We start from the raw sequence: 140,141 nt of genomic DNA on the forward strand, positions 1-140,141 counted from the left end.
AGACTCCCAGTCCTGCTAACACCTCCTGTGCGGGGTGAATCCAGCCTCGGCCATCCTCACCCAGCAATAAGAGGGAACATTGAGTAGCAGCAGGGAGGAGATGTCAGCTGTCCCTGGGGATGAGATGAGACCTGCTCCCGGGGAAAGAGGAAAGGCCAGGCTGGGTCAGCATTGGACAGCACTGGCTATTTGCTGAGGGCTTTTATTTACATTTGGGGTGGAGTGGAGCTGGATTGCAGGGAAAATCCTTGTTACCCTGAACAGGAAGCTCCCCTGTTTGTTTGCCATTTCTGAGTAAATGTATAAAGTGCCTTCAACGCAGGGTTGCATTACTGCTTCCAATGCACCTGGCACCAGATTTTCTGGTGCACAGCCAAAACTGGAATGGTGGGTGTATCATGAATCCCAGTGTCCCATCCCCTACCACACCCCACTCTGTGCCCCGATCTAGGGATAGAACCCAGGCGTCCTGGCTCCCCACTCTAACCCATGAGACCCCACTCCCTCCTCTCCTCTCCTCTCCTCTCCCCTCCCCTCCCAGGGCTGGGGATGGAACTCAGGAGTCCTGGCTCCCCGCTCTAACCCCTGAGACCCCACTCCCCTCCCCTCTCAGAGTTGGGGATGGAACCCAGGAATCCTGGCTCCCAGACCTGCCTCCTGCTCTAACCCACCCCCTGAAATGGGGCTAGAACCCAGGACTGTAAAGTGCCTTGATCCAGACTCCCAGTCCTGCTAACACCTCCTGTGCGGGGTGAATCCAGCCTCGGCCATCCTGACCCAGCAATAAGAGGGAACATTGAGTAGCAGCAGGGAGGAGATGTCAGCTGTCCCTGGGGATGAGGTGAGACCTGCTCCTGGGGGAAAGAGGAAAGGCCAGGCTGGGTCAGCATTGGACAGCACTGGCTATTTGCTGAGGGCTTTTATTTACATTTGGGGTGGAGCGGAGCTGGATTGCAGGGAAAATCCTTGTTACCCTGAACAGGAAGCTCCCCTGTTTGTTTGCCATTTCTGAGTAAATGTATAAAGTGCCTTCAATGCAGGGTTGCATTACTGCTTCCAATGCACCTGGCACCAGATTTCCTGGTGCACAGCCAAAACTGGAATGGTGGGTGTATCATGAATCCCAGTGTCCCATCCCCTACCACACCCCACTCTGTGCTCCCTGATCTAGGGATAGAACCCAGTAGTCCTGGCTCCCAGCCCCCCTGCTCTAACCTATTAGACCCCACTCTCCTCCCTGAGCTGGGGACAGAACCCAGGAGCCCTGGCTCCCTGCTCTAATCCATGAGACTCCCCCCCCTTCTCTCCCAGGGCTGGGGATGGAACCCAGGAGTCCTGGCTCCCCATTCTAACCCATGAGACCCTGCTCCCCTCCTCTCAGGGTTGGGGATGGAACCCAGGAGTCCTGGCTCCCAGACCTGCCTCCTGCTCTAACCCACCCCCTGAAATGGGGCTAGAACCCAGGAGCGTAAAGTGCTTTGATCCAGACTCCCAGTCCTGCTAACACCTCCTGTGCGGGGTGAATCCAGCCTTGGCTATCCTCACCCAGCAATAAGAGGGAACATTGAGTAGCAGCAGGGAGGAGATATCAGCTGTCCCTGGGGATGAGGTGAGACCCGCTCCCGGGGAAAGAGGAAAGGCCAGGCTGGGTCAGCATTGGACAGCACTGGCTATTTGCTGAGGGCTTTTATTTACATTTGGGGTGGAGCGGAGCTGGATTGCAGGGAAAATCCTTGTTACCCTGAATAGGAAGCTCCCCTGATTGTTTGCCATTTCTGAGTAAATGTATAAAGTGCCCTCAACGCAGGGTTGCAATACTGCTTCCAATGCACCTGGCACCAGATTCCCTGGTTCATGGCCAAAACTGGAATGGTGGGTGTATTGTGACTCCCAGTGTCCTGCCCCCTATCACACCCCACTCTGCTCCCAGAACTGGGGAGAGAACCCAACAGTTCTGGCTCCCAGACCTCCTGCTCTAACACACCTGACCCCACTACCCTCCCAGAGCCAGGTACAGAACCCAGGAGTCCTGGCTCCTAGCCCCCCCGGTCTAACTCCTAGACCCCACTGCCCTCCCAGAACCAGGGATAGACTCCAGGAGACCTAGCTCCCAAATCACAGCCAGCTCCCACTGTAATTCTGGGGTACTCCACTCTCAAATCCACATCAAACAGTGCTCCATATTCCAGCCTTGTCTGCCCCTCTTCCCAGGAGTTCCTCAGGCCCTAGGCTCTTCAACATAGATCACTTCAAGAAATCCCAGTGCCTTTACTCCGGCTCCCACTCGGCTCCTGGTCCATCTCCAAGCCCTGCCAGGGGTTTACCACATCTCCCGCTGTCTCAGGGCCCCCTCAGTCTCAGTTCGGCCCTAAGCCCACTTTCAGGCCTGACCCATCTCCTGGAGTCTTTGCCTTCTAACTGTCCCATCCCGGGTTTCCCAGGCTGCCTTCCCACCCCGCCCTCCTTCCTTGGGGCTCCTTGCTGGGACTCAGCCTCGTGCCTCCACAGGTCTTCTTGGCTTTTATCGCACAGCACAGCCTCTCTGCCAGCTTCCCTCCACAGGGGCTGTGGCAGGAGCCTTCCCCTGCCTGCAGATCCTCTCCACAGCCCCTGCAAATCTCCCTCCTGTTCCCCTCCCCCCACTGCCCCATTAGCCCCCTCCTGGGTCTGGTTCTGGTTCTGGCTCCAGGCTTCCAACTCCCAGCTGCCTCTCTCGTGATCTCCTCCCTCGTCCCTTTTCCCAAGGCCCTGATCTCCCTCCGTTATGAAAACCAAGCCCTCCCCAACCCCAGTTCTAGCACCCTCGCCAGTGACCTAATGTGACTGTGGCTCCTGTGAATGGCGGATGGATTCCCTGATTCCCAAACCATTGTGATCATCTAGTCTGACCTCCCTGGAGAACACAGGCCAAAGACCTGCCCCCAAATAATTGCTGGAGCAGATCTCTTGGAGAAAGTCAATCTTGGTTCAAAAAAATGCAGCAATGGAGAATCCACCACGACCTTGGGCAAATTGTTCAGATGCTTAATTACTCACCCCGTTAAAAATGTACACCTTATTTCCAGTCTGAATTTACCTAGCTTCAGCTTCCAGCCGGTGGATCGTGTTAGACTTTTCTCTGCTAGACTGAAGAGCCCATTATCAAATAGTTGTTGCCCGTGTAGGTACATGGTATAAAGTCACTCCTGAAACCTTCTATTTGTTAAGCTTGTGGACTGAGCTCTTTTACAGTTCTTGCAACTTTTTCAGCCGCAACCGGGGCTTAAACAATGGCTCTGATCCACCTCCAAACTGACCTCTTCTGCTCAGCATCGATCTCAGCTGGTGCCCAGCACCGACAAGGCTAATCAGGGTAAAGGTTGGATCTCCAAGCCCTGGTCTACACTATGAGTTTAGGTCAAATTTAGCAGTGTTAGATCGATTTAACCCTGCATCCATCCAAACGACGAAGCCATTTTTGTCGACTTAAAGGGTTCATAAACTCGATTTCTGTACTCCTCCCTGACACGGGGATTAGCACTGAAATCGACCCTGCTGGGTTGAATTTGGGGTTGCGTGGAGGCAATTGAACGGTATTGGCCACTGGGAGCTATCCCAGAGTGCTCCATTGTGACTGCTCTGGACAGCACTCTCAATTCAGATGCACTGGCCAGGTAGACAGGAAAAGCCCAAGAACTTCTGATGAGCCAGAGAAAGTTGTTTGTAGTGCAGCCACATTGGGGCTTTGCTGGCCACCAGAATGCACACAGCCAAGTGGCTGGAGACGACGTGCTGCGGCTAGTGTATCTGAGTATCGCTCATGTGCTAAGAGTTTCAGTCCTGCCCTCGGAAGCTTTCTGAGAACATGTGTTACGCACATCAGTGGTTCTCAACCCTTATTCATTTGCAGACCCCTAAAAAGTATCTAATGGAGCTGCAGTCCCCTTGGGAAATCTATTTTCTGTGTACATAGGGTTGAATTCTGTTCAGTCAGTTTAAGCCTTTGTGGACCCCTTAGACATAATCCGCCGGCCCCTCGGTGATCTGCGGACTACAGCTTGAGAACCAGTGGTGCATATTACTTGCATTCATAGATTCCAACCTGCCAGAACGTAGAGTCTGATGTCTACACTACCACGGTAAGTCGACCTACAGTACACAACTCCAGCTACGTTAATAACATAGTTGGAGTCGACGTACCTTAGGTTTAGTTACTGCGGGGTCTACACCGCTGGGGGTCAATGGGAGAAACTCCTCCATCAACTTACCTTACTTTTCTCATTGAGGGTGAAGTACAGGGGTCGACTGCAGAGCAATCTGCTGTCGATTTGGTGGGTTTTCACTAGACCCGCTAAATCGACCGCCGGTGGATCAATCTCAGAGTGTCGATCCTGACTGTAGTGTAGATGTATCCTGATGGTGGGATTTCTGTGCCTGAACTACAGTAGATCTCTCAGGAAAACATCCCATCTGGATTTACAAATATCCAGGGATGGAGAATCTGCCCTTGGTAAATTGTTCTAATGATTAAATTCCCCTCGCTGTTAAAAATTTGCACCTTATTTCCAATCTGAATTTGTCTGGCTTCAATTTCCAGCCATTGGATCCTGTTAAATCTTTCTCTGATTGATTGAAGGGCCCATTACCAAATATTCGCTCCCCATGTAGGTCATTATAGACACTGACCAAGTCAGCTCTTAACTGTCTCTTTGTTAAACTAACTAGATTGAGCTCCTCGGGCATCTCACTATGAGGCAGATTTTCCCATCTGTTAATCATTCTCACGGGTCTTCTCTGCACCCTTCCCAAAGTTATCAGCATCCTTATCTAACATCATTCTGCAGAGACTTGTTTGGGGGAGTTTTGCCAAAGTTTCTGCTTTGACAGCTGCTCTTTCGAGGTGTTCTCACATCCACGTGCTGGCCCAGAGTCTCTATGTCGCAAGCATTTGGCTGGAAAGGCATATTAATTAAATCGAGGAGAGAGGCAAGGTTCTGAGAAGCATGATTCAGGCGCCGTGCCCTTGGACTAAGATGGATCCAAAAAGAGCATGTGCAATTCTCTGCAATGACAGCATGAGCAAGGGGGCCAACCCTTTGGAACACCGTTTTCCAAGGAACTACAGCCTGAGGAGGGGTGAAATCGATCAGGATGGTCCTTGGGTTCGTGCAGATTGGATGAGTTCTTGCAGACAGCTGGAATCTGCTTTTGGGGTTTACTTTTCCACGATCAGCTGAAGTTGCTGCTTTGATTGAGGACAGGATCCTGGTCAATAGCAACTGTAGGCCAGTCGTTAGACTAGGACTGTCTATTAGGAGTATCAGTCCTGGCGTTAAGCAACCTTCTTCCTCATGCTTGCCATTTCTCAGAATTTTGAAATATCAACTCCGAAACCAGGAACTCTGGTCTCCAAGCAACATTACCAAAAATAGCCTCTGCAGAAGGCAGGACTCAGGCTCCAAGCATGTGGGTGCTGATGAGGTTTACCATCACAACTAGTCACCAAATCCTGCTGCGCACACTCCAAAGAGTTTTTCTCCCCCGTTTCCTCACTTGGCCTCCAGACACGCTGGAAAGCTAACATTTAGCCAGGATAACTTTTGTCTCTCGCTTCCCCAAATGGGGCAGGAGCTGAGATCCACCCTTAGCGGGAGGAGATCAGTTCTGAGGCCGATGAGAGTCACTGTGTCATCGATAGGCATGCACAAACAAAGCGGTAACAGTTAGAAGTTCTCACTGTCATGTGATTGTAGGGGGCGATATTTCAGGATGACCTCAAATACCCCACCATGCAGCCTCATGAGTTGCAGATGTTTTCAAGACAGTCGGAGTCTGTTTGTGGATCCTGGAGCACTTGGAATAATTGGCCTCAGTCTTCATGATAGCGCCCTGTTATAATTGCTTTGCTGATGCATCAGAGGATTGCACTGGAGTGAGACTCAAGCTGACAGCCAACTGGGTGTGCAGGCCGGGCTGTGGGGGAGCACAAATTAGGGGGATAGGGGGTGTGCATGACAGTCCGTCACCCCTGTGCAGTTCATAGCCCAAGGGAATCCGTCAGGCTGAGGGGAAGCTGCTGCCTGTAGGGGATTTGCTGGTGTAGTAGTCCCACTCCCATGCTCCAGGGCAGAAAGGAATTGCCTGTGAGCGGGAACAGGAAGGAAGAGCTTCCTCTCCGTCAAACACTATGGCACAAGAGACATTGGGCAACAGAGTGGGGAGCTGGCAACTTCCTCTGATACATCGCTGCTCACTGCTGGAGCGGGCAGGCTACAGAGCTACACGGGCCCATGGAAATCCCAGCACTGGCAGAGGAGCACCGTGCCCCCTGAACTGCACCCACCTGAGGCAGCCAGACCCAACTGGTCACATGGCTCAGGCACCTCCCCCCAGGAGATGAGAGCTTCCTAGCGGAGAGTCCAGAGGGGACTGATCAAGGCAAAGTGCAGTCACTGGTCACATTAACACCCCAAGACCGCTATTGAACCCCCTTCCCTGCAGCACAGCACCCCCTACTGCCACACTGGGAGGCAGCAGTGAGGAGAGAGCTCCCCCTACTGAGCATACAGGACAGTGTCCCCTAGTGCCACACAGGCACTGGGGCCAGCCCTGGCTGCCAGGGGAGAGTGCCCCCTACTGAGCCCTGCCCTGCTCCCTGCAGCACAGCGCCCCTTAGTGCTGCACTGGGACATTGGTGCCAGCACTGACTACCAGGGGAGAGCGCCCCCTACTGAGCCCTGCCCTGCTCCCTGCAGCACAGCGCCCCCTAATGCTGCACTGGGATATTGGTGCCAGCACTGACTACCAGGGGAGAGCGCCCCCTACTGAGCCCTGCCCTGCTCCCTGCAGCACAGCACCCCCTAGTGCTGCACTGGGATATTGGTGCCAGCACTGACTACCAGGGGAGAGCGCCCCCTACTGAGCCCTGCCCTGCTCCCTGCAGCACAGCGCCCCCTAGTGCTGCACTGGGACATAGGTGCCAGCACTAACTGCCTGGTGAGAGCGTCCCCTAGCTCACAGCCCTATGTGTTTGTAAGCACAAAACCGATACTTGCTTGTTACTTTTTAAAAACAATTTCCTTCTCTTTCACCCAGGTGATTTTATTGGGTTTTAAACCATTTTATATCCCCCCCCCCATCCCCTTACGTGTCCTTGGGCTTTAGACTCTTTTATTTTTTAGTTTATTGCCTTTTTATCCTCTGAGAACTGCAAATAGAACCCAGGTGTCCTGCTGACTCCCTTCCCCTGCTCTAACCACCAGACCCACTCCCTCTCCAGAGCCAGCAATAGAACCCAGGAGTCCTGACTCCCAACCCCTCATGCTCTAACCCACTTGCCCCCATGGTCCTCCTAGAGCCAGGGATGGAACCCAGGAGTCCTGGCTCCCAACCCCTCATGTTCTAACCCACTAGCTCCCATGGTCCTCCCAGAGCCAGGGATGGAACCCAGGAGTTCTGGCTCCCAACCCCTCATGTTCTAACCCACTAGCCCCCATGGTCCTCCTAGAGCCAGGGATGGAACCCAGGAGTCCTGACTCCCAACCCCTCATGCTCTAACCCACTTGCCCCCATGGTCCTCCTAGAGCCAGCAATAGAACCCAGGAGTCCTGGCTCCCAACCCCTCATGCTCTAACCCACTAGCCCCCATGGTCCTCCCAGAGCCAGGGATGGAACCCAGGAGTCCTGACTCCCAACCCCTCATGCTCTAACCCACTAGCCCCCATGGTCCTCCTAGAGCCAGGGATGGAACCCAGGAGTCCTGGCTCCCAGCCCCTCATATTCCAACCTGTGAACTCTAGTCCACAGAAGATATGCCTCAGAAATGTAAGTTCTCCCTTCTAAGTCCACTGCACATATTGGGCATGGGTTGTCCTGGAGTCAGATACTGGGGCCTGCTGAGCCAGCACCTCCCTCCAGATGAAATCATCCCCCAGAGGCTACCGACACAGGCTCCTCACCCTTGTTTTCTCTACCTTACAGGCCTCCAGCAAGGAGCAGCGGCAGCAGGTAGGAAGCCCAACATCCCTCTGATCTGAACTTGTGGGGCAGGAGGCGCCTGATTTTGGCTGCCCTCCTCCAGGCTCCTGAGTGGCTGGTTCCATCTGCCCCAGAGCTGTGGTGGGTGGGGAGTAGGAACGGCGGCTCTGGAAAGGAGGTTTTCTGCATTTCACAATAGGCTTCTGCAAATGAGCCAATGCCCAGAGCACCGGTCTGACATCCACAAGAGGAAAGTCAATAAGGACAAGGGCAAAGTGCAGCACGGAGGAAGGAAAAGTCAAACGCACAGCTACAAAATTGGGAATAACTGGCGAAGAGTAACGCTGCTGGGAAGGCTCCGGGGCTTAGAGCAGATCCCAGAGAGAATACGAGTCGACAATGTAATGCAGTGGCAAGAAAGGCTAATATCACTCTGGGGTGTATGAGTAGGAGTGTCGTATGGAAGACCCGGGAGGTCAGTGTCCCCCCTTTACTCAGCACTGGTGAGGCCTCAGCTGGAGGCCTATGCCCAGTTCTGAGTACCACATGTTAGGAAAGACGTGGACTCACTGGAGAGAGTCCAGAGGAGAGTAAAAAACCTGGAAAAAGTTTAGACCACCTGAGCTATGAGGAAAGATTCAAAAAACAAGGAGTGTTTAGCCTTGAAAAAAAAGACTGAGAGGAGACCTGACAGTCTTCAAATATGTTAAGGATTCTTGTACAGAGGCTGGTGGTCGATTGTTTCCCACATCCATTGATGGTAGGACAAGAAGCGATGGGCTTAATCTGCAGCAAGGAAGATTTAGGTTAGAAATTAGAAGAAAACTTTCTAACTCTCAGGGGCGTTAAGCTCTGGAATGGGCTTCCGAGAGAGGTTGTGGAGTTCCCATCGCTGGAGGGTTCTTAGAACAGGCCAGACAAACATCTATCAGGGCTCATCTAGGTTTACTTGGTCCTGCCTCAGTGCAGGGGACTGGACTTGATGCCCTCTCATGGTCCCTTCCAGCCCCACATTTCCGTGAGTCTATAGTAATAAGACACACAAGTAAAACCATTGCAGCACTTGCATGAAGGCTCCAGAGTCCCAGGCTGATGGGCAAGGAAGGTTTTGTAAATCATGCAACAGATGCTGCAGAGACTTTGTCAGTCCAGTGCAATCCAGCTGCATGCCATCAGGGGTGTAATGACAATGAGACACACACAAGAGTCTGCAGAATGAGGCTGACAAAATCACCCACATCCACAACAGCAGTGACACACAATCGCACGCACACAGCCTTCCCATGCTTTAATTCACTAGACCCCACTCCCCTCCCAGAGCCAGGGATAGAACCCAGAAGTCCATGCCTCCTGCCTTCCCTGCTCTAACCCACTAGATCCCACTCACTTCCCACAACCAGGGATAGATCCCAGGAGGCCTGGCTCCCAGCCCCCTCCGCTTTAACCCCCTAAACCCCACTCCCCTCCTGGAATAACCAGCTCCCTCTCTGTTTTTTCCATAGATGGGGTAGGATTATTATGTGAGAACTAATTTCCCCACTCTCTACAGGACCAGTCTGTGGCCAGCAGAGAGTCTATAGCCGGATTGTGGGTGGGGTCAATGCCCTGAGAGGGGAGTGGCCCTGGCAGGCCAGCCTGCAGCTCCGTGGGGAGCACATGTGTGGAGGGACCCTGATCGGTGACAAATGGATTCTGTCAGCTGCTCACTGCTTCATTGGGTAAGTCTAGAACCTCCGATCTAGAACTTTGGAGATAGAAGTCTGCATGACCTCTAGAATGGGGCAGCTAGAACTATGTGTGTTATCTAGTGCTGAGAGTAACAGGGCTGCTCATCTAAAGCCGTGGACACCAGATGTCTCAGTCTAGAACAGTGCACACATCATCCAGAGGCAGAGAGCTGTTCTAGAACCCAGCATGGTCTCCAGAATGGTGTCAAGAGCTGTGCATCTAGAACTGTATTTTACACCTAGATTAGAGAAATTGGCACTGTACATCTAGGACTATTCGATAGCCTAGGGAAAGAAAACTAGAACCATGTGCACCACCCAGAATAGATAGCCTACAACTATGATTCTAGACGTGATCTTTTCTCAAACCACATACACCGGAGACTCCAGAATTTAGTCTACAAGTACAGCATCCTGAGGTGAAATCTAGAGCATCTGCAACATCTAGAATGGTGTTCAGGATTTCGAGTACAGAGCAATTAGCCTAGAACCATGCATGTCATCTAGAATGAGCCTAGAGTTGGGCATGACTGTGTGCACTAACTACAGTTGTGGATCTAGATATGTGTGCACAATTTGTAAAGAATGGAGAGATAAATCTAGAAAGGTGTGTACCATCAAAAGCAGTGAATCTAGAGCTGCATGCAGCATCTAGAAAAAACATAAAGGCAGGAAACTAAAACAATATGTACAAACCAGAGCAAAGAACCTCATGCTGTATACAACATCTAGAATGAGTCTAAACCCACAATTACATAGTTTTATGTACTGTCTAGAACTGGTCTAGAACCATGAAGGTAGAACAGTGAGCACCAGCAAGAGTCATGAATTTAGGTCTGCAGGCATCATCTAGAATGAACCTAGAGCCATGAATCTACAACTGCAATCCAGAGCGAGTCTACAGCCATGCATTTAAAAAGATAAACACCACCAAGAGTCACAAATCTGGAGCAGAGTGCATCATACTCAATAACCCCAGAACAGGGAATCTAGAGCCAAGTGCATCACCAAGAGTCAGGAAGCAATCTAGATATATGTGTATAATCTGGGACAGGCCAAGAACTCAGTACCCCCAACAGAGAAATAAGCCTATAAAAGCAGAGTCTAGAACCCAGCATTTCCCATCCCGGTAATGACACCCTGTCCCTTATCTCCCTGCAGGAAAGACACGACCAAGGACCCATCCCCCTGGAAGGTGGTGCTGGGGCGTCTGCAGCTGATTGGTGGCCCGTTACAGGGCGTAGTGCGGAACGTGTCCCACATCATCACCCATGAGCAGTACAAAGACTACACCAAGGGCTTGGACATCGCTCTGCTGCAGCTGGCTGAGCCTGTCTCCTTCAGCCGTGACGTAGGCCCCATCTGCCTGCCCTACCCCAACCACCGATTCGCCTTCGGGTCCCAGTGCTGGGCCACCGGCTGGGGCAGGGTGAAGGAGGACAGTGAGTGAGAGGGGAGAGCTCCCGGCAAAGATGGAGACATCTAGCCCCCTGCCCACCCGGGGTACGCTATTCCCCAACAGGGCACTGACCCTTCTTCTTTCCCTCCCCACAGTGACCCTCCCACCTCCCAAGCCTCTAAAGAAGGTGGATCTGGACCTGCTCAGTGCAGAGACCTGCAACTGCATCCACAATAACCTGCGCCAGAAGGAGCTCTCCAGCCCTGCCGGGCCAGGGCTGATCTGTGCCGGGTATCAGAGTGGGGGCCAGGGGCCCTGCCAGGTGAGAGTGAAAGGGGGTGCCAGGTTGGGGGGGGCTGGGCTAGGCGATTGGAGAGAAGGAAGGGGAAGGAGATGGGTTGTGGGAGGGGAACAGAGGGGCTGTACCTGGTTTGGAGGAGGGTAGAGGGGGCAAAGGGATCACACCTTGCTCCTCAGCCCTGAATCTCGCTGCCCATCCCTTGCCAGGGTGATTCCGGGGGGCCGGTGGTCTGCTCCGAGAATGGGACGTGGTTCCAGGCTGGGATCATGAGCTTCTCAGTGGGCTGTGCCCAGCTCCACAGCCCCATCCTGCTGACCGAGGTCACAGCCTACACTGACTGGATCCAGAACCACACGAGGGGAGCCTCCTTCGCTGTCCAAACTGTGCCGCCCCCCTTCAGCAGCGACCATGGAAAATGCAGAGGTACGGCCAGTGGGGATTGGGACATGAGGCTTTCCCCTCTAGGGGGCGCTGGCTCTGATCTGGCCACAGGGTGGGGACTGGCTGGCTCACGGGGTGGGGAATGGACATGGGGTCTTTCCCCTCTAGGGGGCGCTGGTTCCGATCCAGCCCCAGGGTGGGGGACTGATAATAGGCTACTGATTCCTAATCTCTCCAGGCTGCGGGAAGCTGAAGGGACATGAGCTGAGTGTCACTGCCAAGGGACCATGGCCCTGGTACGTGAGCCTACAATCTGGGGGGCAGCACGTCTGTGGGGGAGCACTGATCTCCGAGAGCTGGGTGCTGGCAGCTGCTCACTGCTTCATCGGGTGAGTGAGGGGCATGAGGCAGGGGTGACCCAGCAGGGATTGGGGAGGGAGGGAGAGGTGTCACACATCCCAGGGTATCCATGTCTCTATCAGAGATGAATGACTGTCTGTAATGTGTGCCCTACTCAGCTCCTCTCTGGACCCCACTCCCCTCCCAGAGATAGATCCCAGGAGTCCTGATCTTCCATCCCCCTCTGCTCTAAGCACTAGACCTGACTCCCCTAGCAGAGCTGTGGATCAAACTCTGAAGTCCTGATTCCCTGCCCCCTGCCCTGACAGATTAGTAACCCGTTGTGGGGACTGTGTTGCAGGCGGCAGGACCCCACAGAATGGACGGTGCTCCTGGGTGAGTGGCGGGATGGGGCAGAGCCACGCTGGCAAGAAGAAAGGGGCCTCCAGAAGCTCATCCTCCATGCAGCCTACGTGAACGTGATCGAGGGCTCTGACATTGCGCTACTGATGCTCGCCAAGCCAGTGGTGTTTGGGGAGAACATCTGGGCTGTCTGCCTCCCCTATGACACACACCGATTCCAGCTTGGTAGCACCTGCTGGGTCAGGGGACGAGAGAATGGTATGTGGGACATGGGGGCTTTTCCCATCTTGGGGGCACCGACTCCGATCTGGCCCGCAGGTGGTAATTGGATAGCTCAAGGGACAGAGGGTGGGATAAGCAGTAGGGCTTGATAACTTCCAACCCAACGTCTCTGTGTTTCCACAGCTCGGGCACCCGCACCGCAGTCGCTACAGGGCATGGAGGTGGAACTCATGGGACCTGTTGCCTGTAACTGCACCTACAACCAGACCAGTTCAGCTGGTGAGGTGGCATCCATCCTCCCAGACATGCTTTGTGCTGCTCAACAGGAGGAGAACACCAGCTGTGAGGTGAGTGAGCCATCCAATGCACAGCATGGCCCCAGGGTCTGCAGAACATCTGGGCAGCCACAACAGCTGGCTCTGAAGGACTGATATCCATGGCTCCATCAGTGGAGACATTCCCCCCATTTTCCACACAAAGGCCTGGCTCTGGCAGGCCTTCTGTCCCCACATCTCACTCCTACCCCGTTTGCTTATCAAATGCTCTGGACATTCAGGGTGCTGATCACTTGAATCTAGATCAGGGGTCGGCAACCTTTCAGAAGTGCTGTGCCGAGTCTCCATTTAGTCACTCTAATTTAAAGTTTCACGTGCCAGCAATACATTTTAATGTTTTTTTAGAAGATCTCTTTCTACAAGTCTATAATATTTAACTAAATTATTGTTGTGTGTAAAGTAAATAAGGTTTTTAAAATGTTGAAGAAACTTTATTTAAAATTAAATTAAAATGCAAAGCCTCCCGGACCGGTGGCCAGGACCCAGGCAGTGTGGGTGCCACTGAAAATCAGCTCGCGTGCCACCTTCGGCATGTGTGCCATAGGTTGCCTACCCCTGGTCTAGATGCTGTCGCCTCTGGAGCTGTCCACGGTGCTGAAGTGTCCTATCCTCAAACTGGGGCATTCGGGGGGGCATATGCCCGGCAGTCTATGGGGTTTATGGCACTGTCCATGGTACAGAAATTTTCTATTGGCCATTGCTGAGCTCCATGCTTTTGGGTCAGGGAGATTTTCTGCACAGCCTCGTTCCTCTGGAGCTGTCCGTAGTACTGATGTGTCCTATTTTGCCCAGTGTTGAGCCATCCAGTGTTGGGTAGGGGATGGATCCAGCATGTCCTGGTTCTCCAGCATGAATGGTCCTATTGTCCGTGGCTAATCCATCCTGCCACCATGGCTCTCCATGGTGCAGAGATGGTCTGTGCAACCTCTGACCCACTGTGCACTAGGGTAGCTCATGGTCATTCATGGAGGAGGACTGTTCCACTGAATTTCTGGGATGTCTCCTCATGCAGCCACTCCCTGGGGAAAACCCAGAATATCCGCTGTCCAACAGGCCCAGAGAACCCACCCCCACTGGAGTTCATGCAGTTGTCCCTTTGTTCTTGACTCTTCAGGGAGATGATGGGGGGCCTCTGATTTGCAATGAGAAGGGCACCTGGTTCCTGACTGGCCTCTCCAGCTTTGGCAATGGCTGCGGGAGGAAGAGCCAGCCTGGGGTGTACACAGAAGTTAGAGCATACGAGAAATGGATCATGGACCTCACACGGGATGGTTACTTTGCCAAGCAGCCCATGCCAGTTCCAGCGGTCATAGAAGAGGACAGATGCCCAATGAAGCCTACTCCAAGTAAGAGGCAATCCAGACAGCAACCGCAATTTCTTTGGGTGCGCATGCTAAGCAGGGTGGGGCTAGGTCAATGGTTGGATGGGAGACCAGACAGGAAAAACAGGGTGCTGCACAGGGGGTACCTGCTCACTCATGGCCATCAAGTCTGGTCCCAATGCCCCATAGTCTGCTTAGAAGGCACTGTGCTGTAGGGGTTGGGGTAGGAACTCAATAGTGGGTCATCTCCCCTAGCAGTCAGTGCTGACCCCAATGTCTCACTGCGACACTAGGGGGTGCTGTGCTGCAGGAAACAATGTGGGTGACTCAGAGACACACCCTGATTATATCTCTCTCTCCTGCAGCTTCTGGTGGAGACGGGGAAAAGCCAGTGCCAACTAGCGGTACCACAAGAAGGGAAGGTGAGTCCCTAAGCTTTCCACTTTTCCACTGCCCAGGCAGTCTGAGGGGTGTTCAGAAGTGTAGTCTCACTGCACAGCGATCTGCCCCTCCTGCAATCTGCCTCCCCAACCAGAACTACCTCTCAGCACCTGGGACAAGCCTTCCACTCTGCCTGCCAACTACCGAGCCAGCTAGAGCCCAGCTCTGCCACCACCAGCCACTCTAGTGTGGCACTGGGGGATGCCGAGCTGCAGGTAGTGTGGCAGGGATCAGTAGCGGGTGCTCTCCCCTGGCAGCCAGTGTTGACCCCAATACCCCACTGCAACACAAGGGGGCGCTATGCTGCAGGAAAAAATGTGGGTGACTCAGAGAGAGGCCCTGACTATGTCTCTCTCTCCTGCAGGTTCTGGTGGAGAGGAGGAAAAGCCAGTGCCAACTAATGGTGGTACCACAAGCGGGGAAGGTGAGTCCCTAAGCACCTGAGGACACTTATTTCACTGCCCAGGCAGCATAACTGGTGTTCAGACGTGTGGTCTCACTGCGAAGCGACCTGCCCCTCCTGCAGCCTGCCTCCCCAACACGAACTACCTCCCAGTACCTAGGACATACCTTCAACCCTGCCTGACTACCGCCAGGCCATCCAAAGCCCAGCTCTGCCTCCACCACCCGTTCTACTGTGGTACTGGGGGGCATTGAGCTGCAGGCGGTGGGGCAGGGGAGAGCAGGGGTTGCTCTTCCCTCGCTGGCCATGCTGGCCCTGATACCCCAGTTTGGCGGTAGAGGGCGCTGTGCTGCGGGAAGCAGAGTCAAGGCTCAGTATTGGGCGCTTTCCCCTGCCAGTCAGTGCTGACCCCAATGCCCCACTGCGACACTAGGGGGCGCTGTGCTGCAGGAAACAATGGGGTGGCTCAGAGACACACCCTGACTATGCCTCTCTCTCCTGCAGGTTCCGGTGGAGATGGAGAAAAGCCAGTGCCAACTAGTGGTACCACAAGAGGGGAAGGTGAGTCCCTCAGCTTTTCACTTTTCCACTACCCAGGCAGTCTGAGGGGTCTTCAGAAGTGTGGTCTCACTGCACAGCGATCTGCCCCTCCTGCAATCTGCCTCCCCAACCAAAGCTACCTACCAGCTCCCGGGACAAACCCTCCACCCTGCCTGCCAATCGCCAAACCATCCAGAGCCCAGTGCTACCACTATCAGCTACGCCAGCGTGGCACTAGGGGGCACTGCACTGTGGGAAGCAGAGCAAGAGCTCAGTAGGGGGCGCTGTGTTCTGGCAGTCAGGCCTGACCCCAGAGCCCCAGTGCAGTGCTGATCTGCTGCAGGGAACAATGGTGGTGATGCACAGCACTGACTAACCCTCTCTCTCCTATAGGTTCCAGTGAAGAGTGGGAAAAGCCAGTGCCACCTGGTGGTGTGACAGAAGAGGAAGGTGAGTCGCTAAGCACCCGAGGCCTCTTTTTCGCTTTCCAGGCAGTCTAAGAGGTCTTCAGAAGTGTGGTCTCAGTACGGAGCGACCTGCCCCTCCTGCAATCTGCCTCCCCAATCAGAGCTACCTCCCAGTACCTGGGGCAAAGCTTCCACCCTGCCTGCCAACCACCGAGCCAACCAGAGCCCAGCTCTGCCACCTCCAGCCACTCTAGTGTGGCACTAGGGGGCGCTGTGCTGCAGGTGGTGGGGGGCTCATTAAGGGGCACTCTCCCCTGACAGTCAGTGCTGGCCCTGATGTCCCAGTGTGGTGGTAGGAGGCGCTGTGCTGCATGGAGCAGAGTATGTCAGTAGGGGACGCTCCCCTCTCTGCCAGTGCTGAGCCCAGTGCCCCCTTGCAGTGAAAGGGGGCACTGTGCTGCAGGGAACAAGGTGGGTAACTCAGAGACACTCCCTGACTATACCCCTTACTGCTGCAGGTTCCGATGGAGAGTGGGAAAAGCCAGTGCCACCCGGTTGTGCCAAACGAGGAGAAGGTGAGTCCCTCAGTGCCTGAGCCCTGTTTGTCACTGCCCGGGCAGTCCAAGGGGTGTTCAGAAGTGTGGTCTCACTGCAGAGCGACCTGACTCTCCTGCAATCTGCCTCCCCAACCAGAGCTACCTCCCAGCTCCTAGGACCAACCTTCCACCCTGCCTGCCAACCGCCAAGCCATCCAGAGCCCAGCTCTGCCACCTCCAGCCACTCTAGTGTGGCACTACGGGGCACCGAGCTGCAGGTGGTGGGGCAGGGCTCAGTAGGGGGCGCTCTCCCCTGGGAGTCAGTGCTGGCCCCAATGTCCCAGTGCAGCACTAGGGGGCGCTGTGCTGCAGGGAGCAGGGCAGGGCTCAGTAGCGGGCGCTCTCCCCTGGCAGTCAGTGCTGGCCCCAAAGTCCCAGTGCAGCACTAGGGGGCGCTGTGCTGCAGGGAGCAGGCCAGGGCTCAGTAGGGGGCGCTCTCCCCTGGCAGTCAGTGCTGGCCCCAGTGTCCCAGTGCAGCACTAGGGGGCGCTATGCTGCAGGGATCAGGGTGAAGGCTCAGTAGGGGGCGCTCTCCTCTGGCCCCAATGCCCCAGTGCAGCGCTAGGGATGGCCACCACTGCAGGGAGCGGGGCAGGGGCTCTGTGGGGGGCGCTCTCCCCTGGCAGTCAGTGCTGGCCCCCATGCCCCAATGCAGCACTAGGGATGGCCGCCGCTGCAGGGAGCAAGGCAGGAGCTCAGTACGGGGTGCTCTCCCCTCACCACCAATGCTGACCCCCAATGCCACACTGCACTATGAGGGGCCATTGTGCTGTGGGGAATAGTTTGGGTGACTTAGTAGAGACACTCACTGACTATACCTCTCTTCCCTACAGTTTCCAGCAGCAAGGGGCAGAAGTCAGTCCCACCTGGTTGTGCCAAACGGGGGGAAGGTGAGTCCCCAAGTACCCAAGGACACTTTTTCACTCCCCAGCCAGTGCAATTGGTGTTCAGAAGTGTGGTCTCACCGCAGAGCGACCTGCCCCTCCTGCAGTCTGCCTCCCCAACCAGAGCCACCTCCCAGCACCTGGGACAAAACTTCCTCCCTGCCTGCCAACTGCCAAGCCAGCCAGAGCCCAGCTCTGCCACCATCAGCCACTCTAGTGCGGCACTGGGGGGTGCTGAGCTGCAGGGAGATGTGCATGCAACTCAGCAGGGGACGCTCTCCCCTGGCAGTCAGAGCTGATGCCAATGCACCAGTGCAATGTTAGGGGGCGCTGTGCTGCAGGGAGCAAAGCAGGGGCTCAGTAGGGGGCGCTCTCTCCTGACAGTCAGTGCTGGCCCCTGTGCCCCAGTGATGCACTAGGGGGTGCTGTGCTGCAGGGAACCGTGTGGGTGATGCAGAGACACTGACTAACCCTCTCTCTCCTGCAGGTTCCAGTGGCAAGGGGCAGAAGCCAGTGCCACCCGGTGGTGCCAAACGAGGGAAAGGTGAGTCCCTTCGCACCTGAGGCCCCCTTTTCAGTCCCCTTAAAGTCTGGGGGTGTATGGATGTCTGGTCTCACCGCAGAGCAACCTGACCCTCCTGCAATCTGCCGCCCCGACCAGAGCTACCTCCCAGCTCCTGGGACCAACCTTCCACCCTGCCTGCCAACCACCAAGCGAGCCAGAGCCCAGCTCTGCCACCACCAGGCACTCTAGTGCAGCACTAGGGGGCGCTGTGCTGCGGGGAGCAGGCAGGGACCCTCTCCCCCGGCAGTCAGTACTGGCCCCAGTGCCTCAGTGTGGCACTAGGGGGCGCTGTGCTGCAGGGAGCCAGGTAGGGGCTCAAAAGAGGCGCTGGCCCCTGGCAGTCAGGGATGGCCGCGATGCAGCACTAGGGGGCGCTGTGCTGACAATGTTCATTGCAGTGTCTCTGACACTTTCATCTTTAATCCAAGTGTTCATTCTGGTGTCTTAGCCGAATCCCTCGCTCTGCCTCCCTCGCACCCCCCTGCACTTTCAGCTGGATACCAGGGTTGCCTCCTCTTCCTGTATTAAACTGTGTGCTAGTAGCTCAGTACCCAGCCACCCACCCCAGAGGCGACTGCATCTTAGGGCTGGGTGTGCTATCACTGTGCTGTGTTGTGTGCAGCTGTTCCCCAGATGCCCAGCCCCAGAGCTGGATGCATCTCAGGGCCAGGCGAGCCGTCCCCATGCCACTTCACTGCACAGTTGCTCCCCTGCAACTCCACCCCAGAGGTGGCTGCATCTCAGTGTCAAGCCAGTGATCCCTGTGTGTGCAGCTTCCAAAGTGCTTTGGGATCCGCCAAAGCATCATAACCATGAGTAAAGATACCCCATGTACCTGTTGTCTTTCTGGTGACTTTCGCAGGGAAAAAAGTGAAGGGACACAAAGGAAAGAACCATATCTCTTAGCCATCGACCCACATAAGAGAATTCTGCTCCCCCCACGCTCCGTCTGTTTGCTTCACCCAGTGGAAGATTGTCACATGCTAATCGGCAGCTTTCTCTATTTCCTGTGCGGTCCCAGTTGCTGAGATGTCGAATCAGGCACGAGAGAAGCCACTCACCTTCATTTGTGTTCTGATCCCTTCCCAGTGGGATCTCCTACCCAGCAGAACCCAGCATCCTATGGATTTAGAAATGACATTGCCTGATGCCACAATGCAACTGGCTCTGGGGAGGAACGTTTTTGTTTAACTGCCTATTAATTATTTATTATTATTATTATTATTATTATTTATGCTACAATAGTATCCAGAGACTCTAACTGAGATCGGGGACTCCATTGTGCTGAACACGGCGCAGATCCCAACCGAGACTGGGGGTCCCCAGTCAAGTTCTACACAGACCCTGACCAAGATGGGGGGGCCTCCCGTCACATCGGGCGCCTGACAGCTCAGGGACTCTGTTGTGCTGGGTGCTGCACAGACCCCAACCAAGATCAGGGTCCTAGCTTTGTTCACAGCACACCAGAGGTGACGTTTGCACCCAAAGTCTGATTGTCAACACAGTGGTGACCTTGGGTTTTCCCCGCTACCACCCCAATTTGGGTTTCATTTGCCTCGTCTGTGTATATTGCCTGGAGGAAATTGTTATGATATTGGGTTAAAATGAATGGAATAGTGTGAATCACAGCACAGTCAGGTTATTGCAATAGTGCTCAAACAATAATAATAAACAGATTCACTAACCGCAGGAAAGGGCTTCGAGCTTCAATCTAGAGTTTAAGTTTGAAGTATTTCATATACTACGTTGCCCCCATATCAAGCCTCCAGCCCCGCTCCTTGCAATACAAGGCCTCGTGCTGAGCCCCCTCAACCCGTTCCCTGCAGCACAGCGCCCCCTACCCAGCCCACCACCTGCTCCCTGCAGCACAGGGCCCCCTACTGAGCCCCCGCCCCACTCCTTGCAGCACAGCATCCCCTGCTGAGCCCCTCCCCGCTCCCCACAGCACAGCGCCCCCTACCCAGCCCACCACCTGCTCCTAGCAGCACAGCGCCCCCTACCAAGCCCCTCCCCGCTCCCCACAGCACAGCTCCCCCTACCCAGCCCACCACCTGCTCCCAGCAGCACAGCGCCCCCTACTGAGCCTCTGTCCCACTCCCTGCAGCTCAGTACCCCCTGCTGAGCCCACACCTCCCCGCAGCACAGCACCCCCTACTGAGCCCCTTCCTGCTCCCCACAGCACAGCGCCCCCTACCCAGCCCACCACCTGCTCCCCGCAGCACAGCGCCCCCTACCAAACCCCTCCCCGCTGCCCACAGCACAGCGCCCCCTACCCAGCCCACCACCTGCTCCCCGGAGCACAGCGCCCCCTACTGAGCCCCTCCCCGCTCCCCACAGCACAGCGCCCCCTAGCCAGCCCACCACCTGCTCCCTGCAGCACAGCGCCCCCTACTGAGCCCCTCCCCGCTCCCCACAGCACAGCGCCCCCTACCCAGCCCACCACCTGCTCCCTGTAGCACAGGGCCCCCTACTGAGCCCCCGCCCCACTCCCTGCAGCTCAGCACCCCCTGCTGAGCCCACACCTCCCCGCAGCACAGCAGCCCCTACTGAGCCCCTCCCCGCTCCCCACAGCACAGCGCCCCCTACCCAGCCCACCACCTGCTCCCAGCAGCACAGCGCCCCCTGCTGTCCCCCGCCCTGCTCCCTGCAGCACAGCACCCCCTACTGAGCCCCCGCCCTGCTCCCTGCAGCACAGCACCCCCTACTGAGCCCCTGCCCCACTCCCTGCAGCACAATCCTCACTTCCTTGTGTCAGCTCCCAGTTCCCCTTGTCGCACATGGGCTCCACTCCCACTCCTTCCCCCACCCATCTGCTGAGACCATCAGCAAAGACAGAGTGAAAACTGACATTTAAAGGTTTTCATTAGGCTCCAGAATCAACAGGAGTTAAACTATAGACACGAATCCTTGTTCAGTCTCCCCACTGCAACTCCCAACTACCCCTCCCTGCATTGGTGTCACCCCCCTGCCTTTCTCCTGCCTCATCCACCCAAACAATCAGCACGTCAATGTGCGCTGATGTGCCAGCAAGTGACATCGTTAGTTTCAAGTGTGAACGAGCCCATGGAGACAAATGTGGCCAGTTCACTCTGCTCAGAGTTGTTGTCTCAGGCTCTCTGCAGACTCTGGCAACTGTCACACCGGTTGGATGGCTTTCTCTGCAGCCACGAGGACTAGAGAATTAATTGGAAATGAAGGCTGAGGTGCTGCAGAATCTACTTATTTCACACCACCCTCAGAGACACGTCAGCCAGGCTGGGTGTTGGAGAGCAGCAGAGTGTTGTTGTCCTTACGGCCCAGGGAGGATTCCAGGCCTCCTGGGTTCACCTCCCAACACCCTATGTGACCATGGGCAAGTCACTGCATTGTGCTGTACCTCAGTTTCCCCTCCTTGCCCTGGGTCTGTCTTGTCCATTTAGAGTGTGAGTTATGAGGGTGAGAGACTGGCTCCTACAGAGCTCAGCACCCCCATTGTGTGTGTGCTGATCTCAGTGACCCTGGAGAAAATCTGCAGTGACCCCCCTGACGCCAGTGCACTCAGGACTGGGTTCTGATCTCAGCGACCCCAACGAACGGTGTCTTTCTTGCCAGTAGCACTCCACGAGCAATCACCAAGCTGTGAATCAGAAATCCTGCACTGGCCCTTCTGCCTGCTTCTATGCTGCCCGGCATCGTGCTGCCCTGACCCCTCCCTCCATCAGGGCTGGGAGCACTTGGTAGGGAAAGGGAGGTGTATATTGGAAATACCTCATTCTCCTCTCACCCACTGGCCCTCCCTCATGCTGAGCTGGCTCATTACAGCATCTCAGCTGGCAAATGATTGGCTGGTTTGGCAACTTTCCACGGCCCCAGCTGTACACACACTCATGCACGCACACACTCTGCCAATTTGTATGACTCATTTAGGAAGTATGATGAAAGCCTGAATAGATCCCTGTGCATTCAAATCTGCTCTAACCCTCGACCTCACTCCCCTCCCAGAGCTGGGGAGAGAACCCAGGAGTCCTGGCTCCCAGCTCCCCTGTTCTAACCCACTAACCTTAAATACTCAAAGGAAATACTATCCCTAAATACCCAAATAGCCTGTGGAGGTCATTGGCACAGAATGTAAGTCAGGATTCGGAACAGGATCTTCACATGGAGGATAAAAGAGCCAGCATTATACTCCTAAGGGTTTAAAACAAATATGTTTGCAAGGGGTGTAAACGTCATGCTCCAGGGCTTAAACTGCCCTATGATTAATGATGGTCAGGAGGAAAGCGCCCCCAGGAGGACAGAATTGACCACTATGTAAGACTGGATACCAGGCTAGATGGGCCCACTAGTCTGACCTCATTTGGCAGGGAGATGGCAGGATACCAGGCTAGATGGGCATGATTCAGGATGGCAGGGATGGGGCAGGATTCCAGGATAGATGGACCTATGGGTCTGACTCTGATCTGGCAGGGGTGGGGTAGGAAATCAGGTTAGATGGGCCCATTCCCATTGTTCTGATCTGGGAAGGGGAGCAGGGTTCGGGTTAGCGTAGGGGTTACATTAGGGTTAGGGGAGGGGAGCTGGGATAACGTTGGAGCAGGGTTTAGGGGTTAGAGGAATGGAGTTAGGTTCGGGTTAGAATAGGGAGCAGGGCCGGGGAGCCGGTTGGACAGTCAGACCTGCTCTGGGGAAACACTTTACACAGCTAGCAGAGAACTCAGCTTTAACCAGCGTCCGGGCTCACCTCACCAGCACGACACATTGTGTTAAACTCAGAGAGTTCCCTCTAAAAACCAAGGCCATTCTCAGACAGAAAACTTCATCGTGTTCCAGCTAAGGCTGCTAAATGCCCTTTAAGACACAACAATCCATGACAAATACCCAGACATTAAAATCAGGGGGAAATAGTTGGTTTCTTTAGTTGGTTTTGGTCCTGCAATTTACCAAGAGGCAAGGTGGATTCTCCATCATGGACAATTTGTAAGTCCGGAGTGGTTTTTATTTTCTTCCTTAGAAGACCTGCTCTGGTTCGAACAGGAATTAATTCAGGGCAGTTCTCTGGCCTGTGTTATCCAGGAGGTCAGACTAGATGACCAGAACAGTCCCTTCTGGACTTAGAGTCTGTGGATCTATAACACTGAGCTATACCCCCACAAGACACCAATGTCCAATGGTACGTCACATAGTGGCCATTTCTCTCTCCCAGATTCCGTGTTACCCACAAACCTCCGCTCATCGGTCATTTCACCCAGGCCCTGAGGGACCTCCCGCAGCTCACGCCTCGAGTATCATCAGCTGATCAACACTTACGGCACCCACTACGTGTCCCAGCTGCAGCTGGGGGGCCGGGTGCGGGACGTGACGGCTGTGAGGGTCTGCGAGGCGGCGCTGGATGGGGTGACGGCTGACGAGGTCAAAGACTGTCTGAGCCTGGAGGCCTCCATCAGCATCGGGGCAGGGAAGGGCAAGGCTGAGGTGGCCTTCAGCCAGTGTGAGGAGCAGAAGAAGAAGCAGAACTTCAAGCGGAGCTTCCATGAGACCTACAGCGAGCGTCACACTGAGGTGACGGGCGGCAACAGCCACGCCGACTTGCTGTTCTCTGAGGGGCAAGACACCGAGGTTTTCTCAGCCTGGATGGAGAGCCTCAAAGCCAGCCCCGGCCTGGTGTCCTACTCGCTGCGCCCCATCCACACCTTGGTGAGGCAGGACAACCCCAAGCGGGAGGCGCTGAGGCAGGCGATGAGCGAGTATGTCACCGAGAGGGCCCTGTGGAGGAATTGCACCCACAGCTGCCCCCCGGGGACCCAGCGCAGCGCCCATGACTCCTGCTCCTGCGTCTGTCCCGGGGACGGCTCCACCGACACCATGTGCTGCTCACGGGAGCGGGGCCAGGGGAAGCTGACCGTGACAGTGGAGCAGCTAGCAGCCTGTGGGGCGACCACACCAAGGTCTACATCCAGGTATCCTTCCAGGGCCAGGAGGTGCAGACGGAAACCATGTGGAACACTGACAACCCGGTCTGGGGTCCCTACGGCTGGGGAAGACCAGCCAGCTCCACCTCCAGGTCTCGGACGTACAACGAGCCGCTGCACTCCAGGGAGGGTCAGTGCCAGGTCTGGCACCACCCTCCCTCACAGCACCCCATTACCCCAGCACCTCACGCCCCCCTCCCTCGTCAAACCAACCCCTCCCCCGGCAGCCCCAGTGTTCCTCGAGGGCCCATTGTCTCGATCAGGAAGTGGCAGGTGAAAATGCCTCACCAGCTTCCCAGGTAGCTGCCAGATGCTGGGTCTAGCAGGGCGGCAGCTGGCAGATGAGTGGGGACAAAGGCAGCTCTGGGCTTCTGCACTGGGTCTTGCACTCTTGGTGGACCACTGGATACCGTAATCTAGGGGCAGGAGAACTCTGGGAGCAGGTGGGCTGGAAGTCCCTACAGGGAGTTGCAGACCCAGGCTGGGGTGTGGGGTAGGGAGTACGGTCTGGGGTGCCAGGGAATGTACCCCACTGCTAAGGACCTTGCTACCTAGGGCTCTTTGGTTAACTCTCCCCAAAGATCACATCCCACTGCCCGCCTCTACACCCCACAACAGTGCTGTGTGGCTGTTCCCAGCTGCCCCACCCCAGAGGTGGCTGCACCTCAGCACCAGGCGAGCCATCCCTGGGCAGCATCTTGGTCCAACTGTTCCCCATCCCAGAAGTGGCTGCATCTCAGCGCCAAGTGAGCCATTCCCATGCAGCATCACTGAGCAGCTACTTCACAGCTGTCGCACCCCACGGGTGGCTGCATCTCAGTGCCAGATGAGCCATCACGACATTATAAGCAGACCTGGTTGCACGGCCTGTTATTAAGGTTGCTCAAAGCTTCATGTTACAAGATCCCGTTTCCAGTTTGCCTGGAACTTTGGAAAACTTTACCCAAAACACTGGAGTAAATGGGGACAAGGAGGCTGGAGAGATTGGGGCAGGAGAGAAACTGTGAATGGTGATTGGAGAGGGAAGGCTGGGGCTTGATGGGCAGCGAGACTGGGACTGGGAGCTGGGGAGGAGACTAGGACTGGCTGGTTGATGCTCCTCTGCATTGCTACCTGCTCATAACACAGCTCTGCACTAAGACAATGACCATAATCCAGTCTCATGCTTCAGGGCTTCAGCTGGTCACATGCAGGGGTCAGGAAGGAATGTCTTCCCCCCACATGCACAATTGACCAGTATCTGGGATTCCCCATCCCAGCCCCGATTCCTCTGAAGCATCAGAGATCAGCCACAGCTGGAGAATAGACACTGACTTGTTCAGTGCTCTGAGCTGTTCCAGAAAACCCTCATTCTGGCTGCCTGGCCGGTGGGGCAGGGTTGCTGGATATGGGGCTGCGAAGGAATTTCCCCTCCCACCCCGGTCGGTCAGACTGACAGGGACCATGGGAGCTTTTTGCCTCCCTCTGTAGCTGACAGCGGCTGGGATCTTCGGAGCATATCTCACCTAATTCCCTGCCACGGCAAGGGTCCTGGGCATGGATGGGGCCTGGGTCCTGTTCCCTGTCCCTGGCACAGCCTGGCCTGCTGAGGGCTGAATGTTTTGGTCTAACCCAAGGGGTGGGCTGGATACAAAGGTAGCTGGTGAAATTCTCTCGCCTGGGCTCACAGGGCATCAGACTAGCTCTTCTGGCCTCCACTCTGTGAAAGTGCAAAGGATGCTGGGAGTGTGGCTGGGGGGGGCAGGCTGGGACTGTGGGGAAGGGGTCAGGTGACCCCATAGAGTCAATGGAGGAGGGAGAGAGGCAGGGGCACCCCCTCTTCCAGTGCTCCCCCTGGCACTTTGTAACCCCCAACCGCTTCACACATCTACAGCCCATCATGACACCCACCCCCTAAACCTCTCACAGCACCCATAGCCCTCACCCCACCCGGCCCAGCGATCCTCAATGACCCATTGTCTCCATGGGGAGTGGCAGGTGACAGATGTGACAGATGTTGATCTAGATGGTGGCACCTCGCTGGTTAAATTGGGGCTGAGACACAGGGGCGAAGGCAGATCTGGGCAGCTCGGCCTGTGGCCAGTGAACATTGCTGGTGAACATGAGCTGGATCCCGAGACAGGAGCCCTGCGCTTCACTGGATCCACTGGAGACAGTAATTTAGAGGGCAGGGCAACTTGAGAGGTGGGCTGGGAGGGGCAGATCCAGACTGGGGTGACGGGCAGTGAGGCAAAGGGTGGGGCTGGCATGGTGGGAAATTTATGGGAGGACAGCACTGTACCCCACTGACTACCACTGTGCTATTCAGGGCTCCCTGGCTAACCTGCTTCTCCTCATCTGTGCCCTCCAATACTGGTAGGCAGCTGTTCCCAGCTGCCTCACCCCAGAGGCAGCTGCATCGCAGGGCCGAGTAAGCCACCCCCGTGCAGCTTTGCTGAGTGGCCCTTACCAACCTGCCCCACTCCAGAGATGACTGAATCTCAGCTCCAGGCAAGCCGTCGCTGTGTGCCGTCGCTGTCTGTACGTTCCCCAACTGTCCTGCCCCAGAGGGGTCTGCATCTCAGCACCAGGCAAGCCAGCCGCATGCAGCATAGCTTTGCAACTGTTACCCAGCTGCTCCACCCCAGAGGTGGCTGCATCTCAGCTCCCGGTGAGCCATTTTGGCATTGCACACTGTGCTGGTAGCCCAACCTGCTACCAAAGTTAACCCAGGCGTCCCATCGTATGACACTCTTTTTGGTTGAGTATTGGACCAGATTCTGTGGGTGAGAGAGACAAGCTGTCGGGCTGCACAGAGCTCTTCTTCCTGAAATGCCAAGAGCCCTGGGGAGCTGAAGGCTGGTCTCTCTCCCCCACAGAAGTTGGTGCAATAAAAGATATTCCCTCCCCCGCCTTGTCTCGCTAATATGTTTTTGTTTATTATGCTACCATTAGAAGCCTAAAGTGAGATCAAGGGCCCCTTGTGCTGGGAGCTGCACAGATCCCAACCAAGATCAGGGTCCCATCATCCCAGGTGCAGCACAGAACCTGACCAAAATTAGGTTCCCGTTGTGCCAGGCACTGCACAGACCCCGACCAAGACCAGGGACCCCTCTTGTGTCCAGCGCACAGACTCCGACTAACCCTCTCCCCAGCCCCCGTGCCAGGCCCCGACTGAGATCAGGGTCCCATCATGGCAGGTGAAGCAAAGACCCTGACCAAGATCAGGATCCTCTTGTGCGGGGCCGTGAGCAGACCCCGCTGACTGAGAGCCGGGCCTCCTTGTGATGGGCTGTGCCCAGACACATGGGGAGAGAAAGGCCTTCTCCCAAAGCGCCAATGCTCTAACCTGACAAAGGCAGCACCATTTTCCCCCTTTTACTGATGGGGAAACTGAGGCCTGGAGATATTCAGAGGCTTGTCCAACATCACACAGGGGTCTGTGGCAGAGCCAGGAATAGAACCCATGAGTCCTGCCTCCATTTCCACTCCATAAGTGCAAGTCTAACATTTCACTAAGCTATCTTCTGCATTCGGAGTAGCGAGACAGAACAGCCAAGAGATAGAAAAATCCACACAGCAAGTTACCTGCCTGGAAAGAAATGATGAGTATTTATTATCTGTATTACGGATGCATCTGGGAACCCCGGTGATGAACCAGGACCCCACTGCACTAACTAGGCATTGAAAATACTGTCCTGAAATCTCCGCATAACCTGTGGAACTCATAGGCATAGGATAGGACTAGGGCCAAGAGTTTAGCAGGCTTCTGAACAGGATCTTTCCTTGGAGAATAGGAATGCCAGAATTATAATCCTAAGGGGTTTAAATACATGTGTTTTAAAGGGATATAAATCTGATGCTTCACCGTCTGAACCCACCTCTGACCAACGAGAGGCAGGGGGAATTGGCGTCTGTTAGAGATGACACACACACTCTGACTGGGCTAAAGAAACCCTAGAATAACACCCACAATTGGTGGCTAACTGTAACCAAATCCACCACTCTGCATGTCCACTAGGGGGCCCTGCAGTTTCTGTGGTGAGGCCACTCGTGCCCAGTGTGGTCCCAGCGCTCACTGGCCTCGCTGCCAACCAGCTGGGGACTCGTCTTGCAAGCCCTGGGTTTTGTGTGGGAGTGCACCGCCCCCTAGTGGCCAAGCCCAGCCAGTGCAGCAGCACACTAATATATGCAATTTACAGGGTATGTGCAACAATCTCCTCCCCCAGTGGTGAGTGACAGCTACACTGCAAGAGAAAGGGGTGGGATATGCATATTAACAAATGCATGTTCAGACATGCAAATTGGTCACTGTATATTTGCATAAAGCCACCAGGTTCCAGGTGTGGTGTAAGGTATGGCTGACAGAGACAGTGGTAATTGGATGCCTCTGGCTCTCTGGCTCTCCATATAACTGAGTTAACCTGTGGAACTACCTGCTACAGTATTATGATTCATGAGGAATCTCTTTTTGTCTCTCCCTGTAGGGGTTTTGGAGACTGACACTGCCTCCTGTGCAAGGCACCCCATCGTACTAGCCATGCCCAAACCTAGTGCCTGCATCCTCCTCCTCCTCCTATTCCTCCTCCCCGAGGTCTCCCCCAACTGCCAGACAGGCACAACTTCTGCATGCATGAATGCAACCTTCGTGCCCGGGCACAACTTGGTGGGTCACGGGATTGACGTGACCACACTGAGCCGGACGGGGGCCTACCTGGTGGACACCAGCCAGTGGCATGGCCTGAATGGCACCTGCACCCTGTGCTGGAACCTGCTGCAGGGAGGGCAGTGGCAGAGATTGCCACAGGCCGTGGTGGACTGGAGGGTCCACAATTTGTGCCAGTGGCAGCTCAGCAGTTCGGTGCAGCCGTCGGCGATGGGCATGATGGAGTCAGCAGCGTCTGTGGTGCAGAACGACTGGAAGGTGGGGCTGAAAGTGCCCGTGGTGCCCAAGGTTAACGTCCAGGTGGGGCTGGCCAGCTCATGCTCCAAACTGGCCAAATTCATCATGCAGAAGTCACAGAAGGACAAATACGCCTTTGTAAGCCAGGAGGTTTCCTGTCCATATTACAGGTAAGCAGCAGCCCGGACACCTCCCAGCGTGGGGCTAGCTCGTCCGGCACCGAGATGCAGCTGGGTCTGGGGAAGGGCAAATGGGTAACAAGTGTGCAGTGATGTTACTCCAGCATGGTTCAACCAGTGCTGAGATGCAGCCACCTCTTGGGTGAGGCAGCTGGGAACCAGCTGCATCGTGGTACCACCAGCCATCCAGGGCCTTTCCCTTGTAGGTGGCTTTCTTGTTCTGGGGCACAATCCAGGCCAGTGAGGGATTGTGTGACTGCCTGACCTGTAGCCCTAAATGCTTCAAGAGGCTCTGCCTCTCTGAGTCTTTTGTCTGGATATCTCACAAGCCATCACTGAGTGTCCGTGAGCGAATCAGCTCTGATCCTAGCAGCCTGCGTGTTATACGTGTAACACGCTTCCCATCCCGAGTGTCTCCCAAACCAGGTGCTTTGCAGTCTCCATCCCTTTCATAGCCCATTCGGAGAGATTTAAGGTTCCTTTGTTCCTTTAAAGATACAACATTCAGCAGCTTGCTGGGCTAAATGGAGTTCACATGCACTTTACGTTAAACCCAGCACAGGGTGAGGTTATAGACTCATAGACTCATAGACTCTAGGACTGGAAGGGACCTCGAGAGGTCATCGAGTCCAGTCCCCTGCCCTCATGGCAGAACCAAATACTGTCTAGACCATCCCTGACAGACATTTATCTAACCTACTCTTAAATATCTCCAGAGATGGAGATTCCACAACTTCCCTAGGCAATCTATTCCAGTGTTTAACTACCCTGACAGTTAGGAACTTTTTCCTAATGTCCAACCTAAATCTCCCTTGCTGCAGTTTAAGCCCATTGCTTCTTGTTCTATCATTGGAGGCTAAGGTGAACAAGTTTTCTCCCTCCTCCTAATGACACCCTTTTAGATACCTGAAAACTGCTATCATGTCCCCTCTCAGTCTTCTCTTTTCCAAACTAAACAAACCCAATTCTTTCAGCCTTCCTTCATAGGTCATGTTCTCAAGACCTTTAATCATTCTTGTTACTCTTCTCTGGACCCTCTCCAATTTCTCCACATCTTTCTTGAAATGCGGTGCCCAGAACTGGACACAATACTCCAGTTGAGGCCTAACCAGCGCAGAGTAAAGAGGAAGAATGACTTCTCGTGTCTTGTTTACAACACACCTGTTAATGCATCCCAGAATCACGTTTGCTTTTTTTGCAACAGTATCACATTGTTGACTCATATTAAGCTTGTGGTCCACTATGACCCCTAGATCTCTTTCTGCCATACTCCTTCCTAGACAGTCTCTTCCCATTCTGTATGTGTGAAACTGATTGTTCCTTCCTAAGTGGAGCACTTTGCATTTATCTTTATTGAACTTCATCCTGTTTACCTCAGACCATTTCTCCAACTTGTCCAGATCATTTTGAATTTTGACCCTGTCCTCCAAAGCAGTTGCAATCCCTCCCAGTTTGGTATCGTCTGCAAACTTAATAAGCATACTTTCTATGCCAACATCTAAATCGTTGATGAAGATATTGAACAGAACCGGTCCCAAAACAGACCCCTGTGGAACCCCACTTGTTATACCTTTCCAGCAGGATTGGGAGCCATTAACAACTACTCTCTGAGTACGGTTATCCAGCCAGTTATGCACCCACCTTATAGTAGCCCCATCTAAATTGTACTTTCCTAGCTTATCTATAAGAATATCATGCGAGACCGTATCAAATGCCTTACTAAAGTCTAGGTATATCACATCCACCGCTTCTCCCTTATCCACAAAGCTCGTTATCCTATCAAAGAATGCTATCAGATTAGTTTGACACGATTTGTTCTTTACAAATCCATGCTGGCTATTCCCTATCACCTTACCACCTTCCAAGTGATTGCAGATGATTTCTTTGATTACCTGCTCCATTATCTTCCCTGGCACAGAAGTTAAACTAACTGGTCTGTAGTTTCCTGGGTTTGTTTTTATTTCCCTTTTTATAGATGGGCACTATATTTGCCCCCTTCCAGTCTTCTGGAATCTCCCCCGTCTCCCATGATTTCCCAAAGATAATAGCTAGAGGCTCAGATACCTCCTCTATTAACTCCTTGAGTATTCTAGGATGCATTTCATCAGGCCCTGGTGACTTGCAGGCATCTAACTTTTCTAAGTGATTTTTTACTTGCTCTTTCCTTATTTTCTCTTCTAAACCTACCCTCTTCCCGTAAGCATTCACTATACTAGACATTCCTTCAGACTTCTCAGTGAAGACCGAAACAAAGAAGTCATTAAGCATCTCTGCCATTTCCAAGTCTCCCGTTACTGTTACCCTCTCCTCATGGAGCAGTGGGCCTACCCTGTCCTTAGTCTTCCTCTTGCTTCTAATGTATTGATAAAAAGTCTTCTTGTTTCCCTTTATTCCCATAGCTAGTTTGAGTTCATTTTGTGCCTTTGCTTGTCTAATCTTGCCTCTGCATTCCTGTGTTATTTGCCTATATTCATCCTTCGTGATCTGACCTAGTTTCCATTTTTTATATGACGCCTTTTTATTTTGTAGGTCACGCAAGATCTCAAGGGTAAGCCAAGGTGGTCTTTTGCCACATTTTCTATCTTTCCTAACCATCGGAATAACTTGCTTTTGGGCCCTTAATAGCGTCCCTTTGAAAAACTGCCAACTTTCCTCAGTTGTTTTTCCCCTCAGTCTTAATTCCCATGGGACCTTGCCTATCAGCTCTCCGAGCTTACCAAAATCCACCTTCCTGAAATCCATTGTCTCTATTCTGCTGTACTCCTTTCTACCCTTCCTTAGAATTGCAAATTCTATGATTTCATGATCACTTTCACCCAAGCTTCCTTCTACTTTCATATTCTCAACAAGTTCCTCCATATTGGTTAAAATCAAGTCTAGAACAGCTTCCCCCCAGTAGCTTTTTCAACTTTCTGAAATAAAAAGTTGTCTGCAATGCAGTCCAGGAACTTATTGGATAGTCTGTGCCCCGTGGTGTTATTTTCCCAACATATATCTGGATAGTTGAAGTCCCCCATCACCACCAAATCTTGGGCTTTGGATGATTTTGTTAGTTGTTTGAAAAAAGCCTCATCCACCTCTTCCGCCTGATTAGGTGGCCTGTAGTAGACTCCCAGCATGACATCACCTGTGTTTTTTACCCCTTTTAGCCTAACCCAGAGACTCTCCACACTTCCGTCTCCTATGTCCATCTCCACTTCAGTGCAAGTGTGTACATTTTTAATATATAAGGCAACACCTCCTCCCTTTTTCCCCTGTCTATCCTTCCTGAGCAAACTATACCCATCCACACCAACATTCCAGTCGTGTGTATTATCCCACCAAGTTTCAGTAATGCCAATAATGTCATAGTTGTATTTATTTATTAGCACTTCCAGTTCTCCCTGCTTATTACCCATACTTCTTGCGTTTGTATAAAGGCATCTAAGATACTGGTTTGATCTTGCCTCCCAGCTTTGCCCTGACCCTCCTTCCTCTCTGCCATTATAGCCCGTGCTCCCTCCTGTTTCCAACCCATCTCCCAGGTCTTGTTCCCCACTTACCTGTGGGCTTTGCTCACCTGTCCCCGTCGAACCTAGTTTAAAGCCCTCCTTACTAGGTTAGCCAGTCGTGCGCAAATAAGGCCTTTCCCCGCTTTGAAAGGTGAACGCCATCTGTTCCTAGCAGTCCTTCCTCAAATAGCATCCTGTGGTCGAGGAAGCCAAAGCCCTCCTGGCGACACCATCTTCGCAGCCAGGCATTCACCTCCACGATGCATCTGTTTCTGCCCGGACCCCTACCTTCAACAGGAAGAATCGAAGAGAATACCACCTGCATTCCAAACTCCTTAACCCGTACTCCCAGAGCCCTGTAGTCACTCTTGATCTGCTCAGCGTCACACCTCGCAGTATCATTTGCGCCCACATGGATGAGTAGCATGGGGTAGTAGTCAGAAGGCCGGATAATCCTCGACAATGCCTCTGTAACATCTCGGATACGGGCCCCTGGCAGGCAGCATACCTCCCGGGATGAACGGTCAGGGCGACAGATGGGTGTCTCCGTCCCCCTCAGCAGAGAGTCTCCAACCACCACTATCCTACGTTTCTTATGAGTGGTGGCAGCAGACCTCCCAGCCTTAGGGGTATGAGGCTTCACCCCCTTAACTGTTGGGGGTGATTTCTTCTCTCCTGTATCAAGAAGAGCATAACGGTTATCTATTACCACAGCAGGAGGGTTCGCAGCAGCGGTGGAGCACTGCCTGCTGCTAGAAGTAACCAGCTGGCTGTGTCCACCCTGAGCCTCCTCCTCCACTGGTGTGTCAGATACACCCTGAGGCACCTCCTCCTCCACTGGTGTGTGGATAGTCCTGTCAACTGGGACAGCACCGTCAGCTGTCTCCACATGGATACTGTCCAGGAATTGCTCATGGACATGGATGTTCCTCAGCCTGGCCACCTCCTCCTGTAGCTCTCCCACTTGCTGCCTGAGAGATTCCACCAGTAGGCACCTTTCACATTGGATGCCACCCCCAGCCTGGATATCAGGAAGTGGAAATTGCAAATTACAGTCTTTGCAAGCCCACACCAGAATCTGGGTAAAAGCATCCATGCTTTGGTGCTCTGTCTGGCTACAGGCGCAGGTGGAGGAGACAGAAGCAGTGCTGGCACAGGTGTTGCGGGTCCTCCTCACCATTGTAAGCCTCCCTCTGTCAAACTCTCTCAAATTCCCGTCTACAGCTCCCTGTCTGCTCCTCTCTGCTGTAAACAGAAAGGTTTTCGATGTGGCTCAGGTTATGGGTTCAGGGGACCAATGGGTCACAGATGAGACCGACAAGGGACACCCCCTCCCTTCCTACTCCCCTTCCAAACTCCCTTGCAAAACTCCCTGTTAGCAGCTCCTGTTCGCTAAGCTCCCTGGTCACTTGTGCGCAGCTTTATAAAGCCCTGGCCTGAGTGAATGCCCCGCCCACTGGTTAAGGTTCAGCCAATTACCAGAGGCTTCTAGCTTTCAAACCTTCCTAGTAGCTCCACCTCCAACTGCCAGCTACAGCACACGGTCCTTCAAACAAACAAACCAAACAGACTGACAAACACAAGCTCAGCACACAGCAAGTAACCCCCAAACACACACACAAACCCAAACACTCCAGACAGTCACTTACCCCACAGATGCTGTATGTGCTCCTCCTTCACCTGGAGAACTCCCTTGCAAAACTCCCTGTTAGCAGCTCCTGTTCGCTAAGCTCCCTGGTCGCTTGTGCGCAGCTTTATAAAGCCCTGGCCTGAGTGAATGCCCCGCCCACTGGTTAAGGTTCAGCCAATTACCAGAGGCTTCTAGCTTTCAAACCTTCCTAGTAGCTCCACCTCCAACTGCCAGCTACAGCACGGTCCTTCAAACAAACAAACCAAACAGACTGACAAACACAAGCTCAGCACACAGCAAGTAACCCCCAAACACACACACAAACCCAAACACTGCAGACAGTCACTTACCCCACAGATGCTGTATGTGCTCCTCCTTCACCTGGAGAACTCCCTTGCAAAACTCCCTGTTAGCAGCTCCTGTTCGCTAAGCTCCCAGGTTAGCAAGTTTCTGCAGTAAGGGAGAGAGGAGGGTGAGTGAGGTCAAGCACAAGGGGTAAGGACAAAAGTGGTTACAAGCAAATACAAGTGAAAAGCACTTTCTGGTGGCTAAGACGGAACACAACACGGCACAGCCTTTGTGCAAGGCAGTTTCCTTGTCAATCTACCTTCCAGCGAGATGGTTGATCACCCCTCCGGTGGAGATCTCCCACCGAGTCCAATGTGCTTGGGTCCTTTCTCATCTTAGGCGAAAGATCATTTGGGGTCCTATGCCCGTCCCTTGATAGTCCAGTGAACCTTTGCAATGGATTCCCCTTAGGGTCACCTCGCCATAGTAAAAGCCACCCAAGCTGTGACGAAGGTGACGGGGAGTCACCTGACCAAGGAAAGTCCTTATTAGTTTCTTCCCCTGCTTGGGGCTGCTAAAATGCAAATCGATCTGTTTCCTGCACTCTCCTCTCCCTACTGTGTTGATGGTCCTGTTGACCCTCATTTGCAGTCCCCATGTCTCTTTCTGTGCCTTGGAGATGCCTTCCAGGGAGAGAAACCCAGTCCTTTGTCTAGGGTGGAGTACCTCTCGCCCTGCCTGGCAGACGCACTCTGATAACAGAATTTCCCACCTGTGTGCGTGTTTGGATGTGTCCTCCGCACAGACGCCTCGCACTGATAGCAATGAGCAGCGTGGCGTTAGCTTGCTGTCGATAGCTTACATGGCCCCTTTTAGATGCAGATGATGACATGAGTGAGGTGAGGGACACTGGTCAGGCTAGCTGAGACTCATTTCCAGATACCAGGGACCCTTCGTCTTCTGGCATTCGGGTGCTGTTAGGGTCACATCTGAACCACAGGTGTGCTCGCTGAGATCCGGCCTGAGGGCAGGGGACTTGCTGGGTCAGTGGGGTGGGAAATGGGACACAGGGCCTTTCCCCTCTAGGGGTTGCTGCTCTGATCTGGGCCTGTCTAGCTATGGGGGATTTTCTAATTGTCCCATAAATTCTTTGGGTCCCTGGGGCAGGTTCCGGGTCAGCAAGAAACCTCCACTCACCAATCATTTCACCCACGTGGTGAAGGACCTTCCCAGCCTGTACAACAAGACCTCCAAGCTGGAGTACCATCATCTGATTCACACCTACGGCACCCACTATGTGTCCCAGGCATCCCTGGGGGGCCGGGTGCGAGACATGACTGCAGTGCGGGTCTGCCAGGCGGTGCTGGATGGGCTGACCATCAATGAGATCAGGGACTGACTGAGCATGGAGGCGGCCATGAATATTGGGGTGGGCTCATCGCAGTTCAGCTTCAGCAAGTGCAAGGAGAAGAGAAATAAGTTGAAATTCCTCAGAGTTTCCACGAGATGTACCAGAAGCGCCACGTGGAGGTGGAAGGAGGGAAGAACACTGCCGAACTGCTCTTCTCCAACAATAACATTGGGGCCTTCTCAGACTGGGTGAAAACCCTGGAGTCCCTCCCTGGCCTTCTCACCCACTCCTTAAGGCCAATCCACACCTTGTTGGGGCAGGACGACCCCAAGCGGGAGGCGCTGGGGCAGGCAGTGAGTGACTACATCGCCGAGAGGGTCCTGCAGATGGATTGCACCAAGAGCTGCCCAGCGGGCACCCAGCGCAGCACCCTCGACCCCTGCTCCTGCATCTGCCCTGGGGACAGCTCCACCAACACCATGTGCTGCTCACAGCAACGGGGCCTGGCGAGGCTGACAGTAACTGTGGAGCAGGCAAATGGTCTGCGGGGCGACCCCATCGGTGCTACTGATGCCTACGTCAAGGTGTTCTTTGCAGGGAGGGAGATCCAGACTGGCATCATCTGGAACAACAACAATCCTGTTTGGAACATACACATGGACTTCGGCACCATCCATGTCACCATCGCCAGCCAGTTCCGTGTCAAGGTCTGGGACAAAGACAGGTGGAGGGATGACCTGCTGGGGGCCTGCAACATCCCACTGAAGTCTGAGGGTTCCCATCACAGGGAGTGCTACCTGAAACATGGCCGCATCTGGTTCCGTTACACTCTGCCCTGTGGTCCCAACCTTCAGGGCCAGATCTGTTCTGAGTATGTTCCCCAGCCTCCCCAGCACAGCATAATCAAAGGGAAGGAGCCCTTCTGGTGAGCACCCTGGGTAGGGAATTGAAGAGGGACACGGGTGTGCATTAGTCAGCAGTGCTCCCTGTCCCTCAAAGCATTTCCTAGCTCTCACTCTGCTGACGCTACTGGCCGTCATGCCGTCATTTCTGCTCAGGAATCGGTGTCTCTTATGCCCATAACAGCCTTCTCCCTTCCACGGACTGGTCACCCTCACAACTCTCTCTGGAAAGGATCCCATCACTAACTGCCTATTCCATGAGCCATTGAACCAGTATATACATTGACTGTCTCCAACCAACCAACAAACCAACCCATTACTGTATGTATCCAATGCAGCCAAGCTATCCATCCATCCATCCAACCAACCAACCAACCAACCTATGTATCTATCCAGAACATCCAGAAAATCTCTCCAACCAGTCAGCCAAGAAATCAACTATCCAGTGTCTGTATCCAGTACATCCACTGTATCCTTCAAACCAATTAACCAATGAATGTATCAAGGTCATCCAAGCTATCCATCTAATCAACTAATGTATGTATCCCCTACATCCAACATCTCCATCCAGCCAGTCAATCAACCAATCATTGTATCCAGTGCTTCCAACATATTCAAGCAAGCAACCAATATATGCATCCAGTGCATCTAATGCTAATATAACATTGGCAATTGGTAGCATTCACAGTTAACACCCAGGAGGACATGCCACAGGGATATTGATTCAGATTATTAGCAGATTCCAGGAGATGGCCTTGCATTGGGGTCACATTGGAAAGGACAAATCCCCCTAACTCTGGGATTAAAGATTATTCCAGGCTCACACCTACCTGCATCTGCCGAAAGCCAAGATTAATAGCGCCATGGTGCAGTTAACTGGTGAATGCGGATTGTTAACTCTGAACCCTACTGACTGAAAATTAAATAGTACCAGCATGGAAAACTGCCAGGCAGCTTTGCAGCTCCACCACAAAATGATTTGCTGCTGAGAAGCTTCCAGATCTCTGGCTCTTTGCAAATGTGTCTCTCTGCCTCAATAAATATTTGTGAAAGAAAGTTTATAGACAGGAAGCCTTGTCATTCCTCTAACCCCACTGGGCTGGACCAAGATGGAGTAGATTAGAAATGAGCAGGTGCAGTACATATTTTTGAGGACACTGGTGGGGAGGGGGGCACTGGGCCGGAGGGGAGAGAGGCATAACAAGACAGGGGAGCTAGACAGCCAGATGAATTTGCTGCAGTCGGGAATCCAATGTAGTGTGGCTAATGCCAGTCAAGGGAAGCATTTTTTTCAGGGACACAGTGGAGTGGGCAGGAAAGGGATACAAGAAGACAGACAAGTTTATTATGGGGTATTAAAAGTGCACAGCTGATACTTGCAGGTTAATAATATTGCCAATGTATCCTGGAGGGGATATGCAGCTTCTCCCATCTACAGGCCATATATAGGACCAGCTAGTACAGGGGGGTCTGGATTGGGATGAATGGCAGTAGAGGGCAGCGTGCTGCAGGAAATGCCGTGGTAGGGGGTGCTGTCCTATGACATTAAGCACTGATCCCAACGCCCCAGTGTGGCATTAGAGGGCACTATGCTGCAGATTGCGGGGTAGGGGGCGCTCTCCCTTGGCCATCGGTGCTGGCCCCAGTGCCCCAGTGTGGTGCTAGGGGGCGCTGTGCTGCCAGGAATGGGACAGAGGTGAACACTGATGGATGGAAAATGGTTTACAAAGATATCGGTTACTTCTATCTAACTTCTCTTTTTCTTGCTAATGAAATCCTTGCTGTTCCTTAAAGGGCTCCATTTTCGGGGTAATGATTTTACCAGGATATTGGAATGTGGTTGTCACTGAAGATAGAAGCCACTCTCCTGTTGAACACCAGAACTACATGTCATGCCTACCCTCGAAACTTTCGCTGTCAGGTCTTTTGTCTGGGCCACCCAAGAGGCTGTGTCTGCAGAAGATAATGGGGCATTCTGGGTAGGCTTTTCGGTATCCCCCATGTCACCATCTGGTGTACTGTTTCATGGGACATTTTTTTCAGTGCATGTAGGTTACCAGTTGTAGGCACATCAGTCTTGGAGGAAGGCTACGCCTCCTCGCTCTTCGGCCATTGACAAGACATGGGGAGAATTAGTCCTGGTCCCCTAGGTAGAGCTCAGAAACAAGTTGACAACCAACAGTCAAGGGACTCAGGCCTTCAGGTAGAGCAGAGCCCCAAACAGTCTAGGGGCTCAGGCCTTCAGGCTGGGTGGAGTAATAAACAGTCTTACACCCTGACTCTGGCAGATGTTAGACAGACGCTGGCCTCTTGGCCTAAGGTGGAGAAACTGGCACCCCAGGAGTGGGGTGGTTGCAGGGGATAGGGGGATCCAGGCCCAACCTACTCCACCAGGCCCCAGCCCAGGGCCCGAACAGTGGCAGATGGGTCCACCACTGGGTCAGCAGGGATCCAACCATAACACGCTGAGCCCAAGAGCTGGTTAAAACTGTCGCTCCGCTGGCCATGTAAAATGTTTCCGCCAAAACTGCTCTGATTGTCCAACCAACTCCCCGGCCCTGCTCCCTATTCTAACCCTAATCTGATTCCATTACTCCAGCCCTAAACCCTGCTCTAACATGATCCCAGTTCCCCTTCCCTAACCCTAACGTAACCCCTACGCTAATCCTAACCCTGCTCCCTTTCCTAGATCGGATCATTGAGAATGGGCCCATCTAACCCAATATCCCACCCCCTCCCTGCCATCCTGAATCACACCCATCACCTCATCTAGCCCAGTATTCTGCCATCTCCCTGCCATTCCAGGTCAGACAAGTGGGCCCATCTAGCCTGGTATCCAGTCTTTCACTGTGGTCAACTCTGGAATAACATACCCTCCTGGGGGTGCTTTCCTCCTGACCCTCATTAATCAGAGGGCAGTTTAAGCCCTGGAGCATGACATTTATACTCCCTCCAAACATATTTGTTTTAAACCCTTAGGAGTGTAACTCTGGCTCTTCCATTCCCCATATAAAGATCCAATTCCAAATCCTGACTCATATCCTGTGCCAATGAGTTTCACGGGCTACCTGGGTATTTAAAGATAGTATTTTCTTTGAGTACTTAAGGTTAATGGGTTAGAGCAGAGGGGGCTAGGAGTCAAGACTCCTGGGTTCCATCTCCAGCCCTGGGAAAGGAATGAGGTCTAGAGGGTTAGAGCAGATTCGAATGCACAGGGATCTATTCAGGCTTTCATTATATTTAATAAATGAGCCATACAAATTGGCAGAGTCCATGTGTGTGTCTGTATGTGTCCAGGTGGGGGTATGGAAAACTGCCAAACCAGCCAATCATTTGTCAGCTGAGATGCTGTAATGAGCTGGCCAGGTGAGGGGAGAGCGACACATTTCCCATCTGCACTTCCATTTCCCTACAAAGCACATCCCCTCTCATGATGTTGGGAGGAGACAGGGAGTTGTGATGCCAGACAGCAGGGAAGCAGCCAGAAGGGCAAGCGCAGGATTTCTGACTAACAGCTCAGTCATCGAAAGTGGAGTGTGACGGACAAATTCCTCAGTCACTGCTAGCAAGAAAGACATGGCTCGTTAGGATCACTGAGACCAGAACCCAGCCCTGACTCCACTGGCGTCAGATGAGTCACTCACTCTGCATTTTCTCCAGGGCCACTGAGATCAGCACACACACAATGCAGGCCCTGATCTCTGTAGGAGCTGGTCCCTCACAACTCACAGTCCAAACAGACAAGACAAACTGAGGGTGAGGAAGGGAAACTGAGGCATGGCATGATTCAGTGACTTGCCCATGGTCACACAGCGTGTTGGGAGGTGAACCCAGGAGTCCGGGAATCCCTCCCTGGGCCATAGACACAACAGCATTCCCCTGTTCTCCAACACTCAGCCTGGATGATGCGTCTCTGAGGGTGGTGTGGAATAAGTAGATTCTATAGCACCTCAGCCTTCATTTTAAATTAATTCTCTAGCCCTCACGGCTGCAAAGAAAGCCATCTAACCGGTGTGACGAGCACCAGCATCTGCAGAGAGCCTGACACAACAGCTCTGAGCAGCAAGAACTGGCTGCATTTGTCTCCATGGGTTCATTCACACTTGAAACTAATGATGTCACTTGCTGGCACATCAGTTTACCTTGACCTACTGATTGCTTGGGTGGATGAGGTAAGAGAAGGGGATGGGGGTGATACCCATGTGGGTTGGGACAATTGGGAGTGGACACGGAGAGACCAAACAAGGATTCATGTCTTTAGTTTAACTCCTGTTGATTCTGAAGCCTAATGATAACCCTTTAAATGTTAGTTTTTACCCTCTCATTGCTGGTGGTTTCAGCAGATGGGTGAGTGAACAGGGTGGGGAGTGGTGCCCATGTGGGGTGGGTGGCAACTGGGAGCTGACACAGGGAAGTGTCATATCTATCATGTTCCCCCACTGCTGACTCTGGAGTCTAATGATGACATGTAACAATAGCAGTCGTCACTATTCCCTGTCTGATCATGTTGGTGGGGGTGGAAGTGGACCCACTGTGGGAGGGGAACTGGGAGCTGCTATAGGGACAGGGTGGGGGCAGATTCAGCCCCATCATTCAACTCAATTTAATTCTGCAGCCCAAGGAGGATGCTTGAAATCATGAGTCCCAGTAATTTTTTTAATTAGGGTAGCATAGAGACCCCAGCCACGATCAGGGTCCCCGTCAGGCCAGGCACTGCACAGACGCCTGCAGTAAGATCAGGGCACTAGCTCATCTTCTCTGCTCCACCCCATAGCCCAGGGCAGAGGATTCCCCTGGCTCCCCCTGTCCTGAGCCCAGGCACAGGTGTTTGGCTGAAGCAGCTGTTCTACCACGCTGGAGGGGACCCCACGAAAGCCCTGAGCAGGACTATTTTTTAAATCCCTCCCTGCAATACCCACTCCCACTCGAGGGTTGCCAACTCAGACCGGACACTATTTGCGGCAATAGTCCAACCGAGCTGGCAACCCACTTGCACTCCCACATTGTTCCTTGTGTTTGTATCCTGCTCTCACCCGCAAAAACCTGACATCAGGCAAATCCTGCAAGAGAGACAGATTTCCCCATGCTGAAAGAAAGAACGAAAGAACGAAAGAAAGAAAGAAAAGGGGAATGGATGAGAAAGAAAGAGAAATGGATGAGCAAGAAAGAAAGAAAGAAAGAAAGAAAGAAAGAAAGAAAGAAAGAAAGAATATATTATAGACACTATTCAGACAATTTTTATCACTAAAAGAATAAAACAAATCTTGCTTAAATCTTGTGAAAAACTACTTCAAGTCCTGTTGGAATAGAAATCAAATCTCTTTTCTATCCCTTGCTTAAATGTAAGTATTAAAAGCTTTATTTTTTAAAAAGGAGAAAACTTGCTTTACATTGCTGAAATTCAGTTTGCGACACGCGGCTGTCAGGTGCAGCTCACATGAAATGTGAACCAAATTGCACCACAATTTTGCCGTAAAAGATGCGGATGGTTTTTTAATGGTTATAAAAAGTAAGTTGTTTAAAAAAAACTGGATTATTTTTAACCTGCTTTAGCACCGTTTTTAGGACTTTGAAACCTCCCAGTCCAGTTATGTGTATGTCAGGGTTATTCATGCTTTTTGAAAATCATTGGGTGGAAAAACTGCTCACAGCACTGCATGCAAACTGACACACCTGTGCCTCTGATGAAGTGAGTTATAACCCAGGAAAGCTTGTGCCCAAATAAATGTGTTAGTCTCTAAGGTGCCATAGGACTCCTCGTTGTTTTTACACGTGTATTGGAGCAACAAAATCTGGGAGTATGATCCTCTGATCTGACTTGAGCCCGAGAACTACCCCAGATCCGGAGTAGGGTGACCAGATGTCCCGATTTTATAGGGACAGCCCCGATTCTGGGGTCTTTTTCTTATATAGGCTCCTATAATCCCACCCCGTGGTCCTGATTTTTCGCATTTGCTGACTGATCACCCTAATCCGGAGTGAGAGAAAGAAATAAACATGGGAAAGCCAAGCTCAAAAACACTAAGTAGCAACTTCCCAACTAGGAAAAACCACGAGGAGTCCTTGTAGGATCGTAGAGACTAACACATTGATTTGGGCACGAGCTTTCGTGGGCTAGAACCCACTTCAGCCGCCGCTTGCAGTGAAAATGACAGCAGGCGCGTGTAAACAGACTAATCCATGGAAAGATGGGCTACTTTTGGTAAACTAGGATTTAATATCTCCCAGCCAATTCCCACAGTCTGGGTGGTTTTTTCCTCCACCTGATCACCCGGATACACTGACTCCGCCTGCTCCTGCCCATAGCATAGCTGGTCCTGCGGGGCCCACAATCCCAACCCCACTGCAGGGTTAAACTCGCCAGAGAGCGGACCCCCGCCCTGCTGGAGGGGGGAGGGCTCAGCTCAGGGGGCCTGGCGGTGGCCGGAAGAGCTGGACAAATCAGCGGCCCCGCCCTGCGCTCAGTTCTGGTTTCACTTTCGTTTCCTCGGCGCGGTCTAAACAAAGCGAGCTCGCCGGGCTGTTGCGGGAGAGGAGGGGCCGGGCCTTCCCCTGGGCTGTGAGCTGCCGCCAGCAGTGCCCCGCTGAGGTGCGGGCCCTGGGGCTGGAGCGGGGCCAGGGAACCCGGGGGGCCGTCTTGGAAAAGCCCCAAACCAGCCTCCTACTGCATGGGACCTTCCTCAACCTGCCCCCCCCTTACCCTATGGACAGGGGCACCCCAGCGCGGCGGGAGCTTAGTAGGGGGCGCGCTCCCCCTGGGAGTCAAAGCTGGCCCCAGTGCAGAGCTAGGGGACGTGCTGGGGCGGGGGTCGAGAGAGGGGGCCCTCCCCTGGCAGCCAGGACTGGCCCCAGTGAGGCGCTAGGGGGCGCTGCGCTGCAGGGAGTGGGGCAGGGGATCAGCAGGGGGTGCTCTCCCCAGGCAGCCAGGGCTGGCCCTAATACCCCCGTGTGGGGCTAGGGGGCGCTGGGCTGCAGGGATCTGGGCTTGGCCGAGGGCGCTTTCTCCTGGCAGCCAGGACTGGCCCCAGTGTGGCACTAGGGGGCGCTGTGCTGCAGGGATGGGGCAGAGGATCAGCAGGGGGCGCTCTCCCCTGGCAGCCAGGGCTGGCCCCAATACCCCCGTGTGGTGCTAGGGGCACTGCACTGCAGGGAGTGGGGCAGGGGATCAGCAGGGGGCGCTCTCCCCTGGCAGCCAGGGCTGGCCCCATTACCCCCGTGTGGTGCTAGGGGGCGTTGTGCTGCAGTGAATGAGTTGCATGTGATTTTTCGGGAGTTACAAACACAATCTGAAATTGTTTCTCTCCAACTCCCTTGCCCAGCCCCGGGGACCTGGGCCCAATGGCCTTTGAGACGATCCGCCAGGGCCGGGAGCGACTCATCGCCCTCCTTCTCACAACCCCCGACCCCGTCTTGGACGAAGTGGCCTCGCTGGGGATAGTCACCGAGGAGGAGTACGAGGCCTTGGAGAAGCTCGCGGAGCCCAGGGAGAGGATCCGAAGGCTGCTGATAAAGATCCAGAGGAAGGGGGAGCGCAGCTGTGAGCAGTTCCTGGAGTGTCTGCAGAGCCTCTTCCCAGACTTCCCACCGGATTTACAGCCCCCAGGACGCCGTGAGTTGGGGCTTTCCGACTCATTTCACTTCGTGGCAGGATTCCATAGAAGAGACATAAAATGTAGCCAGGAGATATTGTGATGTGGCTGTGTATTGGTGACGGGTTGTCCTAATGGTTAGAGCAGGGGGGGTCTGGGTGTCAGGACTCCTGGGTTCTATCCCTGGCACTCAGTGGGGCTTTCCAAACAGATCGACCTCAGCATGTCTAACATTCCTTGAAACCTGAGGATTTAGCCCCAGACCTGACATCCCCTCACACTCGCCTGAAAAACTTGTCACCACCCCCACCTCTCCCAAGTAACACCCTTTTGCCATAGACCACAGGATTTCTCTCTCTGTTTTGAACCTTTTCCCTCACTGCTGAGCTAACTAAAATGCAGGGCCGGCAGCCTCAGGAGAACAGCCGAGGGCTGAGCGGCCACAGAGACGCTCCCTCCCCTTCTCTCTCACCCAAGGAAGTGCCCGGAATTGTGAAGAAATCTGTTTGTTTTCCCTTTGTAGGGTACCTAACTCAGACAAATGATGCAGAGAATCCAGAAGGTGGCACGTCCTCCGAGAAGAACGGACAAGAAAATCTAGAAGCTGCTGTAGCCTCGGGGAAGAATGAGCTGGAGAATCCAGAAAGCTCTGTAGTGCATGTCGTGAATGATCTAGAGTATCGAGACGGTCGCCTCTCCTCAGGGGACATTGATCTAACGAACCCAGAAGATGCCATGTGCTCAGAGAAGAATGATCCAGAGAAGCTGGAAGAACCGGAGAAGCCGGAAGCCGGGCTGTCCTCAGGGAAGAGACCGGCGACACCAAATTCTCCCACATTCCCAGTGAAGAACAGACCAGAAAACCCAGAAACTGCTTTACCCTCAAAGAATGATCCAGAGAGTCCAGAAGGTGCCAGATGCTCTGAGAAAGATGCAACTGCTGTGTCCTCAGAGAGAACAGATTTTGAAGGTACGGGACGGGTCTCTTGACTTGCCCTGTAGGGCAATGCTTAAGTATTTATGGCTGTCGTGCACTGGGCACAGGATCCCAGGCGGGTTCTCCTCAGGTCCGGATGGAGAGGGACAGAGGGAAAGTGGTGCTAGATTTCAGATTCTAGTTCCTGTGTGTTTGGACCCCTTGCAAGAACAGAACGTGCTTGTGCATGTAGGGAAACAATTGCTCGTGGACATCCGTCGGGAGGAGAGGAGGTTAAATCAACCACGAACCCCACCTCACACAGCTTAGTACCTTCAGCTCAATTTCAGCAGCTCCAGCTACAAGCTCGGTTCCTCCTCTATTATTTCAGCAGAGGCTAAGGTAGAACTCCGGGTAGTCTGGAGTTCTCGAAGGGGTTCATGAGATGGAGCAAGAATCAAAGGCCACCTTTTGAAACTCCCTTAGGCTAGACAAAGTCTATGGCCCAGAGCTGTAGGCTCCTAACTTCCACTGGTGTGAGCCGAAATGACTTACACTTGTATTGCTTTGTAGGTTCTGGAAATATCCCCAGCTGTGGAGAAGAGGGAAGGACTGCTGCAATAAAAGAGAATGTTGAAGGTAGGGTCTGCCAATCTGACCTGGGGAAAATTCCTTCCTGACCCCAAATAGGGGGGATCAGTTAGACTCTGAGCATATGGGCAAGACCCACCAGGCAGACACGTGGGAAAGAGTCCTCCCTATCTAGTGTCCCATCTCCAGCCATTGGGGATATTTGCTACATTTGGGCTATGTGACATCGTAGGCAGTCCCATCATACCATCCCCTCCATAAACTTTTCAAGCTCAGTCTTGAAGCCAGTTAGTTTTTTTACCCCCACTGCTCCCCTTGGAAGGCTGTTCCAGAATTTCATTCCTGTGATGGTTTGAAATCTGCATCTAATTTCAAGCCTAAACTTGTTGATGGACAGTTTATATCAATTTATTCGTCAACATTGGTGCTTATCTTAAATAATTCCTTTCCCTCCGTTGTGTTTATCCCTCTGATGTATTTCTAGAGAACAGTCATCTCCCCATGGCCTTCTTTTGGCTAGGCTAAACAAGCCAAGCTCTTTGAGTCTCCTCTCATAAGGGAGGTTTTCCATACCTCTGATCACCATAGTGGCCCTTCTCTGCACCTGTTCCAGTTTGAATTCATCTTCCTTGAATATGGGAGACCAGAATTGCAACATTGTTCCAGATGAGATCTCACCATTGCCTTGTATAATGACAGTAACACTTCTCTGTCTCTACTGGAAATACCTTGCCTGATGCATCCTAGGATTATATTAGCCTCTTTCACAGCCACATCACATCGACGGCTCAAAGTCATCCTGTGATTGACCAACATACCCAGGTCTTTCTCCTCCGTCACTTCCAATTGATAAACCCCCAGTTTATAGCAAAAATTCTTATTAGTTCTTAACTTTGCACTATTAAATTTCATCTCATTTCTCTCTCTCCAGTTTTCAAGGTCATCCAGATCTTCTTATACGATATCCCAGTCCTCTTCCTCATGGGCAATACCTCCTAACTTTTGTGTGACCTGCAAATTTGATTAGCACACTCCCACCTTTTGTGCCAAGGTCACTAATAAAAATCTTAAATAAGATTGGCCACTAGACCAATCCCTGAGAAACTCCACTAGTAACCTCCCCACAGCCTGACAGTTCATCTTTCCCTATGACCCACTGTAGTCTCCCCTTTAACTAGTTCCTTATCCACCTCTCAATTTTCATATTAACCTCCAACTTCTTGAATTTAACTAATAATTTCCCACATGGAAATGTAACAAATGTCAGATTGAAATCCAGGTAGATTAGCTCTACTGCATTTCCTTTGTCTAAAATAAATAATCAATCATCGCAAAGAAAGCGACCAGGTTGGTCTGGCACCATCTGCGTTTTGTGAAACCATGTTGTGTTTCATCCCCGTTACCGTTTGTTTCTATGTCCTTAAGTATTCTCTCTTTCAAAATTTCTTCCAAGACACAGAGTTGGAGACAACTCTTGCACAGAGTTGAGGACGAACTAAGAAGACTGTAGTTTCCTGGATCACATTTTTTCCCTTTCTTAACAATAGGTACTACATTAGCAATCCTCCAATCTTAGGGTATGACCCCCACTTTTAGAGATTCATTAAAAGTCTTTGCAATTTCAGGTACTGATTCCTTTAATATTCTTGGATGGAGATTATCCACGCATACACACACCTCCTGATTTAGTCCTGTTAAACTGTTTTAAGTTTGACTTTCATCTCAGATGTGGTAACTTCAGTTTCCATTTCCTCATTCCAATTAGTCACTCTGCCAATACCCCTAAACTCCTCGTTACCCTTATTAAAAATAGAGGCAAAGTATTTGTTTAGTTGTGGGGTTTATCTTAAATTATCTTTAATCTCCACCCCATCCTTTGTTCTTATCAGTCTCACTTCTTTCGTTGTTTTCTTTTTATTTATATGGCTAGAACCTTTTCATTACTGCCTTTAATTCCCTTTCAGAGGTCCATCTCTGCTTGTGGCCATTCTCACTTTATCCCTATGCTTTCTGACCTCCACGAGGCAGCTGTCCTTGCTGATCCATCCCGTCTTCCATTCTTTGTAGTCTTTCTGCTTTCTCTTCATCACCCTTTGAGAAGCTTGGTCTGCAAACCTTCTCTATGAATTTTTTCCCCTTGCTTTGGATGCAGGCTCCAGATCATTTTGTAAGTTTAACTTGAAGTAATTCCAAACCTCCTCCACGTTCAGATCCTTAAATTCTCTGGTCCAGTCCACTCCCCTAAAAAATTACCTTAATCTTTTTAAGTGAGCGCTTTTGAAATCAAGGACCCTAATTGCAAATCTGTTTTTGTTTATCTGTCCATTTAGGTTGAAAGTGAATTAGCTCAGGATCATTCAAACCAAGGTTGTCCCCTACAACCAGTTCTTCTATGAGGTACTCCCTACTCACCAAAACTAAACGTAAAATGGTATCCTCTCCTGTCGGTTTGGTGACTATTTGCTGAAGAAACTATCAGCTGTCACATCCAGGAAAATCTAGGTCCTGCTATTATTAATAGCACTTGTCCTCCAATCTATATCTGAGAAATTAAAGTCTCAGATACTACTGAGAATTGTGTGATTATTGATTTCATTAAAAACATTAAAGAGGTCTCTATCCCTATCCACATCGGACTCTGGGGGTCTGTAGCAGACCCCAATCACTATCCCAGGGCAGCTTCTGGGAGTTTTGTTCCTCATAGAGATTTTGGCTGAAATAAACTCTGTCATATCCATTCCATAACTTCTAATTTCTTCAGTCTTGCTCATCGTTAGCATACAGTGCTACTCCACCACCTTTACCTTTATATCTGTCTTTCCTGCACAGCACATACCCTTCGATACCCATACTCCAGTCATGGCTACTTGTCTACCATGTTTCTGTTATCCTTATAATACCTGGTTTCACTTCCTGCACTGGTAGATTCTCCATCTTGTTACCCAGACTCTTTGCACTGGTGTACAGACATCTTAGTTGTTTCTGCTTGGCTTTGCCCAGATTCCTTACCCGACTGGGTACCGTCATTCTACTGCCAGTGCTGCCAACCTGACAAACAGCATTATTGGTATCGGCGCTGTCTTCCTCTTCCTTGATTTTTTCCTCCTAATCAGTCTTAGAATCCAGCATGGACATTACGTGAGCATCTCCCCCGAGTTCCTAGTGTAAATCTTTTAATCAGTTGTGGCAAATGCCATCCCAGAAATCTGTTTCCCTCCCTACTCAGGTAGAGTCCATTCCATGAGAACAGCCCTCTGTCCATGAATGCCTCCTAGTTGGCAAACCTCCCAACGCTCTCCTTATAGCCCCACTGCCTGAGCCATCTGTTGCTCATCATAATCTTGCCTTGCCTTTGGTGTCCTCCTCTAGGGACAGGTAGAATCTCACTGAAAATTACTGGAGCCTCCATTTCTTTACACGTCTTCCCTAGCCTGGCGCCGTCTCTCTTGATGTGTTCCAATGAGAATCCAGCCACGGTGTCATTTGTTCCCACTTGAAGGACAGTCAGTGGATTCTTTCCCGCTCCCATTAGGATACTCTTCAGCCTCAGGCCCACAACCTGTATCTTATCTCCCGGCAGACAGCACACCCCTCTGCTCTCAGGGTCAGCTAAGGTGACAGTCCTGTCTGTTCTTAGAAGGGAGTCACCCGTCACGTAGACCTGCCTCTTCCTGTTGTTTATGTGATTCTCCAGCCTTTCCCATCTGTTCTTTCTGGTTGCAAGTCCTCTTGTCTCTTGTTCTCTCTTGCAATATTCTGTGCGTCCTCCTCTATCCTCCTGGGCTCCAAACTTTGTCTATTTCCATTGACTCCTCTCGTCTTCTTGTAGGACTAGCAAGTTCTTTTCTTCTTGCTTGTTCTCCCACCGAGTATTGCTGCCTGCTGTGCCCCTTCTTCATCTTCCAACTCAGGGAAACCTAGGCCTTAGCTCTCTTTCATCTTCACTAGCTGGTCTTTTCCTTTGCCTGGTTCTTGTAGTCACATGCCTCCACTGGCTGCTTTCCTCATCTAGCAGCCTTCCTTCACAGTTCTCCAGTCCAGCTTCCATCTGCCAGTCTTGACTTTTCCCTTCAGCCTTCCCTGCATCATCTGCTTAAATCCCCTTCGAAACTCAACCAAAGTTTCAACCTACATCTCCAAACCTTGGATCTTCTCTTCCATCTGCTCCCTCAGGCAGCAATTCATACATGTGAAACTCTTTTTGGGCACCCATTCCCGAATAATGTGCATCCCACAACGTCCTCATCCGGTCATCTCAACTGACTCTTCCATTCCTTAGGTCACTCCACCACTGCCTCTATATATGTCATAACCTTCCCACCTAAGCTCCTGTCAAGGAAAAACAAAACAAACACCCACCCAAATAAGCAACAAAATGAAACCAGAACACAACACAGAGGACACAGGGGCACAGGGAAAGTCGAGGGCAGTGGTTCCCAATCAGGAGGACGCATACCCCTGGGGGTACACAGAGGTCTTCCAGGGGATACTCAACTGTTCTGTCTCAGTGTTTCTTAACCTGGAGGGTTCTGGGATAGGTTTAGGAAGCTTACAAGTGCAGGGCCGGCATTAGGGGGTGTCAAGCAAGGCAATTGCCTGGGGCCCCACACTGTAGGATCCCCACAAAGTGAAGTTGCCCTGCTGCCTGGAGGTGTTTTGTGACACTTCTGTATTTTTAAGTGAGGTGAAACCTGTGGTATTCAAGACAAATCAGACTCTTGAAAGGGGTCCAGTAGCTTGCAAAAGTTGAGAAACACTGGTCTAAGTACCACTGAGGAGGCTTCTCTTCTGGATCCTTAGATGGAGTGACTCCAGACTCAGATGTCTCCATGTCAGAGAGCAGAGCTGAGACACCAGGAGTTGCCATGTCGGTGGAGAGATGCAGAGCTGAGATACCAGGACATTCTGCCTCAGTGGAAAGGAGCAGAAATGAGGCTCCAGAGACGTCTCCCAACAAAGTTCATGGAGGTAGAGTCCAGAGAACATCCCCCGCAGTCCTTCTCCCAACCCAAGTCCCCCTGCCCTGAGTTGGCCAATGAGGAAGTCAGTAAGGGCCCTCCACACTCCTGTGGTTCCTCCATCCAGCATCTCAATCTCTGTACACTAACCGCGCCCGAGTTCCTGACTGTCCCCTGCGTATTGTCCATCTGTGAAGCATGTGGAAGATGCCAAGGTGTTTTACAGAAACACTAGACGTAGAGCTGTGTGGAGAATGGAAAGTCTCTTTTGTGGCAGTTTCTGAGATTTTGAAATTTTGGGGTTTTCCTCCCTCAAATTCCCAAATCTTCCATAAAAGAAAATTCTGGGGGAAAATGAATTGTTTCTGAGCCGATGGAAATGCAGACGGCCCACAGTGTCAGGAACCCAGCCGGCTCTGGGCACAGTTGCCTAGCAACCCAGCGACCTTGGCTGGGCCCAATAAACCCACACTGAGGCCGTGTCTACACTTACCGGTAAATCGCCACTGCAACGATCGATGCAGCCGTGTCGATTTAGCGGGTCTAATGAAGACCCGCTAAATCGATTGCAGAGCACTCTCTGGACAGTACTCCAGCTTCCCGAGAAGAGTAAGGGAAGTCGGCGGGAAAGCGTCTCCCGTCGGCACAGGGCGGTAGGGGGCAGACACCACGGTAAGTTGACCTAAGCTACTTCGACTTCAGTTACATTATTCACATAACTGGAGTAGTGTAACTTAGGTCGACGTACCACCGTAGTGTAGACAAGGCTGAGTGACTGTGCTCCCTGACAGGACAGAAGGGCCCACAAGTCCTTATTTAAGCCCGGTAGTAACAGCAGCAGCAGATGGGGAAACCGAGGCACAGAGCAGTTGCTCAATCATTCACAACTGTGTAAGACCTACTCTTTGACCAGCCCTTTCTCCACCCCTTAGCTGCTCCTTTCTAGCCCTACACCCTGCCTGCCTCTGACCCCTGGCTCTAATCCCTGGCTGGCCTCCCAACCATGCCTCTGGTCTCTGGATCTGCCGTGACTGATAGGCCAAACTCCTGCCCCAAGGACTAGGTCACACCACCTATGCCTCAGTAGGACACTCAGGCCTGGTCCACACTACACAGTTAAATCGATTTAAACAGCGTTAAATCGATTTAACGCTGTACCCGTCCACACTACAAGGCACTTTAAATCGATTTTAAGGGCTCTTAAAATCGATTTCTGTACTCCTCCCCAACGAGCGGAGTAACCCTAAAATCAATATTACTATATCGATTTAGGGTTAGTGTGGACGGAAATCGAAGTTATTGGTCTCATTCTTTTACAGTGGCTACCCAGAGTGCACCGCTCCAGAAATCAATAGTAGCCTAGGACCATGGACGCACACCACCGAATTAATGTGCCCTAGTGTGGACGCATAAAATCGATTTTATAATATCGGTTTTATAAAACCAGTTTTAGTAATTTCGATTTTATGCTGTATTGTAGACATAGCCTCAGCCTCAGGAGCGAGGGAGCCTAGATAAAGTAAAGCTCCCTAAGCGTTAGCGGAGACAGACTGATGTGAAGGTTTAGCTGGATTAGTCCCCTCAGTTGAGATGAAACGAGCCGGGGAGGTGAAGGCTTCAGGCCTAAATCTTGGGAACCGAGAAATCAAGAGGAGGCCAAGGTGCAGCTGTGGCCCTGAGCTGTGACGCCATCCCGGGTGGTGATGCCTTTGTTTCTGTTTGCAGGGAGAAGAGGAGCCCTAAAAACTGTCTTGTCGAAGCTGAGGCTCAGGAAGTTCAGAATTGGGAAACTGAGGCTAAGGGATCTCCTGGAAATCAGCCCGGAGAGCCTGAAGGACTGGACTCCTTATGTCTTGGGAGATTTGCCTTGGCACTTCCTGAGAAAGCTCATGGCTCTGAACGGGACAGCCAGAAGCACAAGCCTTGGGCAGGGGACATCTGATGAGGACACAAGTGGGGATGAGGAGGGCGGAGTGAGTGGGGATGTGTTTTCTCTAAGGGAAGAGAAGTCTAGGGCTTCTCTGCACCCCCTTGATGTTCTCTGTGCCGTGCTGCTTTGTTCAGACAGTTTCCTGCAGCAGGAGATCCTGTCCAAAATGTCCATGTGCCAGTTTGCCCTCCCTCTGCTGCTACCTGCCCTCCACACCCCCAAGTGCACCCTACTGCTGTGGGCCATGAGGGACATTGTGAGGAAGTGGAGGCCGCACTCCCTGGCAGAGAGTAGAGGGTTCAGAGAGGAGAGCCTGGTGCTCACAGCAATGCCAACCATTTCCTTTGTGCGGTTGGGGAGCTGCAGCTTCTCCAAGTCCAAACTCCTTAATATGGTTCTCAGCCCCTCCCAGCAGCACCATGATTTCTTCATCCATCGGAACATGGAGTCTGGGAACGTCCCTCGGGAAATCGCAGATGGGCTGGTCGAGATTTCCTGGTATTTCCCTGCTGGGAGGGAGAATTTGGATCTTTTCCCAGAGCCCGTCGCAGTTACAAACCTGCGCGGAGACATTGAGTCGCACTGGCTGCAGTTCAGTTTTTTAACAGAGGTCTCCTCAGCAGTGTTCATATTAACGGAGAGCATCAGTGAGAAAGAATACACGCTGTTATCATCTCTGCAGGGATCAGCCACTAAATACTACTTCATCCTTAACAGTCAGGCTGGGAAAGCCAAGGAAACACTGGGACTCCTCAATAAATTAGCCCCACTGCTGAATATGAAAAAATCACAACTTCTGGTGAAAGAACAGAGCAACAACAATTCAGAGCTGGTGAAAAAGCTACGATCCACCCTACAGGGCATCATGAGCTCCTCTCCCAAGAGCGTGAGCATCTGTGACATGGCTGTGACGGCGCGGGAGCTAGGGATCCAGGTGGATGAAGATGATGGAGAATGTTGGACCGCCTTGGAGCACGTTCAAGAAATCACCGCTGAAATACAGGACGTGGCAAAGTACAAGAGGGAAATGCTGAGGCTCCAAGGGGATCTGTGGAAGAACTTGGCTAAAGTGGAGAAAGAGCTGTGCCGGATGAAAGGCCAACGGGATGTCCCTCCAGAAGATTATAGATCCCAACTGAGAGAAAGGTGGTTGGAGCTACGCAGGCAGCAGAACCAGTGTGACCTCACCAGCGGGATGGTTAAATTTATTAGTGGGATAGGACAACTGTGTCCAGCTGAGAAGCATCACTTCCTGAAATGGATGAAGTTCCACCTGGATCACATCGCCAGAGGGAACCTCTCTAGGCTCCGGGCTGAATATAAAGAGAAATGTTGCGCTCTAGGGGATGACACACAACAGCTGGCAGAACTGGACAAAATAATCTCTGCCAGCTCCTTAGGGGTGGAGCATTTCATGCGTGAGTTGGGGCAGTTTTACGAGGCTGAATGCTCAATGGTGAAAGAAGGGAACTTTGGGAACATCCAAAGACAATTCATCCATCTCCCAGGCATAGCAGCTGAGCTGATGCTGGAAGGGTTTCCCATGGAGCTGATCGATGGGGATGCCTCCAACATCCCACTGCAGTGGGTGACAGATGTTCTGACCCAGCTCCATACGAAGCTGGGGGAAAGGTCCAGAATGGTGGTTATAACAGTGCTGGGTGTGCAGAGCACTGGGAAATCCACCCTCCTCAACACCATGTTCGGCCTGCAGTTTGCAGTGAGCAGTGGCCGATGTACACGGGGAGCCTTCATGTCCCTTATTAAAGTGGCAGAGAACTTTCGGCAGGAACTGGGCTGTGATTTCATCCTGGTGATAGACACAGAAGGCTTGAAAGCCCCTGAACTGGCCAAGCTGGAGGATAGTTATGAACACGACAATGAGCTGGCCACACTGGTGATTGGACTGAGTGACATAACTATCGTTAACATGGCCATGGAGAATGCAACCGAAATGAAGGATGTGCTGCAAATTGTGGTCCATGCCTTTCTCAGAATGGAGGAAATCGGGCACAAACTCAACTGCCAGTTTGTGCATCAGAATGTCAGTGATGTGTCTGCACATGAACAAAACATGAGGGACAGGAAGCATCTACTGGAGCAGCTGGATGAAATGACCAAAGCTGCAGCGAGGATGGAAAAACAAAGCAGGGAGATGAAATTTTCTGACATCATGGACTATGATCCGGAGAAGCACAGTTGGTACATCCCTGGGCTATGGCATGGAGTCCCTCCCATGGCGCCAGTGAATATGGGATACAGCGAGAGCGTGTGTGAACTGAAGAAATACCTGTTTGAATTCATGAGGAATCTATCACCTCGCAGAGCCCCCAAGAATGTTCCCCAGTTCATTGAGTGGGTGGGGAGCCTCTGGAACGCTGTGAAACACGAGAACTTCATCTTCAGTTTCAGAAACAGCTTGGTGGCTGAGGCCTATACCCAGCTTTCTGTGATGTATGCAGAGTGGGAGTGGGATTTCCGCAAGGAGATGCATCTCTGGATGTCCAAAGCAGAAACCACCATCCAGAACCAATCCCCAGATGATCTAGGTCCAGGCACCTTTGAGAAACTAAGGGTGGAAATTCACCAGATACTGCACAGTGGGGAGGAGAAGATGCTGCAGAGTCTTCAGAGCTACTTTGAGAGTGGAGCTGGAAATCTACACCTGGTGGAGAAATACAGAGAAGACTTTCACCAAAGCGTGACATTTCTCCGACACGAACTGGAGAGCCATCTGCTCTGCAAGTCTGAAGAGGCTATTCGTATCCAGAAAGGTCGGAGCAAGATAGACCAACTGCAGACCAGGTACATGAAAACCATTGAAGGGAAGGTGGATGGGCTCTTGCAGGACTGCAGGGAGAGGGACAAGGCGCTAAAGCCCAATGAACTGGAAAGGGAGTTTGCCAAGATGTGGAAGGAGACCTTAGCAGAGCTGCCACTGGAGAGTTTACCCCTACGCCAAATTCATAAAGACATCCACTACCAGCTGTGCAAGGACCTGGAGAACAGAGGGAGTTTGGTCAAGCAGATGCTCCATAAAGCCCAGAACTTGTTGACCTATCAAACCAAACCGTTCTGCATGAAGAAGGAGTATCTGGACTTGGCTTGGTACAAAGCAGCTATGGAGTTTATAACGCAGCAATGTAAGCATGAATTGGAAGAGTTCACAAAGTCCCTGGTGGAGGAGTGTAGGAGGTACATTGGGCAGAGGGTCCACTCCCAAGGGGATTATGACCAAACCTACTGCAGGGAATTGCTGTGGATGATCAATGAAAGGCTCCAGCAGAAAGTCGCTGGGAAGATGTGCACCAGCGCTTCTTTCGAAGTCGACTTGAAGCTTCACATCCTGGGGGAAGCAGCCAGCGCTTTCCAGAAGATGCACGAAGCCTTTCTCAAGAAGAACGACCCTCAGCGTCGCCTGGAGGAGCTGAGACCTCAGTATTTCTCCACCTTCAGAGACCTTTACTATGAGAAAGATGCCTGCCAGAAGAGAGCTTTTGATTTCTGTGACCGGTGTCTGAAACCCGCCCTGTGGGAATATCTGAAGAAAAGACTCGGGATTGAGATAGTGGACAACTTTCTCAGCAGCGGAGAGTCCATCGAATTCGGCAGCCGGAGCTTCTTCCAGTTCACCATGCAGAAGAAGCTGCTGGAGGAGATGGACTTCAATAACTACGTGAAATACGTCAGCAACTATGAAGTGTTTGTCAAATCCTGGATCCAGACACGCCTGTTTGATCACTACAGAGAGACTGGGGGCTTGAGGGAGCTGGAGAAAGCAGTTCTAGCCACAATAATGAAGAAAATCCGGGACGCTCTGGAGACTTCTGAGCACAAAGATGCCCTCACCGTCTCTGAATTCTTGGACCATTTTTGCCAAGCGATGTGCAAGGAGCTCGTCCTCTCCAAGGACAGTTTGGAGGTGATCCTCTTCAAGAACACAGCCAGCGTCAGGCAGTTCTCAGTCGACATCCAGATCTTCCTTGCCCAGGTGGAAGATGGCATCCTCTCAGAGTGGGAAGAGCTGAGCGGGGAAATGGTCTTCACACAGCTCCAGTTCAAGCCCCAGGATGAGATCTTCAAGCGCGTGTTCGGCTGTGGGAAGCAGTGTCCGTTCTGTAACGTCCCCTGCGAAGCAGGAGGCAGCGACCACAAGGAGCATTTTGCATCAGTGCATCGGCCACAAGGGCTGGGGAGATACAGGGATGAGACAAGCAAGAGACTTACGTATTCTTTATGCTCCTCTGACGTGGTTTCTTCAATGTTATTTAGAAATCTGCACACAGCCTTCCAATGGCATCCCTACAAAGATTATCGCCAGTTCTACCCCACCTGGCGCATTCAACCGGACCCCAGCATCAACGCCTCCGATTATTGGAAATTCATATTCAGAAAGTTCAATTACCACTTTGCCAAACAGTACAATGCAGAGCCTGCCGATCTCCCCATAGAATGGAAGAAAATAACCAAGCAGCAGGCTCTGCAGAGCATCCAAGAGGCCTTTAACATGGAATAGAGGCTGGCTCTCTGCATTATGATACAGTCTTTAATTCCATAACAAAGTACTGTCAATCCTAATACTGGCATCTTGTTACTTCCCAAGGCTTGATTTTGCCACCTGAAGGTTCCTTTAATGTAATTCATTGTGTGTAATTGCCTAGGCTTAAAAAAAAATAAACTGAAAAACAAAACAGTTCCATCGTGTGACATCATATTGACACCTCCGTATCTCCTCAGCAGGGCTTGAACCTTTAGATGCCCCACACACACCTCTGCAGTTAAGCTAACCAAGTAACTGATAGCAGTAGTAGGTTGTCATCCTCCATGGGGACTGGCTACCACAGGTGAGTGAGGGACATACTTTGCCAGTGGGTTTCATAGATATTTGCTGACAGCAGAGAACAGGTAGAACTCAGGACTTCTGGGTTCTGTCCCTGATTCTGAGGGAAGCATGCTCTATTGGTCATGTCATAGATCCATCTGTCCATCCACCCTCCCCACCCCCGCAGCTTGACCCATCCCTTCTAATATGTCCCTGTACCAGTCCCAGTCTCCCCACTCCCAGCTTCTTCGCTACACATTCCAGTCCCCAACTGAAAACAGGGCATCATAATGGAACATATCAGGCAACCTTTGCTACAAGGGGCACTACCAGCCATGTTTATAGTATATCTGTACCGTGGAAATATGGTGCCTTCTCGGAGAAATCTGGAGACCCTCCCACATTGACCCCTGGTGGTCCATAAGTCACCTCCCGCTGGAATCCGGATCCTCCAGTCACACACGGGGACAGGGAAATTGGCAAATGGCGGTGAGCCATTGGGTTGGTGGATCTGGGCTGCAGCATCCAGTTTGCTTCTCTTGATAGCTCTCTGGTGAATTGCACTGGGTGGGTCATTGGCTGGGGGCGAAGGGACCCAGCTAGAACGGTGGAGAGAGTGAATAAAGGTTTCCTGGCATATTCAGCTCTGGGTGTGGGGAGAACCAGGGCCTCTGTCTTCAGTAGGAGGTAACATTGTTGACTGAGCAATGTGAGGTTCGACACTCATTGTCCAATCTGTTTGTTGGGCGGTAACAGTATCTTTTGAATGCCCCATCCATTCAATTCCTACATTTCGGGGAATGTTGTAGACATCAGTTGGCAGAACCCTACTGATCTTGGGTCAAATGGGAAAATCCGGAAGGGAGAAATGGGAGAGACACAGAGAACCCCTGGCTTCTGGCCAGCAAAGACATTAACTTCAACCAGCTCTGAAATTGTAGATCAAAGAATCAGTTGATGGAAGAAATTAACTCCTTCCAGCCTAAAAACACCCCCATCTCAGCGCTGCTCAGTCCCTCGAGTATTATAGTGCAGTGCCAGCTCTGGTATGGTTAAGTTGGAGAATAGCTTTCTGTTTGAAGGGCCACTCTTCAAATTGCTCTAAAATCCTCACGTTTACTCAGATTGCTCTGAAATGTGTGGTGCATCATGGGGGAACAGGTAGGATTCATGGTCCAACTTTGGGATCATTTGACCAAGGGGATCCCAAGATGCAGCCTCCCACAAAAAAACAGTTTCTCATCAGGTTGACAGATTGCATCATTGGTGTTTGGTGTTTTCCCCTGAAACCAGGGCTCTGCTCCTGCCTCAAATTCCTTGAAACGGTGGACACCTGAATGACTGATCTTTCAGAGAGAAAGAAATAAAATGGTGGGGGTGAATGGGGGACACACAGAGCCCCTGGCACAGGGAGGTGGATCAGGCCTTCAGAATCACTGCTTCACTTTCTTCCTAGGCAGCATCCACCGGGCCCCGCTGAGCTGTCTGATGCCCTTTGCATTCAAAGAGGTCCTGGCTTTGCAAATAAAGATCTTGCCAGGGCACCAATTACTAGTTCTCCGTGACCTCTACTCCTGTCACTCCCACAGAGTCAGCAGAAGTTGTGCGGGTTTGTATTCCTCTACTAGCCCTTCCACAGGCATCCTCGCCCCAGGAGAGCAGAATTTTCAGTGGGGAAAGAGACAAGACCGACACACAATTCCAGCCACTGGGGGGGACCACGGGGACCCAAGCAAATCCATGTTCCAGCTCCAGGGGAAGGGGCTAGAGCGACCCACAGACAGCAAGAGGGTAATGAGAGAAAAGGGGGCAGAGATGTCCTACCCCAGCCACCAGCAATGACCCAGGAGTGAGGGTCTCCGGCCTGTGCCATACAGGTCAGACTAGCTGCTAACAACGGTCCCATCAGGACTTGGCAGGAAGCGTCTCCCCAAAGCTGTGGGAGCCCTAAGCAAAGGGGAGGGCTGTGAAGCCAGGGCTGAATGGAAGAGATATCCGAGAGGGGAGGGATGGGCCTTGTTAAGGTAGGGGGCTGGGTACCAGGAGTTCTGGATTCTATCCCTGGCTCTGGGCCAGGGTGGGGTCTAGTGGGTCAGAAGAGGGGAGCTAGGAGTCAGGACTCCTGGGTTCCATACCTCACTGCCTGTGATGTTGGGCAAATCCTTCCAAATTGCTGGGCGTCGGTTTCCCCCACTGTAAAACAGAGAATGACCCGTTTTCTGGACTCTCAGTGCTGGCTCTGTGCAAGACCTGGCCCAACAGAAGCCAGAATCTCAGTTGAGGTGGAGGGGTCTGTGGACCAGTTGGCATGATGGGGGCCTAGATTTTAGTCGGGGGGGGTGTCCATGCAGCATCTGGCACAACAAGGGGTGCTTGAGGGGGGCTGCGTAGACCTACTCCATTACAAACACAGGATAAAAAGGTTCTAGTTGAGAAAGTCAAGGCCACCGCTGCTTTCAGGCAGGGATCCCACAAATGATCAGGCCTCTGCTTAACTTCAAGCTCCCTTCGAATACCATTGAGCACACTGTAAACTGTACAAAGGGAAACACAGCCCAGGGCAGGTTTAAATCATGAGGCCTGCACAGAGCCCAGCTCCAGGAGTCCATGGGATTAACGCACAAGAACCTGAGCTTTAACAAAGTGTGGGGCTAGCTCTCAACCTTCGGGCAAAACAATGACCCGCCAGGCACATAAAGATGATTTCCCACCTCCCGCCCCGCCCCTTCACTGTTTTTTTTAAATAAAAACTCAGAATTTTTAAACAGGCAGCGATTGCTACAGGTGTGTAGATATAGGTATGGCAGGGGGGTCGAGTGGTTGGAGCAGTCTACTGCCAGGCTTGGATTCTATTCCGAGCTCCGCCAGTGACCGGCTGTGACACGCCAGCCTCAGTTTACCTTTCTGCAAAATGGGGATAACACCACCGACCTCCTCCACAAAGCGAGTTGGGAGCCGCTGCTGGAAAGCGCTAGGTATTATTATATTGGTACAAAGGTCACCCACAGACCTAAACCAAAACACTTCCAACATAGCTGCAGGATCTTTGTCTCCGTGCTTTCAGGAGCCCCCGCGTTCGGACTCTGACCGAGTACATAACAACAACAAAATGATCCGGCCTGAGTGGGGTCGAGTTTTTTCTCGGTGAGATTTTTAGTTAATTAATAAAAAACAAAACATCTTAAATACAACGCATTTCCCTACGCCGCCCCCGCCCACACACAAAAGTCTAACCAACATTTTCTTCTTATACAAACTTTGTCCCCGAATTTCACTAACGATTGGCTGGAAATAAAAGTCCAACGCACTCGATAGCAACTTGAGCAGTGGACCCACCTCTGCGCTCGGAGGCCAGAAGACTTTTTAAAGGGAAAATTCCCCTTCCCCACTAGATCAGATCAACTTAGCTAAGGAGAGCTAACTACACTGAGGCCGCCGTGTCCTTCGCCTCTCATCCCCTCTGCAGAAATATTTCTAGTAGCTGCTCTGAGACAAGCGATGATCAAAGAATGATGAGAGTTCCAGTTAAGAGGGGCTGTATGTCCAGCTACAAATTTTGTCCTGGTATTACCTTGGCAGTCAGGGGGTGATTGCTTCTCTGATATAGTTCCAGCAAGACAATGAAACATGGAGCCAGTTACACTGGTATAAATGTGTCTTGTATTGGTGTAGCTTAATGCCCTTCCTGTACGAGAATAGCTACACTGGAAGAAGCACCTTTATGCCAGTACAACTTCATCCATGCTGGGGACACTCCTGTATTAATTACATCAGGTGAAAACTTGTCACCTGCACTGGGGGTTTTTTGGTAGAAAATTGGGTTTTTACAAAAAAGGATCAGTTTTCCCCAGAAATTTTCAAGTTGTTGTCAAAAAACAAACAAACAACGCAAATGGCTGGAAATTGAAATATTGCTATTTGGAGAGAGCCCAGCGCTGCCTCATGGGAGGCATAGGTCCATTATCTCATGTCCCTATTCTCTTCTATGGATCAGGCTGCTCAATCAGACTACTTTTCCCACGAAGCACTGCTTCCCCTCTCCCAGACTGGAGACTGTGCGCGCATCATGGGAGGTATAGCTCAGGCATCTCTTGCTCTCATTTGCTTCTGGGAGCCATGTTCCTTGAGTGGCCTACATCTCCCATGATGCACCATGTTCTCCCATCTTGCAGAGGTGTTCCCTCATGGGAAATATAATTCAACCAGGGAGTGCAGCCTGCCAGGAGAATGGAGAACATGAAGTAATCAAACTACAATTCCCATGATACACTGCAGCAACTCAAGAGGAACAACCATGGTGCATCATAGGAAATATAAGCTGGGCTTCGGGGTCAGCCTATAAGAGAGAAGAGGAAGATGAGGCTCATGAACTACACCTCCCAGCAGGCACTGCGGAAGTATTCTAAATCAAAACTGTTCAGTTTCCAGCTTTTAAAAAAAAATAGAACTTTTGCCAAAAAAATTGAATTTTCAGCAGAAAGTTAACCCCCCCAGCCCTCCTGAAAAATGAAAAACAGACTAATTTAGCTTCCTTCTAAAATTTTCCAACAGGGATGGAATATAAAAAATGTTTCTTGTGTTTAGACAAGACCCTAAAAAACTTAATGTCACCTTTATAAGACCTGCCTTGCAATGAGAAATCTCGGCTGGGATCCGGAGAGCAAATATCGTTGCTATCGTATGGGCTGGGCTGTATTTCAAAACGAAAAACAGAAGAGAGAGAGAGAGAGACAGAGACAGAGAGAATAGGAAGCCGAGATGCTTGTTTATAAAACAAGCACCAGGGCTTTGCCGAATTTATAAGCGTATCACAGATCACACATATGCACGGGGGTATCAAACCAGCCCTCTCTCTCAAGGCGGATGGTTGGGTGGAAAAAATGAATGAGAATCCCAGGGCCAGCCGGTGAGTGGAAAGGCTCAATAAAGGGCTATTGGGGAGCAGGACTTGGTCTCCACTTCTCATTAGATAAAACCCGTTTTAATCATTAACAGCAGGAGTTTTGAAAGATGCCCAAGATTCAGGTGCCCAATCCAGGCTCGGTTCTCCTAGGCAGCAATGACATTTTAACATAATCATCACAAAACAATCTGTGTCTCATTAGATAGGTGGAAACTGCTTTTTGCGCACCACCACCAGCAGCACACGAGGGGGCAGAAGTGACTCTACCGCATGCTGCCTTTCCATTTTGTGTCTCACTACAGCATTGAGAAGCCTGGCTGTGCGCCAGAACCACTGTGCAAGGTGCTGTACAGGCACAGATCAAGCGAGCTACTTTAAAAGCTTTACTCCACCAGGAAGGAGGTAGCTAAAGAGCTGGGGAAACTGAGTCAGGGCATTCTCCAGTCTGGGTCTAAGAGTCTGTGGCGAAGGCAGGATAGAGCCCAGACATCAGCGCTGCAGGGAACTCAAACTTTAGCTGCTTACAAATAACAGAGTTGAATGTAAGTGGGCAGGAAACCCCCAGCTTTATTGGTTTTTATTCCACACAGCAGAGCCACCAAATTACAGCTGGGGGAAGAACAAGGGTCACTTAAATATTAACACGGTTCCAGGAGGGGAGCAAGGACTAATGGTTAGAGCAGGGGATCGAGAGGGCTAGGAGTCAGGACTCCTGGGTTCTATCCCCAGCTCTGGGAGGGGAGTCTAATGGGTTAGATTGGAGGGGGCTGGGACTTTGGTTCCGTGGTTGGAGTAGGGAGGACAGAATCTTCCTTTAAAACCGTTCCATGTACCAAGACAAACACAGGACAAATTTAAGTGTTGGCGTGTCTAAAACAGAAGATTGCTTTGTGTGAGAGATCTGAGTACCGTCTGGATTTCTGCAATACACTTACATATTCTGCATCATAGGACAATAAAAAATATTCATACATCTTGGATCAGTAGCACAGTGATAACTATTTCTGGGAGGTATAACTATCTTTTATCCCAACCCACGAAGGAGGACATTTTTTCTACGATCACAATTCAATACCTCAATTGAAAACACCTCAACATTTTTCTCTCTTGAAAGACTGGTACTGTTTTCTGGGCTGTTGTTTTCCCTTCCCCCCCCCCCCCCAAAAAAGGAGTCTCTAAGCAAATTGTTTCAAATGTGTGTTGTTCACAAGGGAAAAGATCGTTTAAAATTCAGATTTGATTCTTTTCCGGGGGCGGGGGGGGGGCGGGAAGGGGGGGATTAAAATTTGTATTTTCCTTTTTGCCTTATACAGACATTTAGTTCTCTTTTTAAAATTTTTTTGTTTTTATTTTGGGAGGAAAATTATTATAATTAAGGCAATTTGCTCTCAGTACAAAAAGTGTGCCTTTTTATTAGTTTGTTTCCTCTTTTTTTTTTTTAAGTTTTTTTTTTTTAAGACCAACTTTCGCTGATTGAGGAGGAAATTTAAAATTTGTATATATAATTTTCTCCTCTTCCAAAAAAACACAACAAAACAGTCTCAGACAAGATGTGTCTGTTTTTAAAAGTTTTTGTTAAAATTACAGATATTTGAAATTAAATATATTTAGACTTTTTGCAGGGGGCATCTTAGCCAATTTTGGGGAGGGGGGGAGGTAAAAAGGAGACTATTTTTTTCCACGTGCCAATTTTTAGGGGCAAAATTATTATTTTTTCAAATGAAAGCGATTTTTAAAATGTCCTTCTCCAATAACAGACACCATTTAAAAAGGAGTTGGGAACTGGTCAAAACAAAACCAGAAAATTAAATTCTACAGACGTCGAAAAAACAAACCAAACCAAAATAAAAACATGGCGCCAATGTTGTGTGTGGTTTTTCTTTCTTTTAAACCACAATGTTCAGGCTCCTGTGCAGGAGATCACTGGAGGATCATCTGAACCAATTTCAGCGGAATCCGTTGAGAATTACAGCCAAGCTGATAAATCCAATTGATTGCAATCAAGTTTTTAAAGCACGTGCTTAGGGTAAAGCGGGTGCTTAACATCTCTCCTGAATTGAGGGCCGAAACAAGGTAACACAGGGTTAAAGGGAAAGTTCTCAGAGGCACAAAAGGCAGCAGAGAATCAAACGAACACCGTTTCCCCTCACCCATCCATTGGAGAACTGGGGTCCACCCCAAAACCTCCCTCACTGATTGTTCCATGGCACCCACAAACTGCCTCTCTCCCACTGGCAGACTGGGCACTTCTCCCACCCAACTCCATTTGTGCCTCTGAAAATTCCTCCCCTTCCTAATGATTTGGTGCTAGGACAACAAACGACATTGACTCCCCGCCTCCATCTCTCCATCCCCTCTCGTCCCCCACCCACCCACACATTCGCACAGTCATTCGCACGACCCTCAGCTAACTTGCCCCATGGCGGCAGTGGCACTGCCATCCACCCCCGCGTCCTGGCAGAAGCCCGCCTCAGGCCCCTGGGCCCCTCCTGTGGCAGCGTGGCCAGCTTTGGCGCAGCCGGCCTGGCCATGGCAGGCCTTGGCGTGGCTGGCCAGCCGGCTGGAAGTCCTGAAGGCTTGGCCACAGTCTGGACAGCGGCGGCCTTTCTTGTTTGAGTGGGTGCGGAGGTGGTAGGTGAGGGCCAGGAGGTTGTGGAACTCCTTTAGGCAGGCGGGACAGCGGTAGAGACCGGTGGTGTGGACCTTCTTGTGGTGGAGGAGGCTGCCAGCGTGGCGGTACGTCCGCTCGCAACGGTCGCACTTGTAGGGGCGCTGGTCCACCAGGCCGTTGGTGCCAGGAGTGGCCCCAGCCTCTGCCTGGTGCCGCCACAGGTGCTGGACCAAGTCCCGAGAGGCCCGGTAGGCCTTGCCGCACTCCGAGCACTCAAAACGCTTCTTAGTGTGGACCCGGCCATGGTTCTTGAGGGCTGATGGGGTGGGAAATTGCTTGGGGCAGACCTGGCACTGGAAAGGGCCAAGGGGTGCCTGAGTGATGCCCACTGGGGTTTGGGTGCCAGTGTCAACATGGCCGCTTGATGCACCAACTGATGCACTGCCCACATGGCTGCCTGAGGTACCGCCAACAGAGTTGCTATCAACATGGCGGCCTGAGGCACCACGAACATGGCCACCTGAGGCACCAACTGATGCACTGCCAACATGGCTGCTGTCAACATGAGGGCCTGAGGTACCATCAACATGGCCGCCTGAGGTAGTTCCAAGATGGCCACCGTCACCATGGCCACCTGAGGCGTCAACATGGCTGCTGCCCTGCTCCCTCCGGGTGGCCCGCCATTCTCGTGCCATCTTGCTACGGACAAGGCTACTGCCCTCCAGTAAGGGGCGGCCAGGGGAGTTCCTGCTGCTAGGACGAGGCCGGCGCTGGGCATGGATCAGCTGGTGCCTCACCAGCTGCCTCTGCCATTTGAAGGCTTTGCCGCAGTCAGGACAGCGGTGGCGCTTGACCTCGAAGTGGATGCGCTGGTGGTTCTTGAGGGCCATGAGATTAGGGTAGGCCCGGGGGCAGACAGGGCAGCAGTAATGTCCGGTCTTGTGGCTCTTGCGGTGGTTGAGAAGGCTGCCAGCATGGCGGTAGGTCCGCCCACATTGCTCACACCGGTATGGCCGCTCCTCGGGGTCCTTCTTGGAGGCAGCCGGTGGCTCCGAGACCCCGCCACCGTCGGTGTGGGCCTTGCCTGCTCTCTTGGCGTGAGCCAACTTTCTGGAGGACGAGGCGGGCAGTGGCGGTCTCCTCTCACGGTGGACACGCTGGTGGCTGGCCAGCTGCTTCTGAAGGCGGAAGGCCTTGGGGCACTGGGCGCACTTGTAGCGCTTGGTCTCGAAGTGGATGCGGTTGTGGTTCTTCAGGGCCATGAGGTTGTAGAAGAGCTTCTGGCAGATGGCGCAGCGGAAGAGACCCGTCTTGTGGGTCTGCTTGTGGTTGATCAGGCTGCCCGCGTGCTTGTAGCTCCGGCCGCACTGCTCGCAGCAGAAGGGGCGCTCTGACGCGGCACCTTCCTCCCCACTGCCGCCGCTGCCACCCTCTTCCTCGGCAACGCTGACCAGCTCTTCCTCCTCCTCCGGGTGCTGAGCGGCACAGTGTGCCTCCAGCCCCGCTGCCCCCTGGCACAGCTCCCCACAGACATCACACACATGCAGCTTGCACTCCTCACCATCGCTGCCGCCTGGGTCCTGTTTTCCGGGAGCTGGGGCCGCAGATCCCTCTCCTCCCTCCCTGCCGTGCGGGAGCGCTGTCTCCTTCCCTACACTGTCCCCATTGCCGGTTGGCCGGCTGTCATTCAGCTTACACTTGGGGTGATTACGGAGATGGTTGCGGTAGGCAGACAGATTGGGGTACTGCCGAGAGCAGACGCCACACTGGTAATCTCCCACTTGGTGGGTCTTCTTGTGGTTGACCAGGCTGCCGCCGTGCCGGTAGGTTTTCCCACACTGCCCACAGGCATAGGGACGGCTGTCTGGGGGCATCAGGCCGGATTTCTGCTCCTCCGGCAGCTCCGGACGTGGTCCCAGCCGCAGCTGGATGGTGGTATCAGCCAGCGCCGCTTCCTTCTCCTCTCGGTGGCCCAGGCTGTGCTCTTCAAGGCTTGCCATGTCGTCGAACGTCTGCCCGCAATAGCCACAGATATGGGAGAGGAGCATCTCTTCCTCCCCATCGCGCTCATCTGGGCGCCGCTCCGCCTCCTGCTGGAGCCCAGGGAAAGCTGCATCCTTGCCGGCCTCCAAGCTGCCTTCCTGAGGCTCCCCCTCCCTGTCATGAGCCAGGCCATGGTGGTGCTGCAGGTCCGTCTCACCTGGGAAGATCATGCCACAGAGGCTGCAAAGGAAGGGACGTTCCTCGGTGCTGGCGCCCGGCTGCTGGGCCGTGGCATGGCCACGGAAGTGACTCTTCAGTGCCTCCAGGTTTGAGTACTCCTTCGGGCACAGGGAACACTGGTATATGCCCAGCTGCTGGCTGTGCTTGTGGTCGAGGATTTCGCACAGGTAGGGCTGAGAGTTGGGGCTGCTGGGTGGTGACGCTTTGGCCTCCTCCTCCTCTTTCGGGTGTTGCCAGCCGTTCACCGTGCTGCCTCCCCGCAGATTGTAGCTCCGGTGGGACAACTCCTCGCCCAGCGTCCCCTCCTCTCCAACCCGGGTACTCTCTGGACCACCACGCCCAACATCTCCACTTCCGTCCGGCTGCATCGTGCTGTCAGGGGCAACTCTGGGCTCCGCCTCTGCCACACTCCCTTCCTCTTCCTCCTCTGCTCCCGCTCGGCCCTTCCTCGGCTTCTGGTGTCCACGTAAGTGGCTCTTGAAGGCAGCCACATTGGAGAAGCGTTTGGCACAGAGTGAGCACTCAAAATCCCCCGTCTGGTGCGTCTGTTTGTGGTTGATCAGGCTGCCCGAGTGGCGGTAGGACTTGCCACAGAGTTCACAGCTGTACACCCGTCTGCCCGGAAGCTCCGCTTCACCCTCTCCCGTGCCAGTTTCCCCATCACTGTGCGCCAGGGAGTGGCTCTGTAAACTGCCCAGGTCGTGAAAGATCATCCCGCAGCAGCCACAGATGTGAGACATCCCCGGCGCTGGCCCTGCCGCTTCCAATTCCTCCACATCTCGCTTGATGGCCAGCAGCAGCGCTGCCTCCCGCGTGTGGACACTGCCCGGTTCCTCCTCCTCCTTCTCCTCCTGGGGGCAGGGAGCGGCATCCCCGGGCGCATGGCGCAGCTGGTGCCACTGGAACTCTGTCTCCTCCTCAAAGCTCTCTCCACAGCTGGTGCAGGCGTAACTCCCCCGCTCCTTGCCCCGCGCCGCTCGGAAATGCATGCGGACGTGGTTGCGTAGGGCCATCAGGTTGGAGTACTGCTTAGGGCACAGGGAACACTGGTAGACGCCCGTCCGGTGGGTGTGCCGGTGGTTGACCAGGCTACCCCGGTGCCGGTAGGTCCGGCCGCACTCCCCGCAGCGGTAAGGCCGCTCCTCTGATGCCCCGTCCTCTTCCTCCTCCACACAACCAGTCTCCTCCTCTTTGAGAGCACCTCCTCCACCTGCTTCCCCATGGCCCGGCAGCTCCGTGGCCCTCTCCCCACCAGCTGGCTCTGTGGGGCTCTGGTTGAGGTGGCAAGTGGCCTCTTCGGGTGCCGGGGGGCAGGAGTACTGGAGGCCGGGCCGGGAGGCAGGCTTGGATTTGAGGTGTATCCGCAGGTGGTTCTTGAGGGCCGCCAGGTTGAAGAGCTGCTTGCAGCAGAAGTTGCAGCTGTAGACACCCGTCTGGTGGCTTTTCTTGTGGTTGATGAGGCTTCCAGCATGGCGGTAAGTCCGGCCACACTCCCCGCACCGGTAGGGCCGCGCTTGGTCTCCATCCTTACCGCTGGCCTCCCAGGCTCCCTCCGAATCCATCGCGGGTTGGGCCAAGCCACCCGCATCCTCTTTCTCCTCTTCCTCCTCCTCCTCCTCCTCCGGGTAGAGGCAGCTGTGGTTCCTCAGCTCCTCCTCATCGGCAAAGCTTCCCCCGCACCTCACGCACAGCTCTCCATCCGGATTGCCCCGGTCCCCGCCTCCAGCCTTCGCCCCGTCCTTCAAACTGCAGGGGGCGCCCTCTCCAAAGGCAGCCGCCGGCGGCTGGTAGATATCCAGCTTGGCCGAAGTCTCAATGGAGTCCTCCTCCGAGACGCTGTGTTCTGAGCCCTCCGAGGGGGCTCTCCCGGCCCAGCGGGCTTTCTCATGGGCCTTCTGGTGGCTCAGCAGCTCGCTGGGCAGGCGGAAAGCCTTGCAGCACAACGAGCACTTGTAGGGGCGGTACTCCGAGTGCAGCCGGGAGTGGTTCTTGAGCGCCATGAGGTTGGAGAACTCCTTGAAGCAGACGGCGCACTGGTAGACGCCTAGGGTGTGGCTCTGCTTGTGGTTGGTGAGGCTGCCCGCATGCTTGTAGGCCTTATCGCACTGGTTGCATTTATAGCGCCGCTCCTCTGCCGGCACGCCAGGGGCCTCCTGGCCTTCCTCCGCTTTGCCGGGGAATTCCAACTGGGAGAAATCAGCCGGCACCACCGATTCAGCGATGTATTTCTCCAGGTTGCTCAGCAACGTCCCGGCGCCGCCGCCCTCTAGCGTGGGGAAAATATCGGCATCCGATGACGAGGAGTCCTGCCCTTGCTGGAAGTTGTTCTGCCCGTCCTCCTCCCCCTTCTGGCCGTGGCTGGCGTGGGCTGAATGGCGATGGCTGGCCAGCTGGGAGGCAACGCGGAAGCTGCGGCCGCAGTCCGGGCAGCGGTGGCGCCTCTCCTCGGTGTGGATGCGGAGGTGATTCTTCAGGGCCATGGGGTTGGAGAACTCCTTGCGACACAGCAGGCAGGTGAAGAGTCCCACCTCGTGGGTGCGTCGGTGGTTGACCAGGCTGCCAGCGTGGCGGTAGCTACGCTGGCACTGCCCGCATTTGAACGGCCGCTCCTCCCGCTGCAGCTGGCTCGGCTCGCAGCCGGGCTCTTCCATCGCTCACATCGGACGGCAGGAGGACACTATTTCCACTGACTTCACAGGGCCGGGCCGGTGGCCCGGAAAGCTCTGTTTCCGGCACAATGAGCCTGCATCCCCTCCTGCTTCTTCCTCCTCCTCCTCCTCTGGCTCCTTACGACATCCCAAGGCGGCAGCTGTGGGGAAACAGGCAAGGGAAGAGGAATTAAAACGCTGTCAAATGAGTGTCCCACATATAAGCTCAAGCCTGGCTGCTACCAGACCCATGGCTTCATCCTCTCCAGACCAGGGGAGCTAAGCCCAAAGAGGCACAAAAATGAGGACCAGACAGGGTTACCCTGGGCTATGCTGTTTGATACCCTGATGGGTGGAAGGATATCAGACAGCAAATGCCACACAGCAGAGCCAGGGAGAGAACCCAGGAATCCTGGTTCCCAGCCCTCCTCCAACTGACTCAACCCCACTCCCCTCCCAGAGCTGGGGACAGAACATAGGAGTCCTAGCTCCCAGACCCTCTGCTCTAACCACTAGACCCCACAGAGCAGGTGAGGGATGGCTCAGAGGTTTGAGTGTTGGCCTGCTAAACCCAGGGTTGTGAGTTCAATCCTTGAAGGGGCCACTTAGGGATCTGAGGCAAAAATCTGTGCGGGGATAGGTCCTGCTTTGAGCAGGAGGTTGGGCTAGATGACCTCCTGAGATCCCTCCCTACCCTGATATTATATGAGCACCGTAAGTCATTTCCCTTCTCTGTGCCTCAGTTTCCCCATCACTACCTGGGGAAAACAGATACCAACTCATGTTTAGTAAGGCTATCATCAACACCTGCAATATGCATCTTCTCCTTGACTAGGGCACAGCTAACTTAAGGCACACTGGTTTAATTATAGTAATTAGAAAAGTTCTTGACTCCATATTGCCACCTGTAAAGAAGTAAATAAGGTGCTAAATATAACTCAGATGCACCAGAGAAAAAACACACAATTTATCAATTAATTTGTAACCTTTGCCCCTAAAATATATATATATAACATCACCCAGGCATATTTCTGAGCACCATCAAGCTATTTCTTGGAAGAGGGATAGCTCAGTGGTAAACCCGGAGTTGTGAGTTCAAACCTTGAAGGGGCCACTTAGGGGTCTGGGGCAAAATCAGTACTTGGTGCTGCTAGTGAAGGCAGGGGGTTGGACTCAATGACCTTTCAGCGCCCCTTCCAGCTCTGTGAGATAGGCATCTCTCCATATATTATTTCTGAGGTTCTGAACGCCTGTAGTAGGCTCCACATGTTAAAGATCAACAAAACATCAGGGTGGGAAAACACACACATGTTGGGGGCCCTGATAACCTCTAGCAGGGATCAGCACCAAACATATAGATTTATGTAACAAGGCAAATTAACAATGGATGTTTTCTGCCCCCCACCAGCAAAAATCACCACAGGCTGGAGACGAAGCATAGGAAGTGGAAGCCCTGGAGAAGAATTTTTGGTGGCATGACACGCAATCTGTTGGGGGAACTTTAAGATTTGTGACTGGTGTAACTCATTTGCCTTCAATGGCCCAGAGATTGCTAAAGGAACAGCAATCTCTCAGGGTGGGTCCACCAGCAGGTGTGGGTGGGTGGCTGTTTTCCATTCAGTCACTCTTTATAATTGGAAGCCTTTTAAAAAAAAAAAACGATTCCAAAGTTTCTAGCCTCCAATGTGACTTGATCGTGCTCATAGCAAGCGGGTAAATTACGCCACTCCACAACCTTGGGAGAGAAAAGGACAGCTAAGGCATGTTTTGGGGGACAATACATTTCACTCAACAGTGAGATGCGGCTGCCTCTGGGGTGGGCTAGCAAGGGAACAGCTGCACAGCAATGCAGCACAGGGATGATTCCTCAGAGTGGCAGCATCTCAGCGCCAGGCGAGGGTCAGCTGGGTAACAGCCACATAATGATGCTGCCTGGGGATTACTCATCCTGCATTGCAATGCAGCTGCTTCTAGGGCGGGATGCGACATATAGGAGACACAGCCATTCCACACAGTTTTTAGCTAAGGAAGAGTGAGAAACAATTACATCTAATTTAAAATTGCAGGGAGGGAGGATGGAAGTAGCAAGACTCCTGGGATCTAACCCCAGCTCTGGGAGAGCAGTGATGTCTACTGGTTAGAGCAGAGGGGGGCTGAGAGCCAGGACTCCGGGGTTTTCTCCCCGGCTCTGGGAGGGGAGTGGGGTCTAGTGGGGGTCTAGTGGGTTAGAGCAGGGGGTGCTGGGAGCCAGGACTCCTGGGTCCCCAGCTCTGAGACTCCCTTTGCAGCCTCAGGCAAGTCCCCGTCTCTGTGCCACAGTTTATCCATTCATAAAACGAGAACAACAATCTCCACTCACTTCATAAGCACAACAGGAAAAAGTGTTTTAAAAGACTTCATGTGGCTTTAGGCCGCAGATTGGGCCCTAACCACCCCCAGGTCAACCCAGCACCCCCCAATGCCAGCCTCTTACCTCCAGGGTCCAGTAAAGCATCCCAGAGGCGACACACCGGCCAGGCCAGGGGAGCTGAAGCAGTTTCCAGGGAGGGAGTCACACCCCAAGTGACAGCCAGACGCGGAGACAAACCCAGGATCTTCAGGGTACAAGGAAGAGAGGAAATTTGTAGGGACGAGCCCCAAAAATACAGGGCTTCCCGGGGTGCCTTATTCCCCAGGGGAGGGACCGGCACAGACTTTTGGTGGCGTTCAGTCTTCAATGCTGGATCCCGGGGTCTGGATACAGGACCTAATGGGGGCTCCGAGCCCCCAAAGTCTGGGTCCAGGCAGCGAGTGGAGACAGGCGCTCACGGCGGAGGGACCCGAGCCCCAGCTCGCAGGGGGCCAGGCTGCTGTGCCCCGACCTGCTGGCTACAGACGCTCCCAGGGGCTCGAGCCCCGAGGCGCTGGATCCAGGGGGGTCCGAGCGGCGGGCGGCACATCCCAGGGGTCTGCGAGGCTGGAGGCGGATCCCAGGGGGGCGAACCCCAGTTCTGGGCTGGCAGGAGAGCCCCGGCCGGGCGAACCCCCAGTTCTTCCAGCGCAGGGAGCCGGGGGGACTCCCCGCTCCACCGCCCCCCGGCGGGCTGATTTCCCTGCGGGGGGGTCTCCAGGCGGGCAAGTCCACGGCCCCCCCGTGGGGGTGGGAATCTCGCCCCCCAGCCCGTGGGGGGGGCTCTGGTTCGCCCCTCGTGGCCAGCAGGGTCCAGCCCCTGTCGCCCCCGGCTCTGCCCTGCTGCTGGGGGGCGGGGGGCGTCTGCAACCCCCCCGGCCCTGCTGCCCCCTCAGCCAGGCTCGGGCACCCCAAACACTTCCTTTTGTTGCTAGGAAACAGGAAATGTGCAGCGGAGAAAGGCTTCCCGGGAGGCCCGCCCCCTTGCCTGGGCCTGGGGCTGCACTTCCGGGGGTGCCCCTCTTAAAGGGGTCCCCCACACGCTGCTACCGGGGCCAAGTTACCCCCCTCGCCAGCCAAATCCCTGCAACTTCCATCCAAATGGGGAGGGGAGGGTCACAGAGAAAAACCGACCCCCACCCAACCAACATCATTATGTTACAGTCAAATCCTTCAGTGTGCCAGGACTTCTGCGTTCTTTCCCCGGCCCTGGGAGGGGAGGGGAGTGGGGTCTAGTGGTTAGAGCATAGGGGGCTGGGAGCCAGGACTCCTGGGTTCTATCCCTGTCCCTGGGAGGGGAGTGGGGTCTAGTGGTTAGAGCAGGGGAGCTGGGAGCCAGGACTTCTGCGTTCTCTCCCCGGCCCTGGGAGGGGAGTGGGGTCTAGTGGTTAGAGCATAGGGGGCTGGGAGCCAGGACTCCTGGGTTCTATCCCTGTCCCTGGGAGGGGAGTTGGGTCTGGTGGTTAGAGCATAGGGGACTGGGAGCCAGGACTCCTGGATTCTATCCCTGTCCCTGGGAGGGGAGTGGGGTCTAGTGGTTAGAGCAGGGGGGGCTGGGAGCCAGGACTCCTGGGTTCTCTTTGCGAGTGGGGTCTAGTGCTTAAAGTGGAGGGGCAAACCAAGACTCCCGGGTTCCACTCTGAGAGGGCAGTGGGGGCTGGTGGGTTAGAGCAGGGGAGGGCTGGGAGCCAGGACTCCTGGGTTCTATCTCCAGCTCTGGGAGGGGAGTGGGGGCTGGTGGGTTAGAGCAGGGGGGCTGGGAGCCAGGACTCCTGGGTTCTCTCCCAGCTCCGGGAGGGGAGTGGGGGCTGGTGGTTAGAGCAGGGGGGCTGGGAGCCAGGACTCCTGGGTTCTATCTCCCTCCCTGTGCAACATCCCAGTCAGCCCTCTTGCTGGGGGCGTGTCCCCTATAAGATAGTTTGTACGGCCCCCACCTACCCTCCCATTGGATGATCTGCGTGCCACACTTCCGGTTATGGCCACACACCCTCCACCCTGCTGTGCATGGCGCGCCACACTTCCTGCGGTGCTCCTCCCAACCTCTTCCCGCCCCCCAACAACCCACCCGGAAGCAAGGTTCCTACCTTTGCAATCAACTGCCCTCCTCCACCCCAACGCCCAGGCCCTGGGGTGTAGCAGCTCCCCCAGCCTGGAGGCAATAAATCCCCCAGGGCTAGAGGCCTGCTGGGCTATGGAACGGGGGTGTTACTATCCCTTTAAGCAACTCCTTTACTTTGCATTTCTCCCCCCCACGCCCCCCCTCCTCTACTGTTGTCTTCTCCTCCCTCAGGGTCCTAGGGGCTGACTCATTCCGCTCCAGCAGGGAGTGGGGAACAGCAGCTCCAGCAGCAGCAAAAGAGAGGCAGAAGCCAGGTAAGGCAGAGATTAGTCCATTGCAAGCCCTCCCAAGCCGTGCATTCACGCCAGCTCCGCGGGGAGACAAATCTTTGCAAACTGCCCCCTTTCCTAGGGGAGAGCCTCTTCCCCTGGTCCTAGACCCAGCCATTTTGCAACCAGCCCTGCTCCTTGCCAGCCCGGTGCAAACCAGCCCCGGTAACCGGCCAGGCGCAGCTTGCAGGGGCCCAGGCTCGGTAGATAGCCTGGGTCGCCAGGCGGCTTGTCCGCCTCGGGTGCACACTGGGGCAGCCTCTCTGCAAACCCTTCCCCAGCAGGCGGGGTGGCGTCTCCTCCCGTGGTCCTAGAGAGAACCATCTTGCCAGCGACAAGAGCCAGCGCCCTGCCGCGAGCCCTCTCTGCCTTTGCACGGCTCACGAGGCGACTTTCGTTTGCAAAATCTTGATATTTCAGTGCGGACAAGGAGACCATGAACACCCCCCCTCCCTTTTTTTGCATACTCGTTTTCCAGCATCTCTCTCCTTTGCATCGCCTCCTTGGGGCGGCGTCTCCTCCCTTGGTCCTAAAACCAGCCATTTTGCAAGCGCGGAACCATGCAATGATTGCTTTGGAAGGGGGGCTTTCCCTTTGCAAAAGGCCTCGCCTTGCACATCTCTCTTCTCCCCCCCGGGCCATGTTGCTTGGCTTGTGTTGCAACATATGCAGCTGATGCCCTGCTCGGTATTGTCCTCCAAGCTCGAATGCACAAAGAGAAGCGAGTTCCCCTCGGCAGTCCCGTCCTACCTACTAGCCCCCTGTGGGTTGCATTTCCCACCTTCCCCTGGTCCTAGCTACAGCCATTTTGCTTTGCAATTTGAGCCGTGCAAACCCACGCAGAAATGCGGCCCATCTCTGCCTCCTTGCGCTGTTCTTTCCCTGTCTCTGCAGGATGACACCCCCCCCCCCCCGCCCTGCACGGGTGTCGCCTCCCCCGGTCCTAAAGACAGTCACTTTGCAATTGCTTTCTGCCTCCCAGCAGGTCCAATGCAAAGCGAGAAATGATGCACAAAATTCCTCGGAGGGAGAGGGCAGGCTACTCTCCAGAATGGCCAGTACCTGCAAACTGCTGCTCTCTGGGGCTATCCGAGGTCTCTGGCCCCCTAACCCTTGCGATTCCTGGTCCTAAAGAGACCCGGTTAGCTTTGCTCATCGGTGCAACTAAACAATCCATGCCCGGGACCCCATGTTTGCTGCATGTCTGCCTGCTCCTTGCAACAAAGAAATCTGTGCACCTGACTCCCTGTTTGTTCGTCGTGCTCAGGGCTACTAAACCAAAGGGGTTTGGTGTCTGCATTTCCTCTGCAGTCTCGAAATGTTGTTTTTTCACTAAGTCTTGGAGCACTGGGGAAGTGCCAGAAGACTATAAGACCGCTAATGTAGTGCCAGTTGTTTTTTTTAAAGGGTAGCCTAGATGATCTGGGTAATCCTGACATTATCCTGGGTGAGATAGTGGCTGGATTAATAAAGCATTAAAGGAGTGTAATATAATTAATGCAAATCACCAGGGATTTACGGAAAATAGATTCTGTCAAACTAACTTAAATTTTTTTATAAGACTACAGATTTGGTTGATAAAAGTTAATGGTGTTGATGAAATATCCTTAGACTTCTGTAAGGCATTTGACATGGTACCATACGACGCTGGATTAAAAGAACTAGAGTGCGATACAATTTACACGGCCCACATTAAGTGGATTAAAAACTGGCTAACTGATAGGTCTCCAAATATAACTGTAAACGGGGAATCATCATTGAGCAGTTGTAATCCCAACATGGTCTTGCAGGGGTCAGTTCTTGGCCTTATGCTAGTTAACATTTTTATCAGCGACCCGGAAAAAAACATAGTAGTCAATGATCACGTTTGCAGCTAGCGCCAATGTTAGAGGAGTGGTAAATCATGAAGAGGCCAGGTCACTGTTACGGAGTGATCTGGCTCACCTGGTAAGCTCATAGACTCAGACTCATACACTTTAAGGTCAGAAGGGACCATTATGATCATCTAGTCTAACCTCCTGCACAATGCAGGCCACAGAATCCCACCCGTCCACTTCTATAACAAACCCCTAACCTATGTCTGAGTTATTGAAGTCCTCAAATTGTGGTTTGAAGACCTCAAGCTGCAGAGAATCCTCCAGCAAGTGACCCGTGCCCCATGCTGCAGAGGAAGGTGAAAAACCTTGCCAATCTGCCCTGGAGGAAAATTCCTTCCCGGCCTCAAATATGGTGATCAGCCAACCCCTGAGCATGTGGGCAAGACTCACCAGCCAGACACCCAGGAAAGAATTCTCTGTAATAACTCAGATCCCATCCCATCTAACATAGCTGGGCTCAGGCAAACAATACATGTTTTGATATGGCTCAGTGTAAATGGATCCATCTAGGAACAGAGAATTTAGGCCTTACTTGCTGCGCTGGGGGACTCTATCCTGGAAAGCAGTGACTCTGAAAAAAGGTTGCTTTCCTGTTCAGTGGAACAGGAGCTTCTGCCGTAGCCAAGAGAGTTAATGCAATTCTGGGATGCATAGATAGGAGAATCTCAACTAGGAAGAGGAAGGTTATTCTACCTCTGTTTGGCCTGGTGCGACTGCTGCTGGAATCCTGTGTCCAGCTCTGGTGAGCGCTGCTGGAATCCTGTGCCCAGCTCTGGTGCCCACCGTTCAAGAAGGGTGTTGATAAATTGGAGACGAGGTCAGAAAAGAGCCGTGAGATTAAAGGATTAGCAAACCTGCCTTATTAGGGATAGACTCAAAGAGCTCAATCTCTTCGTCTTAACAACAGAAGGTTCAGGGGCGACTTGATCCCAGTCTACAAGTATCTAGATGAGGAACAAGTATTTAACAACAGGCTCTTCGATCTAGCAGAGGGAGGTCTAACATGAGCCAATAGCTGGAAGCTGGAGACAAATTCAGACTGGAAAGCGGTTGGACATTTTTAACGGGGAGGGTAATTAGCCATTGGAACAGTTTACCGAGGGTCAGGGTGGATTCTCTATCACTGACCGTTTTTAAAGTAAGATGGATGGATGAATTCTTCCGGGGGGGGTGTTTTCTGGCCTGTGTTATCCAGCAGGTCAGACTAGATTATCACAATAGTTCCTTCTGGCTTTGGAATCTAGATATCAGCGCTGATATCTGAGGAAAGGCTGGGTCCATTGAGATTAGCAGGAAACAGCAGGGCTGGCTGGTGAGAGGCAAAAAGCCACGAAGCGGAAATAGACCTGAGCTCAGAATTTTAATGCCCCTGAGCCCTCTGGGGAACTGATTTGTGCCCAGGAAACCTTGGGGCTTTATCATCAGTACAGAGCGTCTTTAAAACTCAGTTTAATTGCAGAGGACATCAGTTAAAGAATCCAAGATGCTGAGAGGAGACTCCACTGTCTATTACCGTGCCCCGTCAATGTGGGCACCCTCTGCTAGCTGGCTAAATCGGAAATATTGTAGGTCCTACAAAAATAATGAGACCTTTTGTGGCCTATTACAGTGCTTGACCAAAAAAGAAAAGGCAAATAGATGACCTTGAAAAACAGATCTATGATGTTTCTTGGATTTTAAGGATATTGCTGCTTGAAGTGGCAAAACAAATGTCTGGCTCTCCATTTGAACACAATAGACTCGCAGCCACAGGAGTATATAAATACCTGGTCTGCCCTCTGTGTAACCATGTCCCTTTTGTCTGCAGCATTTGAGTGCTCTCAGTTGACCTGTTGGTGTCAGCAGTGGGATGATAAACTATTGACCTGTTCTATATGCAGTGGCTCATGGGATTATAAGTATCTGAATCTAGGTTCTGTGCAGGCCAGTGGTGGAATTATACTTTCCTGGTTTAGTGACTTCCTCTTTTAGATACTTATTTGGCTCCTATTACCGTAGTATCTCAGCACCTAACAGTCTTTTAGATATTTATGCTCACAGCCCCGCTAGGACATAGGAACTGTTATTAACCTTGTTTTACAAATGAGGAAACACAGAGGCCCAGAGAGTACAAGTGATATCGCCACGATCACACAAGGAATCTGTGACAGAGCAGAGTCATGAATAGTCTCCTGAGCCTTCAGTTAGTGCCCTAATGGCTGGTCTGTCCTTCCCCTCCTGTATGGCTCTATTGGGGGCAGAGTGGGATTATATTTTGCTAGTTTAGTCTAGAGGCAGCCCTAGAACAGCTAGAGATGGGATTATACCTTTCTAGTTTAGTCTATAGGCAGCCCAATAGCTGCACTCATAGCAAAAGCAGGATTATACAGTGCTAGTTCAGTCTGTAGGCAGCTCAATGGACACATTGGTGGAAGCAGTGGGGTTTTTCCCTCATGCACATCCCAGCCATCATACTGTGTCCAAAGGAGGGTTGATCTCACTACGGACCCCTCCTTGTAAGCCTGCCCTGCCTTCTCTTTCAGAGAGCAGCCCCCTGTCCCTCCCCTGCAAAGATGGAGGAGCCCGAAGCGAGCATTGTGGTGAAGCTGGAGGGTGACTCGGAGGAAGAGGAGGAGAAAGAAGAGGCTGCCGTCTATGCCAAGTGCGGCCGGCGCTACAAGTGCCTGCCGTGCGGCAAGACCTTCCCCAGCGTACCCCGGGTGCTCCGCCATGCCAAGTGCCACGCTGGGGGGGGCGCTGCCACGGCCAAGCACACCTGCCCCAGCTGCGCCAAGGAGTTCCCCGACCGCGCACAGCTGCACAAGCACCAGCTGAGCCACTCGGCTGAGCGCCCCTTCCAGTGCCTGCAGTGCTCCAAGGCCTACAAGACGGCGCCGGAACTGCGCAGCCACGGACGCAGCCACACGGGCGAGAAGCCCTTCATCTGCCAGGAGTGCGGCAAGGCCTTCATGCAGCCAGTGTGCCTGCGCGTCCACATGGCCCGGCACACCGGCGACCTGCCCTTCCGCTGCTCCCACTGCGCCAAGGGCTACGGCACGCTCTCCAAGCTGAAGATCCACCAGCGGGCGCACACGGGCGAAAAGCCCTACACCTGCGGCGAATGCGGCAAAGCCTTCGCCGACCCCTCGGTCTTCCGCAAGCACCGACGCATCCATGCCGGCCTGCGCCCCTACCAGTGCAGCGCCTGCCAGAAGACCTACGCCGAGCTGAAGGACCTGAAGAACCACGAGCGCAGCCACACCGGAGAGAAGCCCTTCCTGTGCTCCGACTGTGGCAAAGCCTTCTCCCGCTCCTCCTCGCTCACCTGCCACCAGCGCATCCACGCGGAGCAGAAACCCTACTGCTGCGGCCAGTGCGGCAAAGGCTTCACCCAGCTCTCGTCCTACCAGAGCCACCAGCGCACCCACTCTGGGGAGAAGCCATTCCTCTGCCCGCAGTGCGGCCGCATGTTCTCGGATCCCTCCAGCTTCCGGCGCCACCAGCGGGCCCACCAGGGCGTCAAACCGTACCAGTGTGACAAGTGCAGCAAAGCTTTTCGCCAGCCGGCTGACCTGGCCATGCATCAGCGGATCCACACCGGCGAGCGGCCCTACAAGTGCCTGCAGTGCGACAAGACCTTTGTGGCCTCCTGGGATCTCAAGCGGCACCAGCTGGTGCACTCGGGCGAGCGGCCGTTCCAGTGCGGGGAGTGTGGGAAGAGCTTCGCCGAGCGGGCCAGCCTCACCAAGCACTACCGGGTGCACTCGGGCGAGCGGCCCTTCAAGTGTGGCCGCTGCGGCAAGACCTTTGTGGTCTCCTCCAGCCTCCGCAAGCACGAGCGGACCCACGGCGAGCGGCGGGGCGGGGAGGAGGAGGAGGAGGAGGAAGAAGCAGGAGCCACGGCCCGGCACATCTGCCGGCTCTGCGGGGCCGCCTTCAGCGAGGCTGCGGCGTTGCGGCGCCACCAGCGAGGGGAGCACCCGGAGGTGTCCCCTGGGGCGCTCACCTGTGCTGAATGCGGGGAGACCTTCTCCTCACCCTACGACCTGCGCAAGCATGAGCGGCTCCACCCCGGCCTGCGCCCCTTCCCCTGCCCCGAGTGCGGCAAGGGCTTCTCCGACCGCGCCGGCCTGCGCAAGCACGAACGCATCCACTCCGGGGTGCGGCCCCACGGCTGCCACCGCTGCGGCAAGGCCTTCCTCGGCGCCGCCGACCTCCGCAAGCACCTCCGCACCCACGGCCCCGCCCCCGGCCCCCCCCTTGACGAGGCCGCCCAGCCCCCCAACGGGCCTGACGGCTGCCTGCCAGAAGGACTGAGCCAGTCCTCCTGAGCCCCTCCCCCCTCCGGAGGGTGTGGCTCTTCGGTAACCCCCCTGCAGGTGGGTACAGCCGCTGATCCCCTTGGGCTCCTTGCCCTCCTCAGCCATTGTGGGGATGTGGTCTGTGCTCCCAGGTACCACCCCTCTGGAAGATTATGGCTATATGCCCCCCCAGGACTCCGCCCCCTCCCAAGTCCCTAGAGGATATGGCTCTGAGCCCCTAAGCCCCACTCTCTCAAGGCCCATAGCTGTCTGCTCCCCGAGAGCTCCTCCTCCTTTTGGGCCCATGGGGGCGTGGCTCTGTGCTCACAGGCTCCTCCCCTTCACTCTCAGGGCGTGGCTATCTGCCACTCCCGCCGGGGGGGGGTGTGACTGTCTCATCCCCCGGGCCTCTCCATCTCCTCAGCCCCCAGGGGGAGGTTGCTTATTGTTCCCCAAGGGAGGTGGGCCACCGCCTCCTTTTGTACCTCTGCTCCTTTTAGGGAGGGGTAGGAGGCTGGGGAGATTGTGAAAGGAGGGCAGCACATGGTTCAATGCCCCTCCCTCTCCAGGGGGCGTGGCTGTACTGACTCCTCCCTTCCCCAGGGGGTGTGGCTCTCTACTCTCAGGCCCCGCCCCATCAGGCATGGCTGACTGGTGATGCACTGTCCACGTGCCTAGAAACCTGTGGGGGCGAGGGGTCCGCGCTGCCCTCTGCTGGAGAGAATTGGAGCGATCCGTGAGAGCAATGGGTTGATTGGCTGCTGGGCGTGGCGTGCGGGCGCAGGGGAGCTGGAAGGGTTTCTCGGGCCGAGAGGGTTGAACTGCTGTTCAGGGAAGCTCATGGTAACCACCGGCAAAAGCTTCTTTGTAAATCGGCCTCGTGCCGGTATGAAAAGAATGAAATAAATCCCTCTTTTTGTAACCTGGGCCTTGCTGTGATTCCTCTCCTCCCAGGGCCGGGGAGAGAACCCAGGACTCCTGGCTCCCACCCCGCCCTGCTCTAACCCACCAGCCCTCCTTCCCCTCCCAGGGCTGGGGAGAGAACCCAGGAGTCCTGGCTCCCAGCCCCCTCCCCCCCCGACCACCAGCCCCCACTCCCTCCCAGGGCCGGGGAGAGAACCCAGGAGTCCTGGCTCCCAGCCCCCTCTGCTCTAACCCCTAGACCCCACTCCCCTCCCAGGGCCGGGGAGAGAACCCAGGAGTCCTGGCTCCCAGGCCCTCCCTGCTCTAATCACCAGCCCCCACTCTCCTCCCAGGGCCGGGGAGAGAACCCAGGAGTCCTGGCTCCCAGCCTCCCCTGCTCTAACCCCAAGACCCCATTCCTCTCTCAAATCAGGCCAGAATCCAGGAGTCCCGTGCTGGGGGCTGGACCTGGGGTGGGCAGGAGACAGAAAAGCAGATGTGGGGGGCACGCTTGGATGGAGTGAGGGAGACCCCTGGTAGAATATATGGGGATGCAGGAAGTGGAAGTGACCCCTGGAAGAATAAGAGGTATGCAAGGGGGTAGGGATCCTACCAGCAGGGGGTGAAGGAGTGAGCCGAATCCCCTGATGGGGGAGTACATGGGGGGCTGTGGAACTCTGGGGTTGGAGTCCCAGGGCATGAAAGAGTGGATATAACAAAACGGGAGAACAGAAAGAGAGAAGGACACATCAAACCTGCTCTACAGCAACCCAGAGTCATCCACCAGCCTGCACCCCGTTCCCAATTTCCCCACCTCCCCACCAGCCTGCCCCACAGGGCCATGGCCTTGAGCTTGCTCTGGATTTACCCAGTGATCAGAATCCTGGCCTGATTCCACTGGCATCGGTGGGGTTGCACTGATTTACAGTGGGTTCCCAGAGGCATTAGGTGCTGGCCCCAGTGTGGCACTAGAGGGTGCTGTGCTGCAGGGAGCAGCATGAGATCAGTAGGGGGCGCTCTCCCCGGACTGGCAGTGCTGGCTCCTATGCCCCAGTGTGGCACTAGAGGGTGCTGTGCTGCAGGGAGCAGCATGGGATCAGTAGGGGGTGCTCTCCCCGGGCAGGCAGTGCTGGCTCCTATACCCCAGTGTTGCACCAGGGGGCGCTGTGCTGCAGGGAGCAGCATGAGATCAGTAGGGGGCGCTCTCCCCGGACTGGCAGTGCTGGCTCCTATGCCCCAGTGTGGCAGTAGGGGGCGCTGTGCTGCAGGGAGCAGCATGGAATCAGTAGGGGGCGCTCTCCCTGGGCAGGCAGTGCTGGCCCCAGTGTGGCACTAGGGGATTCTTTGCTGCAGGCTCAGGGCTCAATAGGGGACACTCTCCCCAGGCAGGCAGTGCTGGGTTTGTCTCACTGGGGTTTACTTTGCAGCCTCTCTAGGTCCTCATACCCTGGGTCGAGAGCCACAGGAGGATGTTTGATCCAGCTCGGGGGTGGAACAATTGCCGGCCACAGCTTCCTGCCCAATGGCTGTGGCTGGGGGTGTAAAGTGGGGCAGGAGCTCAGCGCTGGGGGGAGCGTGGTAACAGCTGAGGTACTGAGAACACAGGAGACCTTTTGTGGTGCTGTGATCCACTTTCAAAGTGCGTCTCTCCCAGCAGAGAGACAGCCCAGCCCGGGACGCCGACAGACCCAGGAGCCGAAATATTCCTCAGTTCAGTTCCTGCGGCAGGTGAGTGACCCCAACTGAGATCAGGAAACTCATTGCACGAGGCGCTGCACAGCCCCCGACCAAGATCAGGGACCCCATCGCGCCAGGCGCTGCACAGACCCTGACCGAGATCAGGGCCCCATCGCCCTGGGTGTAGAACAAACCCTGGCTGAGACTGACGACCCCATCAGTCTGGGTGCTGCACAGACCCATCCCACCTAAGATCAGGGGCCCCTAATGCTGGGCACTGCACAGATCCCCCCACATTGATAATGGGGGCCCTGTCACACTGGGTGCTGCACAGACCCAACCCAAGAACATGGTCCCCAGTCCCTCCTGCTCTAACCCACTCGATCCCACTCCCCTCCCAGTGTGACAATAGAACCCAGGAGTCCTAACCCTCTCCACCCCCCTGCATCCTCTAACCCACTTCACCCCACTCCCCTGCCAGAGCAACAATAGAACCCAGGAGTCCTGACTCCCAAACCAGTGCTCTATCCACTACACCACGTTGCTACTCAGCTTTTGATAATTAATTGACGTAGTTGATACTATTCATATCAGGGGCATCTTGGCATTTCAGGCTGTTTTTGAGTTTCTATTGGCAACAAAGCAGTGGGGCAGCAGGTCAGGACTGAGGAGCTCTGCCAGAGCAGGAGGGAGGCAGGGAACCCCAAGGCTCGGATTGCAGGGGGTTGGTGTCTGGGCAGAACCCAGCAGTCAATATTCAAGTGCATTTTTCCTGCCTCGTTCTGCTGGGGTGAATTCAAACATTACTGTCCCCTCCCAGACCAAGCCTGCTACCACGACAGGATGCAGAAATCTCACCCTTTCCTGCCCCACGGGCAGCACTGCTGTACAGCTCCAGCCCAGGTTGAACACAGTTCAAATCTACTTTTATCACAGCATCCCTTGTGGCTAGTAAGAGGCGGGACGCAGAGAGATGGGTGAGGTGGTCAAAGCATCTGAGGCGGAGGGAAGGGGACAGGCTACCAGCGTAGATGGGCTCATGGGTCCGTTCTCGAGTGGCAGGGATGGGGCAGGATACCGGGCTTGATGGGCCCATGGGCCTGATCCAGGGCAGAAGGGAGGGGGCAGGATACCAGCTGAGATGGGCCCAGGGTCTGTTCGGGGCAGTAGGGTTTCCTGCCGTTTTCCCCCAACTGCTGCAGGGTAAAGGTGGCAGCGCCAGATGCTGGGCCTGATGCTGACTGTGAGAAACCGCAGAAAATGATCCTCCGTCAGGGGTTAAACATGACCAACTCCACCACTCGGCGTGGTCACAAGAGGGCCCCGGCAGTCGCTACGGCGAGGCCAGTCACGCTGAGCGTGGCCCAAGCAGGGCCAGTGCAAGGATGTTTCGCGCCCTAGGCAAAACTTCCACGTTGCGCCCCCCCTGCCCCTGCCCTGAGGTGCCCCCCTGCAGCAGCTCCCCTCTCCGCGCTGAGGACCCCCCCCACCCCAGCTCACACCTGCTCCGCGCACAAGCACCCCGTGGCTGCATCACTTCTCCTGCCTCCCAGGCTTGCGGTGCCTAAGCTGATTGGTGCCACAAGCCTGGGAGATGGGAGAAGTGAAGCAGCCACGGCGTGCTCGGGGAGGAGGCAGAGCAGGGGTGAGCTGGGGCAGGGAATTCCCCTGCATGCCCCCCCCTTACTTGCTGCAGGCGGCCCTCCCCTGCCCCAGCCCCCTCCGCCTAAATGCCGGTGGCTACTGGGGCGGCCGAAGATCCAGCCGCCATGGTCGCCGCCGAAGAAAATGGCACCCCCCAAATCCCAGTGCCCGGCGGTCGCCTAAATGGTGGCACCGGCCCTGGGCCCAGGCTCCCGCTGCTCTTGCTGGCTATGAAAGCCACCGCTCGCAAGCCACGGGTTGTGTGTGGCTTTGCACTGGCCCCCTAACGGCCAGACCCAGACACTGCAGCAGCCCACTAAGTACAAGCCACGGATCTGTTCACAGTGCCCCCTAGTGGCCACACCCAGCCACTCCTGCTCGACAATCGGTGTCTCCTGTGCCCATAAGAGACTGTCTGCTCCTGGGGGCCTGTCATCCTCACTCTGGGAAAACATTCCATCACGTACCGTCCATTTCAAATCCATCAGACCAGTGTGTCCAATGATTCCTGCCATCCGCTGTATCCATCTAATCAACCAGCCAGAGTATCTGCCTCTCCCCCATCCAGCCAACTCCCAGCGAGCCAACCAACAAATTGTTGCATTTAGTTTATCCAATATATAAAATCAAGAAATCACCAATTGGATTTAGGTGTATCCAATTTATCAATCCATCCAACCATCCAATTCATTTATCTACTGCAAAGGTTCTTAAACTGAGGGTTGGGACCCCTCATGGGGTCGCGAGGTTATTACATGGGGGGGTCGCGAGGTTATTACATGGGGGGGTTGCGAGTTGCCAGCCTCCACCCCAAACCCCACTTTGCCTCCAGCATTTATAATGGTGTTAAATAAATTACAAAGTGTTTTTAATTTATAGGGAGGGGTTGCACTCAGACACTTGCTATGTGAAAGGGGTCACTGGTACAAAAGTTGAGAACCCCTGATCTAGTGCATCCAGTGTATGCAACTAGCCAACCAATGAATGTATCCAGTGCGTCCAAACAACCAATGAATGTATCTAGAGCCTGCAGTGTAAGAAGCCAGCCAACCAACCAACGAACGTGTTTATTATCGTCAATATATCCCGCCAGCCATTCAACAAATGTATTTAGTATGTCCAATGTAACCAGCCAACTAACAACTATATTTGGCATATCCTGCCTACCTGCCAACCGATGTATCCAATGCATCCGTGCAGCCAGCTAACTAGAGTATGTATCTAGTGCGTACCTATTCTCAACCTATTTACCATGTGGGCTGCGTATGTGTTATGTGGGCCACATTCACACTATAGATATACTATCTGTTTGGCCCTCAGGATGTGACATGGGCAGGGGGGCAAGTGGGGCAATTTGCCCCAGGCTCCGGGCTCCGCAGGGGCCCCCACAAGAATGGCTGAAGCTCCCTCCCCAGCCCCAACCCGACCCGACCCCGTCTCCGCCCCTCTCCCGGAGCCTCAGTGATTCCAGGAGCATCCTTGGACAGCTGCAGCGTGGCTCCGGCCCGCTCAGAGCCGCATGGTCACGGGGCAGGGCTGTGAGCTCCAGGCTGAGCTCAGCTCCTTCCGCTCGGCCTGGAGCTCGCAGCCCTGCCCCCTGACCATGCGGCTCTGAGCGGGGCGGAGCTCAGGGGCTCTGCCCGGAGCCATGCTACAGGTGTCGAGGGAAGCTGCTGGATGGGCTGAGGCTCCGGGTGAGGGGGGGCTGGGGGTGAAGGGCTAGGGCCCGGGGAATTGGCTAAGGGGCAGGAAGTCCCAGGGACAGTCAGGGCACAGGGAAGGGGCAGAGGTTGCGGGAGGGCGGTCAGGGAATGGGGGGGTTGGATCATGGGCGTTCTGGGGGTCTGTCGGGACTCAGCGAGGGGGTTGATAGGAGTCAGGGCAGTCAGGGGACAGGAGTGGGGTCCTGGGGTGGTTGTTGGGATGGGGTCTCTGGGGGACGGTGAGGGGACAAGGAGCAGGATGGGTCGAGGATTCTGAGGAGGAGCGGGCAGTCGGGGGGCAGGAGGTGGGTGGGGGTCGGATAGGGGGCAGGACCAGGCTGTTTGGGAGGCACAGCCTTCCCTACCCTGAAGCTCAGTCAGCAGTTTGAGGCTTGCAGAAGAGCCAAGCTGTTAGCTTTTCCATTAGGGCTCCCATCCCTTTCACTTCTCAAATGCCAAATTATAGTCTACATTTAATTTCAGTGCCATAGGGAGATTCATGTCAGGGGAGGGTAGCTGCATTTAAAATTAGCTACAGGGGGAGGGATCAGATGAGAAGAGCAATATCCTACACCACCTACCTGCTTCTCAATCCTACCAAGGGAGACCCCCCTCCCTTGCATTCCCTGAAGCTCCAGGGGGGTTAATTCAGTGGTTCTCAAACTTTTTTACTGGTGACCCCTTTCACATAGCAAACCCCTCAGTGTGACCCCCCCCTTATAAATGAAAAACACTTTTTTATATATTTAACACTATTATAAATGCTGGAGGCAAAGCGAGGTTTGAGGTGGAGGCTGACAGCTCGTGACCCCCTGTAATAACCTCATGACCCCCTGAGGGGTCCCAACCCCCAGTGTAAGAATCCTTGGGTTAATTTAATTTTAGCACCCTGTGTCCATTCACATGCATGTGTTATTTTGTGCATTTCAGTTTTCACAACATAGGCTCATCCCAGATTCTGGAATAAGCTCAAATGCTCAGTTCGTGGAGTATGTACATAGTCTATACTAAAGACAAACCCACAGTAACCGTCTCCAGTTTGTGAGGGACCCCGTAGAGCCAGTCTCTAGGAAACAGCTAAATGCATGGAGGCTAAGTCCATTAATGGCTATTAGCCAGGCTGGGTAAGGAATGGTGTCCCTAGCCTCTGTTTGTCAGAGGGTGGAGCTGGATGGCAGGAGAGAGATCACTTGATCATTGCCTGTTAGCTTCACTCCCTCTGGGGCACTTGGCATAGGCCATTGTCGGTAGACAGGATACTGGGCTGGATGGACCTTTGGTTTGACCCAGTATGGCTGTTCTTATGTTCTAACCTAAATGAACCCCAAGTTATGGAGACAGATATGAGTCAAGGAAGCCAGCAGAGTATCAGAAACCTGGAAAAACCTCTGACTGGATGGGCTCAGGTGTTTGATCACAAGCTGAGGTGGTTCAAAAGTTTTGGATTTTTTTTAAGCAGAATTTTTTTTATTGTTTCTTTAGACAATCAAACACAGCAAGCAGCAAATGTTTGGCCACACAATTCTGAAACCCCAAACCATATTCAGGTTTTGGCAGACTAATTTCAGCTTTTCAATTAAAAAAACCACAACAAATTTTGAAGGAAAGCAGACGTTGTCCATGATTTTTTTCTGCTTTTTAAAAACCCCTAGTTTTCGATTCAGAAAAAGTTTTGACAGAAAATATTTGTCCAACCCTTTTAATGAGCTTTAGTGCCTTTTAGCACTAGCTGATGCTGAGAACCAGTGATACCTTGTAAAGAAGTTTTCTCAAAACAGGGTTTGTGCCGAGATGCAGGTGGTTTATTGTTCCCAGGGCTGCCTCTTGAGGGGGAGCAAGTGGGGCAATTTGCACCGGGCCACGCAGGGGCCCCCACAAGAATATAGTATTGCAATTTTTTTTATGGAAGGGGCCCCCGAAATTGCTTTGCCCTAGGCTCCCTAAATCCTCTGGTGGCCCTGGACACGGGCTGCAGGTGTGTGCTGATTTGGGCACAAGCAGCCCACGGGCTGCGGGTTGAGATCTACTGATCTTGTGCATCCAGTGTAACTAACCAACCAACCAAGGTCTAAAGTACATCGAACCAACCAACCAACCAGTGTAGACAGTGCCACAAACCAACCAATGAATGTCCTAAGTACTTCCAACCAACCAATCTGTGTAGCCAATGCAACAAACCAACCAATGAATGTCCTAAGTACACCCACCCACCTAGTCAACCAATATGTGTAGGCAGGTCAACCAATCCAGGGCCCCATGTATTCATCCACCAATTGTATTTATCTGTCTAGTGTATCCACTTGAAAACCAATTGTTTCTTCAAGAAGGGGAAAGGTGCACAGCTCAGCCCTGTCCTGTTGTGGCTTCAGTGATTAACCCTCTGTAGAAACCCTAAAATACTCCAGGGTGGGCATGGTTCTAAACACTCAGCGGATGGGCTGGCGTCCCAGGGGGAGGATTCATTAGGCTGTTCCCTAAGTGTTGTTTCTGTTGCTTTCCACAATTACCCAGCTGCTTTGGAGTTAGTTATATCATCATGAATAAACAGGCCCCACCCACCATCCAGCTGAATGTTCTCTCCTCAGATGGTCAACAAAGATGATGACATATCACTCACCATCAGTAAGCTTCAGAGTTAATACACAGCAGAACATGCCATGGGGCTATAGATTCCGGCTGTCAGCAGATTCAGGGAGATGGCACTGCATTGGGGTCACATTGGGAAGGGCAAATTCTCACTAATTCGGGGATTGAATCTTCTTCCTGTCTCACCCCTATATGCATCTTTTGAGAGCCTAGATCAATAGCTTCATGGTGCACCTCACTGATGAAGGGGAAGTTGTTAACTCTGAACCCTACTGACTGCAGTTTAAATTTATCCAGCCTGGAAAATTGCCATGAAGCTTTGCAGCACCACTGCAAAATGATTTGCTTCTGGGAGGATTCCAGCTCTCTTGATTCTTGCAAGTGTGTCTCCCTGCTTCAGTAAACATTTGTGAAAGCAAATTTCTAAGCAGAAAACCGTGTCATTTTTCTAACCTCAGTGGGGGGGGGGCAGATGTACAGTAGAAATAAGTGGCCACAATATATGTTTGGGAACACTAGGGGAAGCTCTGGGCACGTAGGGGCAGCGAGGTGACGCTGCACACCCTGAGCGCTGGCCCCCAAACCTCTCATTGGCCAGGGTTCCCAGCCAATGGGAGCTGCAGGGGCTGTACCTGTGGATGGGGAAGTGTGCAGAGCCGCTTGGCTGGCGCCATGCCTCCGCATAGGAGCCAGAGGGGAGACGTCACTGCTTCCAGGAAATGCGGGTGCAGTACCTGCAGAAAGAGCAGTACACCACCTTGCTGGGTGTCCGCATAGGAGCTGGAGAGGGGTCATGCTGCTGTTTCCGGCAGCTGCTTGAGGTATGCGCCACCAGGAGCCTGCACCCCTCCCCTCCCGAGCCCCAACCCCCTGCCCCAGCCCCGATCCCCCTCCCACCCTCGGATCCCTTCAGTCCCAGCCCAAGCACCCTCCTGTACTGCAAACCCCCTCATCCCCAGCCCCACCCCAGAGCCCGCACCCCAAGCCAGAGTCCTCATCCCCTCCCGCAGCCCAACCCCAAATTTCATGAGTATTCATGGCCCGCCATACAATTTCCATATGTGGCCCTCAGACCAAAAAATTTGCCCCCATCTGAGCTAAATGCATCATGCAGGTCAGTTCTGACAGTGCATGGAAAGTGTTAGCAGAGGGTGGGCAGCAGCTCTGAGTTTACCTCAATTTCAGTAAGGCATTTGATACGGTTCCAGATGGGGAAATATTAGTTAATTGGAAAAGATGGGGATCAGTAGGAAAATTGAAAGGTGGAGAAGGAACTGGTTAAAGGGGAGACTACAAAGGGTCATACTGAAGGGTGAACTATCAGGCTGGAAGGAGGTTACTAGTGGAGTTCCTCAGGGATCGGTTTTGGGACCAATCTTATTTAATCTCTTTATTACTGACCTTGGCACAAAAAGCGGGAATGTGCTAATAAAGTTTGCGGTTGACACAGAGCTGGGAGGTAATGCTAAGGACCAGAATATCCTACAGGAAGATCTGGATGACCTTGTAAGCTGGAGTAATAGTAATAGGATGAAATTTAATAGTGAAAAGTGCAAAGTCATGCACTTAGGGATTAATAACAAGAATTTTAGTTATAAATTGGGAACACATCAGTTGGAAGCAACAGAGGAGGAGAAGGACCTCGGAGTATTGGTTGATCACAGGATGACTATGAGCCGCCAATGTGATATGGCCGTTAAAAAAGCTAATGCAGTTTTAGGATGCATCAGGCGAGGTATTTCCAGCAAAGATAAGGAGGTGTTAGTACCGTTATACAAGGCACTGGTGAGACCACATCTGGAATACTGTGTGCAGTTCTGCTCTCCCATGTTTAAGAAGGATGAATTCAAGCTGGAACAGGTACAGAGAAGGGCTACTAGGATGATCTGAGGAATGGAAAACCTACCTTATGAAAGGAGACTCAAAGAGCTTGGCTTGTTTAGTCTAGTCAAAAGAAGGCTGAGGGGGGATATGATTGCTCTTTATAAATATATCAGAGGGATAAATATTAGGGAGGGAGAACAATTATTTAAGCTTAGTACCAATGTAGACACAAGAACAAATGGGTATAAACTGGACACTAGGAAGTTTAGACTTGAAATTAGACGAAGGTTTCTAACCATTAGAGGAATGAAATTCTGGAACAGCCTTCCAAGGGGAGTAGTGGGGGCAAAAGACATATCTGGCTTTAAGACTAAGCTTGATAAGTTTATGGAGGGGATGGTATGATGGGATAGCCTAATTCTGGCAATTCATTTGGCAATTGATATTTGATTATCAGCAGGTAAGTATGCCCAGTGATCTGTGATGGGATGTTGGATGGGGTGGGATGGGATCTGAGTTACTACAGAGAATTCTTTCCTGGGTGTCTGGCTGGTGAGTCTTGCCCACATGCTCAGGGTTTAACTGATCACCATATTTGAGATCAGGAAGGAATTTTCCTCCAGGGCAGATTGGCAGAGGCCCTGGAGGTTTTTCACCTTCCTCTGCAGCATGGGGCATGGGTCACTTGCTGGAGGATTCTCTGCAGCTTGAGCTCTTCAAACTATAATTGGAGGACTTCAATAACTCAGACGTAGGCTAAGGGTTTGCTACAAGAGTGGATGGATGAGATTGCGTGGCCTGCATTGTGCAGGAGGTCAGACTAGGTGATCATAATGGTCCCTTCTGACCTTAAAGTCTATGAGTTCCTGACCTGCCCCAGGAATGAAGGCCGGGATCATAGTGCACAGCCTGAGAGATGGGGCAGCTCCGGAGAGCCGGTGAGAGTGCGGTTGAGACGCATGGCGGACGGAAGAGGATCTTTCCACAGCCTCCTCCCACCCCACCACACAACCAGTAGCTTCAGAGCAAGCCCCTTCAGGGTACATGGTCCTAGCTGGCACAGCCCCCCTCCATCCTGCTTCGCCCTGGCCCTCCCGCTCCCCCGGTGCCTTCGCACTGGGAGACAAGGAGCATAAATCAGCTAGTTTCTGCAGTGCCCAGGGCACTGGTAGGGGGCAGAGCAGAGATCAGAGAGCGGGGGCAGATCAAGGACATGGCGACACTTACGAGACATAAGGGCCAGCACAGGCGTCTCATAGCTTGAACTCCGGGCCAGTCATGGTGGTGGAAGGGGATGCAAAAATTCACCCTAGAGCCCAGATCGGGAAACGGGGAGCCACAAACGCTGGCCAGGATGGGGCTGGGAGGCAGGCGATCCCAGTGCAGCATGGTCCCACCTGCAAGCTACCTCTGCTCTGAGGGAGGTGCAAACTGAGGCCGAATGCTAAGGTCACGGAGCCCAGGTTGGGAAACTGGGAGCCACGCAGCCCAGACCGGTACGGAGCTGGGACGTAGCCCATCCCAGAGCTGGGAAGCAGTCGGGTGGAATCATGGAGCAAAGGCCAGGAGAAAAGGGGCCTGGGGGATGTGGCAGAATGGGGACAGGATTCCCATAGCCCCTCCCCTAGAGTCATGCCCCCCCTGCCTGGCACACATAGCCCCTGTGACTCAAGCTGTAGCATCGGGCAGTGCTAGAGACGCTCGTCTCCGTCTCTAGAGGCAGGAAGAACAGTTCTGACCACAGGCTTCCCCCGCCCCTCGCTGCAGCTGCTCGGCGCTGGGACAGGGTGAGAGCGCCTGTGACGTCAGTGACAAGGGCGTGGGGGGAGACCCCAGAGCTCCATGCCACTCCTGCCACTCCAGTCAGAGCTGCGTCTCCATCCAAGCCTGGACCTTTTTCACCGGCCCTGCCAGCCCCGGGACAGTCACCCCCGACAGGTGAGTGAATGGTTTGTGGGGGGAGAATCTCTGGGTTCCCAGGCCCCTCCTGGAGCTCTGGACAAAACCCAGAAGTCCTGGCTCCCAGGTCCTCCCTCCTCCCCTGCTCTAACCCACTTGACTCCCCTCCAATAGCCAGGACGAGAACCCCCATGTCCTGACTCCCAGCCCCTCTTCCCCTCAAACATCAAGCCTTTCTCATTAGCACTAACTGGGGATGTGGAAAGCTTCACTCTGAGATCTGTCAAATTGTTTCTTTCTACCCGCTCTAGACCCCAGAGAAAGGAAGAGTTTATGATGTGAAGAAGTTCTGTCTCACTATCCATCCCCATACACCCCATCTATCTAATCATCTTATATGATTCTGTTTATCCACTGAAAGGATCTTGAAAATTGATTGGCACCAGCAGAGCTGTGGGGGGAACCCAGTTCTGTGATAGTAGGGGCTGTGGGTTGGGGTTGAAGGGTACCAGCTGAGCTGTGGTAGGGGGACTCAGTTCTGCATTAGCAGGTGCTGCGGGTTGGGGTTGAAGGGTACCAGCTGAGCTGGTTTCAGGGAGCCCAGGGCAGGGGGAGCAGGGGGCCATGGGTCAAGATTCCTCTTTAATGTCTTTCCTTTCCATGGGTCAGAGCTCCCACCCATGTGTGATGAGTGGAAACACACAGACAGAAGCTGGGATGACACCTCACCCCTCTCCAGCTTCACTCTGAGTTTCTGTTTCATGTTCTGAGACATCCTGTGCCAGAAAGATTTTCACACCTTCAACGTCAGCCCCTGTGAACCACAAGCAGCATATCAGGGGCATAGTCCCGCCCCCTGGTACAGAGTATGGAGAGGGGCAGGATACGGGGCTAGATGGGCCCATGGGTCTGATCCAGGGTGGCAGGGGTAGTGGGACAGGATAGCAGGCTAGCTGAACCTGTGGGTCTAAACTAACCGCAGTGCACCTAAAAGAAAAGTGTTAACTCTGGATATAGGAGATGTGCAAGGCACCCAGACTCCCAATTTCACTGGTATTTGGGCCCTGCTTTGAGGAGCTCAGCGTGAATGTAATTTTAACATAATGTTAACCTGTGGAACTGCTAGCCACATGATTGTTAATGCAGAATCTCTCTGTGATTTTCCCTGCAGGATCAGTCAGAGACTGACATCCCCTCTCAACAATGCCCAGACCCATCTCCTTCTTCCTCCTCATTCTCCTCCCTGGGGTCTCCACCCATTGTCACACGGCCACAGCTGAGGAGTGTGAGGAGCACACGGCTTTTGTTCCTGGGCACAATCTCGCAGGAGAGGGCATCGACGTGACCACGCTAGGTACGAAAGGAGCCTACTTGGTGGACAGCAGCCGCTGGCAACGCCACGATGGGACCTGCACCCTGTGTCTGAACTCACTGCTGGAGGGGCAGCTGCAGAGGCTGCCGCTGGCTGCGGCAGACTGGAGGGAGAAGGTCTCATGCCACAGGAAGCTCTCCAGCACTGTGAAGGAGTCAGCCATGGGCATGGTCCGTGCAGCAGGTGCCGTGGTACAGAATGACTGGAAGGTGGGGCTGGAGGTGGAAGTGAAGCCCAGCGCCAACACCCAGGTGACACTGGCCGGCTCGCACTCCAAACTGGCAGAGTTCAGCACGGAGAAGTCTCAGCAAGACAAGTACAGCTTCACCAGCCACGAGGTGTCCTGCGCATACTATACGTAAGGGGCAGGGGAGAGAGGGAGACTAAAGGTAGGGGTTAGCCTGAAGATTAGAGGTTGTGTGTTGGGTGCCGGTGAAGGCTGAGAGTGAGGGGCAAGGTCAGGGGTTGGAAGCTGGTGAAGGCTGGGGGGTGAGGAGGAAGGTCAGGGGTTTTTGCTGGTGAAGTCAGAGGGTGAGGGGCAAGGTCAGGGAATGGTTGTTCCTGAAGGCTGGGGGTGAGGGGGGAAGGTCAGGGTGTGACAGCTTGGGTCAAAGAGACCCCCTTGGGACTGCCACCTGATGTGCTGAGACTACTTCTAAGCCTGTTTTCCCTGGCAGCTTGGGACTTCAGTACCCTGCCTTGTTGAGCCAGACACGTCTGATCTGAACGACGTCCCCAACAAGATGCAGGCTTAACTGAAAACGGCTTAAGAAGTGCTCCTGTCTCTAGCAGCCAGACACCCAGCTCCCAATGGGATCCAAACCCCAAATAATTCCATTTTACTCTGTATAAAGCTTATACAGGGTAAACTCATAAATTGTTCGCCCTCTATAACACTGATAGAGAGAGATGCACAGCTGTTTCCTCCTCCAGGTATAAATTAGTTGCTCTGGATTAATTAAGAAGCAAAGAGTGATTTTATTAAATATAAAAAGTAGGATTTAAGTGATTCCAAGTAATAAGAGACAGAACAAAGTAAGTTACCAAACAAATAAGACAAAAACACGCAAGTCTAAGCCTAATAAAGTAGGCAACTAAATGCAGGTAAACCTCATCCTCAGAGATATTCCAATAAGCTTATTTCACAGTGTGATGGGGATGGGACTCACCACCGCAGCGCCTCCCGCTGGTGACTCCAGGAATTAGTTCAGTCCAGTGGCGCATCCTCTCCTGGTAGGGTCCCGCCTGTTGTTTCACCCTTGGTTGGCATCTGAGCCCGTGTCATTCTCCAGCTCAGAGCACCCTCTTCTGGACCACTGCCCTCCTGCAGTGCCCCTTAGTCCAGCCACACTCCCTTCTGGGGGGGGGTCAATCAGCTGCCTCTCTGGACCCTGGCCAATGTGAGCAACTGCACCCCCAAAGTCACACCCCTCTTGGCAGGGGCTTGGTGCAGCCCTAGACGGCCACTCCTGTCGGCCGGGTGTAAGGCCAGGGAGAAGGCGGGGGGATGATCCAGGCCCACCCACTACTCTGGGTCCCACCCCAGAGACCCTCTAGTGGCAGCCTCCCTGCCCTCTTTCTCTCCCTCCATCTGTCCCCATCCCTGGGTCGCTTCCCCTTCGGCCCCTCGCACCCACTAGGCCCTTCCCCTCAGGGCCTGCAGCCTGGCAGACACTGGGCTGGAGTTCCCTTCTGCTCCCCCCTGGCCTGGCCTGGCCTGCGCTGACCCAGGTACTAGTCTCCCAGGTCTGGAGCCAGACCTTCCCTCTCAAAGGCCTAGGACAGACTGCCTGCTCCCGTCCCAGGCATCCTTCTTATAGGGCTGAGCCTGGCCCTGATTGGCTGTCTCCAGTCTGGGCCCTGATTGGCTCCCAATAAGCCCTTTTCTTATTGGCCAACTGGCCTGCTGCAGCCTAAATTCTCAAGGAGTGGGGCAATTGCCCCACTACACACAGATTAGACTCCTCCCTAGTCTGGGTCCACCAACCACTCACACCCCTGTAGTTACTGTCCTGTGTTCCAGGTTCTTTCAGGCAGCTCCTTGGGGAGGAGAGGCTATCTTGTGAGCCAGCCGAAGACAAAATGGAGGGGTTTTCAGGGCCTTTTATATTCTCTCTCTTGTGGGTGGAAACCCCTTTGTTCTTCTGTGCAAAATCACAACAAGATGGAGTCTGTGGCCATCTGGGCAAGTCACATCTCTATGGATGATTCAGCTTTTTCAGGCCTACGCCATTGTTTACATTTAGTTTGAATGTTCTCAAGGAAGCTCAGATGTGGACTGGCATCTCCCAAAGTCCATTGTTAGCTAAGTACTCCCAGCTACTTGAATACCCCCTTCACACTATGTTGACCAAATCTGCCTTATGTACTTCCTATTGCAAACACTTTAAATACAAGCATAGAGCCAACGCTCATAACTTCTGATATAAAAATGATACATGTATATGAATAGGATGAATACATTCAGTAGATCATAACCTTTGCAAAGATATGTTACATGGTATATCTAGCATAAAACATATTCCAATTATGTCATATTTACACTCATAAGCATATTTCTATAAAGCATTATTGGGTGCAATGTCACACAGGGGTTGGTGCTGGTGAAGGCTGGAGGTGAGGAGGAAGGTCATGGGGTGGTGCTGGTGAAGGATGGGGGTGAGGGAGAAGGTCAGTCACTGGTTGCTTGTGAAGTCTCTGTTGAAAGTGATTAGTAGAAGTTCCAGAGATTGATTCCCCTCACTACTGAAAACGTATACTTTATTTTCACTCTTAATTTGTGTAGCTTCAACCTCCAGCCATTGGATCTTGTTACATGATTATTACTCAAAAGGTCTTGCTATTCACTTCACAACGCTGTCATGAACGTATGACACAAATGTGTGGATGTAGCAACAAAGCATTTACAAATACACATCAGCCTTGGCCATCTTTAAGCATTTAAGGAATAGGAAGATTATCAGCAGGAAACTTAAGTGTTAGACCAATCTTCTGGAGAACATTTCCCAACCATCCATGTTCTCCTTCGAGCCAAACCAACAAAGATAGGTCCGTGGTGTAAGCTTTTCAAAGGTTTTTATTTTAATAGGGACTTTCCTAGATTCCCTTGTGGGGTGGTTTGACACCAAGTTTTTTCTTGCAAAGTTTCTGGTTACAGAAATCTTCACCTTGAGGAGATTGTTTGTGGCTCTCCACAGCATAGTCACAGATAGCATACTTGCTGGCTAGTTTACCCGTGGAGCAAAAGACTTTTAGATCTACAGTCTGCTACTGAGCACATTTACGACCAGCACTTAAAGATTTATATCAACTCTCTTATGCAGAGAATGAACCCCCAAAGTACTGACACCAGCCAACCGGCCCTTTGAAGCAAGCTGGGCTCAGTTTTGCCCATGATTTAGCAGCTAGCCCTCAGTTGATGAGCTGGCAAGATGAGAGCTAGTTAGTAAAACCTGCTGGGTGTCCTGGGGCTTGATTAGGAGGACTGACCCCAGCTGTGGTGGTGAAGCAGGGAGGACGCTACTTAAACAGAGCTGGGTACCTAGTGGAAGCAGAGACCCAAGATAGAGGAACAAGGTGAGTTCCTGATGAGGAGGAAGATCCAGTTGTTTGGAAGTGGCAGTGGCCAGAAAGCAGAGCTGTAGGTTACCTCCTGGAGAGGAGAGGAGCCCTGAGCCAGGGGCGGTGAGAACCCAGATGTGATAGGACTGGAGCCCATGAAAGCCAGAAGGCTAGTTTAAGTGGTACTCGGACACCCAGCAGGAAAAGGTCCAGTGTGGGTCAGTACCCAGACAAGGGGGATGAACTGAGTCCCCTAGAGCTAAACCCTGCCAGAGACTTGGCCAGAGAGTTGAGACACAGAAGACCCAGCGAGGGTGTCCAGGGAAAAGACCAGCTGGGATACATCACTGCAGCTGAGACAGTAGCCCCCAGAGGCAAAGTCCCCTGCAATGCCGTGCCCAGGCATGAGGGGGTGCCAGGACCGGCGCTAGGGGTTTCAGCGCCCTAGGTGGACGGCAATTTCAGCGCCCCGCGCGCTGGTCCCGTGTGGTCCCGCGGCTCCGGTGGAGCTGCCGCAGTGGTGCCTGCGGGCAGTCCACTGGAGCCACGCGAGCAGCCAACCGTCCGCAGGCACGACTGCGGCAGCTCTACCGGAGCCACGGACCAGCGGACCCTCCGCAGGCAATACTGCGGCAGCTCCACCGGAGCTGCCTGCCACCCCCTCTGGCAAAATGGCACCCACCAATTATTCTGGCACCCTAGGCGATTGCCTAGGCTGCCTAAATGGTAGCGCCGGCCCTGGGGGGTGCCCTCAAGGTGAGGACGCACGTTTGCAGAAATGTACTTACTTCTTTCACAAGGTAGACTAACCACAAATAGTCTAAGCCACCAGGAACTGCTAGGAAAGGGCTAGCTAACAAAACAGAAAATATCCCAATGCCACTATATAAATCCATGGTAGGCCCATCCCTTGAATGCTGCGCGCAGTTGTGGTTGCCCCATCTCAAAAAAGATTTCTTACAAACGGAAACGGTCCAGAGGTATGGAACCGCTTCCTTAAGAGGAGAGATTAAAAAGACTGTTCAGCTCAGAAAAGAGACAACTGAAGGGGGATATGACAGAGGCTTATAAAATCATGACTGGTGTGGAGAAAGTGAATGGGGAAGGGTTATTTACCCTGTCACATAATATAAGAACCAGGGATCACCCAAGGAAATTAATAGGCAGCAGGTTTCAAACAAACAAAAGGAAGTATTTCTTCACACAATGCACAGTCAACCTGTGGAACTCATTGCCGGGGGATGTTCGGAAGGCCAAAAGTACAACAGCATTCAAAATATATTAGATAAGTTCATGGAGGGTAGGTCCATCCGTGATTATTATCCAAGATGGGCAGAGACATAACCCCATGCTCTGGGTGTCCCTAAACCTCCAGCTGCAAGAAACTGGGACTAGATGACCAGGGATGGATCACTCAAAATTGCCCTGTTCATTCCCTCTGGGGCACCTGGCACTGGCCGCTGTCAGAAGACAGGATACCGGGCTAGATGGACCTCTGGTCTGACCCAGTATGACTATTCTTATGTTCTTAATGTTATATGCTGCATAGGGCTGTTTTATGGCCAACAGTGTTATCTAGTTTGGCATATGAGGTCTGTAAAGTTGACAGAAGACAGAATTCCTCATAGGCATTGGTTTAGCCAGCTTAAGTCTTTCAAATAAGGAAATAAGCAGTGTAACCAGTTGGCTCTGGGGCAAACTAACCCAGAGAAAAGCAGGAGCCACACCTGGCGGAGTTCAGGAGGATGGTCCTATAATGAGAAGCAGGAGGCCACAACAAGTGAGAGAATGCTCATACTCTGGCTTGGTAGGACCTGGGAAAAGGAAGAGAAACTTGGTTGTGTGGACTTTTGCACGGACTTGAAACTTTATTTGGAATGTTTGTTCATTGACTGAAACCCAACCAGAGAAGGGATAGGAATGGACAGAGGTGCTCATTGAGTTTCTTGAACAGTCCAAGAGGGGAAACCAAGTCAGGTTGCCAGGTGCATGATCGTAGGCCATGTAGGGGGGGAGAGGAAGTTACAAGCAATGAGATCAAAAGCGTATAATATACATTATTATGTTCTCCAAGCATCCTGTGTAACCTGTGTAAAAATAATTGAATCTCATGTCAGTTCAGTAAAGATGCAGGCAAGATACAAGATTAAACTACCATGGGAAGCAAACATTGGTCATGAGCCCTTCAGACTAGCAGGGAAAGGTCTAACATGATCCTGTGGCTGGAAGTTGAAGATAGACAAATTCAGATGGGAAATAAGGTGTGATTTTGTAACAGTGACAGGATTAATCACTGGAACAATTTACCAAGGGCTGTGGTGAATTCTCCATCATGACCAATTTTTAAATCGAGATGGATGTTTTTTCTTAGAAGACCTGTTCTGGTTCGAATGGGAAATAATTCAGGGCAGTTCTCTGGCCTGTGTTATCCAGGAGGTCAGACTAGATGACCAGGACAGTCCCTTCTGGACTTAGAGTCAGTGGATCTATAACACTGAGGTCTACCCTCACAAAACACCAAAGTCAAACGGTACATCACATGGTGGCCATTTCTCTTTCCCAGGTTCCGCATTACCCACAAACCTCCGCTCACCAGCCATTTCACCAGGGCCTTGAGGGACCTCCCTGAAGATTACACCCGCAGCTCGCGCCTCGAGTACCATCAGCTGATTAACACCTACGGCACTCACTACGTGTCCCAGCTGCAGCTGGGGGGCCGGGTGCGGGACGTGACGGCTGTGAGGGTCTGCGAGGCGGCGCTGGACGGGGTGACGGCTGACGAGATCAAGGACTGTCTGAGCCTGGAGGCCTCTGTCAGCATCGGGGCCGGGAAGGGCAAGGCTGAGGCGGCCTTCAGCCAGTGTGAGGAGCAGAAGAAGAAGCAGAACTTCAAGCGGAGCTTCCATGAGACCTACAGCGAGCGTCACACTGAGGTGACGGGCGGCAACAGCCACGCCGACCTGCTGTTCTCTGAGGGGCAAGACACCGAGGTTTTCTCGACCTGGATGGAGAGCCTCAAAGCCAGCCCCGGCCTGGTGTCCTACTCACTGCGCCCCATCCACACCTTGGTGAGGCAGGACAACCCCAAGCGGGAGGCGCTGAGGCAGGCGGTGAGTGAGTATGTCACTGAGAGGGCCCTGTGGAGGAATTGCACCCACAGCTGCCCCCCGGGGACCCGGCGCAGCGCCCATGACTCCTGCTCCTGCGTCTGCCCCGGGGACGGCTCCACCAACACCATGTGCTGCTCACGGGAGCGAGGCCAGGGGAAGCTGACGGTGATGGTGGAGCGGGCCAGCGGCCTGTGGGGTGACTACACCAGCCGCACTGATGCCTACGTCAAGGTCTTCTTCCAGGACCGGGAGGTGCGGACAGCTACTGTGTGGAACACCGACAACCCAGTCTGGGGCGTCCACCTGGACCTGGGGCACGTACGGGTGGCGGAGACCAGCCAGCTCCGCCTCCAGGTCTGGGACGAGGACAACAAGTACGATGACGACCTGCTGGGGACGTGCGACGAGCCGCTGCGCTCTGGAGAGGGTGGCCAGCGGGTCTGCTACCTGAACCACGGTCGGCTGGACTTCCGGTACAGCCTGGTGTGTGGTCCCAGCCTGGGCGGGCCCCACTGCTTGGACTACATCCCCCAGGGCCCTGGGAACTACAGAGCGGCCTAGGGTTAGCTCAGAGGGACGTTCCAGGACAAGCAATTCGCCCCACCTCGCCCCCGCAACCAGGGGTCTTCCCTCTCCTCCCAGGGGCCATCTGCTGTGACCTCATTTTGCCAGCAACTGGGTGGGCTCTGTCTCACGGGGGTGACGGAGCTCACCGGATACCAACGAAGGGGTGAGAGCGTGAGCTTCCCACACCATAAAGAAAATGGAGAGCTGACTCAGCCGCCCTGGCGTCTCGCTGTGCGAATCCCCTGCCCTAGACTTGGCCCTCAGCTCCCCACTGACCCTCGAGCCCCTCCTTCTCCCCCTATTCTACCCCCAGTGCCCCTCCCCCATTTCTTCCCCCACTCTCCACTGGCCCTCCCACCCTTAGGGTGACCCGATGTCCCGATTCTTGGGTCTTTTTCTTATATAGGCTCCTATTACCCTCCACCCCCGTCCTGATTTTTCACATTTGCTGTCTGGTCACCCTACCCACCCCACCAATGAAAAATTCTTTCCTGAACCCCAGATCCCAGCCCAGAAATGGGGGGCAAGGAGACAGGTTTGCCCCCCCCAATCGCAGCACACACTCGGGGGTGGGGGGGACTCAGGTCGCCCCAGTTCTTGGCACACACTCGGGGGTGGGGGGGACTCAGGTCGCCCCAGTTCTTGGCACACACATGGGGGCAGCGGAGCTCGGGTCCCCCCTGTTTTGATACACACATGGGAGTGGGTGGGCTCCGGTCCCCCCACTTCTTAGCACACAAGTGGGGGGGCTCGGGTCCCCCCAGTTCTTGGCACACACATGGGGGTGGGAGGGCTCGGGTCCCCCCAGTTCTTAGCACACACATGGGGGCATGGGGGCTCGGGTCCCCCCAGTTCTTGGCACACACATGGGGGCGGGAAGGGAGGGCTCCGGTCCCCCCAGTTATTGGCACCTACATGGGAGTGGGGGGGGCTCGGGTCCCCCCAGTTCTTGGCACACATATGGAGGCGCGGGAGCTCGGATCCCCCCAGTTCCTGGCACACACATGGGGGCGGGAGGGGAGGGCTCGGGTCCCCCCAGTTCTTGGCACACACACGGGGGTAGGGAGAGGGGCTCAGCTGCCCACAGATTCTATCACAAACACGTATAGGGCGGGCTCCCCCGAGCCCCGATCTTGGCACGGCCTGGGGGAAGTAGGGGAGCCGGGAGAAAGGCTCAGCCCCGCCCCGTGTCTAAACCCTCCCATTCTCTCTACCCCTTGCTCAGCGTCCCCGCCCCCGCCCCTCCACTTAGCCCCGCCCCCTCCCCTGGGTGTCATTCATTTTCTTTTCTTCCCCCCGCCACGAAATAAAATTCAAGCCTTTGGCAGAAGCAGCCGCGAGTCAGATGCTTCGGTGTCGTGCTGGGATTTCTGCCACCCGCGGGGATGGACCTGCCCCTGCCTGGGTGCAGGGCAGGGGACACAGCACTGCCCCGGGGGGTGCCCCAGCGCCCACATATACAGCCCGGCTCCCCAGTAAGTCCTTGGCTTTGAATAGAACCCAGGAGTCCTGGCTCCCAGCTCCCCTGTTCTAACCACTCAACCCCACTCCCCTCCCAGCACCAGGGAGAGAACCCAGGAGTCCCGGCTCCCAGCTGCCTCTCCTCTAACCACTCAACCCCACTCCCCTCCCTGAGCCAGGGAGAGAACTCAGGAGTTCTGGCTCCCAGCCATCCCTGTTCTAACCCACCAGACCCCATTCCCTTCCTAGAGCTGGGGAGAGAACCCAGGAGTCCTGGCTCCCAGCTCCCCCGCTCTAACCACTCAACCCCACTTCCCTCCCAGCACCAGGGAGAGAACCCAGGAGTCCTGACTCCCAGCTGCCCCTCCTCTAACCACTCAACCCCACTCCCCTCCCAGAGCTGCGGAGGGAGAGAACCCAGGAGTCCTGGCTCCCAGCCCCCCCTGCTCCAACCCAATAGACCCCACTCCCCTCCCAGAGCTGGGGAGAGAACCCAGGAGTCCTGGCTCCCAGCCCCTAGACCCCACTTTGGATTGACACTGGGATCAGGATCCAGCCATCTCCCCCTCGCTCCAGTCCAGGGAAAGTCCCTCTTTCTCCCCGATTGCCAAGCCCAGTGCTGACATCTGTGCCTGGCATGGGTGGAGCGGCCCCTGGAAACTCCGCGGCTCCCATACAGGCTGGAGCGGGCAGCTCCGGGAGTCACTCAGCACTGGGAGCCACGGGGGCAGGCAGCAGCCAGTGGCCAGGGAACGTGCCCCGATCTCCAGCCGGGAGCCCAACACTTTGCTCACCCGGTAACCTGTGGGCAGGGAGCCGGGGGGGATGGGATGGGCAGGGGGGCCAGAGGGAGGGAATGGCTGGTATGCAGGGGTCTGTGTGGGTGGGTGGGTGGGGGAGCATCGTACCCCAGTGCCCATGCTGGTACTTCCCAGGGCTCTCTGGGTGGCTGTTCCAGACCGTGGTGCCCCACTCCAGAGATGGCTGCATCCCGGAGCTGGGCGAGCTGTCCCTATGCAGTGTTGTGTGTGCGGCTATTATTCAACTGCCCCACCCCAGAGCTGGCTACATCTCAGTATCGTGCGAGGGATCCTGGCACATACAGCAATTTAGGATGTAAGATGTGAAGGGAATTCAGGACAAGGGCATCTGTCCATCTGTCTGTCTGTCCCTGTTGCCCCCTGCTGGAGGGAATCAGGTGCTCTGTGTGTGTGTATGAGAGAGAGATAGTGCGCAATGTGAACTACCCCCCCATGTGTCTCACGTCCCCTACTACACACAACTAAACCCAGTGCACCCTAGTGGAAAGTATCAGAACTGCCAGTCTGTGTGTGTCATAGCCCCTATACTGTTCACACCCAGCAGCAATTCTCCTTTAGGTTCGGAGGGCAAGGTGGGGCAGGATACAGCACAGATGTGTTGCAGATGTCTCATCTCAGATCCACGGAGGGTTGTAGCAGCATGGAGGCTGCTGTAATGCTATTAGGATGTGATGTGCCTGTGGAACTGCCTGCCACTGGATTGTAGTTAATGAAGGCTCTCTGTTCTCTCCCTTCAGGGAGGCTCAGAGACCAGGTGAGGATCCTATCACACTAGCCATGCCCAGATCTGGTGCCTTCATCCCTCTCCTCCTCCTCTTCCTTCTCCCGGGCGTCTCCCCCTACTGCTACACGGGCAAAGCTGAGGTGTGCAATGAGAGCATGGCCTCTGTGCCTGCACACAACCTGGTGGGGGAGGGCATCGACATCACCACGCTGGAGTGGACAGGGGCCTACCTGGTGGACACCAGCTTATGGCACGGCCCAAATGGCACCTGCAGCCTGTGCCGGAACCCGCTGCAGGGGGGGCAGCTGCAGAGGGTGCCTCTACCCGTGGTCGACTGGAGGGTCCACAGCTGGTGCAACCGGGACCTCAGCAGCTCAGTGGCAGAGTCAGCCGTGGACGTGGCCCGGGCAATAGCATCGGATGTGAAAAATGACTGGAAGTTGGAGCTGGGGCTGCCGGATGAGTCCCCAGTCCTGGCCCTGGGGGGGTCCCAATCCCGGCTTGCTGGTTATGCCTACCAGAAGGAGCTGCAGGACAAATACACGTTCATACGCCATGAGGTGTCTTGTGTGTATTACAGGTGAGAATCCCCTGCAGCGCCCCCTGCTGGCCCTTGCCCTGCTCCCTGTAGCCCAATGCCCCCTGCTGGCCCCCTGCCCTGCTCTCTGGAGCACAGCAACCCCTGCTGAGCCCCCACCCTGCTCCCTGCAGCACAGCGCCCCTTGCTGGCCCTTGCCCTGCTCCCTGCAGCACAGCAAGCCTTGCTGGGCCCCCACCCTGCTCTCTGGAGCACAGCAAGCCTTGCTGGGCCCCCACCCTGCTCCCTGCAGCACAGCGCCCCCTGCTGGGCCCCGCCCTGCTCTCTGGAGCACAGCAAGCCTTGCTGGGCCCCCACCCTGCTCCCTGCAGCACAGCGCCCCCTGCTGGCCCCTGCCCTGCTCCCTGCTGGCCACCTGCCCTCCTCCCTGCAGCACAGCACCCCCTGCTGGCCCCCACCCAACTCCCTGCAGCACAGTGCCCCCCGCTGGACCCCTGCCCTGCTCTCTGGAGTACAGCACCTCCAACACTGCATTGAGGTGATACGGTTAGCACTGACTGCTGGGATGCCACAGATGGACACCGGGGAAGGTGGGGCCAGTTTTTCAGAGGGCAGGTGCCAGAGATCTCTCTGGTTGGCTCCTAACTCCTCTTTCCCCTCTGACCAGGTTGAGGCTCCCCCAACACCCCCCACTGACGCTCCACTTCTCCCAGGCCCTGAGCCTCCTCCCACCCAGCTACGACTCAGCTGCATACCGGCCCTTCCTGGCCATGTACGGCACCCACTACATTAGCCAGGCAGCACTGGGGGGGCGCATGCGGCAGCTGACGGCTGCCCAGACCTGCCGGGCGGTATTGGATGAGCTGACGGCTTCCGACATCAAGGAGTGTCTGGCCTCACAGTTCTCACTGAACCTGGGCTTGGGGTCACTTTCTTCAAACCATGAGTGCCGAGAGGGAAGCAGCCACTGGCACAAGTGGCATTCCCAGGCGGCCTACATGGAGCACCGCACCGAGGTGACGGGTGGCCATGGCCACGCCGACCTGCTCTTCTCCACCAAGCAAGACGCTGGGGTCTTCTCGGCTTGGATGGAGAGCCTCAAAACCAACCCCGGCCTTGTCTCCTACTCCCTGACACCCATCCACACCTTGGTGGAGCCAGACAACCCCAGGCGGGAGGCGCTGAAGCAGGCAGTGAAGGAGTATGTGGTTCAGCGGGGTCGGAGGAGGAGTTGCCCTCATAGCTGCCCAGAGGGGGGCAAAACCTACTCCTGGGACCCCTGCAAATGCTACTGCTTCGGCAACCCCCTCACCGACTCCATGTGCTGCTCACTCAAGCGGGGCATGGCCCGGCTGAAGGTCCGGGTGCTGTGGGCCGAAGACCTATGGGGGGACCACATGTCTGCCACCGACGCCTATGTCAGGTTCTTGTTCCAAGGGCGACAGCTGCAGACGGGCTACATTGAGGAAGATAACAACCCCATCTGGTTCAAAGACCTGGACTTTGGGCCGGTGATGCTGCCAGCACTGCCCAAAATGGAAATGGAGGTGTGGGACAGTGACCTATGAGAGGATGACCGCCTGGGCCGCTGCTACACCTACCTCAAGGTTGGCAGGGATGTCAGGCTTATCTGCCACCTCGCACATGGCCACTTGCAGTTTTCCTACACTCTGGAGTGCGGGCCTAACCTGGGGGGTAACAATTGCCATGAGTACGTGCCTGCGAGAGGCTGAGGGGATAGAATCCAGGAGTCCTGGCTCCCAGCCCCCCTGCTTTAACCCACTACACCCCTCTCCCCTTCCTGATCTGGGGAGAGAACCCAGGTGTCCTGGCTTCCAACCCCTGCTGTTCTAACCCACTAGCCCCCACTCCGCTCCCAGAACTGGGGAGAAAACCCAGGAGTCCTGGCTCCCAGCCCCCCTGCTCTAACCCACCAGCCCCCACTCCCCTCCCAGAGCTGGGGTTGGAACCCAGGAGTCCTGGCTCCTAGCCCCCACTGCTGAAACCCACTATCCTCCTCTCCCCTCCCAGAGCTCGGATCCGAAACCAGGGGTCCCAGCTCCAAGTCTCACGAGGAAAAAGAAAAGGGCAGTGCTGTCTTTGAAACCGGGCCTGAAACAAGCCCAACCCATCTCAGAGGGAGAGGGGTGGGGGGGGCGAGGTTATACAAATTCCATTATTTTATTTTTGTAGTAGTTCTAGTTTTGCTGCCTACAACATGAAGTTACACATTAAAAACAATAACCGTGCGTGGACTTCCATTATTAAGAAAAGAGGTCATCCTCTCGCTCGCCACCCTCCGCGGTTGCCGTTGCCTCATTGTGGGACGTTCCCGTGTGGAACCGTCAAACCATCTTCCGGCGCGGGACGAGAAAATGGAGCATAGGATGCGGCTAGTGAGCGGGATTTTCTTAGTTGAGTGCGGCTCAGAGGCTTCTCAAATTCTGATGACGGGCATCAGTCACCGAAACCGCGCCTATTACCATCTTTAAAGTACAGCCTGTAGGATGACCAGATGTCCCTATTTTATAGGGGCCCAAGATTCAGGGCTTTTTCTTATATAGGCGCCTAGCAACCCCCATCCCGACTTTTCCCATTTGCTATCGGGTCACCCTACGCTTTGCGCTGAAGTCCCCTAGCACACGAACGAAAAATGCTGTCTCCCACAACACGCCAGTCTCAAAGAATTAAAGCAAAGCCCAATTCCACTTATTAGAGGTGGACTTGACCACATCTGGTCCCCTCTGGTACCTCCTCCCAGGAACGCCCTCCCCAGCGCTCTGGGGGCCCCCGCACGCTGCTGCTCTGGCACCGCCCTCGTGACTGGGAATCTCCCAACCAGGCTTAGTCCCTTGTCAAGTATTAAACTAGGGGTCGCACCCTTCGGTGCTGCTGGCATTTGAGCTCATTGCACCAGCGCTCCCTGTGCCCCCCTCCCTGCAACTCTCCCCCCATTTCCCAGGGGCTCTGTATGCCCCCCATCTTCCCCACATGCTGGGGACTCTGTGGGCCCCCCATCCCCCTTCCCCCATGCTGGGGGCTCTGTAGGTCTCCATTCACCTCCCCCCATGCCAGGGGCTTTATCGCCCCCCATTGTCCCCCCCATTCTCTATGGGCCTCCATTGCTCCCCGCCCCCCATATAGGGGCTCTGTGGGCCCCTCCATTAGCCCCTACCCCCATACCAGGGGTTCTGTAGGCCCCCCATTCCACCTCCCACTATGCCAAGGGCTCTGTGTGCCCCCCAATGCTCCCCTTCTCATGTCTTTTCTTCTTCCCACAGAGCTCCATGGGTCAGGGCATTGACATTTTAAATGCCAGAGGGACACGGGGGAAGAGATGACTGGGCCCTTCTGAGATGCTGGCAGGGGTTAATCTGGCTCCAGGATGGGGCACTGACTGACTCTAATGGGGTGGGAAAAGGGATCTTTCCCTTCTCAGCGGTGCTGGCTCCAACCCAGCCCCAGGGCTGGGGTGGGGAATGGGGTCTTTCCCCTCTAGAGGGCACCGGCTCCTATCTTAATCCAACAGCCACATGCCATTCCTCATCCAAGGGGTGTGTGAGATGCAGCTGCCTCTGGGGTGGAGTAGAAGGGACCTGTCAGGGCATGGCCATTTCCTTCCCATTTCAAAGGGGACCACACAGTCCACATCAAAGCCCCCAGCTATGCATGGGGCCAGGGCTGGGCTGCAGATGCAGGCAGGATGCTGCGGCCTCTGGGGTCTGACTCTTTGTGGCCACATGACTCACGGGCTGCCGGTAAACTCATGAGCAGAGGCAGCACCAGGATGTGGCCAGAAGCCCCCTCCCGCCAGCAGACAGCCCTTCGCAGCTCCCGTCCCTCCCAGTGGGGCGCGTGAGAATCGAGACCACAGAGGTCAGCGCAGCTCTGGGGGCAGAGCCACATCAGAGCACGGCTGAGCCCTGTGCAAAGAGAAACGAGCAATGAGTTGGATTGTTTTACAGCTAAGAAATTGAGGCACAGAGAGGGCAGGGGTAAGCCAAGCTGCGAGCTGGGGATAGAACCCAGGAGTCCTGGCTTCCAGTCCCACCCACCCCCAACTCTAGGCCCTGGACCGCACTCCCCTCCCAGAGCCCAGGATGGACCCCAGGAGTCCTGTTTACCTGCCCTCCACCAACCCACCAGAGCCTACTCCCCTCCCAGAGCCGAGGAGGGCACTCTAGTGGGTAAAACCTGTGTGGCTTTGTGCGACAGACACAGAAGAAGGAAGGACACTGGGAGCTTTTGCAATGGAGACTAGGATATGGAGACCTTTAGTGCTAGTAAGCCATACTCCCTTTCCCAGATCCAGCCCCAGAGCTGTGGGGCTGGTTGGGAACAGGACATGTGGCCTTCCTCCTCTAGGGGGTGCCAGCTCCACTCCGGCCCTAGGGGACGGGACAGGCTGGCTCAGATGGGTGAGGAATGGGCCCCTTCCCTGCATTTCTACCCGGCTGTTGCCGGGTAGGGCCTTGTTTTCACCCCACAGGCCCAGCAAGGGCCGATGAGGATTTAAGAACCGTCCCCTCGCACAGCTCTGCCCTGAGCTCTCTTGCCGAGACAGAATCCCAGCCTAATGCAAGGGGCTCAGAGCTCGCTTCCGAGGTTCCGTCGCCGCTGGGCTGACCAGTGCTCCCAAGAGCCACCTGCAGGGCTCAAACGTTATGTTACTGGTGGGTGACCCTAGCCCAGTCGTCCCCAACCTTTTTGAAGCCAGTAGCACATTCATGTTTTCAGAAGAGTGTGGCGGACGCCAACAACTTTTCAAGGCTTATTTTGTATTTGTACATTAAATAATACAAAAAATAATTAATATTACATAATATATGAATCCAGAGAGATGAGAGAGGCCAGAGAAAAGCCGCAAGGACAGAGAACACTGGTGCCCACAGCCCTGGAGTACTCTGTCCCCAGCAGGCGCAGGGCCCCAGATTCTCTTCTCTGCTGGGCAATAGGTGCGCCCCGCACTTGCTGGAAACAGAGAACACCACGCCTGCAGCCTGAGGTCTCTGTCCCCAGGAAGTCCCCTTCTGGGCACTAGGCGGGGGCACATAAATGCCCCGGCGGGAACCATGGCATCCACGGGCACCACGTTGGGGACCACTGCCCTAGCAGATAAAGCTAGAATAGAATTTCACTGGATCCAAAGTGGGCCAGGCGCTGGGACCAGCTACCCACCAGCAGACACCCCCATTGTTCCTCCATCAGCTGCAGGCGCAGCAGGGTTTAGCCGTAAATCGCTATGGCAGATATTAAGCTTTTCACCCATGGAACCTCGGCACGTGTCCTGATCCCTTGCTTTTTGCCTGGCTTCCGTGAGGGCAGCCGTGGCTGAGCAAGCCAGGCCTAGTCCTGGCTACCCCTCCTGGCTCAGATGGTCATGACTGAGAAGGAGAATGGAGTGGGGAAAGAACTGATCAAATCTAGGGGGTTGGAAATGAAGCCGGACTGGTGGACAAAATGAGGAGTGGGGGCTATTTTGGCCACTGCCCCCTTTCCAGGATGAAGAAAGAGCCATGTGGACAGATGGGAGCCACCAGCACCGTCTCCTGGGATCCACCATGGTGTCATTGGGCCTTCAGTGTCCTGGGTCTAAGAGCTGAGGTGGGGTCAGGCGAGGCAGAGGGACCCAGGTGATGTTGCCACCTCCACTGGCTCCAACTGAGTTCCAGACCCACCCCAGGAGGTGAGACATGGACTTCCTGCTCCTGCCCCCTCCCCCCATGCTCTTCTTTTCCTTCTCCCCTTCTTTTTTCTGTCTCCTTGACAAAAGTTGGTTGTTGTGATAAATGAAGGGTTGGGGGTATCTCTCTTTTATGGACACCCAGCTAGGCAGTTAGCTATGAAGTCCCTCTTGGTGGATGTTCTCTGCTTGCTTTACCTGTAAAGGGTTAACAAAGCCACCCAGGTAAAGGAAAGAGAGTGGGCACCTGACCAAAACAGCCAATGAGAAGGCTAGAACTTTTTAAAATTGGGGGAAAAACTTTCCTTTTGTGTCTGTTGTTGGTTCTCCGGAAAGAGGGGAACAGGGAGCAGTTATGCTATGAGCAGCTTGAAGCCAGGTATAATCATAGATCATCAGATCATACCTATGTAGTGGGATTTTATGTTTGTATTTTGTATCAGTTAAAATGAAGGATAAAGAATAATAATATAGCGTGTATTAAATGTATTGTGTATGGTTTGACCATATCCTGCCAGCCACCCTTTCTGAAAGGGGAAAGGAATGGCGTAATGGGCCATTGGTAGAGAAGCTTCAGCTACAATCTCTGTCTGTGCTGATTTCAAGGCAGTACCTGACCTTTTAGGGTCACCACTTAGTTGTAGGTTCAGCATTTTAAAATAAGTAAAAGAATGCAAAGATTTTTTTCTCCTGCATTGCAATTTATTGTTCCTGTTCAAATGCTGTGTGTAAATCAATTCTGTGTTGTGTGTGATGTTGTACAGACAAAACTATACAGGATCCTTTCAGGGGCAAGACAAAGATGCCACATGTATTATGATAACAATTTGATTTATGACCAATAACTAATATCTTAATTCACACACACATTATACCTAATACCTATACACACACACACACACACCCATCAGATGTTCTGCAGCTGCTGCATAGTTACCAGTCCTGAAGATAGCTTGAGTTCATGGCTTGAGTTTGCAGCTTGAGTTGGTAGCTTGTGGTGGCTAATGGCCAGGAAAGCCGGGCACAAGACAAGCTAGGTCTCTGTTGGGCCTGCACCGATGCCCTTCCATGTTGGCAGCAGAATGTTACCCTCCAAAGTCTCCCATCTCATCCATTCTTTGTGTAGGCTTTAGTTTGAATCCAGAGTCTATAGGTCTTGCTGTGTCACGCTGCCTCTGGGTTTGGTGATTGATCACCCGTCAATTGCAGGTGTGACTTTCAGCCTCTGGACCTGGCTTTGATCTTCCTTCTATTGTACCTTGTCTTTTTAGGGTGGACACTTCTTACTTTGTTAGGGCTGTTGTCTGCATCTTCCGCCGGTGGGGTTTGAACTTTATTTCATCAGGACAGGCTGGGGCTGGAGCTTGATTCCATCATCCATCCATACCTCATTCACACATCTAAAGTAAACTAACAAGATTACAGCAGGGTTTGCAAAAATGAAGGTTGGAGGAAGCTTTTACAAAATGGAGTGAGCGTTTTAAAATGGGGTTTGAATTACAATATGGCAAACAGTGAACAAAAGTTACAATATAGACAAGTGTAGTGGATGGCAAACAGTGAACAGAAGTTACAATGTAGGCAAGTTTAGTGAATGGTGAACAGAAGTTACATTAATAAAGTGAACAATTAAAAACAATTTCATTTATCAGTTCTACATTGTCCCCCTTTTGACCCTTCAATCCAGGGGTATTGAATGGGTCACACTTTATGTAATTGTTTTAAGGCAGAACCAACATAACAGTTAGGGTTACTAATAGGACAATGATGGGATGAAAAATTATATTTAGGACTGCTGACCAGGTGGGCTGCTCCTACAACACTCTGCCCCTTGATCTATGATTATTACAGTAGTTGTTGTCGTAGGGCACAGGTGATTTGTTGCAAACAATCATAACCAGGTGAATATAACTAAAACCATTAAAATTGACTAAACACCAGATATAACCTAAACCAAATGCAAACAATTATAATTATAATAATTGGCTGGCTTTGGGAGGAGATAATCATAAAGCCTCCTTAAACTCCTACTCTGAGTCAGACGACTGTACATAGAGAAGGAACTGATGTTAAAGGAACAGCGCCCCAGGGAATGGAGATCCATGGAGAAGCATCGCCGCCTACTGGTGGATATTCTACCACAGCAGGCCTAACAAGACACTTTCAGGTTATTTCAGTGATGAATGACCCTGAAGTACTCACCTAGCACTGAGATGCAGCCACCTCTGGTGCAGAGCAGCTGGAGAACAATCTTTGTGTCGATCACACGAGAGTCAAACCTTTTGCAACATGGGATTTTTAAAAGTACTTTATTTATCATTTGTTATTATAAAATACAAGTCAGGCCAGGTTTCATTTCAATCACCAAAGCAACTGGAAAAGTCACTCCACATTGCAGTGTAGAGGTTAAGAATTTGAACTCCTGTGATCTATCCTTGCATGCAGGAGGGGAGTGGGCTCTGGTGGGACAGAGCAGGCAGGGCTTTGAGCTAGGACTCCTGGGTTCTATTCCCACCTCCAGGAGGGGAGGGGAGCTGTTTGGAGCAGGGGGTGCTGGGACTGATGAAACCTGGGTTCTATCCCTGCCTTGGGGAGGTTCAATTGAGTTTAGAGGGGAGAGAAGGGATCTAACCCAGTCTCTTACTCTCTCGCCAGCCGACAGCGGTGTGGTGTTGGACAAAGAACAGGAGCAGATGCTGGAAAGCGGTCAGACGAAGGTGTTTGTCTCTAATGTGAGTACCGGGGGGGATGATGGCACATAGGGTATGTCCAGGAATGGAAAGATTAATATTTCATTAAAGATTCTGTCATGTGATGAAACCTCCAGGAATGGAGCCAACCAGAATCAAGAACCCTACCTGATGGAGTCCAGGGGACAGTCGAGGTGGCAATGGAACCTCTGAAATGAACTCTGAGCCCCTTGCATTAGACTGGAATTCTGTCTCTGTAAGAGAGATCAGGGCAGAGCTGTGCGAGGGGCCGGTTCATCAATCCTCATTGGCCCTTGCTGGGCCTACGGAGAGAAGACAAGGCCCTACAAGGCGACAGGCAGGTAGAAATGCAGGGAAGGGGCCTTTTCTGTGCTGATCAAAATTTTTCCTGCTCTCTTCTAACCTAAATCTCCCTTCCTGCCAATTAACCCCATTACTTCTTGTCCTACCTGAACCGTTGACCCCTGTCCTCTTTATACCAGCCCTGAACATATTTAAAGACTGTTTGCGAGTTCCCCTTCTTTTCTCAAGACTAAACATGCCCAGTTTTTTAACCTTCCCTCACAGGTCAGGTTTTCTAAATCTTTTCTCATTTTTGTTGCTCTCCTCTGGACTCTCTCCAGTGTGTCCACATCTTTGCTGAAGCCTTTTTTGCAACTGCCTCACGGTCTTCACTCATTCAAATTGTGATCCACTGTAGCCCCTGGGTTCTTCTCTGCACCAAATCCTCCTCAAAGTGAATGATTTGGAGTAATGCCAAAAACCCTGGGGAGAGAGGGGGAGGGATTTCATTTTGGCTTAACCTGAAAAAAAATCAATTTTGAGGCAAAGTGAAAGCATATAAAAAATCACGTTTGGTCAAATAAATGCTTTGAGGATTTTTAAACAGTAAAATAGGAGATTTTGGTTGGACTTGGAATATGAAAACATTTAAATTTTTTTAAACATTTCGAGGGATTGAGAAACCATTTTCTGAAGTTGACGCAAATTCGCTAAATTTCTACCGTCAACTTGAATCTGTAATTTTTGATGAAAATTATTCCCTAGTTCTAGCTGGGACCCCATGGTCCCCAGCTTTGGCCCCCTCCTGGGTTCTATCCTCATCCCCCTCCTGGGTTCTATCCTCAGCCCAGGGCAGAGTGGGCTGTGGTGGGGCTGGGAGCCAGGACTCCTGGGTTCTATCCCAGCTCTGGGAGGGGATAATCATAAAGCCTCCCTAGACTCCTACACTGAGGGTATGTCTACATCTACAATTTTGCAGCGCTGGTTGTTACAGCTGTATTAGTACAGCTGTATAGGGCCAGCGCTGCAGAGTGGTCACACTTACAGCAACCAGTGCTGCAAGTGGTGTTAGATGTGGCCACACTGCAGCGCTGTTGGGCGGCTTCAAGGGGGGTTAGGGGAACGCGAGAGCAAACCGCGGGAAAGCAGGTCTCCTTCCCCACGGTTTGCTCCAGTGTTCCCCGAACACCCCCCCCAAGCAGGTCTCCTTCCCCGCGGTTTGTTCTCGCGTTCCCCGAACCCCCGTGCAAGCAGGTCTCCTTCCCAGCGGTTTGCTCCGGTGTTCCCCGAACCCCCGTGCAAGCAGGTCTCCTTCCCAGCGGTTTGCTACGGTGTTTTTTGAACCCCCGTGCAAGCAGATCTCCTTCCCCGCGGTGTGCTGTCGCGTTCCCCGAACCCCCGTGCAAGCAGGTCTCCTTCCCAGCGGTTTGCTCTGGTGTTCCCCGAACCCCCCTGCAAGCAGGTCTCCTTCCCAGCGGTTTGCTCCGGTGTTTTTTGAACCCCCGTGCAAGCAGATCTCCTTCCCCGCGGTGTGCTGTCGCGTTCCCCGAACCCCCCTGCAAACCGCGGGAAAGGAGATCTGCTTGCACGGGGGTTAGGGGAACGCGAGAGCAAACCGCGGGGAAGGAGACCTGCTTCCCCGCGGTTTGCTCTCGCGTTCCCCGAACCCCCCTGCAAACCGCGGGGAAGGAGATCTGCTTGCACGGGGGTTAGGGGAACGCGAGAGCAAACCGCGGGGAAGGAGACCTGCTTGATTACCAGAGAGGCTTCCTCTGGTATGCTGGGATACCTGTTTATTCCACGAAGGTCAAGAAAAACGCTGGTGAGTGTTTACACAGCGCTGGATCCTCTACACCCGAGTTTCAACGGGTGTACGGCCAGCGCTGCAAACAGGGAGTTGCAGCACTGGTGATGCCCTGCAGATGTGTACACCTCCTAAGTTGCAGCGCTATAACTCCCTCACCAGCGCTGCAACTTTGTGGTGTAGACAAGGCCGAAGGAACTGACAGGAAATGAGCCGCTCATGGGGACCGGAGATGCGTGGAGAAGCACTGCCCCCTACTGGTGGATACTGCACTACAACAGGCCCAAGAGGAGACACATTCAGGTTACCTCAGTGACCAACGACCCCAAAGTGCTCACCCAGCACTGAGATGAAGCCACCTCTGGGGCGGGGCAGCTGGGGAACAGGTGCAGGGTGACGTCACACCAGGAGGGCCATGTTTCATTCCATCGCCAAGGCAACTGGGAAATGTTACTCCACCCTGCAGCTTAGAGGTTAAGAATTAAAATAAAGAGCTCGCCGTAGAACCCAGGAGTCCTGGCTCCCAGCTCCCCTCCTGCTCTCACCCACCAGCCCTCACTTCCCTCCCACAGTTGGGGAGAGAACCCAGGAGTCCTGACCCCTTTCTGTGTTAACGGGGAGAGCCAATATCTGGCTCATGCTTCCGTGGGTCAGACACAGCTTGGCTCAGGAGTGGAGAGACAAGGACGTCAGAGACCCCTCCCTGGCTTGTTGTGGGGGGTTGGGCCAGCTGACACCCCACAAACACAAAGAGCAGGGGGTGCTGTGAGCCAGGGAAGAGGGGGGCAGCCAAGGGGTGGGGGTGAGGGCCCCCACTTGATACAACACAGGCAGTGTGAAGGCCGTGCTAAGGCTGGGAGCTGATGGGGAGGGTGGTGGAGGGGAGGGGCCAAGGAGAGCAGTAGAGCAGGGGCTGATGGGAATGGGGGGAAGCAGGGGCCAGGGGGTGCAGATCAAAGGTGCCAGGCACCAATAAGGGGACAGCCATCGCTCCCCAATCAGCTGCCTGCTGAGATGCTGCCTCCTTTTCCCAGCTGCCCCTCCCCAGAAGTGGCCACATCTCAGTGCTGGGTGACCTCTTAAGGGTCTTTTGTCACTGAAGTAATCTGAATGTGTCTCCTCTTAGGCCTGCTGAGTACAGTGTCCACCAGTAAGTGGCGATGCTTCTCCAGACATTTCCGGTCCCTGGGAGAGCTCAGCAAGGAACACAGTCAGGGAAATAACCCATTTCCTTCCCTGACGGTCTGTATCCATCTATGGAAGATCCATCAGATACCGACTGACTGAGGGAAAACTCCACCCATGTCCATATCCACTTTTCCTCTACTGACTCTGACTCTATACATTCTATGGGGGGCGACGTATCCAAGAACACTTGTTCTCTACCGATTTTAAAAACTCACACACCATAATCTGGAACAATGCATGGTAGGTACCCTATGGATCTCATCAGCTTTATAACCAAGACTTTTAATTTCTCGTAACCCAAGCTTGACCCCAGATGTACAGTGCCTTTCCTTTAAACCTGAGTAACGTAAACTTGATTCCAAACATTGGCTTTAATAAAGAATTTAATATGCTTCTCCGTGCATCTCCAGTCCCTGGGAGCGTCTCCTTTCACATCAGTTCCTTCTGTGTGTGCAGTAGTCCGACTCAGTGTAGGCATCTAGGGAGGCTTTATGATTCTCCCCTCCCAAAGACAACTATAGACTCCAGGAGTCCTGGCTCCAGCACCGCCACCTCCCACACTCTAACCCACTTGGCCCCACTCCCTCTCCAGAGCTGGGGGTAGATCCTAGATGAGCCACAGCTGAGGAGCTCAAACTCACGGCCTCAACTCCGCAAAAATTTTCAATTTTTTTTTAAATGCAGATTCAAGTTGACAGAGAAATTTTGCGAATTTGTATCAATTTTAGCAAATTGTTTCTGTCCTCGTCCCTAAAATCTGGAAACATTTTAATATTTCAATTCCAGTCAAAATCTTCTATTTTATTTTCAAAGTCCCTGATGTTAGATAGAGGAGCAGGGAGATCCAGAGGCAAATTGAGTAGACGGGCTTCTTTACTGAATAACTAGTTCCCCTCGACCGACATCACCGGTCGAGTGAGCACCAGGTTAATCACATTACACCTTTTTATCTAAGTAAATATATACATACACACATTTGCTACAACACCCCCAAAACCCTTATTTAGTAATATAAGAACATAACAATAGCTGTACTGGGTCAGACCAGTACGGCCATTCTTATGTTCCATCTAGACCAGTGTCCTGTCTTCCGACAGTGGCCAGTGCCAGATGCCCCAAAGGGAATGAACAGAACAGGGAATCATCAAGTGATCCATTCCCTGTCGCCCATTCCCAGCTTCTGGCAAACAGAGGCTAGGGACACCATCCCTGCCATCCTGGCTAATAGCCATTGATGGACCTGTCCTCCATGAATTTATCTAGTTCTTTTTTGAACCCTTTTTTGCTGTTGGCCTTCACAACATCTTCTGGCAAGGAGTTCCACAGGTTGACTGTGCATTATGTGAAGAAATAATTCCATTTATTTGTTGTAAACCTGATGCCTATTAATTTCATTTGATTACCCCTAGTTCTCGTGTTATGAGAAGGAGTAAACAACACTTCCTTATCTACTTTCTCTACACTAGTCATGATTTTATAGACCTCAACCATATCTCCCCTTAGTCGTCTCTTTTCCAGGCTGAAAATTCCCAGTCTTGTTACATTCTCGTCATACGGAAGGTGTTTGATACCCCTAATCATTTTTGTTGCCCTTTTCTGAATCTTTTCCAATTCCAATATATTTTTTTGTGATGGGATGACCACATCTGCACACAATATTTTAGATGTGGGCGCACCATGGATTTATTGGCAACATGATATTTTCTATCCTCTTATCTATCCCTGTCTTAATTATTCGCAGCATTCTGTTCGCCCTTTTGACTGCCTCTGCACATTGAGCAGATGTTTTCAGAGTACTATCCACAGTGACTCTGAGATCTCACTCTTGAGTGGTAACAACTAATTTAGACTCCCTCATTTTTTATGTATAGTTGGGATTATTCTTTCCAATGTGCATTACTTTGCATTTATCAACATTAGATTTCATCTGCCATTTTGTTGCCCAATCACCCAGTTCTGAGAGATCCTTTTGTAGTTCTTTGCAGTCTGTCTGGGTTTAAATATCTTTAGTAATTTTGTATCATCTGCAAATTTTGCCACCTCACTGTTTACCCCTTTTTCCAGATCATTTATGAATATGTTGAATAGGACTGGTCCCAGTACAGACACCTGGGGGACACCACTATTTACCGCTCTCCATTCTGAAAACTGACCATTTATACTGATCCTTTGTTTCCCATCTTTTAACCGGTTACCACTCCATGAGAGATCCTTCCCTCTTTTCCCATGGCAGCTTCCTTTGCTTAATAGCCTTTGGTGAGGGACCTTGGAAAAGGCTTTCTGAAAATCTAAGTACACTATATCCACTGGATCCCCTTTGTCCACATGCTTGCTGACCTCCTCAACGAATTCTAGTAGATTGGTGAGGCATGATTTCCCTTTGCTAAAACCATATTGACTCTTCCTCAACAAATTATGTTCATCTATATGTCTGACAATATTGTTCTTTATTATAGTTTCAACCAGTTTGCCCAGTACTGAAGTCAGGCTTACAGGCTGGATTGCCAGGAACACCTCTGGAGCCCTTTTTAAAAATTGGCGTCACATTAGCTATCCTCCAGTCATCTGGTACAGAAGCTGATTTAAATGATAGTTTACAGACTAGAGTTAGTAATTCTGCAATTTCACATTTGAGATCCTTCAGAACTCTTGGGTGAATACCATCTGGTGCTGCTGACTTATCAATTTGTTCCAATACCTCCTTTAACGACACCTCTGTCTGGGACAGTTCCTCTGATCTGTCACCTAAAAAGAATGGCTCAGGTTTGGGAATCTCCCTCACATCCTCAGCCGTGAAGACTGATGCAAAGAATTAATTTAGTTTCTCCACAATGACCTTATCATCCTTGAGTGCAGCTTTAGTATCTCGATCGTCCAGTGGCCCCACAGGTTATTTAGCAGGCTTCCTGCTTCTGATGTACTTAAAAAAAATTTGCTTTACTTTTTGAGTCTTTGGCTAACTGTTCCTCAAACTCTTTTTGGCCTGTCTAATTGTATTTTTATACTTCATTTGCCAGAGTTTATGCTCCTTTCTATTTTTCTCACTAGGATTTAACTTCCACTTTTTAAAGGTCATCTTTTGGCCTGTCACTGCTTCTTTTACTTCGTTGTTTAGCCATGGTGGCTCTTTTTTGGTTCTCTTACTGTGTTTTTTAATTTGGGGTACACATTTCAATTAAGCCTCTATTATGGTGTCTTTAAAAAGTTTCCATGCAGCTTGCAGAGATTTCACTTTTGGCGCTGTACCTTTTAATTTCTGTTTAACTAACCTCATTTTTGTGTAGCTCCCCTTTCTGAAATTGAATGCTACAATGCTGGACTGCTGTGGTGTTTTTCCTGCCACAGGGATATTAAATTTAATTCTATTATGGTCACTATTACCAAGCGGTCCAGCTCTATTCACCTCTTGGACGTGATCCTTTGCTCCACTTAGGACTAAATCAAGAATTGCCTCTCCTCTGGTGGGTTCAAGGACCAGCTGCTCCAAGAAGGTGTCAAGAAATTTTATCTCTGCATCCTGTCGTGAGGTGACATGTACCCAGTCAATACGGGGATAGTTGAAATCCCACACATAGAACTCGGGAGTCCTGGCTCCAGCCCTCCTGCCCTAACTCATGTGACCCACTTCCCCTCCCATATGATGAATATTAATAGCCATACACTGAACATGATTATACCCGCCCCTGTTTACTGTTTACAGAATTAAGCATGTTATGCAGGCACTTTTACCTGGAATATACATTTCTTTGCAGTAATTGTAATCACAGATTTCCGTAATCAGCAATTTACAGGGAGGGAGGAAGGAGCCATGACCCCAAGCTCATTTATGTAACTGAGAAAAAGAAGGGAGAGGAGAGCTAACACTACTTTACACAATGGGTATTCTTTAGACAGCCACATTCCTTATGCAGCTGCAACGCTTATCTATCCTAAATAAGCAAAAAGGAAGGGGACATTGAGAGTGATACCGGCTGCATCTCCTGATAAAACAGCCTTTGAAGTGATGGCAGGCCGAAGGATGGAATTACCAGAACATTTAATTTGGCACACCAGTAGCACTCAGAGGGAATAAAAATGGATACCTACCTGCAGAATCTACAGGAACATTTAAATCAGGTCCACTTGCAGGTAGCTGCTAAATTGGGGAGATGCAGACAAAAGGCAAAGATCGACTTTGACAAAATCCAGAGAGAGAATACTTGGGAGGTTGGAGACCAAGTAATGCTGTTATCATATAAAGCACCAGAACATGGGCTGTGTAACTGACAGATCGGATCCATCCAAGTCATCGATACGCTCAGTTCAGCAGTGTATAAGATTAGGATAACAGGAGTCACTCATAATGGAGACAGAATCTACCATGCTAATCAGTTAAAGCAGCATCGATTGTTCAGGTCACAGGAGCAACTTCCTCCTACGGACTTAAGTGAACAGCATCCAACAGAATCGCATAGGGTGACCAGACAGCAAGTGTGAAAAATCGGGATGGGGGTAGGGGGGTAATAGGAGTCTATATAAAAAAAAGACCCAAAAATCGGGACTGTCCCTATAAAATCGGGACATCTGGTCACCCTAGAATCACGACAGCTGGAGTCCAGCAGATTGTAACCATGAAATGGACATTCATATTGCTGATTTACTGCACAAATTTAGGACTGAACTGTTACAACTGTACAACTGTTACAACCCCATGAAGCCAGATGACACGGTCGTGCTCAATTGCCTGAACATGTGAAACAGAACATACCGATGACAGACAATTATGCTCAACCCAAAACTTATCCATAGTCCTGTCCACCAGGTTAAGGGAATTACAGGGGAAGATGTCACCGTTGAATATCAGTTGGCTGGAGTAATCTCATTGCCATCCAGTGGCTGGAAAAATATTTGGCCCTTAGATAATAACTCAAATGGGGGAGGATGTAAAACCTATACCTCTTCACCAACAAATTTAACTTCCCTGAGACACAAAGTACCTTATGGAACTTGGAGAAACAAAGCCATTTGTAATAATCTGATGAGAGAGGAGTTTAACCTTATATAAGCTTAACTATGAGGATGAAGGACAATATGAAGTGCTCATTATAGCTACTTTTCAAACCAAATCAGGAAGCAAAAGTTATGTACTAAATGTGACATTTGATCTTAAGGTTCGGAATCCAATTATTGACGACAGTTATGACAATCCAATACCAAATGATGTAACTTGTCCAACGATAAATCCAAGACCTGCTAGTGGTCTCACCACAACGCCCATAATAGGGGAAGTGATTAATCAGGTTTGGTTTATGCATATTCCTGCAGTGTTAAATTCGTCTAATTGGTGTTTAGGAGAATTTAGCTATTGTCAGCACACCAAAGTGGCTTCCATTTTCTCAGTACGACTTGTGGACAGGATTGCAGCCTATCAACAAGAAATGTGAGATATTGTTCTGTTGGGGGTGGATAATGAAATCCATAAACCACATACCTCTAGGAGAAAGCGTAGCTTGAATCTTCTTGGAGGTTTAGGATCTCTAGCAGGACTATTTGGTTCAGGAGTGTTGATTTGGAACCGAGTGAATATTTGGAAAATTCACAAACATGTAGATTATATGTTACAAGAGGAACCAAACTGAGCAGTCAATCCAATGTTACAGGGAATAAAGGGATTGTCACAGGAAGAGCGATTTACTGTTCATAATATGCATGACATAACCCAACTATTTACTGAGGCCCAACGTGAAATTAATCAGCTAATTGCTTTAAACAATGATCAGCACAGGGATCAACATTTAGAAAAGGAGATTGTATGCTCTGCATATGGGGGCTACATTTATCAGTGAATGCTATGAGATGGGATCTGTGACACGTTACCCCAGCCGAGACAGTTGTTCTCTTTCTAAAGATTGTACAATTGCACGATCCTTGTATGTCTCATTCACAGTCTCATTACCAGTGTTTAACCCAAACAAGGATGTTACAGGCAATTGGTAGCTGTCCATTCTATAGGTCTACCTCAAAGGCGACATCTATAGGGACCGCGTTAATGCACCTATCACACTCCAGCTCAGACCTGGAAAGTCCCTCAGCACATCTGTGGGTGTAATGTGTTTGAGACAGACACTGCTCTGTGTGAACTCTCGGGGAAAAAATTACAGAATTCATCATCGTCATGCCTGGTGAGGCTGACCAAGTGGAAGACTCCAATGGAGAGGGTGATCTATGCTTGAAATAGTCAATGTTGCATGGTTCCCAATCAAAAGAGGTACCAGTATGGTCCCTTGAAGTGTCCTATCACAATACCAAATTTCTGTTTTACTCCAAAGCAACCCACTTTGATAGGGAATCAAGCTATTCCCCCTAGTCCCACTTTTGAAAACATCACCATTATCCAGTCTGACCCAGCCTATCAGGATTTAACTATCCATAGTAAACCCACCTTTCTTGTCTACATTCCCCCACTAGGGTTACAGTTAAAGTCATTATTGGCTCGTACGGAGACCCACCTAGGAGCGGCGTCAGGGTTTCTGGTGCCCTAGGCAGAATTCGGGGGGCGGCATTTTGTGCACTCCCCACGGGACGTGTGGGAGCTTCCGGTTCCACTCCCATCACGCTGCCAAAGAAGGACTCTTAGCCAAAATGCCGCAGGCAACAGTGGCAGTCATTGAGCTGCTCGATTGCCTGCCTCTGTTTCCCATGGCATATCGGCAGAAGGTCCTTCTTGGGCAGCGCAACAGGAGCGGAACCGGAAGCTCCTGTGCACCCCGTAAGGAGCGCACAAAATGCTGCCCTCCAAATCCTGGTGCCCTAGGCGACCGCCTAGGGTCACCTAATGGAAGTGCCGGCCCGGGACCCACCTCATACAAATTACTGACTATATGAACAAAGCCAAACAAGCTATTATCCAGCTAATGAACGAGGGTGATGAGTTGCAACAGCTCCTGGGACAAATTTTAAATTAAAAGAATGGGTTATTATCCAAGGAATTGCAATAGGGATTAATTTCCTTGTTTTAGGATGCCTGCAGTATAAATCCAACAGGCTCAAGCAGAGATCTAGAGGGCACCAAATGTTAAGGATAATGAATATATATATATGGTGCCCACTCCAGAAAAGTTCCAGGGTCCAAAATACCATCTTTATAATACCCTTCCTCCACCCCGACCGAGGGAAAATGACCCCACAGATATTTAACCACCTACATCCATACCTGTGTGGTGAGATTCATTGTTGCAAACCACCCCATGAAAGGGGTGTGTGTAGCCTATAGGATTAACCTGCTTGCTTGCATGTATATATCTTTTCTTATAGTTTAAGTATTTGTTTTATTGTAATAGGTTTATAGATTTATATTCAAGTAAGTTTGGCTGTAATGCAAGGGACCTACAGGCCATATCCTGTATATTGAGCTAAGGCAAAGTTGGCATATCTATATCTGGGATCTTTCACCCAGATAGCAAAGTTGGCTTACATGTATCTGGGACCTTTCACTGAGATAGCAAAGCCAACACACACACACACACCTGAAACATTTCACCTAGATAGATAGATAATAGTAGAATGGCATAGGGGGCTTCCAAGGCTGTACCCTCAAACTTAACTTAATCCTAAAAGTCTGTACCCCCAAACTTGGAGAGGGATAGCTCCGTGGTTTGAGTGTTGGCTTGCTAAATTCAGCATTATGAGTTTGATCCTTGAGGGGGACGTTTAGGGATATAGGGCAAAAAAAAAAAAACCCTGTTAGGGACAGTACTTGGTCCTGGTAATGAAGGCAGGGGACTGGACTCAATGACCTTTCAGGTCCCTTCTTGCTCTATGAGATCAGTATTAGCTCCATGTATTATAACAGATACACCACAAGGAAAGAACCCAAATAACCAGGAAAAACAAAAATAACCTGCGTGTACGATCTAATGTCAATTATATGTATGTACCTGTCCTCAACCTGTATAAACATTCTAGCCTCTGGAGTACCTGTACCCTAACATTTTTGTGGGTGAGAAATGAAGTTTTGGCACAGAAGGAGATTTCAGACACCTGTGCCCTATAAGAGAGGTGACCCACCTCGCTAGAGAGCCTGTACTTGTTTTTCTTAGAACTTTCTAAATTCCAAGGGGACTAGGCCAAGCTTGGTTTCCCTAAGTTTTTGTTCTTAGTTTTGTTTATTAGGTTTTAAGTTTAAGTTTAAGTTAGTTAAGTAAAGTCTAAGTTAGCTTCGGCTCCAGCCTCTTCTAAGCTTTGCACCCCTCACTCAAGAATTGAGGAACCTGAACCTCCAGAGAGGAGGCTGGGCGTGTGTCTCTCACCACCAGGTTATCAAGGAAGGGTGTGAGTAGATTAACCAAAACTTTGTAGCCTATAATGCCATAGTGCCATATGTATCTTTGGAATAGCAGTAATGCAATCGTACCTCTGTAACTCTGATTATTTTACCTATAATTCCTACTTCATTTATCTTAAAAAGTCTTTAACACAATCTGTCTCAGTGTGAGCTTTCTGTCATACCCCTGAGGGCCCTTTGTAAATTCGGTGGAGCCTGATTCGGGACAACAACCTTATTATCTTCTGATCAGATAGACTGGTGAGCTTAAAACCCATACTATCCAAATTAATATTATTAACCTCCTAAATCAGACAACAGGGGGCTGGGAGCCAGGACTCCTGGGTTCTATCCCAGCTCTCTGACTGTTACCTAGGCCCGCTCTCTCCATGACTCAATTTCCCAACCTGTAAAACATCCAGCTGATGACTGTTTCTGTTTTCACTGAGCTCGGCAGGCTCGCTCTCCTGTGCCTCAGCCCGCAAAGCTCTGTTCACCTCTGTGGTCTCAATTCTCATACTCTCCACTGGGAGGGGTGGGAGCTGCGGAGGGCTCTCTGCTGGGGGTGCTTCTGGCCACATCCTGGTGCCGCCTCTGCTCACGTGCTTACCGGCAGCCCGTGACTGATGTGGCCACAAAGAGTTGCCTGTGTCTGCAGCCCATTCCTGGACCTACGCATGGCTGGGGGCTTTGATGTGGACTGTGAGGCCACTTTTGAAATGGGAAGGAAATGGCCACACCGTGACAGGTCCCCTCTGCTCCACCCCAGAGGCAGCTGCATCTCACACATCCCTGGATGAGGAATGGCAAGTGGTTATTGAGTTACTATAGGAGATGACACCCCTAGGGAGGAAAGGCCCCATTCTCCAGTCCCCTGACTCAGTCAGTGCCTCACCCTGGCCAGATTAACCCCTGCCAGCATCTCAGTCATCTCTTCCCCTGGCATTTAAAATGTCAGTGCCCTGACCCAAGGAGAAAAGACATGAGAAGGGGGAAAACACAGAGCCACTGGCATGGGGGGAGGGGAAATGGGGGCACACTGAACCCCCCGCATGGGGCTGCACAGAGCCTCTGCATGGAGATGGGGTGGGCCCGGGCTGGGAGGGGAAGGCTGTTGACCTTTTCTGGACTTTGTGCTCTGCGTGATTTCTGGTAAATGCAAAGTGAAGGCTGGGAGCCAGTGACCATGGAAGACTTTCACTTCCAGCTGGCTCTTTTTCTCCATTGTACAAAGCAAGCCCACCTATCAACGTCCCGGGCAGGGGGGAGGGTGCTACCCCACCCACAACTGAAGGCTCCTGCGCCTGCTCAGGGGGACAAACCACCAACTAAGCCCAAGGTTCAGCTAAATTCAGGGGACAACAAACGATCAAACAGGAGCAGGAGGTTACAGGCCATGCCTCTCAGGGCTGTCCCTAGGGGGGTGCAAGGCCAGGGACAAGCCCCCCACCTCAATCCCTAACTAGGTGTAGGAGTAGTGGGGTCCCCCTCAGTGCGCCGGAGGCTGGTCCTGGCAGGAAGCACCAGGATTGGCGACCTCCTGCACTACCAGCAGGCCGGGGGACTGGGTGGATCCCCTGGTGCTTGGTCATTTCATGGGGCTTTCCACCCCTCATACCTCCCGGCGTGTACTCCCAGAGGTGAGGGCAGCCTTACCGCTCACCTCTGCCGCTTTCCTTGTGTGAGATCTGTGAGAGGGAGTTCCCCATCCACCCCTCTCCCCTGCCCCCTGGACCTTGTTATCAGGCCCCTGCCCCATGAGCCCCCCCCCACACACACACACACACACACTCACTTTCACAACTTGAGAAGGCTCCATAATCTGCAGCTGGTTCATTTCCAAATCTCGTGAAGGAAACATCTGTACACGCTCTTGCTCCACACATTTCATTTGCTCACCCTCGGCACCTTGTGCCATCTATAGAAGGTGAGGAGTCCCAGGGAGCCAGCCTTTATTCCAAATGATTCTGCGGCCCACCAGGAATATCAGCTGATGGCTCCATGAAGGTACTTGAACTGTTCACTCCTATCCCAGACACTTGCCCTCTTCTGGCGTGAGGGAGACTCTGGTGCATGTTTACCTCGAGTGCACCAGATTGCAGACCCCTCAGATGGAGAAAAGAGAGCTGCCGGTCATACCAGAACCTTTAGGGGAGCAGAGGAAGTTATGTGCCAGCACACTTCATGGAGCTTAAAGGAGTCTCTTCAGGGCCTGGAGGGGGAAGACTTGGACTTGGATGCGGAGGCAGACCAGGCCCTGTCCTTCCTCCTCTGGGGGAGACTGAGAACCCCAAAGAGACCCAGTACAGTCCTGGCCAGAAAAACTCCAGAGCTACCTTTTGGAGCTGAGCCAGGAAATCCAGGGCCAGGCTCAGGGTGTTGAGCCAGTGCCAGAGCATGGACAGGACTAGCTGGTTGAGCACCAGTGCTTTCCGACACAGGAGGAGGCACCAGAACAGTTTGGTTCAGGAACAGTCCGGTTCACCTTCACAGCAGCTCAATCACCCTGCTCTCCAAATCCTGCCTGTTCTCTGATGGAGAGTGATGGGTGGAGGAAAGGTGAATGCTGAGACAGAGTAGCAGACCCATGCTCTACTGGATGGCCTGAAGCATGAGTGAGAGGGAGCTCGTCTGCCACCTGTCTCTGACCACCAGTTGGCTTGGGAGGAGGAGGCTGCTGATTAGATAGCCAGTCAGACCTCCACCCGCACCCGGTCACCTGTGTCCTGGACCACGAGAAGCACGTCAGTGGCACATGCTGACAGGCTCTCCCACAACTCCAGCTCCCGGAGTACCAACCCTATCAGCCTCCTCCGGAGCAGATGGAGGAAGGGCTCAATGGCCAGAGTGTGCAGCTGGCCTGACAGCTGATCAGTTCAGTCAGGGTCAAGTTGAGCCTGACCAAGCACTCCATGGAGGCGCACAGCACCTGCAGGAAACCCACAAACAGTGGCTCAGACATGAACACCCGCAGAGTGCCCAGTAGATACCCATAGTCCACCCTGTCAAATGCCTTTTTGTGCTCAGAGAGAAGAGGGCAAATAACAGACCATTCCTACACACGAGCTCAAGGAGGTCCCTGAAACCCACCAGTGTGGACCCCAGTCACCAGGGCCATCCTAGGGTGGGTACGGGGCCCAGGACAACCCCCTCCAATCCCGTCCCCACCCCCACTCCACTCCTTCTTCCAAGCCGCCACCCCACCTCTTCCCACTCCTGCTCTGCCTCGCCCTACCCCACTCCACCCCTTCCTCGAAGTCTCTACTCTGCCTCTTTTGGGCTTCAACACCCTCCTCTGAGTGACACTAGAACCCAGCAGAGTTGGGTGGACTGGGGCCAGGTCACTCACTGCTACCAGCACCAGGGCCCCTGCTAAGCCCTCAGGGCATTCTGGACCATGCATCTGCAGTGGGAAAATCCTATTTTAATGTAGGTATGACTTACTTAGAATGAAGACTAATAAATAATGTAGTATGTATTAAATGCATTGATGTATATTGTAATTATAATTTGATGTACTCTGCCAGCCACCCTTTCTAAAAGCAGTAGAGAATGGCCTAATGTGCCCTTGATAAAGATGCATCAGCCAGAATCTTGTGTCTGAAGCTGATTTCAAGGCAGGAATAGACCCTTATGGTCACCACTTTATTATAGGTTTAAAGTTAGCATTGTGAAAGAAGCAGAAAAGTGTTTTCTTTAAATTGTAACTTGATGTTCCTGCTTAAATGTTCATACTGTTTCTGGGTAAATCAGTCCTGTTTTATGTCTGAATGAGGGCTATGTGTGTTAGAAGATAAGTGTGAAGGCCATCACTGGACCAGATGTTCTAGGGAGGAACCAGAGACAGATGCAATGGCACCAGGAGATTGCTGTGTACCCCCAATAACATTTTGAGGAGAAGGGCAGATTGACGACTCTAAAAGATGAAGTAAGCACCTATCAATCAGGACAAGAGAGCTGTAACGCAAACCAGTATGGGGTAACTCCCCGAGGAATTGATGAAAGGATGAGAAGAACAACTTAAGAAAATATGCACTGGACAAGCACTCATCATACGGCGACTGATTACAACATGATGGTGTGAAACTCACTCACCCCAATGAAGGAAAATTACTATAAAGCAGGGTGCTTTGCCATGGGACTTTGGGTTCACCTTGCCACAACTTCAGAGCATCGGACTGGACCAACAGGACCCTTCTTCCCCACTCATGACCAATCTAATTGCCCATTAGATTAGTCCAAATTACAGACTTGTAACTATAACATCGACTGGTTGGACAGTGCGTGTGTGTCTGAGTGTGTGTGTATGTTTATGTGAGCAGATGGTAGCTGCTTTACTAGTCTATTCTTCATAAACATGGAGTACTGCCTGATCCACTCAAAAAGATCCTGGGTGCTTCTTATAAGCATAACAAATCCCCCTGAACGCGGGGCCCCCCAAAGCATGGGGTCAGGGGAAGTTGCCATTCACAGCCAAATGGCCTTCACTATGACCGTGTAGGCTCTGCTGAGAAGTGGACAGGATGCCAATTCCAAAGGTTGTGGTGCAGAGGTCCCCCTCGGAGGTGGGCACTGGGCGCCTGCATGACAGGGGTAGCACTTTGCTCCCTACGGACTCGTCCCAGACAACGGCAAGGTCCAGGCCGAGGACGTCCGAGAACACGTGGTAGAACTCCATGGTTTGGGGAAGGGGGGCACAGGAGGGGCTGTGGCATCCGAGCTGCGCCACCTGGTCAGCAGATTACCAGTCACTGGGGTATCCATTCTCCAGGTGATTGGCTGGAATCCCAAGTTTCATCTCTGGTCCATGTAAAAATAACCTCCCTCTCTCATTAAACCAGTAACACCCAGGGAGACTGAGTCCCACCACCTCTGCATGCAAATCATTGAAAAACCCAGAAAATCCCCCACTTCATCACAGCAGGCATCAGGCTGCCTGCATCTGGATTCTGTTAATTAAGGTTCTCTCTGTTTCTCTTTTTTTAGCAAGGGTCAGAGACCAAACAGCCCCTCTCTGGTAAGAGACCCCACCACATAAGCCATGCCCAGATCTGATGCTTCATCCCTCTCCTCCTTCTCCTCCTTCTCCTGGGGTTTCTCCCCGTAGTGCTACATCAGCAAGTCTGAGGTGTGTGATGAGAACATGGGCTCTCTGCCTGTGTACAACCTGATGGAGGAGGCCATTGATGTGACCATGCTGGGTGAACACCAGCCTGTGGCACAGCCTGAACAGTCCCTGCAGCCTGCGCCAGAACCTGCCACTGGCCATGATGGACTGGAGGATCCACAGCTGGTGCAACGGGTCCTCAGCAGCTCGGTGGAAGAGTCAGCCATGGAGCTGGCCCAGGCAATGGGGTCAGATGTGAACAACGACTGGAAATTGGCGCTGGGGCTGTCGGATGAGTCCCCATTCCTGGCCATGGGCATTCCCGGTCCTGGATCACCAGACACGCCTACCTGAAGGAGCACAGGCTAAGTTCATGTTCGTGCAACCTCGTCCTGTGTGTTTGACAGGTGAGAATCCCCTGAAGCGCCCCCTGCTGGCCCCTGCAGCACAGCATCCTCTTCCGAGCCCCCCGCCCCCCTCTCTGGAGAACAGCGCCCCCTAGTGCTGCTCTAGGGCAATGGGACAGGACTGATCACAAGTGGAGAGCACCCACCGCAGACCCCCTGCTCCAGGGCAGCCGGGGGAGGTCTCTGTTTGACTCCTAATTCCTCTCTCTTTTCCCTCTGGGAAGGTTAAGGAATCCCAAAGCCCCCCCCAAAGCCCCCACTGTCACCCCACTTCTTCCAGACCCTGCATCTCCTGCTACCAAGCTGCCACTCAGCCACGTACCAGCCCTTCCTGGCCACATAGGGCACCCACTATGTAAGGCAGGCTGTGCTGGTGGGCAGGGGTCTTGGGGGAGGGCGGAGAGCAGTGAGGGGCATGTACGCAGGCCTTGGAGAGGGGTCAGAGTAGGGGACGGAAGAGGCAACATAAGGGCCTGGATTGGGGGAGTGGGCCACAGGAGGGGGCGGCTGCTGTCAATTCACCGCTCGGCGCGGGGTGACCATCCTGGCGGTGACTGTAGCATCCCTGCCCTGCCTCCTCACCCAGTTCTTGGACTCCACACAGCCCAGGAAACCATCACAGCCAGGGACTGCAGAGCTCTGGGCTGGCCAGGGTGAGCAGCAGGCTTCTCCCAGCTATGGGATCAGTGGGGAGGACAGGAGAGTGGATTGGGCTGCCCTCGGCCCCAGCATAATAGGCAAGAGGGCAAGGAGGGAGGGACACCAAACCCAGGAACGACGCAGATCGAGGGTCTGTCCAGCCACTGGAAGGGCAGGAGGCTCAGGTGGGAGAGACGGAAAGAGGGAGGAGAGGGGGACTCAGGAGAGGAGGTACGTGGGGCAGGGCCTCAGGAAAGGGGGCGGAGCACACCCAGAGAAAACAAGAAGTCAGCGCCTGTGACTGTATATTTATATGGCACATGGCAAACCCAAGTGACCAGAGTCCTCTTTAGGAGCTGGGAATCACGCTAGCTTCTGGCACAGACAAGGTAAGTGCTGTTTAGTTATCACAAAACTTTTGAAATGTAGGTGAGAAATCCTGGGATGAAATCCTGAGGTCTTCAGGGAAAAAGCGGGAAGATCCTCCTCCAGGATCTGACCCCACTTCTCAAGCTGGTGCCTAGGTGCCCAGGCAGAGGGGCTGAGAAGGGTAAAGGAACTGCAGTGTTGACTCCGCTGACCCAGAGTGTCTCACTGCATGGAAGCCCCTCAGCCCACACTAATCCATGATACCCTCCTTGTCCCCCAGTCTGCTCGAAGTGCCTCTCCCACATTTCTTCCCCCCTTCCCTCCTGCCCCCCAGCTCCCCTCACTCTACCCTATGACTAACTCCTTCCTGACCCCCAGATCCCAGAACATGCCTGGGGGCAGGGAGAGGGTGTGGACGCTGTTACTGCTCAAGAAAGAGATTGTGGAGTCACTGTGAATAGTTCTCTGAAAACATCCACTCAGTGTGCAGCAGCAGTCAAAAAAAGTGAACAGAATGCTGGGAATCATTAAGAGAGGGATAGATAATAGGACAGAAAATATCATCTTGCCTCTGTGTAAATCCATGGTACGCCCACATCTTGAGTACTGCTTCTAGATGTGGTCACCCTATCTCAAAAAAGATTGGAAAAGTTTCAGAAAAGGGTAACAAAAACTATTAGAGTCTGGAACGGCTTCCGTATGAGGAGAATGTAACAAGACTGGGACTTTTCAGCTTGGAAAAGAGGCGACTAAGGGGGGACATGATTGAGGTCTATAAAGTCATGACTGGTGTAGAGAAAGTAGATAAGGAAGTGTTGTTTACTCCTTCTCATAACACAAGAACTAGGGGTCACCAAATGAAATTAATAGGCAACAGGTTTAAAAGAAACCTGTGGAACTCCTTGCCAGAAGATGTTGTGAAGGCCAAGACTATAACAGGGCTCAAAAAAGAACTAGATAAATTCATGGAGGACAGGTCCATTAATGGCTATTATCCAGGATGAGCAGGAATGGTGTCCCTAGCCTCTGTTTGCCAGAAGCTGGGAATGGGCAACAGGGGATGAATCAGTTCATTCCCTCTGGAGCACCTGGCATTGGCCATTGTCAGCAGATAGGACACTGGGCTAGATGGACTTTTGGTCTGACCCAGTATGGTTGTTCTTATGGACACACCGTGTGGGGGAGTGAGAGGGCTTTGTTTCCCACTTCAGAATCCTGGCACATAAATAGGGGGGCAGAGATGGGGACTTAGGGCACCCCCACATCCTGGAACAAACACAGGTAGGGGGCTCAGTTCGCCCACAGATCCTGGCATGGCCAGAGGGGCCGAGAGAGGGACTCAGACCCACCCCGTAACTAAATCCTGCCACTCGCTCTGACCCCTTGTCTCCCTTCCCGGTGTCCCACCCCTCCCCACACCCTGTCCTGAGAGCGGAGGGGAGCAGCAGGCAACACACGTCCCCTGGGGCGACCCAGCACCCACAAACACTGGCTCCCCGGCAAGTTTTCGGCTTTCAGTAGAACCCAAGAGTCCTGGCTCCCATCCCCGTGACTGGGGTCTCATGGGGGGCCACCCTGAGATTGCTCCATCAGGGCCAACTGCAAAGAATGGAGAAGACAATCCCCAAAACTGATGGTTATTCTAATACTTAGATTCACCAAGCCAGCAACAAAACAGCATCAGCAATAACTTACTGGTTACTCAGAAGCCAAAACAGCTCCCTTAAAGAAACCAGCCTTGGGCTGCAATCCAGACAGCCAAGTGAAATACGATCAGGATTACTGAAAATCTTGCTCATCATATAAAAGTATTGGACACATTCCCCACTGGAACAGTGAATATTTCAGTACATACCCAAATGCACACGTACAGCCAACTCTTGTGAACTATACTTAACTTCATTAAAAAAGAAAAGAAAGGGGATTGGTTAAAAGATCATTATCCAGCCAGCTATGAATAGAGTTCTTAGGTCAGCTTCTTAATAAAGATGGTGAGCTTCAGAATTGCAAAGAGTCCTTTCCTGAATCAATTCATTAGGTTATCATCCCAACTAGATAGGCCAATGTCCAATATCAGTGTGATCCAGACTGGAACTGAAGACCTCAGTCTTGTGAATCAAACTTCCCCCATGAAGCTTAAGCAGACCTGGGATTACAGGATCAGGGCCCAAGAGTTCTTTTATAGTTTGTGGCTTTGAAGTACGACCTTCTATTCATAAAGGACCACCCGTAATTAGCTGCATGAATTAATATAAAGCAACTACCTACCTCCCGTCATTTACAAGTAATTAACTGCATACTTCAAAGAGGAATGAAGACAGAGATGTTATTCCATTTACAGTTCATCTAAATGTTAACATCTCCTTTGGATCTCTGAATTTACAGAATATAGTGACAGATAGGGACAGTTCAGTTACATTGTCAGCCTCTAACAGTATATTTGTAAACACACAAAAAACACAATCATTATCTACTAAAATGTCTGTAAAGGTTGAATATGGGCTAGTTAATCTGCTAGTGTTGAACCCCTCTGGGCCCTGTGTTTCCCACCCCCCTTCTGATCCCTAGACCCCACTCCCCTCCCAGAGCCAGGAAAAGAACCCAGGAGTCCAGGCTCCCAGCTAGCACCACCACCTCCTCCTCCTCTAGCCACTAGATCCTGCTCCACTCTCAGAGCCAGGGAAAGCACCCAGAGTCCAGAGTCACAACCCCCTCCCCTTCCAGAGCTGGGGAGAGAACCCAGGAGCCTTGGTTCCCAGCCCCGCCCCCTCGCTCTAACCACTAGACCACACTCCCCTCCCAGAGCCAGGGATAGAATCCATGTGTCCTGGCTCCCTATCTCCCTGCTCTAGCCTGCCCGACCCCACTCCAGATTTACAGTTGGATCACAGATGTCAAGATCTGGCCCTTCCCCCCAGCCAGTCCCCCCCATTGCTCTCCCTTCTTCCCCTGATACTCCTGGATTCATTCAGGTGGAGGGGATTTCGCTGCATGTGGGGGTCCCTCTTTCTGCCTGCCCAACCTCCTGATTGACAAATCCAGAGAGCTCTGGAGAGCTCAGCTCCCTGCACTCTGATCCAGCTGACATCTGCATCAGGGTAGCCCCTGGAAACGCTGCCGCTCCAGCCCAGCTGTCATGATCCCCACACGGGAGCCCTGCGCTTTGCTGCAGACAGGTAACCCAGGGGGCAGGGGAGCCTGTTGGACGTGCTGGGGAGCAGCAGTCTGTGTATGTGTGGGGACATCACCGTACCCAAGTACCCATGCCAGTGCTCCCCAGAGCTCTCTGGGTGGTTGTTCCCCCAATGCCGCACCCCAGAGGTGGCTGCAACTCAGCGACAGATGAGCTGTCCCTGGGCAATACAATTGTCTGGGTATTTCCTAGCTGCCCCTCCCCAGAGCTGGCTGCATCTCAGTGCCAGGTGAAGGAGCCTGGCACATACAGCAATTTAGGAGGTAAGATGTGAACGGAATTGAGGACACTCATGTGGGTGTGCACTCCTCTCTCTCTTCCTGCTGGAGGCAATGGGGCTGAGAGTATTTCAGGAAGGTCACCCTGCTGCCTGCAGCTCACAGGGGGGGTTCAGTTCCCAGCACAATGAGGGGAGATTCATTTTGGGGGTGGGGTGGGGAGCGGGGGTTTACACAGGTGCATGTCCGCCCAGCTCTCTATTATAGGGAATGAGAACTGGTCACCCATGTGTCTCGTGTCCCAACTACACACGACTAAACCAACTGCCCCCTAGTGGACAGAATCAGAACTGCCAGGTTGAATGTGTCCTAGTCCCTGTACTGCTCACACCCAGCAGCAACTCTCCTTCAGAATCAGTGGGCAATGGGGCAGGCAGGCTATAGCACAGGTCGTTGGAGAGCTCTTCTCTCAGAGCCAGGGAGAGTCATAGCACCTTGCAGGCTTCTGGGATGCTGCTAGGATGTGTTTGTGTCTAGATTGTTGTTCATGAAGCCTCTCTCTGTTTCTCTCCCTCTAGCGAAACTCAGAGACTGAAAGCCACTCCTAGGTTCCTGGCACCATCGTACCAGCCATGGTGAGATACGGTGTCTTCATCCCTCTGCTTGTCCTCTTCCTTCTCCCTCAAGTCTCTCCTGACTGCTACACTGGTACAGCTGAGGAGTGCGAGGAGACCATGGCCTTCGTGCCCGCGCACAGCTTGGTGGGGGAGGGCATCGACGTGACCACTTTGGAGTGGACGGGGGCCAATCTGGTGGACACCAGCCTGTGGCGCCGCCCAAATGGCACCTGCACCCTCTGTGAAAACCGGCTGCAGGGACGGCAGAAGCAGAGGCTGCCGCTGGCCGTGGTGGACTGGAGGGTCCAGATCGCATGCAACCGGGAGTTCAGCAGCTCAGTGGAAGAGTCAGCCGCAGCTGTGGGCCGGGCACTGGCGTTGGATGTGAACAACGACTGGATGTCAGAACTGGAGCTGCTAGCAGATTCCCATGGCCCAGCCTTGGGGGGGTCCAAATCCCAGCTCACCAGCTACGCTTACCAGAAGGAGCTGCAGGACAAGTACATGTTCGTGCGCCAAGAGGTGCCCTGTGTGTATTACAGGTGAGATTTTCCCGGCTAGGCCCCTGCCCCGCCCTGCTCCCCGCAGCAGGTTGTTCTCTGCTGCCCTCACCACCCTGCTCTCTGCAGCCCAGCGCCCCCTACTGCTGCAGCAGAGTAATGGGGTAGCACTGACTGCAAGAGGAGAGCGCCTCCTACTGCACCCCCGCCTGCCAGGGAACCCACGGAGTGAGCTCTGGGGAAGTGGGGCCAGTTCGTTCAGAGGGAAGGTGCAGGGGGTCTCTGGTTGGTTCCTAACTCCTCTCTCTTTCCCCTCTGGGCAGGTTGAGACTCACTCAACACCCCACACTGACGCCCCAGTTCTTCCAGGCCCTGAGCAGCCTCCCATCTAGCTACGACTCAGCAATATATCGGCCCTTCCTGGCCACGTACGGTACCCACTACGTGAGGCAGGCAGACCTGGGGGGGCACGTGCGGCAGCTGACGGCTGTTCAGACCTGCCGGGCAGCGCTGGATGGGCTGACAGCCACCGAAATCAAGGCGCACCTCGACTTACAGTTCTTGCAAGAGCTGGGCCTGAGCAAGCAGGGCAGCGAGGGCCAGGGGAGCTCCCAGGCGCCCTACATGGAGAAGCGCATGAAGGTGACGGGTGGCCACAGCTACTCCAAGCAGCTCTTCTCCACCAAGCAAGATGCCAACTCCTTCTCGGCCTGGATGGAGAGTCTTAAAGCCAGCCCCGACCTGGTCTCCTACTCCCTGATGCCCATCCACACCTTGATGAGACCAGGCGACCGCAGGCGGGAGGCGCTGAAGCAGGCAGTGAAGGAGTACGTGGCTGAGCGGGGACACAAGAAGAGTTGCCCTCGTAGCTGCCCACAAGGGAGTCAGATCGACTCCAAGGACCCCTGCAAATGCTACTGCTCTGGCAACCCCCTCACCGACTCTGTGTGCTGTTCACTCAAGCGGGGCACGGCCCGGCTGAAGGTCCATGTGCTGCAGGGCACAGACCTGTGGGGAGACACCTTGTCCGCCACAGATGCCTACGTCAAGGTCTTCTTCCAAGGGCAGATCATGGAGACGAGCCTCATTCGTGAGAATAACAACCCCATATGGTCACAAGACCTGGACTTCGGACCGGTGACGCTGCCGCTGAAGCCTGAATTGAAAATTGAAGTATGGGATAAGGACCTATGGAAGGAAGAATACCTGGGCTTCTGCACAACCTACCTTGAGGTCGGCAGGAGCGAGACGCTCACCTGCAGCCTTGAATATGGCCTCGTGTTGTATTCCTACACGCTGGAGTGCGGGCCCAACCTGGGGGGCAAAAACTGCCATGAGTACGTGCCTGTGAGAGGCTAAGGAGCTAAAACCCAAAGTCCTGGCTCCCAGCCCCCTGCTTTAACCCACTAGCCCCCATTCCCTTTCCCGAGTGTTACCAAGTCTCCCAAGAGAATAAAGCGGTGACACCTTTCCAAACTAACCCTGCCCGTCTCAGAGAGTGCTGGGGTGTGTTTAGACAAATCCCTTTGTTGTTCTTAGTAGGTCTAGTTTTGCTGCTTCCAACCAGAAGTTGCACATTGAAACCATGAAACTAATAAATGTCTGTGTACCCTTGAATTATTTTGTTTTTATTTTAAAAGGTTCTCCTCGTGCTCGCCAGCTGCCGTGGGCTCTGTTCCCTCCCTATGGCACAGGCCTGTGTTGAAGTACATCCCGGAGCAGGACAAGCTATTGCCACATAGTGTGCATTGAACGGGCAGGCCAGAAAGTTCCCAGATTTGGGGATGTTTTGTTCATTGAATGGGAGTGGGGATTGGAGGCTTCTCAAATTCTCACAGTGGGTGTCCACATTGGCACCGGTTGAGCACCGAAACTGCTCCATCCATCCCGTCACTCATTTTAATCCCTGCCCAGCCTGGCTAATAGCAAAGTACCATTGATGGACGTATCCTCCATGAGTTTATCTAGTTCTCTTTTGAACCCTATTAAGGTCTTGGCCTTCACAGCATCCCCTGGCAAAGAGTTGACATTGAGGGTTCAGGGTGCTGACAATTTAAATGCCATACGGACGCTGGGCAGAGATAACTGGGCCCTTCTGAGATGCTGGAAGGGGTAAATCCGGCCCCAGGGCAGGGGATTGGCTGGCTTGGCAGGGGGTGGGGAATGGGATATGGGGCCTTGTCCCTCTTGGGGGTGCTGACTCCAACCCAGCTCCAGGGTGTTGCACTGGCTGACTCATGATGGGTGGGGAATGGGGTCTTTCCCCTCTAGGGGCCGTTGGCCCCTATCTTAACCCAAGAGCCACATGACATTGTCCACTCAAGGGGCAGCTGCCTCTGGGTTGGAACAGAGGGGACCTGTCAGGGTATGGCCATTTCCTTCCCATTTCAAAGGGAACTTTGCAGTCCACATCAAAGCCCCCAGGCACAGGTTGTGCAGGAGCTGGTCTGCAGATGCAGGCAGGATGCTGGGGGCTCCTGGGGCTTGACTCTTTGTGGCTCCATGACTCACGGGCTGCCAGTAAGCCTCTGAGAAGAGGCGGCACCGAGATGTGGCCAGAAGCCCCTCGAGCAGACAGCCCTCCGCAGCTCCCACCCCTCCCAGTGGAGAGTAGGAGAATCAAAACCACAGAGGTCAACAGAGCAGGCTGAGCCCTGTGCAAAGAGAAACAAATATCAGCTGGATTGTTTAACAGGTGGGGAGATTGAGGCAGGGAGAGGGCGGGGGTAGGCCAAGGTCAAGGAGCTGGGGATAGAGCCCAGGAGTCCTGGCTCCCAGCCCCACCCTCCTCTAACCCACTAGACCCCACTCCCCTCCCCTCCCCGAGGAGAGAACTCTAGTGGGTTAAATCTGTGGGGCCTTGTACGGCAGACACGGAAGGAGGAAGGACACTGGGAGCCTTTGCAATGGAAAATATCCATGTACCAGTAGTGATACCCACATTCCCAGCCAGCCCCAGAGCTGGGGGGCTCGCTGGAAACAGGACACAGGGCCATTCCCCCTTAGGAGCTGCCGGCTCCACTCCAGCCCTAGGGCAGGGGACTGACTGGCTCAGATGGGTGGGGAACAGGCCATGGGGCCTTTCCTCTCTAGGGGGCACTGAACTCCACCCTTCCCCACCACAACTACCAACTACCCAGGTATCCCCAACACAGTCACCTCCCACCCCGGCCCCCTTCTGGCTGCCTTGGGCAGATGGGTTATGGGATTCGGGGCCTTTCCTGTCAAGGGGGTGCTTCTGACACAGCCCCAGATTGGTGGGGAAACACTTTACCTGGAGTTTCCATAAGGAACCATCGGGGGGCGGGGGGGGGGACAGGTGGGCCAAGATAGGCCAGAGCTGCTGGGGTTCCTACAGATCCTGTCTCCCAGAAGACCTGTCAAGGCTGATGCCCCACTCTGGCACTTCGATTGCAGAAGGTGGGGCCCGCAAGGACTCCAAAAATTAATACTGGCCACTCCAGGCTGGTATTAAACTCCCAGGGTTGCAGTTTTTCTCCAGGGACTGGAGATGCCTGGAGAAGCACTGCCCCCTACTGGTGGATACTGTACTCAGCAGGCCTAAGAGGAGACACATTCAGGTTACTTCAGTGATGAATGACACCAAAGTGCTCACCCAGCACTGAGATGCAGCCACCTCTGGGGAGGGGCAGCTGGGAAAAAGAGGCAGCATCTCAGCAGGCAGCGGATTGGGGAGGGATGGCTGTCCCCTTATTGGTGCCTGGCACCTTTGATCTGCACCCCCTGGCCCCTG

General features: G+C 52.9%; 8 protein-coding genes and 1 pseudogene across 8 annotated transcripts; 8 read left to right on the forward strand and 1 right to left on the reverse strand.

Annotated features, from left to right (window-relative positions):
• Window positions 1-8,415: 8,415 nt before the first annotated feature.
• LOC115651325 (serine protease 53-like) lies at window positions 8,416-19,087 on the forward strand. Its single transcript, XM_030562257.1, has 17 exons — window positions 8,416-8,431; window positions 9,506-9,674; window positions 10,845-11,125; window positions 11,238-11,404; window positions 11,590-11,806; window positions 12,003-12,153; window positions 12,465-12,724; window positions 12,872-13,035; window positions 14,138-14,369; window positions 14,711-14,767; window positions 15,151-15,210; window positions 15,694-15,750; window positions 16,123-16,179; window positions 16,655-16,711; window positions 17,566-17,622; window positions 18,104-18,160; window positions 19,044-19,087. Exons 1-17 carry the CDS (start codon window positions 8,416-8,418, stop codon window positions 19,085-19,087), a joined length of 2,103 nt encoding a protein of 700 aa, XP_030418117.1.
• Window positions 19,088-23,126: 4,039 nt separating this feature from the next.
• On the forward strand, window positions 23,127-24,432 carry LOC115651327 (perforin-1-like). Its single transcript, XM_030562258.1, is given in 4 exon segments — window positions 23,127-23,137; window positions 23,364-23,429; window positions 23,431-24,071; window positions 24,074-24,432. Coding segments are annotated over 4 exon segments (1,077 nt in total).
• Window positions 24,433-28,648: 4,216 nt separating this feature from the next.
• LOC115651655 lies at window positions 28,649-36,879 on the forward strand (annotated as a pseudogene).
• Window positions 36,880-43,335: 6,456 nt separating this feature from the next.
• LOC115651110 (interferon-induced very large GTPase 1-like) lies at window positions 43,336-57,628 on the forward strand. Its single transcript, XM_030562004.1, has 6 exons — window positions 43,336-43,441; window positions 44,172-44,461; window positions 44,965-45,411; window positions 45,931-45,996; window positions 50,749-50,916; window positions 52,632-57,628. Exons 2-6 carry the CDS (start codon window positions 44,191-44,193, stop codon window positions 57,350-57,352), a joined length of 5,673 nt encoding a protein of 1,890 aa, XP_030417864.1. The 5' UTR covers window positions 43,336-43,441; window positions 44,172-44,190; the 3' UTR covers window positions 57,353-57,628.
• Window positions 57,629-63,102: 5,474 nt separating this feature from the next.
• Window positions 63,103-73,248, reverse strand: ZNF646 (zinc finger protein 646). Its single transcript, XM_030562006.1, has 2 exons — window positions 72,517-73,248; window positions 63,103-70,204 (listed from the first exon to the last, which is right to left on the reverse strand). Exon 2 carries the CDS (start codon window positions 70,044-70,046, stop codon window positions 64,965-64,967), a length of 5,082 nt encoding a protein of 1,693 aa, XP_030417866.1. The 5' UTR covers window positions 70,047-70,204; window positions 72,517-73,248; the 3' UTR covers window positions 63,103-64,964.
• Window positions 73,249-74,505: 1,257 nt separating this feature from the next.
• ZNF668 (zinc finger protein 668) lies at window positions 74,506-81,904 on the forward strand. Its single transcript, XM_030562019.1, has 2 exons — window positions 74,506-74,805; window positions 79,220-81,904. Exon 2 carries the CDS (start codon window positions 79,250-79,252, stop codon window positions 81,005-81,007), a length of 1,758 nt encoding a protein of 585 aa, XP_030417879.1. The 5' UTR covers window positions 74,506-74,805; window positions 79,220-79,249; the 3' UTR covers window positions 81,008-81,904.
• Window positions 81,905-93,193: 11,289 nt separating this feature from the next.
• Window positions 93,194-102,108, forward strand: LOC115651117 (perforin-1-like). The gene is made up of 3 exons (XM_030562020.1): window positions 93,194-93,252; window positions 94,385-94,943; window positions 100,710-102,108. The coding sequence occupies exons 2-3, from the start codon at window positions 94,417-94,419 to the stop codon at window positions 101,815-101,817; spliced, it is 1,635 nt and encodes a 544-aa protein (XP_030417880.1). The 5' UTR covers window positions 93,194-93,252; window positions 94,385-94,416; the 3' UTR covers window positions 101,818-102,108.
• Window positions 102,109-104,002: 1,894 nt separating this feature from the next.
• On the forward strand, window positions 104,003-107,117 carry LOC115651128 (perforin-1-like). Its single transcript, XM_030562033.1, has 3 exons — window positions 104,003-104,081; window positions 104,843-105,409; window positions 106,035-107,117. The coding sequence occupies exons 2-3, from the start codon at window positions 104,883-104,885 to the stop codon at window positions 106,933-106,935; spliced, it is 1,428 nt and encodes a 475-aa protein (XP_030417893.1). The 5' UTR covers window positions 104,003-104,081; window positions 104,843-104,882; the 3' UTR covers window positions 106,936-107,117.
• Window positions 107,118-135,902: 28,785 nt separating this feature from the next.
• Window positions 135,903-137,746, forward strand: LOC115651118 (perforin-1-like). The gene is made up of 2 exons (XM_030562021.1): window positions 135,903-136,429; window positions 136,711-137,746. The coding sequence occupies exons 1-2, from the start codon at window positions 135,903-135,905 to the stop codon at window positions 137,744-137,746; spliced, it is 1,563 nt and encodes a 520-aa protein (XP_030417881.1).
• Window positions 137,747-140,141: the final 2,395 nt, after the last annotated feature.

Source organism: Gopherus evgoodei, chromosome 4, assembly GCF_007399415.2.
Source record: "Gopherus evgoodei ecotype Sinaloan lineage chromosome 4, rGopEvg1_v1.p, whole genome shotgun sequence".
Classification (NCBI taxonomy): Eukaryota; Metazoa; Chordata; order Testudines; family Testudinidae; genus Gopherus; species Gopherus evgoodei.

Bases quoted from the DNA above. Each gene is read 5' to 3' on its own strand.
- LOC115651325 (XM_030562257.1), top strand. The intron at 9,675-10,844 runs GTAAGTCTAGAA...ATCTCCCTGCAG, and splicing joins GCTGCTCACTGCTTCATTGG to GAAAGACACGACCAAGGACC. The intron at 15,751-16,122 runs GTGAGTCCCTCA...TCTCTCCTATAG, and splicing joins TGGTACCACAAGAGGGGAAG to GTTCCAGTGAAGAGTGGGAA.
- LOC115651110 (XM_030562004.1), top strand. From the start codon at position 44,191: ATGGCCTTTGAGACGATCCGCCAGGGCCGGGAGCGACTCATCGCCCTC. The intron at 44,462-44,964 runs GTGAGTTGGGGC...TTCCCTTTGTAG, and splicing joins TTTACAGCCCCCAGGACGCC to GGTACCTAACTCAGACAAAT. The intron at 45,997-50,748 runs GTAGGGTCTGCC...CTGGATCCTTAG, and splicing joins AATAAAAGAGAATGTTGAAG to ATGGAGTGACTCCAGACTCA.
- ZNF646 (XM_030562006.1), bottom strand. From the start codon at position 70,046: ATGGAAGAGCCCGGCTGCGAGCCGAGCCAGCTGCAGCGGGAGGAGCGG.
- ZNF668 (XM_030562019.1), top strand. From the start codon at position 79,250: ATGGAGGAGCCCGAAGCGAGCATTGTGGTGAAGCTGGAGGGTGACTCG.
- LOC115651117 (XM_030562020.1), top strand. From the start codon at position 94,417: ATGCCCAGACCCATCTCCTTCTTCCTCCTCATTCTCCTCCCTGGGGTC. The intron at 94,944-100,709 runs GTAAGGGGCAGG...TCTCTTTCCCAG, and splicing joins GTGTCCTGCGCATACTATAC to GTTCCGCATTACCCACAAAC.
- LOC115651128 (XM_030562033.1), top strand. From the start codon at position 104,883: ATGCCCAGATCTGGTGCCTTCATCCCTCTCCTCCTCCTCTTCCTTCTC. The intron at 105,410-106,034 runs GTGAGAATCCCC...CCCTCTGACCAG, and splicing joins GTGTCTTGTGTGTATTACAG to GTTGAGGCTCCCCCAACACC.
- LOC115651118 (XM_030562021.1), top strand. From the start codon at position 135,903: ATGGTGAGATACGGTGTCTTCATCCCTCTGCTTGTCCTCTTCCTTCTC. The intron at 136,430-136,710 runs GTGAGATTTTCC...CCCTCTGGGCAG, and splicing joins GTGCCCTGTGTGTATTACAG to GTTGAGACTCACTCAACACC.